Source organism: Oenanthe melanoleuca, chromosome 1A (assembly GCF_029582105.1).
Source record: "Oenanthe melanoleuca isolate GR-GAL-2019-014 chromosome 1A, OMel1.0, whole genome shotgun sequence".
NCBI classification, from domain to species: Eukaryota; Metazoa; Chordata; class Aves; order Passeriformes; family Muscicapidae; genus Oenanthe; species Oenanthe melanoleuca.
In genome coordinates this window covers 15,427,481-15,571,659 of record NC_079334.1, presented here as the reverse complement: position 1 = coordinate 15,571,659, position 144,179 = coordinate 15,427,481, and the positions used below count along the sequence as shown (strand labels likewise).

Genomic DNA, 144,179 nt, shown 5'->3' with positions numbered 1-144,179 from the left:
TGAATAAGGAGTCTAATCTCCACAAGATGCCCTTGAGCAAGGTGAGTGAAAGTAATTTAGAAGCTCCTGAAGGGTAATTCAGAGGGCATGAAGTTGAGGTATTCCACACTTAGGTGGAATTAAGCAGAGTGGATATGCCAGCCTTATGACTTGCGGGGAGCAGCCTGAAGTACTGTAACTCTTAGTTTCCCTACAGTGAGTGTAGCCAGATTTGTGGAGCTCTCTGCCCTTTACCTCAGATTATTTTTGCCAGACCTAATTAAATGCCTGGGAGAAGATAAAGAATTAAGACAGAAAATTAAAAGTTCAGTAAAGAATCAAAAAATTTAGTTTAATTAGGAAAAAACGGGGAGAAAAAAAGGCAGCCTAAAAAGTCCTTCAGGGGGATCCAGTCATAAATCAGCGTAATCCACAAAGTGTAAGCTTTTAATACTGCATGAATTACAAATTATGGAATGTAATGGTCAAAAGATTTCCAGACATTTCCCTGTTGATGTGTAATCTTCTATCTCTCATTTTCACCTGGTGCATGTATCGTCTTCTGTAGCACAGAATTGGCTTCTGCCCATGACAGTGCATTCAGTGCTGTTTTTTTACCTCAAGATTCAGCATTTTTGTAATCAAAATGTAACAAAAAAAATTCTGGTGTAAGTAAGTGAGAAATATTTTAGCTGTAGTTGAGATCAACACATCTTTAACATTTCCCCCATTTTACAACAAATCAATATATTAAGCACTGGCAAGAAAGTCAAAACTTTCATGGTGATCAGCAAATTTACACCACTTGCAAAATAACTTGGCTAACAGAGTGAACGCCATGTTCAAACTTCACAGGTTTATGGTTTAGATCACAGCTGGTGTTAACTGAAATGGGTTCTTTAGCATTGTGTCAGTTTATATCATTGAGGAATCTCCTTATGCTTCTTTTGGGTCTTCTTCTTCTGTTTCTTTTACTCCAACAGAGTTTTCACCATAATTTTTCATCCTTACAAGAACAGTCTAGCAAATCTTTGTTCACTCACTAATGTAAATTCAATTGCTCTTTTGATCTGTCCTACTAGCCTATGCCAGAAATGTACAGTGATGACTTTAAATCTGAAATTTCCTGTCTGCCTTGGGCAACAAATATATCAGAAATGCTGAAGCCACTTAGATCAAACAATACAATCAATCTTTCAAGAACCACCTATGCACTTAAAGACAATTGAGTTGCATTTTCTTCTCCTGCCCTCTCCATCTACTTCAAAGAACAGCAAAGTGGTAGTGTGGGCTATTATTTTCTGGGTTTGCCTTCCTTTAATGCATCCTATTTTTATTGATCCTTCTGAAAGCTGGGTATCACCTATCCAGGACACTAGCTTGTTTCATGGAAAACCACATGGTCTGGTGACTAAGGGGAATTCATTAGAGGGACACAGGCAACTTAAAAATTGCAATCTTATCATTCCAAACTTCAGTACAACTATTTCATGATTATTTCGTACTGGTTTAGTAAATGTAATGCTGAAAATGGAGAAAATAGGTGAATTCAGCACCCCCAATTCCTCAGCCGGTTCCTTGATCTCCGCTTTGGGGATGTGTTGGTTTTTCACATGCGAGGGGCAGAGGGGCGGATTTGCCTCAGGGCAAGCTCCATGAGGCTGGGGAGTGGGAGGGGCTCTCCCATCGCTGGGAGCTTCCCCTGGCAGCAATCAGAGAGCTGATTTGGTGATGGACAGCTCGGGAAACCAATGGAAGGTTATTTCGCTTTCACAAATCACAGTGGATTAAGTTAACTGCTCTCTCTTTCGGCTTCCGGCCTCCTGAAGTGCGGTGGTCCCTGGCTGGGGCTCTGGCCTGGGTCCGGGCTCAGCGTGGGGTCAGGCCCGGCATGCTGGCCCCGGCTCTGCGGGGCCCGGCTTGGCACCCCGGTTCTGCGGGGCCCGGCTCGGGACCCCGGCCCCGGCTTGGTGGGGGGCCCAGCCCGGCCACATGGTCCCAGCCCCGCTGACCACATGGCTCCGGGCAGCCCCACGCGGCCCGGGCTCAACTCTCCACGTGGAGTGGCCAAGCAGGGAGGATCAGGGAGCCACCAAAGGCTCTCCCTTCCCCCCTCCCTCCTCATTCTGAGAGAAGAGGCCTCCAACTGCCCACGTGACTTCTTCACGATCTGGATTCAATTTTAACTCCTTTATGCCTGCATATCGAGAATCTCCTGAGCTCCCATGAATGAAAAAAAAATGAAGCATGGAGACTACAGAGGTCAGCGGAATGAAGATAAAGTTCCTGGTGGGAAGAGATTGAAAAGATGCAACTGATAAGTAGCTGAAAACCTTTTTTGTGGGCTAAGGGGGATTATGACTTCACTAAAACTCCTTTCAACTGTGAAATATACTTGGGGAGGTTTGGATGCTTGAGAAGAAGACTTTTTGCCTTGCGGAAATGGATCTCTCTCTGTTCTGGGACTGGAATATGAACAGAGACATTTGATAGTGAAGGAGATGAAGAGAATTTTGTTTTTCAGCAGCCTGCCTTTAAAAGTGGTACCCCAATTGTGTAACATAACCCATAGCACAGCTCAGGAAGGACTGTGAAAAAATGAGAGGAGAGTCATAATCTGCAATATTTTCCCGGGTGGATGTAGATTGTGAAGGTGAAGACACCCCCTAAGCCATAACTAAAAAAGGAACTTTTCTCTCTTAAGTGAACTGAGCTGATTATTTGGGTGAATAACTGACTGAAGTCCTCTCTGTATGTTGTTGGTAAGAAATTTGGAATGGAGACTGAATAATCTAGGAATATTATTCTGAATTCTTTTTGTGTTATTAATAAATTTCTTCTTGTACCTTTTTAAGTTTTGAGCCTGCCTTGTCTCTACTCCTGGGTCCTGTCTTTAAAGAAATTAAATATATTAAGGTTGGCAAACCCAAGTCACACCGTGACAGGGGAGCAAGCTCAGGCAGGTACCATCAGTATGTGCATGATGGTTTGACCTTCAGCTGGAGCATCTGTTCCATCTTGTCTTGTACAGATGCTCCTATACCTATAACTGCTGTTATGCAACTTTCTTCTTGCTAATTGCTTCATAGAACAGCTCATAAACAAAAGATATTTGAAGGAAAACTCTGCTAAATGCATAGGTTTTCTCACTTGGGTCTCACGTGTGTCTAAGGGTACTCTTACTGGGGTAAGAGGTGCTGGAAGGTCCCTCATTGCAACTGTGTCTAAAATGTTTTCAAGAGAGAAGCATCACTGTACTACAAAATTTGCATCTGTAGCTATATTTCAAAACACGTATTATTTGTTCACCTTATTAGATCTGCTTGAATTCTTTTACAACTTCACAAAGAAAAAGTGCATTTGTCTGAGGAGAGATAAAAGTTCCTTAAACCATACAAACATGTAATCAAACAAAAATTGACTCACTGAGTGACAGAGTAATAATATTCTGGAGATTTTGTTTGATCAATAATGTTCTACTTCATGTAACACAACTTAGACAATGGGAAAAGGACAGTTTTTGTTCTTGTAGGCTTTCTTGTTGCTGGATAATATGATGCAGTACACAGTTTTTGCTCTATTTAAGTAAAGGTTAACTCCTTATCCATTTGATCACCTGTAGGATTTCACACTTTAGTGTCACTAAAATGAGGAACATAAATGGCCAGTCTGGTATATTGTTGTCATCTGGCCTGAAACACTTCTGTTTTTTGAAATGTGATAGTAGCACACCCCGAGTTACTGTGTCCAGATATGACAACAGCACCAGACTACTGGAGGGTGGGTTTTGGAAAAAAAAACATTCACGGTACCAAAGGCATTCTGCAGCCTGTATAGAGCAAGTTGAAGTTTGCTGTCAGTTATCTACTTCTGGCATCCACACCCTGCACAACTAATTAATTAGCTCAAAGGTTTATAAAGAGTGAAACAGGCCATTGACTTGGCTTAACATAATCTATCACAGTGTATGTTGCTTGGGAGTATCCCTACAGCTGTTTGTGCTACATAACAGTCATGTTTCTTTCTCCAGTTTAGCATTCTGATGGACATCAGTGAGTTTTACAATTTTTCACTTGTCCACAGCTCCCTGTTCATGCCCATAAGGATCAGCATCCCCTTGTGCAGGGCTGCTTTGGTTTGAGACACTGCTTTTTTTACTGACACTGCCCACAGCTGCCTTCCAGCATCTGCTATGTTGCAATTTCTTCAGAAAGAATAGAAATCACAGTGCTTGATTTCTGCAGCTACAATTGAGAATTTGCCTGATAAGATTTAATATTTAAACACTAAGGAATATTTCCTGGAGATTTTTGAGCATCCCAGCTTCTTTAGACAGCTCTGTTTTGGTAACCCATACTCTGTATGGTGTTTATATTTTCCTGATTTGGACGAAAAAATTTAAAATCAGTTGTCCATCGCAAATAATTAAATAATTTTTAGGGTGTCTCAAATTGCATTTGAGTTTTGTTCCACTGTCAGAGGAACATTTGCTTACCTGATTTTATGCCTGTTTTGGTCAGACCACACAGAGGCATTCAGAAGAAAAGTATTTTGTTGGATTAGTCACACAATCACTTCTAAGAAAGCAAGCTTAGAATCATTCCTTGTTTGTGTAGCTCCATTATGTGTGAAAGAAACATGCTTTGTTAAAGTGCAGGTCAAAAAAAAGGGCATTTCTAATTTCATATCCTAATTGGGGAAAGTTCTGTTGGTGAGAAGAAAGATGACGCATAAAGGTTTTCTGTATCAGAAAGTAGTATTATTTAACCCAGTCGAGTGAGTTTTGAACTTCAAAGTGATAATTTTTTGGTTTACTGAACCGCAGTAAAATTAAAATTATAATGACTTTTAAATTCCTTGGAAGAGTGAGTAGATGTAAAATGTAAGATTCAGCATAATTAATAATGTGTGTAATTAAATAAAAAATGTATGAGGAATAATGAAGCCGAGAATAAAAATTGCTGCTTCTTTCTCTTTTTTCCTTTCATTTGTTTTTTTTGTTTGCTTTTTTTAACCTGTCCTTTGTCCAGGAAAAAGAGAAAGAAAGGAAGAATCAACAGCATGTGATAAACTGGACTATCTGATCTGCACTGTGATCTCTGGTGAGCACTTTACATAGAGGAAATGATCCAAAATATGTCAAATCATCTGAATTTTTTCACAATTCTCAGTGATCTTTAGATAAGGACCCAAGGTTATGCAAAGTGCCTCCCTTGTTATCATAAGGACTTTATATAGTAGGTAGAAATCCTTTTGAAATTGCAATCCTATAATTAAATTCTGGGGAAAAATCTGAGACCTGACATGAGGATGGTATGTGAAATTAAAAAAGATAATTTATGTGTGCTCTTCTGATGTTCCTATGGCAAACTGTTTTTTTCTGGAGTAGCATTCATTTAACATCTTTAACCACCACCTTTTTGCTTTGTCTTTAAGAACATATTTCTATCATTTCTGCCTAACTAATTTCAGTTGTCACCAATGCCAAGGGAGCACAAATAATAAACAGCAGAGAGATAATAATAGGCCTTCTAGTCACTCCTCAGGGGGTCTGGTATAACTGCTTCCAAACATCTGGGTGATGATTAAACAAGAAGTTGCCTAAAACTGAGCAAGGGTATGTCCTTGTCTTGGCTCTCATTTTACTTTAACACTGAGAAAATCAATCAATTGAAGGGGCCAGGGAGCAGTGTATGGGGGCATCCCCCAGGCTGGGCTCTCCCTGAGGGGACACCAAAGGGGAATCCAGGAGCAGGGAACACCCAGGAGATGGGGATAAAAGCCATCACTTCATGGCAGAGCTCTGGGAGGGTGAGATAGCCGAGGGCTGCACAGGGACAGGTCAAGGTGGGCCTGCAGTTTTGGCTTTTTGGTACCCTCCGGGCCATGATGGAGGACTCTGAAAGCCTCTCCACAGTAAATTGCAATGGAGAGAGTAAAGTGGGTATTAATGTGACTTACAGGACCTTGCCACACATCCTTACAAGGAATCCCTGCTTTATCATGGAGTAGGACTGTAGGGAGCTTTGGTGTCCATAGCAACTTCAGGGGAAACTGATTTATTTACTATCCAAATAGCATTTAGTCATGGTGACCCGACCACCCCCTTCCCCCAAGAAACATTTCCAGTACTGATTAGAAAAAAATCAGGTGTATATAGACACCACACAAAAATCTGGGATGTTGAGGGACATCAAGGCATATGATGAGAAAGGTGCAGAGGGATCTGGGGAAGCAGGACAGGGAAAAACAAAACACAGATGGGAGGCTGTGCTGAGAGGGATAAAAGAGAATTGATGCGAACAGGACAGGGTCATCTGGAGCATGTGGCCTACTGTTTGTGGACCTGGGCTGAGTTATTTGCATTGTGAATCATGAACTGTTCCTTGCCTGAATATTCCTCAATACAGCCACACAGAGCCTGCATCATCATCCTCCATGTTCTGCCTCAGGAAAGACAGACACTACTCCTTCCAGGCCCTATGAGCTTTGCCATCCCAGTATCCAAAGGACTGGCTGCTCCCAGGGACAGTCAGGAACAATGATGGAGTCATGTAACTGGGATTGTTCTTCTCATGTGAATGCTCTGAGCAGGGCAAGAGGACACCACTTGTCCTCAGGCTGTAGTGTTTTGCATCCTTGCTACGATGTTTGGCCATGTCCAGATGCGATTTATATTCTGAGAGATAATGGAATCCAATGCAGATTATGGATTTCAGGGGTAGGAATAACAATGCTGCTTTCAGAGTTGTTATGAAAAAGATCTTTAAACCAAAACCAAGAAACCAAACAAAAACCTTCAGACAGACAAGAAAAACCCAATCAACCGACCAAAAAGCCACCAAAAAAAATACCCACCAAAAAAAAATCAAAAAACAAAAAACAAACAAACAAACAAAAAAAACCCAAAACCCAAAACAAAACAAAACAAACAAACAAAAAAAAAAACAAAAAAAACAAAAAAACACAAAAAAAAAAACACCAAAAAAAAAAAAAAAAAAAAAAACCAAACAAAAACAAAGCAGAAGCAGAATGAGTGCAATGGGAAGGCAGAAAGGTGCACAGGACACCTGAGACAATGACAGATACGCATCCAATTACGACTTCACTTAATCCCCACGGGTAGCAAATCCCAATTACCTGTCACTATGTGTGATTGATGGGAGTGAGCATCCCAGCAGGAAACCTGGCATTTTCTTTTGAATAAAAAGAAGCAGGGTAAGGAAGGAGGAGTAGCTCTGCGTGTCATTCTCTGAAAGACCGGAGATGAAAGGTATAGAAAAATAAGAGATAGCAGTCAAGTCATTATGGAAAAGAAGGATTTTATGGATTTCCAATATTGGATTATCCCATGTATTTAAAAAAGCATAACATTTAAGAGGATCATTTTGGATTCTTTTTGGTAAAAATAGCTTCACCCTAATAGAACCAGCTGACATTTTCACATTGAATGTATACATATGCATACACTTGTACATATATTTTCACACATATTCTGAAATAGCAAAGGTTGCCCGGGGACATTAATAGGGACAGTCATTAATTTGCTGGAGTGAAGACAGGTTTGTGAATTTCAATTTCAAAAAGTTCTTTCTTTTGGAAAAAACCAAATTAACCTAAAATTGTTTTTTTGTTTTAAAATTATTTTTTACATAAAAACGACTATGACTTGCAGTTTTCTTTTCTTCAAATCTATTCTAAAATACACAATAACTTTAAAGGACACTACGACCCAGAACAGGACACTTTCCCTCAAATTATATTTTTCATCCTGTCTATCAACAAAAAAATATAAACTGTTATTAATTTCCCTGCCTCAAGTAAATAATTCAGGATTGACAGCAACCAAACATATTAACCATTGTTAGAACATAAAACTAGGTGGAATTTAATGACATTTTCATCCTACCTCCCCAGCTGTAGTTGGATTTTGCATGCATTTTAATGACAGAAAATTCAATACAATTTATATCAATCATTCCAGTGCCATAGTAAACATAAGGGAAGATAGAATGTTACAAATACTTCTAAGAAACAAAGTATTAAAACAAAAATAATTTTAAAATTATTAATCGATTTTCAGGATCTTGATTTAGGCAAATGATTGTCCTCTTCTAAGGGTTTACCAAGATTATTCCCTTAGAGTTACTAACCTCTCCTGTATTTAAAGACCACTAATTCCTTAGCTGTTTAAGGTATGATTCCTCACAAAATTTCCTAATTAAATCCTGTACACAGTTACTTTTCATTTATCATACTTGAAGCTAATTAAGTTGCATGTTTGTTAAGGCCCTTCGAAGAACAAGCTATATGAAAGAATTGGAGGTTTCTATCAATGAGTCAGATGACACAAAATGATAATGAATGTTCTGCTTCAGGTTTTTATTTTGATTATGTCATGGTGAATAGAAGTATTGAATAACTGAGTGTAAAACTGAAATCACAACTTGACTTCAAACAGCAGCAACTTTTTATTTTAAGAAATATTGCCTAGGAATATGCATAGAAGAAAAAAATGAATGGAAAAACAGTTGGGTCAATCCAGAACAGTTTCTTCTAATTGAAATGTTTTGATTTATTGAATAAATGTCTTAATGGGTTTTGGGGTTTTTTAATATGAAAATGGTTGTTTCAAGAAGAAAAGTCTACCTTTCATGCATTCACCAAACGTGCCCAAAGCAAAAGAAATAAATTTACAGTTCCAAAAATTAATATTTGAATTAATATTGCAAAGCAATATTTTGATAGATTTCATAAAAGAGTTCTTCCTTTTTCTGTCACCTTTTACTAAAATTCAGAGCACTTAATTTACTTTATTTATACATATATATATTTATTTCAAATTCCTTTGGATGTTTTATTGGTAAGTTCAACTCTTGAAATTCACTCTAATTTTTATTTTCACTGTCAGAATAGTTTTTCTTAAAGTTTACCCTCATTTGATTTAAAAATGAACCCAAGGTTTTGAACAAAACAACCTGCTTTTATTGTTGTAAAATTTTTGTCTATCCTAGGAACAGAGAAAAGGTTAAATACACAAATTATAAAATGTCCACAAGCAGATTAAAAAAAAGAAAAAACCAACAACTGCATTGTATTTTCAATCTTCTATCTAGAAATCCCGTCTTGGAACCTTTGGATATTTACGTCATGGTTCAAACATTTGACCCTGAGTAGCAGCAGAATGGAGAGCAGGAATGAGCAGCAGTAGATAAGTCCACTCTCCCAGGACAATTCTCCTCTTTCTCCGAAAGCTCAGGGAAAAGATTTCTGCTGAGAACTCTTCCCAAGTTCTATTTTAAATACCATGCCTGACCGCATCTCTGACAGCACTTTCGCTTTTCATCTGAATTTCTAGGTCGGCCTTACTGACTGAAAAGAAATTCTTGACAGTTTCCTTTTGTTTCAGGTGCAGATCAGCATGTCTGAGTGCCTGCTGTTTGCCCATGTGAGCATTTTCCAGTGCACGCAACACCAGTTAGAAAACCTTGTCAATCCTCCAGGATGATTTACAGAGCAAGGCTCTCAGCTGCATCCCAACCTTATCTGCATGCATAAAAAAGCCAAAGCAGCACACAGAGCCCTCCAATCCCATCATTCATTCAGGACTGTACCTCTGCACTACACGCAGCATGGGAGATAACATCCCACAGTGCCTGCTCCAGAGATTGTGCCAGGGTAAGAGATGTTCTGTGGGGCACAGCCTGAGCTCAGGATGCTGACACCACTTCTAAGGCACTGTGGTGAGCTCATGGACACAGCAGTAATGTCAGACAGACCTGAGGGGCTGGACAAAGAGGAAAAAAAAAGACATGGAAACTAGCTACCAGAGCAACCTAGAAGTGGCAGTGCACAGAAGTGGCAGAAAATCATTGTTCCACTTCAGTATTTGGTGATATTTAAAATACTTTTCTCAGAACCATATTGATTCTGATGAGATATGAAGAATTTTTCTGAGGACAGAACTTTACTGTGTATGTAACTTTATGTATGCAGCAGCTTATGAGAACACAAGTCTAGAACAGCAGCAGAGCAGCCTAGGGTTTTTGTCTCTAGTGGGAATTTCTCTGATTTGTGCAGTCTTCAGAAAACACATGCTACCATTAAAAAAAATATCAATCATATTTAAAAACCCAAATACAAACAAACCGAAAAAGATAAGCAACAATGGGTAATCTCATGTTTCTATCATGCATCCATATTCAACTTACACAGGTCTCTCAAGAAATCAATTCACTTTACATCACTTTACTCAGTGAACTGAATTCTTTTTGAAATAGGTCAGTGGCATAAATGTTGAATGTTTAACTTCTGTCCTAATCCGTAGCAGGTACTTTTAGTGCAAACTGGATTCATTAATGGACATATTTCTGCAAAATCATCTATACAACCTCTGCCTTTCTTCCAAGAACTGATTACATGGATATGTGCAAGAGTTTCTAAGAAAACCCTTAGAAAAAGGTTTAAAGTAATCTCCTGCTCTTTTCAGGAAACAAACGTGAGTTTTAATTGCTTCATCCTGAATTGTTCAGTCAGTTTAAAATGCAGTCTAAAATGCAGTTAAAATATTAAAGGCAAACCTTTCTGTTAATTAATTATAATTATGTACTTTTTGCTTAGATTCTCACCTCCTGCATAAATATTACACTTATCTTTCTGGTGTTATTTTAGCTCTGTTAGCACAGCCTCACTAGATAAAGAAGAAATCATTATCTTCACAACCATCCCAAGAGAAGCCTCTTTCTCACTGGAATTCATCAGCAGAGCCTCCAGCTTTCACCAAGGCAATCATCACTCTTTAAAAAGGAGCTCCACAGGCACTCGTGGGTGTGAATATTGTTTGACCATACAGAGCTGCCCTGGGAAGTGACAGGGTCACTCATGTCACAGCAGCAGGGTGAGTCTCCTGAGGACATTAAACACTTGGGAAAGACATTGAGGAAGCACAAACCCCTCCTGGGCAGTGGCCAGAGATGCCTGAGGAGCTGGAGCCAGATTTTCAGAGGGAAGGAGCTGCTTTCTCCTCTGAACTGTGGAGAATTCCCCAGCTTCCAGAGCAGCTGCCCAGCAGCTCTGCGGAGCAATTACAAAGACAAAGGATGGATGCATGAGTGCAGGCTCTGACAAACGTCATTTGAAGTGAAGCCTTGGTAATAAGAGTCATAGAGTTTGTACTCCATGGCTAATTTTATTATTTTGCTAGTGAGACTCATTAAAAACATCGTTCAGAACTGAATTTTATGAGAAATTTTATGTGAAATAGAGATTAATTTTGAAGCTAATATTGTGATGCTAACTGTGATGCTGCAGTGAAACTAAGAATTCCAGCTTTTCTATGTTGACTTACAGTGATGCAGTCTTTCTGGAAGCATGACATTTTAGGAAGACTTGAAATTGTCTGAAGCTTTTTGATGTTACTTCAGTTGCGTTTGGGATTCATGTTATATTCTTGAGGGGACACGGAGTGAGAGAAAAGGGGTTGAGCATGTAGCACCCAATTCGGCCCTAAAGGGTTTTTTTAAGCCTTTTCCCACAAAATCTGTTGGACTAGAAACCCATCTCATTTCAAAGAAACATTTCCAAAGAAGTATTTGTTCTTCCATGGCCTTTGAACTGGGTACTATGGCTTTATAGAAATATTTAGAAATTATTTAAATTCTGATTTGACAACAGTGTCATTATCATGAGATTAGAAAATTGTTTAGCTGTGTTTTGTGAGTCTTTGCAACATGACCAGTGGCACAAATATTCATGCACTCCATCTGAAGAACAGACATGCAAATAAAATATAGTGACAGAAGCAGCAACACTCAGATCCATCACGGATTTGTGACCTACTGGTCCCACTGTTTACTACCAGTGATTTAGTCATCTCTTGCCTGTGACAAACTCACTCACTGACCTCACAGTGATACTGTGAAAGATATTCCATGCTTTCTTTGTTCAGAGAAGTTTCTAGAGCTCAATATGAATGCTTTGAATCTGTATCTAAATAATTTACAGATGAAAAAGTATATCAGAAGGCGAAGAAATAGGGGAAGTTCCCTTCTCCGGCTCAGTGTCAAGGATAATGCAGGGACAGAGAAAGCTGTAAGATTTCTACATTGCCCCATGGAAAAAGAGCTAGCTCAGGAATCTTCTATCAAGTGTGACAAGATCATGAGCTACACAGATGTCATACAGTTTAATCTTTATTAATTTCCTTCCTCAAACTTTCAGTGAAGGGGAAAATAAAACAAGATCTCTTACAGCCAGAAAAAACCTCAGGGTCTGACCTAGCCTTGACTTTATGTAATGGCAGAGGCTCACTATGTGGAAGAAGAAGTTTATGTTTTCTACTTTGATTTTAAAATCCCCAGCCCTGTGAGCCCTTAGACTGGCTATATTTCAATTTGGATAGAAGAGGCTTCTATGGTAACCCTCCTTGCATTGCTAGGGCAACCATTTAATAACAATTAGCCCATTTAAAATTAATTCACCTTTAATGGAGAGTTAAAGATTGCACCAAACTCTTCCAAAAGGTGTGAAGGGAAGGAATCACACTACCATTCATAACAATCAATAAAACAACCTTTTCTCCTTTTGTTTGTTTGGAGTCTTTTAGACACGGAAGCACAATTGCTCCTCTTGCCACATATATTTATGCAATTTGCATCCAATATACAGTCTCCACAATATTTGTGTGCTTGGAAAAGATGCACTCAACATTACAAAATGTTACCAGGACTGCAACAATTCAGATCTCACAAATTAGCATGTCTTCATATTCTCACAGCATTCTGCTCTCCCACCCTTTGGTATGGGGAGTCTTCAGGGCCAGGAGTTAACTGGGCACTTGAAGCAACTTTCAAAGTCAGGAACATTTTAATTCAGGTCTCTAAGCTGCAGAACTGAGATGTGAACTTCACAAAGTGGGAAATGTCACTCTGTGCACACTCAGTTAAATGGCAACTCAACAGTTGTGAAACTTGAGTCTGAATCCATACTTGCTCCCTAATTTATCCACCAGGAATACAGCTTTCATAGAGACTATTCTCTAATCACCTCCCTGCTCATTAGTGTTCTGCAGTGTCTATATTTCCCTTTAAAAATGCACCTGAGCTGCCATGGAGAGTCTCTCCTGATAAGCACAGTGATTCACCACAAAGCTGAAAAGCAGTTTGGCACTGCCCTTCTCACAGTGTTCAGAAGATTTTGTGTACAAGGTGGTTAAACATTTCTTGTTTTCCGGAGTGAAGCTCAGTTCCCACTCTGGGGCTTTGGTACCTGCAGGTACTCACAGATTTCACAGTCGCCTGATATTTCATTTCAACTAATCCTAAATCCTATGGAGAATTTCAGATTAAAATTTTATCTGCTCTGTGATTTGAGGTTCTGTTTCTCTGGTGTGATCTCAAATGATACTCTGGGCTCCATCAAAGTGCTTAGAGGCAACATTTCCCCCTCCTCTCCTCTACTCACCCACACTCAGACCACTGCCAAGGACCTGAAATTCTGTTTATTTGTCACTCCTTTGTGCAGCCACCCTAGTAGGGAGATGATGAGAAATGCAAAACCCTCTGAAACCACCACCCCTGTGGCTCAGATTGGCTGGGGGAGTGCAGAGGAAAGAAATTATAAGAGTGTAAAGGAAACGGGACTGAAAGGAGAAGCACAGCTGAGTCACAACTATTTCTCTGATGTGTTCAAACTTTCTGCTGAGGCTTTCTCACCAAAAAGGTGAACAGACTCCCAATCCCCACAAGCTGAAAGGGATAAAAAAACTGCATAACTCTGTCCTTGTTGCAACATGAGGTGGACACAATCAGCCTTGCAGTCTGACTTTTCATGCCTGTAGCTATTATTGAAGATGTTCTTTTGAAATGTAACCAAAAAGAAAAGTGAAAGTGCAACAATTTTCCAATCACCATCAATTTCTCTGGCCTTTCATCTCTCATAAAATACTGGGTAACATCTGGCAAGGACTCTTTTTTCCCTCCCCTCTGACTCTTCTTTTAAAGTGGCACTGATGAATCTATCTGGCTGAGGGCTGTAAAAGGAAAGCAGATGGCACACTTATCACCCAGAAACCAATCCCACAAACTTGTCCTTTACAAGCAACCTCCTAATGATAGCAACTAGCATCATGGAAATACGAAAAAGGCCAGAACCTCCCAGAAAGCCTTTCTGATAAACTCTGATTGATGCCTCTGATGCCAACCAGGCAGTTAAAACCCATTAGCGTCTAATGTTAATTCATCACAACTTATCAGAACTTTACTTTGGTGCTACAGTAGCTTGCTATTAAATGCTAAATCAAAGAGAAAAAAGTAAAGATCTCTGACTTTTGTAGCAGTACAGGAATCTCAGATTTTTGTTTATTACTCTTATTCCGTAGGGATACAACATCAAGCTGTCCTGTGTGTATTGTGGTTTGGTGAAAGTCACTCTTTCTCCTTTGAAGGAACTTTTTCCACCAAAAGAGGGGAGGAGCAGTTCACAACAATTAGGCAGGATGAACATTGTGCACAGAAACTAATTTCAATATTGCTTTAGCCTGCAATTCTATTTTGTAATTGGACACCTTCTTGAGAAGGATACAATGATAGGAACAGAGATGCCTGGTTAAGAGCAGGACAGAGCTTCCAGGGAACAGCAGTCTGCAGAAGACTAATTTGGGAGTCCTTGCTGCAATCTTTATAAGCGGAGCACTTTTCCTTACCTTGATGCATAAAGGTTACAGATACAGAAAATAAATTTAGAGGATGCAACCTTGCAATCAAATTTAATTATAAAACTCATTTGTAAAAGTCAATAAGATATTTTTTGTCACAGCACTGATAAACGGATTTTTTTTTTAATTGAGGAACTCTGTCAGTTGCCTTGCAAAACATCTCTCTTTTTCAGGACATCTCTTTACTTAAATTACTTTTCTCCTTGTAGGTAGTGTGGAAAGAAGCAAAACCAGTTCTAGTTTTGACAAATGACCCTGGGACTTGCTCTAGTACTTGTCAGTAAGAAAAATCTAGAAAATCAAAATTATAAAGACTGTATCAAATTCTTAGCAGTTTGAAAGGTGCAGGGCCTGAACACACTTCAAGGAGAATATCAGTTTATTGCTGAGAACTCATCTCCCATTTAAAAATGAATAAAAGTTTATGTCTATGCAGTTTTATTACACAGATAAAGCACAAATTCCACACTTGCTAGGAAAAAAAAATTTGCCCAATAAAATCAAAACAAATAAGGGAAATCTGTTGTGAATTCAACCGTGTTTGCACTTCGAATGTTGATGATAAAATTTTCATCTGCATGTTACTTTTGCAGTAATTAGAAGCTTCAAAGACTCATTTTAACCTGAAAATGTGGAGGGGATTTTTTGTCGGTTGTTTTTGTGTTTTGGTTTGTTTTTTTTTTTTTTTTTTTTGGTTGGTTTTGGGTTTTTTTGAGGTTTTTTTTTTTTGTGAAGGTGTATATTTTATAGTTTTATGGTTCCTCACTTTTAAAAGTGAGCCTAAGAGAAAATGAATGCCCAGACACAAAGTAATGAGCAGATGAATGTACACATACATTAATGTCCCATTTCCCTTGAGTGGTTCAGGTCGTGGTGCAGACCAGCAGTGTGTGGTGAGATTAAAGCAGAGTCTCCTGTTTTCCTGGCAGACACTGATCAACACTCACAGTGGTTCTGGGGAAAGTGAGCACCTGCGCAGATAAACCAGGAACTGCAGCAGAATTTCTGTCTGATCCCTCCAGCCAAAAAGGTGGTACATCAGTAAGAAAACATCTCACACTGCCAAATTTGCTCAGAAGATCAATAGAAGACCTCTGTTCACAGGGCAGTCAATCTGTTACCTTTAATAAGCAGTAAATTCCCTTAGCAAAGCGTGAAGAACAGGGATACAATAGAAATTAATTTGCTTTTATCGCAGCCAGATCTTGACATTTCGTTTCTGTTTTGAGGATAATAATTCTGAATGGTTTGATGTTTTCCCCCTCCTGAGCCATAATGTTAAAAAGGTACTGTAAGTATAAGAACAGAAATAATTCTAACTCGAAAAAATAAAACTCCAGGCACGTGACCAGGCATCTCCTTAACGCTTGATGCAGCTTTGGTCTTATTCATTGTGTCATTAGATGATCTCTTTATGATGAAGAATCATAACTATGGTCTCACTTTTCTTGGTAAGAGGAATCTGACCTTAGAGGTTTAGTAGTGCAGACTGTGGGAATCTCATATAACACAAGTATTAACAGTAAAGCTCATAAAACCTTACAGCAGCATGATCATTGCATGTGAACATTGGTGATGTGTTTCAAAATCATGAAGTAAATACTTTGTCTTTCACATACTGCTTAGTTGATTAGCCCATTATTTTTCATCATATGCTGTCAGACTATGTTTTTGAATTATTTATTCACATATATAAAATAAAAAATACAAAATACAAAAAAAACCCAGACAGAGCTGTTGTCTGATGCAGTCACAGTTCATCTTTCTCCTTTGATTCCAAGAACATCTGGCAGACACTGATTGTCAGCATCTTGTGAAGTAAATAACACCACAAACATTTGAAACAATCACAAGACAATACAGATGAAAATGGCTGATTGAACAACTACAGTAAAAATGGATGGGGAAAAGAACTGCGAAGTCACTGAACTGTAAAAAGGAAAAAAACAAATATTAGGTTTGCAGATGTTCCAAGTCCAAGATGAATAAGTTCTCAGTTTCTTTGTCCATCTCTGTGTAGGGTGATGGCATACCAGAGACAGCAGATATTAAAACAATCCAGTTTCCAGATTTGTTGATCTTGATCGTATTTCAAGATCAAGTCCTGAAGTCAGAACTGAATGAAACCAAGCGAGGAAAACATTGGATACTGTCAGAAAACATTTTGCCTTGTCCCCTGTAGTTCCAGGAAGAGATATATAGAATTATAACCCCAAGACTACTTCACCTCCTGGTAAATCTTGCTCTATTTAACTAAAAAAAAACAAAAAAAAACAAACAAACAAAAAAACCCAAAAAATACACTGAGTGAAAGAGGAAAAAGAGATCAATGAGAAAAGGAAAATTTCCAGAAAATAAAAAGCTGGCAACAGAGCAATAGAATAAATTAAAGAACATTTCATAAACATGAAAATAAATGGTTTTTATCTTGTGAAGTAGTAACATTCACATAATGAATTCCAATCAGAATGCAAAACACTTTAGAAAGGGTGAGAACTAATTTTCTAAGTGACTTACTTGTTCCCAGTGCTCTTTTTTATTCAGTTTATTCTTACAGCAGAGGTTCTATTGCTGCATTAAAGTACAGATCAGCTGTAGTCAAACAGCAGTGTTTTGTATGGGAGTGGATACACCTCCTTTTATTTTTGCTCACTTTTTGTTCTTCTGTTACCAAAATTATTTTTCCTACTTCAGGCATTTTCGAGTTCACTTACTGCATTGCTAAAATATTGTTGCTAATTTGTTTGGTTCTTTTTTTTTAATCCCTCAATCTTCCCCTCCTCTGCTATTTCATGTAAAAAGCAATGGCCAAATCCTATTATTCCTTTTATTCTGCATGTTCAATTTCCTGTTTGCACTACTGTTTCCTTGATACCAATTGTTGTTATTGCTAAATGAAAACAACAAGACATCTTTTCACTTTGAACTGTCTAGTAACAACAACAGTGTTTGGCAATTTTTACTGGTTGCTCTCAGAGCATTAGGGGCTGTGATATTGCTGTGGTCTTCTGTTCTGGTAACCAGATGGGAAGGGACATATTCTTTCCCTTCACCCCTCAAACATTAAAAAAATGGTAATGAAAATAATAATTTTTAAAAATATAGAAATTCTTACTTACTGCCATAAGTAATGGACATCACTGTGGATTTCCTACAGAAAGAGCTTCCAAGTATGGAACTTGCACAAATAACATTACTACACTCACCAATATTGACTGCCATGTGTCAAGACATTATTTCACCTGACTCTGCGATGCTCTTTAGGTTTATAGAGGGCACTTTTACAAAAAATCTAGTTGCACTATGGAGATTGTTTTAAATCATTGGCATTGAATCCATAATTCCTGTGTGTGGAGTATAGTTTTGACATGGCAAAAAAGTACTAATACAGATCGATCCCTCCATAGGGAGAAAGAGATTTTCCTGAAGTGAATCCCAACCTAGTTCTCAAGGGAGAAAAAAGTATGGGGTGTAACACAGAGAGGGGGAAAAAAGCAACAATCTAACAAACAAATTACACATTACTAAATATCTGCAGAAAATTTAAATGAAGTACTGGTAACAGTATAATGTGGTTTAACAGTCTAATAACAACAGTAATATTTAAGTTCCTAGCTTATTGGTTCTTGCATGAACAGTGCAAGTACACCTCTTAGAACTGAGATGGAGTCTTTGATGTGCGACTTCATAAATACTTGAATTTGCCAGATTTTTTTCAACATATATGTAACATGGATTTAGAGAAATCAGTGGATTTAAAGCTGTACACACTACCTATGGACTAGTTATTATTCATTTAATTGATTTTAATCTATATGAGAGGCTGATGGAGCAAAGTGGTCTGGGAGCCACCCTCAAATTTTATTACAAAAGTGCCTCTTCCTGGTTTGCCTCTTGTTCATCACAACTCATATTGTCTTCCCATGAAGAGAGAATGTTCTTATCTTTCCAAGAAAAAAATGGTGAAAGAATAAGATGTCAGCAAAGCCTTTTTAAGTCTGAAAGCTTTGTATTAAGTATTCTTTGAGTCTGAGGATAAGGATCTTCCATTTCAACCTCCTGCTCAAAAGATTCATATTGGAGTAATAACAGCCACAAAAATAATTTTCTTCCCCAAAACTCCACTGAGGAAAATCTCTTGATAAAATTTCTTAGAAGAAAATTTTATCAAGAGAAATTTTACTTCCATACTTGGAATTCAGCTTTACAGATCTCTTCACAGTTGCTGGAAACAGGTGTCTATGCCATAGCATGTCTGAGAGAATGAGTAGACTAGCTCTTGTTTTTGGCTCTTCTGGAAACATACATAACAATTATTCCTGTATATTTTTAATTAATGACTTTGTTAATATAACTACAATATGGTATCTGCTGTCTTTCATTTGACCCTCTGAAGCATTCTGTGTTCCTGGGTCTTTCTCTCTATGTAAAGGCATTACAGTGTCTTTACATAGGGAGAAAGTAATTTCAGTAATTTGCATAGGGAAAAAGTAATTTCAGTCATAAAGATTTCAAAGGTGAAAAGCAAAGCTGAAGTGTGGCTGGACTCAATTTTTTTTCCTCTTTAGCTTTATCTTCTGGTATCATTAAAAGGTTCCTGTAAAAAGAAAGGTCTTGATCTGAACTTGAAGTGTACCTGGAGTTCGGATGCATTCTGACATCTCTGGCAATGACAGCACCACAGCCAGGGACCTTCAGACAATTTCAGAAGGAATAAATTATTCCTTGGTTTTGTAGCGTCTCAGATGGGAGGAAAAAAAGGAAAAAAAAAAAAAGTCAGCAATTATTTTAATAAGTTTTATACTCCTGGTAACAAAAGTGAGGAACCATCAGTGGAGGATGAGGTCAAGCTGCCACATAGCTCAGCTATGTGCTACATGCTTACTGCTTACCCTAGTGCTGCCTTAATTTTCTCTGACTGCCTAATTGATGTGGCCAGGAGAAAAAACCCAAAAACCAAACAACTGCAAAGTCACATATAAAGCACTGAAAATATCCCTGCAAAAGTCAGTGTTTCCCACATTCACCCAGACTTGTTGCATCTGATCTTTTAAAGCCAGGTTTAATATCGATGGGACTCTGCAATTTTGAGGGTTTAAAACTGCTGCCCGATAGACTGCTTCTGGAACAGCTTCATAAGTAAATAATTTTATGGTCACTGCACACTGCTAGTGGTGTATCATCAGCTGCACCTGCAGTCAACTGTTCATAGCTTACTGACAATTTACTCAATATATCTTGATTATACTGGTTGTATTAAAGCCATCTACCTGAAAAACCACAGCCTAATATGACAGGTCTGTGGAAAAAAAATCAGGGTTCATGCTAGATAAAGGGTGCATGCAAGTATTGAGGATTATTCTAGCAAAAATCATTTCAAACAAGCAACTAGTTCCAGTGCTGAAAAGGTCACTGGCAAATGAAATGTTCTTTAAAGGATTATGCAATTCCTCATATGGGTTTTAATACCAATTTACTGAGCACTGCCTGCAGGTTCACAGAGCTTTAGATCAGATTTTCAAGTTAGTAATGGATAGAGATCTATGTCACCTCTGCAGCCAGAAACTGCTTGAAGTGGAAAGTGGGAAAGCAACATGAAATGAATACAGTGGGCATTTATCTTCACAGAACCAGTGCTTTCAGCACAGCTCATCAGAAAGCATTACATTGGGATTGTCCTCAGCATACAACAGAATCAATACAGCCCGGACTTTTCCCATTCCTTGAATGGTTTGTGGTATTCTGAGGGACGTAGATAAATAAACAGATGCCCTTAAAAGATTGTAAATGACTGCCCTCTGTCTCTTCTGAAGGTAAAAAATAACTTTCCCATTAACATTTCATCTACCTATCACTAGGTAAAGGGTAAAAAAGCAAAGATAGCACACCTCACTTAATTAAGAATCCAGTCTACAGCAAATCGCTTGTTCAATCCAGAAGTGCAGAATTCAACCTTTGGATTAAGTCATATGTAATACATAAAAAAAACTATACTGTATCTCAAATTAGAAGAGCTGGTTGCATTTAAAAACAACCTATATGTTAAAAAGAAAAAAATGTTCTTGGGTTTTAATTAAAAGTATTTAAAAGGTCATTTACAGAATTTCTTGCAGAGACTGTAAATGAAACTTTAGTATTGAAATTAGAAGCTTTGCCTCAAGCTCTTTATCTATGCAGATCGATCATACATTAGATTCTTGGAAATATTTAATTATAAAGTAAATTAATGCTGGGCCTCAAAATCCCCTTCTGTTTACAGTCCCTCTTTAAAAACATTTTATTATTGCTGAAACTGCTCCTCCTGTGCACTAAACATCAATTTTGCATATATAATCCACAGTTTTGATTCCCTAATGTGTTTTCTCCATTCACACCCAGCTGGCTTTTCTCTAGTTGATGTCATGGATTTGTGCACTCTAGTCTCAAATTTCATAGGAGTTGTTTTGGGGTTTTTTTGCTACTTTCTGTTAGTTCCGTGCTCCAAGATGTTTGAATTCACTTGATCATAATTTTTCTTAAAAGAATAAAAATCTGCTTCTCACTCTTTCCTTTGAAATGCAAGTCTAGACATCTAACATTTTGGCAATGTCTCCTTCCATCAGTAAATTCCCTCTGATACCTGGCAGAGGCTTTACACTCTTTGACTTATTGATGTGCTTCAAAAATATCTAATTAGATATTTAAGATGTATTAATATCTTCTTTTTGTCCTTCTTCCTAACCTCTTTCTGCAGTTGTTTGCTGGTCACATCTCCACTTTCCTTCCTCCCCAGGATTAGTGCTCCAGTGATTGGGGCTGCACTGTCTGGCACAGTGGCTCCATAGGGGAGTCATCACAGGCTGAAATACAAGTATTTCTTCAGAGCTTAGCATTTTCCCTGTCCATGTCTCTACACAACAGGCACTGGAGCCTACAGCTTTAGTTTTTTTACTTTGCAGAATATATTTAGCACCAATCTGATTTACAAAATTTCTAAATGCCCACTTTTCTACCAGGGCCTTCAAAATCACTCCTGGCATAGCTGCAAATTCGGCACTGGGACAGGAGATGGGGATGTCCAGATAACAAATATGAAAATGTTGCTTTTGGAGCCATGCATCCCACTAGCACCTGCTAGGTTCCCAATCCTCCAAGGAGAAAATAATGCGAAATATTTTACCCAGGACTAGAAAGGAGGAAGAGACAGGGGACAGTAATGGAAAATAACTCTTAAAGAAGTCAAGTACCTATGGGAAATATATGAGAATAATTTGAAATAACCTTGGACATTAATTGGTTCTGTAAATACCCAGGCAGTGAAGGAAAGTGGCCAAACTTGGGGGGGGGGGTGGTTTGAGAAGACCTGCAACTCACTTCTGAAGACACAGAGTGTCACCATATTCCACATAAAACAGGTTATAGTCTGTCATTACACACAGGAAAACACATTCCCACCTCAAGGAATTTAAGTACCACTGTTTTCCTCCCCTGTCTTCTCCCTTTTGAGTCACTTTTGTACCCACTTCAGTTGCCATTAATAAATTGTGAGTCACATTTCATTCCAAATATAGACTCCTGAGCAATGGATGTGAGATCCCAAAATACTAAGATGCTAAACATTTGCTAATGCAGACTAGATTAGATATTTAATCTTAAAGCCTTGCTTTTCTCTGTGTTCTATGTGAAATGCTGTAGAACAGGACAGAGTTGTGGGTTTATAATGTATTTTTTTTATTCCACTCTCCAGTGTTTTCTCTTAATACTGGCTTCCTGCTGGCTTTTTCAATGTTTTTCCAAACATAACTTTTAACCTTTGTAGCAATTCTGGACTCGTGGCTTTCACATCATAGTGAGTCCCTCTCTAGTCCTCTAGGCAAAATGCACTATGTAATATTTGCCTACTGTCCTGCCACAAAGAACCTTGGTCATAAGGACCCTCAAAGGTGTTGATCTGCAGTGACCCCTCGACATTTGGTTTTGGCAATCGCTCAGGTATATTTCTCTTTAAGTAGTTTTTACTAAAAATCTTCAGCAAGTAGCTCACCTAAGGTCCTGGAGGCACTTACTGACCTGCCATCACTCATCTTTCCTTCCACTCTTTATAGTTTAGCTTTCTGTAGATTCACTCTTCCTCCTGATTTCCCTTTTATTCTCCTTTCTCTGTTAACATAATTACTTGTCAAGATTTCTCTTTCTCTCATATAAATATTTTCTCTCCCACCCCATTTTAGTTTGTGCTGGAATCAAGCCCTGGCTCATCTCCATTGCCTTTTCCCCTTGGTCTTTCTGGACTTTGGACACTCGTGGAATAAATGCCACAAAACATTTACTACACCTTCTCTGTCTTTCTTCTCTTAACAATTGTCCCCACATTTAGTGGATTTTCTCACCCCAACCATCAATCACCTTGTCAATCACCATCTTTGAGAATCTCCCCACTCAGCTATCATTTTATTGATTCCATAAATAGTCCTCTTAGCCTCCCAAGGAGGGCTTTTGCATTGCTTTTGTCTTCTTATTCTAAGACTATTACATTTCCCTTTTAAAAGCAGATGCTTCTTGACTGCCTTTTACCCAACTCCTTTAATTGTTCCACTGTGTGACCTTACTATGTAGCTTGTCTTCCTTGCACTCTTTTTATCTTCCCTTTTTACTGCTTTCACTACTGAGAAGAACTTCCTCACTTGTTTTACTTCACAATGCATCTTTGTCTTTTACCTGTGAGACATCCCTTTTCTACATCATTGCAGTTTCAAGAGATCTATCTCTTGGGTTTTGCAATCTAAGTTTAATCTTTAATTTAGAGTGCTTTTTAACACTGACATGTAAGACCTTTTTAAATCTGACAAGTTCTTTTTTCAGTGGTGGTGGTGGGATCTTGCAGAGCACTGCACAGATAGAGTTTCATTGTCCCTTTAAATCCTTAAAGCTTTGCCATCTCACAATACAGTTGCTGGGGCATCATATTGTCTCTTCCTGTCAGAGGCACTTTTGTGCTGCCAGTGTGCATGTAGCAGGGGGCTGCTAAGGTCATTTTCCTAGTCCATCACTCTGACTTTCACACTGCAATTGCTCTCACCTTCTGGGTTGAATCAAAGAGAACACTTTTTTTTTAATTTTCCAAGCACTTCAGGTCTTATTGCTTTACCAAGTTGACATTTCCCTGCTGCAGGTGGTCTGTGAGGCCAACTTTCATCAAACCCATGTTAAATGCTGAACTTCATGCACTCAGGCATCCAGTGACACTTTCACCTTCTTTTGTTTCTTAAAGCTTTCCCTAGAATTCTGGTTATTCCTTTCAAAACCACTGCTTAACAGCCATTCTCCTTTGATGAGGTCCTCACAAAAGTGGGGACTGCTGGGAGTTGGGTATATTCTGAGATCAGAAGCCAAGCCCACCCACGAATGTTACCTAATTATTTTCCTTTACTCCTCTCATCTGTTTCTGTCCATCTGTTTTGTCATAAAGTTTAATTCTAATCTCTCTAAACAGAAAACAGATTTATACGTTCACAGCACCAAACCTACAGCATTTCACACACCAGGATCCTAAAGTGTGACTAAAATTCAAAGATGAAGGCCATAGAATAATGGAATCAAATAAAAGTAAATGTAATTATTTGAATAATTTTACCAATATTTCACTGGTAAATGTAATTATTCGAATAATTTTACCAATATTTCACTGATGATGCCAGTATTTGTGATCTTTATTTTTAAATCATTCCTGTAGTTTTCAAAGTAGTTTAGAAATATTGATGTTGAGGGTTTTGTCCCAACAAGCTAATCAACATTAATTTCTGTGTGTGAATCCTGGCATAATTTTGCTGTCAACTGTTCATGAACATTTTCTCCAAAAAAGTCTGTAATATTGTGACACAACAAGTGTTAAAAGTGCACATTAACATTCCTGCCAATAATGACAAGAGGGAGTTAATCCATATGTTGATATTCTGTCAGTCAAAAGCAAACTAAAAAATAAATCTGTATTTAAGCAAAAAAAATAAAGGGAACATTCCTTGATGTTTGTTTGTTTGGCTGTTGTCCTCACCCATGGCTTTTTGTACCTAGTTTGCATAAAAATAAATACCATAGCTAATGGTAGACATGTTGCGGTCTACATGTTAAGAAGGTTAATTAAATTCGCTTTTCTTTTTCTGAAAGCTCTTTTTCTTGTTGTATGGTCTAATATTAGGAAGCAGAAAGAACAACAGGTAATTTTTCTCAAAGCCTTTTATGGAGATCCATACACCTACTGTGCCATTTTTATACACTGGTACTTTCTCAGCTCAAATGTTAAATGCAGAGGTGTGTTAGGGGCCCTGACTACAATGTAAAACCCTCAGAGCAGAATTTTTAAAACTAAACTGGTTAGATAAAATGCACTTTTAAAAAAAATTAATTTTAATTTTCTTTTTATTTGTAATGTCAGGATTTGAAATTCTAGTTTTTCTGAAATTTCTCTGTTTCTCTCTCTACATGGCTACTGTGTTCTCCTAAACTGCGTTACTGAATTTCAAGGGACAAAATCATCTCTTTAAAAGATTTGCTGAATTGAGAACATAGATTTACCCTGGACAAGTTAAGATAATCTTTTCTCTGTGTGCCCTGATTAAGAAGGTATTTTGATAAAATATTCTCATCATGTATAACGTCAGAGCCCCTAATGTCTCTAACTTCTGAAACAATTTCTAGAGCAGATAATGAAAGTCGGTGTCTGCATGTCATTTGTGCCTTTGAAAATGTCCCCTGAAGCCCAGTGACACTGTGGAGTGCTGTTTTGATACTCAGAGCTTAGAAGAACAGTCAGTTAATGGTTTGGCATTTTCTAATCTGGATGCATGAGATAACTCATAAAAGAAAACCCAGTGAGCTCACTGTAATGGAAAACATCAAATAATTTTGTCTTTTTTCCAATCAGGTGTTTTACAGAGTTGGATTTGGCACTGCACTACTTGGGTAACTTTGGAAAGTGCTGTCTGTTTCATCTTAATTTGTATATGTGTATACAGGGGTTCTAACTAGTGAACATCTCTGCTAACTCCACTGCTCTAACTCAATCACAGTGTTTAAGCATCTGTACTTCCTAATGGTCAGAAAAAAGGGTACAGCCATTGCCTTGAAAAAGCCCTGACAAAAATTAGCCTGACCACTTCTGGCTATTCTAATTTATAAAACACCCATATCTATCTTTCTGCATTAATTCTTTGCAGGCCTCCTTGGACCTAAGAGTTGCTAAGGAGAAAGTATGATTTGCTCTTGATGTAAAGAACAAACTGCTACAATTCCCTATTGTGACTGTGCCTGATATGGCAGTGGTGTAGTAGATTCAACCTGTGACACTGATGGCCAGTACTCAAATGTGACAGAGGAAGTTGTAATAAATCCGAAACTGGGAAGTTACAGACAGAAGTGATTGCATGCAAAGTTTAATCTTAGGCTCCTCAGTCACTGGCAGGAGTTCTCCTTGATGACTTTTGGTGTGTTAGAGAGAAGTAAGAGAAATCCTGAACCCAGTTCAGCAGCAAATTTTCCGCTGACCTCTGTGAGGACAGATTTTCTCTCTGGAACTTCCCTCTCAGATATCACCACACAAATCTGCTCAATCTGCTTTTCTCTGAGAAAGGAGGCCAATCATCCCCTCAGTAAGGCAGTAGCAGAAAAGACCTCTAAGATTAACTGACTTTGCAGAACAGTTATTAATTTACCTCCTTCTGTTGGACTCCTGATATGAGGTCAAACATGCCACTTACTGGGTTGTGCCACTTGTTAGTGTTGTGGCTGTAATTGCAGGTACTTTTTGACTGATATAAACAAGAACGCAAGAGACAACAGGTAGAAAAGCATCAAACAATACAGCCATCTGACGGTAAAAGAGAATGTTTACATTTCAAAGAATAAATAACAATTGCATGAGAGAAATATTTTTATAAATCACAAAAAAGTACTGCCCGTAATCCTTTCTCTGGCACTGTGGAGATCAACTGGACTAAAGCAAAGAACATGTTAGATCCAAAGAGCAGGTGATGATGAATCCCAAAGCACAGCAAAAACATGTATCCCTGACCTTGAAAGGCAGCAGAACAGAAACAGACAAGAGAAGCAGGAAGGATGCAGTGCTTGCCCTGAGACTGCTTACCATAACCACAGAGCTCACAAACTTCCAATGTGCTTTGGAGGTTCCTTTGACTGGTTTCAAAAATCAGTCACTTCACTGGGGACATTCATTTTTTCTAAGCTAAACTGGGATGTGACTTCAACCTGAATCCTACTTTTGAGTACTGAGGAATGAGCCTAAAGCTGCTTCTGTCACTGACTGTACTTATGGTAATGCCCTACAGTTTCCAAGGCAGTGATCCTGTGGTGCAATTAAAGCAGCAACTGAAACTAATGGATTTTATCCTCTTCATAAAAGTAAGAAAACACAGTTGGGTTTGATTAATTAAAATAGGAGATAGTTGGTCACAGGTGCCACACTGGGAGAAGTTCCTGGCTCTGTTCTTCAGCTCAGATCTCTGAGCCGTTTATTTCTAATGCATGCTCAATTTTTCCCTTGTGAATAGTCCAAGGGTGAACAGAAGATGTGTGAGGAACTGGCTGAAGATATTTACTAATGAAGTTGTTGAATTATTTCTGTTGTTATGCGGGGGGAAGCCCTCAGGTTTAGTAATGTATTTCTCCCTGCAGTTTTCTGCTTGTCTTCTATTTAGTGCCTTTTGCAAGGGCCTATCCCTAAATGAAGGACTGCAATCAGTAATGAAGTCTTGGCTTACTAACAAGCAAAGCTGAGAGCTCATCACTATCCCAATGACTATGTTCTGTTCTTATGCCCCTATAGCAGCCTTTACAAGTCTGACAGAACGACATGGAAACACAGACCATTTCACCTCTTTCCTCATATTAATGAGTGAGGAGTTCAATGTAATTTCTGTTTAAATCCAGACTTTCTACCAGACAGCTTACAGCTGTATTGGAGCTCGCCAACACAGGCTAAGTGTAACATATAAAGATAACATGCAACGTCCATAAAAGTCCCCTTTTCTCTCCTCCTGGCTTCTGTGGCATTCACACCTTACATCATAAAAATAAGGCCTTCCTCTCCTCTGTCTTTGCAGATGAGAGCACTATCCCTCACTAATATAACTGGGTGCTACTACTGTGAAAATAAATATATGAATAAAAGCCTAAACTCTGCTCATATAGCAATCAGTAAATAGAGATATTTCCAATTTGGACACTGTTTTAATACATTCCTACTTTCAGCTGAAGGTATAATTTACTTTCTATATGATATAAAGTATTCAAGGCTGATGTATCTTTCAGAATGTTTGTTTAGGCTGCTCTTAGCATTCAGACATTTGTATGAACCCTGATTATTCTGGGTGCTGTTACAATTAGAACTGCACATAGAATCTCATAAGCATTACAGAAGCTCTATTTTTAAACCGTGACTTATCAAGACCTATAGGTTTCCATAGGAGACAATAGTTTTTGACTGGTTTGCACCTTTTCTATAATGGGAAGAGACAGCAAATGTTAGTATCAGTTTAATTTGAAGTAACTCCAGGAACAGATCCATTAAAATCGCATCAGTGCAATTCAGTGCATTTTCCAGCTACTCTGAATTTGAAATAGAAGACAGTCAGGCTTCTGCAAACCACTTACTATCAACATTATTTTTTTCATGTTGCAATCCAAAAGAAATCTGGGCCAAATACATCATATTTATTCAAGTGAGTGATAGCAAGATGGAATTTGTCTACTTTGCCACAGTATGTCCCACACCATACTTGCATATGGTGACAGAACCAAGGGGTATGGCTTCAAAGTGACAGAGTAGTTACTTGTGAGAACTTCTTTATCGTGAGGGCGGTGAGGCACTGGCACAGGTTGCCCTGTGCTGTAACCAGGATAGCTGTTAAGACAGCTTCAGGTAAAGAAGCATGAAGAGCCTTTGTATGGGCTCCACAGAGATGTTTATTTCAGCCATGCGTGTGGATACTCCAGGATCAGAGGCGGAGACAAAGGAAGAGGCAAAGGCAAACCTCATAGTGAGGGTCCTGGTTCAAGTACATGGGATGTTTGGGGAAGGGAGATCATCAGAGACCAATTACCAGGGGACATGGGGGCAGCATGTAGGTGGGGTTAGGGCATGGGAGCCAACGGAGGAACAGGGTGGGAGTGACCAAAAGACTGAGGGGCAGGGAGGGAGCACAGGGAAAAGGGAACAAAACTGGGGCGCGTTGGCATGACAGAATAGGGTTTGCTATGAGAGCAGGCTCTTGTGTCTCTCAGGGTTTCCAAAGCCCAGAGAAGCTGTGGATGCCCCAACCCTGAAAGTGTTCAAGGCCAGGTTGGATGAGGCTCTGAGCAACCTGGTCTTGTGGAAGGTACCCCCATCCATGGCAGAAGGCTGGAACTGGGTGATCTTTAAGGTTCCTTCCAACCCAAACCATTCTGTGGTTCTGTGATTCCATATCTTACACTCCTGCTGTTTCCTTTGCTGAAGATCGAGATGTTGGAAAGTATGAGGGTTTACATGAAATGAAAATAATTTTTCATTTTTCATTCATCATTTTTATGAAAATAATTCCTTAACTGTTTATCTGGGAACTGCCAAATGGGATGCGACAAAATAAAGTATCTAAGGAAATAGTAATGTAAGAGATTTAAATTATATATCCAGGTCCTACCACTGACAATCTAAGTAAACTTCTTAGCTTAGTAGGATAAAACTGATTAGTTCTAATTGGATTTCTTGCAGACACAGTCTCTTTAATTGATCTCTTGTGTAACAAGATATTTCTCTGAATGAAATTATCTCCTGTGTGTGCAAACATGTTCAATAGGAGCAACTGTGCTCACTGAAATTCTTAATGCTTTGAAATTCAGATGCTATTATGGAATTAATTTTGTATATAGATACCAGCAGAACTTTGAGGCAGTCCTTTTACAAGTGTGTGAGGACAGGTGGGTACTACTAGATCTGAACCAAAATTTTCTCGTATTCAGCAAAATAATGGATGCTACAAGAGAAAAAAAAATCCTCCGTCAAAGCAAGACAGCTGAGACCCTAAAATAGTACCTGCAGAAGGGTTCATTAGGATACACATCAGCAGAGGCCAAATTCCAAACCTGCCCTCTGCTATTTATCACTTTAGCCTTCCCTGTCATCGAGATGTCACAGTCTCACTGCTATGAACCCATGTCCATGTGAATGAACATTTTTCTTCCAATCAGTTCAGGTCTGTTGGATGAAGAAGGAGCCTGATCCAAATCTAAGAGGGTGGAAAAGAAAAGGAAATGTGTTTAATTGAGTCTGAGGCATCTATGCTCCCTCTGAGAGAAAAAGCACGCCAGAGGAAAAAGTAGCAAGGATAATCTGGGGAACTACAGGCTGGTGAATCTAACCTCAGGTTTTGGCAAGATTTTGGAGTAAATTCTTGTGTAAACTATTTGCAAGCACATGAAAGACAAGAAGTGGTTGGGAGCAGCAGGATGAATTTAGCAATAGAAAGCACAGCTGATCAATTTGATTTGTTTTCCATGAGGAGATGGCTTGATCCATGAACAGGCAGACACAACAGATGTGTTTATCCTGACTCCAGAAAGAGTGTCAGCATGGTATTCCATGATGTTAAACTGAAGAACTATATCTTAGATAGATGGAGTGTAAAGTGGAAAACTGCTGGATTTTTTTTCTGGCCTAAAAGGCTGATGGTCAGAGGTTTAAAGTCCAACAGGCAGCCAGGTACCAGTGGCACCTCTTGGTGGTTGGTACTGATATGATTTAAAATCTTCATTAATTACTGGCAGTATCAAATACCCAGCCAATGGGCTGCCAAACAAGAGCATATTCTGGGAGTGGTTGGTATGGAGATGTGGGTGAACAGGATTTTTAATAATTTCAACAAGGACAGATTAAAGTCCTGCAATAACCATATAGACTACAGTAAACTGGGGATTAGACAGCTAAATAGAAACCATGAAGGAAAGGACTTGGGAGTTTTGTTGAACAAAAGACTGAACATTAATCACCACTGTGCTCCTGTGATAGCAGAAACTGCAAACTGGATTTTAGTACCGGGATCAGAGACAGCAAGTGGAGGAAGAGAATATCCCCTTTGTGTTCCCATAGTACACTTTTTGTGCAACACCTTATGCTGTTTAAAAGTTGCAGGAATGTTAAAAAAATGTGACCTAGATGAATAAAAAAGTGTTTTTACAATCTAATGACCCAATAGAAAAAGTACCTTTAATTTGAACACTTTTCTCCTTCATATATGACATCCCTTTATTTTGGGGTGTCTTTATGTTTTGCAGGGAGGACACTAGTTATGATAGATTCTAATAAACAAGAAAAAAAAAATAGGTTTTGTCACAGAACCTCAGAAAATAGGTCATAAGGCTTGTGTGTTCAAACAGAAATTCAGGAAATTTGCAAAAGCTTTGGTGCATCTGCTGTTTTGAAGGGTGTCTGAGCAAAGAAACAAAAGACTCCTCTGATAGCATAAGTTCTCAGCATGGACATGAAAGGAGACCTGTGAGCTGCCAAAATAAAGCCGAGTTTTATATACTTCATATCTTCTAATGATATAAGGAAATGGCTCATTTCAAAGTTTGAATCTCCCTAAGAAAAGCAGTTGACCCAGTATCTGCTTCTGTTGTATTTCACTGTTTTGGCTTATATTTTGCACTGAAATGGTTTCTCCTGTGGTTCCCCCATGGTCTGTTATATGGTTTAACATTCCCCTCTCCCTTTTCCCCCCAGATGGGGGGATCACTAGCTGTGATCTGGGGTTCCTCCGCCCCTTGCCAAGGTTTGAAAAAGCCCCACTTTTCCCATGATTGCTCTCTTTTTCCCCTGGAACTCTTCAGGAATAAAGCTTGGATTATCCCAGGAAAAGGTGCCTCCTTGGCCTTTTGCTTTGTCCATGCTAAACTCCCTCCATCTCTGACCTGGAGCTAGCCAAGGCAGATCAGAGAGTAGGGGGGAACTACGGCATGCACCATGGTCAGCTCCTGGATCTTTGGATTGCATTTACTGTTTGGGAAAGTTAGTGGCAAGGTTCATCAGTACACTGGCCATGGTCAGAGTTCCTCTTACAGTGGCTAACAATAGTATTTTTCCCAATACTCTTTTCCCAAAATAGTGTCTCAATGGCTGATTTCTGATATGCTTGCTCCCAAGGAAATTTTGCAGCTTTCTTTCATCCATCTGACTTTTCAGTCCCTAACTGGACTGCTAGTCTACACTGGGGGAAGGAAGGAAGGAAGGAAGGAAGGAAGGAAGGAAGGAAGGAAGGAAGGAAGGAAGGAAGGAAGGAAGGAAGGAAGGAAGGAAGGAAGGAAGAGAGAGAGAGATAGAAAGAGAGAGAGAGAAGAAAGAAAGAAAGAAAGAAAGAAAGAAAGAAAGAAAGAAAGAAAGAAAGAAAGAAAGAAAGAAAGAAAGAAAGAAAGAAAGAAAGAAAGAAAGCTGTAAAATCTAGCTGAATAGTGGGGCTGAACAAAAATTTTATTTATTAAGACAGTAGCCTTCAAACAGTTCCATATATTATTCCTGCTCCCAATGTGCTATTAAGAAGATTCTTCTGAAATTAAAATCATTGAAATTGATATTAGAAAAATCAGCTGCTCAGAATAATAACCAACAGCTAAGCTACTGGGTTCTGAATAAGGATTTCTATTTCTCCTTGAGCTCCTCTCAAATTCTTCTTAATATGGCTAAAGTCATCCACAAATTAGAAAAGCTTCAGCCAGTGGAATATGGCTTGTGTGCTTCATGGGAGAAAGAGTCAGCACAGCTTCACAAAGGCTGCTCACGGCTCTCCCCTCAGAGTCTGAAGTGACCAAAGACAGTGGCTTCTCAGACAATCTTATCTTTAATAGGTAAATCCAATATTAGTTCATCTGCCTGCCCAGAGTGTTGTGAATCCTCTAGCAGCTGTATTGCTCAAAATACAGGGTTTTTGTTATAAAGTGAATTTCTAGTGGAACCTCATATAAGAATAGCTGTAACATTTTGAATGAGAAAAATTATTTTCTGATATATACAAAGGAAAAAGTGGTTTCTACAGACCACTGGGTTTGTGAGTGTCATGGTTGAGCAGAGGAGCACAGGATATGTTGCATTTTGGAGGTCTCTAACTGGCCATGCAGAGAGTTGTTTCAGTTCAACAACTATGCAGCTCTATTGCCACGAGAACTGTTGTGCTGCTATTGTTATAAAATTTAATTTTTCAGCCCAGATAAAGGATTATCTAGTCACGAACCCTGTTACAATTGTATTATAAATGGTGACAATAATTTCTCTCTGTGAGGCACTTGTATATCATGCAAGTTATCGCACTCTCACAGGATTAAACATGCTCTCTGTTCCAAATCACTGGCCAACATAATTTATGATATGAGGCTCCTTTTTACTCTATTCAGCTCCTTCAAAACCCTTCATCTGTTCGGAAGGCATTGGCATGTTTTCTTCTGTGCTCTTCCCTCCTAGTTTTTCTAAATTTTACTTTTAATTTGCATCAATTATTTCAATAAATTGAAAAAGAGATGACAAAACCAACTGATGTGAAGCAAAGATATCTACTGATTTTCACAGAACAGAGCAATTGTAGTTCAGGTTCTTTTTCTGTGGAAGTTCTCTTCAGAACACCATCAGATACTACCCTGAACTGCCACCTCTGCCTGGTGTGTTTGTGCTTTGTTTTAAAGCGTTCATTGGATGAAATGTAATTTTTCACATGAGACATTGATCCTGTTGAGAGTTGTCTTGACAATGAGTTATCCAAAATTCCTTGTAGGGGAGGAAGTTAAACTCCTGTGCCAACAAAAGAAAAATGAGGGGAGTTGTCATTTATACTCCCACTGTTCAAAACGAAAATTCATGTGTTTCAAAGGCAAAGGCAAAACTGAATCAGAGAAGGAAGCACAACTCACTCAGGCTGGCAGTTTTAACCACAGGTAACCAGTGGGAGATCTTGCACCTACAAAGGCCTTGAAACAATAGCTCAGGGCGGGATTAACCACTGCACTTATCTCTGCTTAAATGACATAAACACAGACAGTACAAACCCATTTTTAGCTGTAAGCCTCTCCCCTGCATTCCTCTGACAAGGGATGAAGCTCTTGGTGGCCCAAGCCTTAGCTCCAGTGCAGCCCAGCTACAAAATCTAGGGATTAATTTCAGAGCAAGGTTTCATTGTGAGAAAGGGATCTAGGGGTGCACATATGCTCATGCAAAGTAAAGAAGCTAAAACTATGAACTCACAGCAGCTTGAGGGTCTAAGAGAATAAACCTCAACATGGAGATTTGGCATGTAAAACCATGAAAGAAGCAACAGGGAGCCCTAAAATAGGAAAATAACAATATCAGGGGTTGGTGCCCTTGCCCCACCCACTGCCTGACCTGCAAACTCTCACTTCTTACTAGGAATTGCGAGCACATTAATTGCTTAAAGTTTGGTTAGTGTAGTTGTTCCTTGCATGTACTAGCTAGGAAATTACTGCTTTAGTTTTTCATGTAATATGTGAAGCACTTGAATAAATGCTAAAGGCTGCCTGAATAAAGCAATCCAGGGAGAGTTAAAACAGCAATATTGAAAAGAGCTTTGTCAATTTTAATTTATTTCTCCATTTGGAAAATCACTGTCAGCTTCTGTTTTCTGTACTAAACTCTGACTGGTTAGATGGGAGTATAAACCACCAGAGAAAATAAATAAATCAACTCTATCAACTAAAATACTTCATTATAGTAATTTGTTTTGTTTTACTTCCTACACTGTAAAAAAACCTCCTTAAATTGGCAACTTCTCTTCCACCACATTTTTATATTTCTGACATATTCTTTGTTGTTTTTATCTGAACCTAAAACTCTTAAACTTGATACAGAGTTCATGGATAGGAGTAAAAATTCTAACATGGAAGTATATATTTGAAAGAGAAATATAAATGAGATGATACCTACAAAGTTGTTCTTCCAATGAGTGGAGACAAATATGTGGATTGATCTGTCTTTGAAATTAATTTATATTTGAAAAACTGATGAAATTGTGCAAAAAATAAATTATTTTTTGCACATTTTCTGTCTTTCCTTAATTCAAGGAATTGTGAGTTGAACAAAGCCAAATCTTATCTAACCATTAGAAGCCATTCAGAAAGATGGCAGTTAAGCTCTGTGAAACTTATTTAACATTCAGACTATTTTTATTATAAAAGTATTTGTTTTATTTTCTTTTTGCTTAGAAAGAAGAAATGTGACAGAGCTAGAGGTAGGAGTCAAGACATCTTATTTCAATGAATATTTAGAAAGTTCTTTGGCTGTATTGTGGGAGACAAGTGAAAATGCTACCTCATAAAATGAATGTGTAGTGCATAATATGTAGAGTATCATGTGTCTTCAGCTTACTGTAGTAGAATATAAGATGGAGTGGATGTGTTTTAGGGTAAAATGATACACTGTCTGCTCTGAGAGCAGGCAATGGGAATGGAAATATTGAAATGTAATGCCTCTATTGAAAAATCAGATGAGAGGATACCTGTCTACAGCTATTTTGTTCTCAGGTCTTGATGTGGCCTGACATTTCCAGCCAGACAAGCAGGCAGCAGCTGCACCACTTTGGGAGCTACACTACACTAATAAAAATGCTCTCCTGTAGAGCTGAGCCATCAGGACAAGCTTCTAAACATTTCTGGCATGAAACAGAGAACTTTGCTAGGGTCCTTCTACAGCCTGGACAGAGAAGAAAGAAGCTGACACCATGCAGGCTCCTTTTAGACAGATTTGAAATACTCTGTGCCCTCCTCTGTTGGGTCTTCACATTGTAAACAATACACTTACATCTTTGATTTTAACGCCTCTGATACGCTGGGCATAGCTGAAACATCCCCAGCTCTGTTAACAGGTTCCACACCTCACCTCAACCCCTCTTGTTTACTCTTTCATGTCTTCCCCATGCCCTGTAGCCTTTGCAATTCTGCCTTAGAGGCTTCTGGTGAAGCCTCTGCATATGTGAGCTGAGCAGAAGGGCAAATGCATCTTTGTGAACTCTGTGATGAAAGGGTACCTGGCAGTTTAACTCATCTACTGTGATTTCATTCAACTCCCAGCAAAAGGCACGCTATGGGGTGGATGTGGGGTCTGACAAAATCACTTTAAACATGCAATGGATAAAATATAGACACAGAAATAGGCCAAGAAGCCTATGACAGCATAGAAGCCTCTGGCTCTGACTGTCTCACCTGTGAGATTATTCTGACCAGATTTACAGGAGCCTCTTTATATTTGGCTTATGCCCAGCAGTAATTACAGTTCATTTCTTCTGTTTGAAGTTAAGGCAACTCAACCCTACAGACAGCATCCAAGAAACCCCTTAAATGATCTTTGTGAATACCCTCTGACTGCTACAATGTGCTTTTCAGTGCTAAAAAACCCACTCTGGTCCTAGAAAGACTGCCTTTTTTTACAGTACTCCAGTACTTATATACTTTAAACCGAACATTTCTGAATTAGGAGCCTTCTAGAAATGCATGGAGAAATGCATTTTAGTTCTGTTCCTAGGTTTGGGTTTTTCTATTCCTCCAGAAAAATAACTGGTGAATTACATGAGCAGGCTGTCCCTTGCATCCCAAGAAATACAGTTCAGGCTGTTTCACAAAGCTAAAAGTATCAACAGCATTCACACATCACTTGCAAATAAGACACAATTATGTAATTTTGAGATTTAAAATAAACCGTGAATAGGGTAATATGTTTCCTTCCCTTAGAAATTATTTTAGGGATTTTGTAACAGGAACTGAATATGACGTTATATCAGGTTTTCCACTAGTATAATATTCTATATAATTCCTTATTGTCAGATGGGTATTTTGTACAAATTTCTTTGTCCAGACAGTGTGATATCCTGAGACTGTTTTTAAGATACGTTGTTGTCATATTTTTAAATAGATATGTGTGGAGAAAACACTTTTCGAAAGCAGTATGCCACAAATATGAAATCAATGCTTTCCTTGATTGTATGTCTACCCAGAAGAAAAGTTTTAGTTCATTTACAAGCTATTAGATTCAAAACAGAAATGACTGGATGAAATTCAGTGAGTCAGATGAAGTAGTAAGTCACAATAGATAATGCTTATGGTTTAAAATCCATTAAATTGTTTAGAAAGAAAAAAAACCTTAGTAATCTAGATAGATATGTAGCACTCTGTTTTGTTTTTCTGAAGGGAAAGAGTAGCTCAAGAAATACATCTTTTCCACAGAGATCTGTTTGGTTTATCCAACTAACAATAAAATTTTACATATTTTCAAAGGCCAACTGGAGCTGAAAATTTGGGTAGTGATTCAACAAGGTACCTACGAATGGGCTCAGTCTTAAAATTGCTCTAATCAAAGACAAAACTCCTGGTGCTACTGCCTGATTTTAGAAAGCAAATTTAGCACTAATGAAAAGATGCCAGAATGAAACATGTGAGAACTGTCATCTCTTTCTGTGTAGCAAAAAAATGACATAAGAAGAAGCAAAACAAACTTTTTTGGGCCTTTCTTGCCCACCCCATTCTCATTACCCCTACCCCAGGCGTTTAAACTTAATTTTATTCCTGATGCAGTGTTTTAGGTTCTCAATGGCAATTTTAGTTCACACCAACAATAGTAATGCTGTATTGAAGAAATTCTGACTAATAATGTAAAAGGCAGTTCACCACTCTAGCCAGTTCTCTTGACCAGCCTGTTCCCTTAACAGTTCAGTATCCTTTTTATCTCTTGTCTCAAATTCCCTGCTTGGATTTGTTTTCCAAGGTTCCCACATAAGCAACACCTTAGCAGGATGTCTGTTATGTTTTTCTCTTTCAGAACATGTCAGGACACTTGTCTGACTGACAGGTTTAATTATGAGAAGCTGGAGCATGATGCAACCAAATACACAAAGGTGACAAAGAGAAATGAGATCTGGGGTGGATTATTGGAGGCCTTTAGCACCCTCATAAGCCTCCAAAGGTGCTAGGCTGTGAAAAAAAAAAGAGGGTTTTTTGGTAGAAAGTTTTCAGAAGAGTCATGGTTTCTTAACCAGGGAACAATTTTAATAAATGATAATGAGTAGCTTAACTGAGACCCTGACTTTTATTCCACCAGAATTCCCTGCCTTTGGCATTGATAAGCTTCTTATCAGTACTAAGTATCAATGTGTCTCTAATGAAACAATGAAAACCAAAATTCTTCTTGGTGTTATGATAAGGGAAAGAACTTTGGTGAGCGTTCGTTTGGAATACTGGCCTTTTTTCAGGGCGTTTTTTCCACAGCATCCTACTGCACTGAATAAGATTCTGCAGCTTCCTGCAAGCTCTTACCTGAATTTGATGAAGACATGCACTGTCATGAGTTATCATGCACCCAGAGGACAGGACTTGAAATCACCCCACACTTCCCACATGGGACACAGGAAGGTTGTCCCAAATTATAGTCTCTACACCAAAATACTGCAGAATCTCCACAGCCTCCTCAGAAACCAGGATTCAGGGACAGGTGCAGTTAGAAATTGGAAACAGATACAATTTTTCTCTCCCAGCTTTTTTTCAGTCTCTGACTGTGCCTGGAAGATGCACAGGGAAGACTATGGCATAAAAACCACAGAGTGAGTAGTTCTTCCTGAATGTTGCCCTTGTTTGGAGAAATGAGTAGTTACAGGATTTAGATGAATTTCTAACAATTTCTATACCCATGAGGTTCTAGAGAAGAAGTTCCAAAATTGCCACTTCACCATTGAAAAACCACTTCCTTGCGAATAAGTTTTGAGATGTAAATTTTACTATTATGACTAATTTTGTGTCAGCAACCAATTTTATCATCTCACTAATATCTCTCCTTTCTGATCATTTATAATAATGAGGAATAGCACAAGTTCTACAAAGACTCTTGAGTGAAAATATCAATGGCAAACCATTTATTTACATTTGCAATTGTGTTCCAAAACTTCAGTAATTGAATTGAAACTCAATAATGCTGTATTTACAAACGCCCTTCTGTTGCTTGCTTATTATCTGTTCTAAAGAATCCGACATATCTGTGGTGCATGACAAAAATGTTGATTTTTCCCCAATGATTTATACTTGTATATGAGAAACTATTCCTGTTTTATTACAAAGTCTGCCAGTTTTCCTACTGCTGAAATCAGATTTAATGAGACATATTTTTGTGAAATCTCTCTTAAACACTGCCTTAACTTACTCTGTTTTTTAATCAAAGCCCTACTGAATGCTTTAGTAAACAATTTTAACAGCTATTATCAACTGTATAATTTTGTTCTGAATATCTCTTCTGCCAATCTTTAATTTTCTAAAAGGTTCTCAGATTTTTACCTGAATGCAGGACTCTCTTTTAAACCTCTCCGTGGTGAAAACTGAGATATAACATCAAAATTTAATCTTTTAAACTTTTTTCCCCTTCCCTTTTACACCTGAATAATTTTCTGTCTTGGCTGACTCTCTATTTCATTCCATGCTTTGTTGTATTTTGAAAAATTCCTATTTAGTTTTTCTGCCTTCAGCAGGTTTCTCATCAAGGACATTACTGATGTGCCTCCTTGCCGTTGTGTGTCACGTACTGCTTTCTGTTCTTTTTTTTTTGCATTTCTTATTTGGACAACAGAGGGAACACAAATACTTATTTTGCCCCTGAATCCACCATTGCCTGGCAGTAGGATGAGGAGAATACACTTCACTGGACTATTGGAAGTAATCCCTTCATAGAAAAAGTGGGGACATTTAGGAGACAGCTCTTTGAAGAAAAAGTAGCTTTTGGGGACAACTGTTACCCTGAAATGGTACGACTCCACAGCACTCACAGTGCTTCCACACACTGGGAAATAGAACTGTTTTTAAATGTAGGTATAATCTTTGAGTACAAATATTATATACTGCACAAAATATGAGCTGCTGAATGACATTTGCCTAAAATGTCACCTTCTAAACTCCTAAATTAGAGCTGAATCATTCAAGAAAGCTCTTAAAACTCTCCATTAAACTGACAGTCACACTGGTTACTAAATTTCCTAGGCATTTTTTGTGGGTGGATTTTTGTGGATTTTTTGAGGGAAAGAATGAATTAGTCAAGCAGTGGTAGTCACTGAAACAATTTCATCTGGGCACAGCAGCAATAGAAGGAACAGACCTACAAGCATGGGGGAAAGGTTTGTGGTGACTCTTCAGGCTTATCACAGCAGACACTGCATGACTCTTGTCCAACATGGTCATAGACTTTTCAGTTTATTTTTCATTGCTGAATCTTCCCCTTTCAGTTTCCTCTTTCCTCCCTTCCTATTTGTATTCATCCACATTGCTAGACTAAGACTGCAGACCCAAGCCAAGTGAGAAATATCCCATAATCCACCTCCAGGGCTTGGTGAAATTCCACTCTTTTTTCAGCTTTCGACATCATGTAATCTCTATCTAATAAAATGACAGCCTAGCACTTGGTATTTATAAACATTTGTAAGCACTTTATTCCCTTTATAAAATATACTTAAACTTAGCTGCATGCAGAATTGATAGAAATTGAAGCACTTGACATTTTAGATCACTTGGTGGTGATTATTTTATTGCCCTGGGTCTTTTCCCATTTCAAAAGCAGAAAAATAATTAAATGCACTTTTTTTTTCTCCCAATTATACAAAACTCTTCAAATGTGTGTTCTCAGGAATTCGCCAGCTGCTATAAAGAAAATCAAGCCTATCCCAGCCAATAAGACGCTGTAAAATACCACCTCCTCCCCCCACACCTTATTCTATGGCATCGGACAGTGTGGGACCTGATGTTAAGTGATGAAGAAGGTGCAATTAGGGTTACAGCGAGTTCACAAAGGTCACCAGATGTTCTTCTGATAACACTGCTGTGCTCTCACTCTTTCTACAATATCTGACAAATCAATTTTCAAACAATTTGGAGAAAAATCTGAAAAAGTTTTGCAAAGTGATCTGCAGGTGACTAGACCTGCTGACAGATTCAGAGCCTTTGAAGAACAGCTGGACAGTTGAAGAACACCCTCCCTGGTGCATTTTCATTTTGCAGTCACAGACAGTTCTTCCAACAGTTGAGCCTGTATGGGATGAAGTAAAATTGTTTTTCAGTTCTACATAGGCCAAATAATTTTATTTCAGCAAGAAGATCGTCTGCAGCAGTACCCTGCCTAGTGAAGTTGTAAGGTCTGTTACTAATTTAAAGCATTCAAGTTTCATCTCTTTTTCTAAGCTTACTTATTTTTGTCTAATATTGGCATTTTCATTAATATATTAATATAATCTTAGTTCTTGAATCTTCATTCAAACTCACAGAATATAAACTTTAGCGTAAAATACAACAATATTCCTTAAAAAAAACCCCATATACACATGATGATTTTTTTTCCTCATATCCAGTGTATTAATTTAATTTGAATACTAGTTTTAGACTCTTTGTAATGGGAAGATTTGAAGAGACATCTGGAATTTTATAGACAATTTAAATTTGAAGTTGTCCTAGTTTGAAGGACAGGTGACTGCCAATAAGGCAGAAGCTCCTTTTTGAAGTAGAGAATTTAAGTCCTCTCCCTCCCGAGTATTATAATTGTTTGAATCAGGAACTCTCAGGCAGAGATAAGGGGATAGGAATAACAGCTCTTTACTAATATATCTAACTGGACAAACAGAAACAACAGCAGCTATGAAAATTAACAACAAAACAGAGCAAATAACTCAGTTCTAGTCCTTTCTTCAGCCACAGACACACTCTGCCTGTGCTCGGTACCGGTGGTGCAGGCGGGGCAGGGCCCGCACAGCTGCGGAGGTGGCAGGCGGGAGCGGAGCGGAGGAGGCGGCAGTGGCCGCACTGTGTCTCAGGGTGGAGGGGCAGCTCCCTGCTCACCGTCTGAGTCCTGGTGCTCAGCTGTGTCCTCAGAGGTAGGAGGCTGGAGCGGAGCAGATGCAGGGCAGTCCGACTGCAGAGAACCTCGCTCCCCCGCGCTCGGACCGCGTGGGCTGGAGACAGGGGCAGTCCTTCCCCTCCGGGCTCGCCGGCGAGCAAGTCGCCCCCCGGAAGCCAGCCCCTGCCTACCCCTTTGTCTAGAGTCCTGAAAAGAGCCTGGGTGTAACCCAGCAGGCTCCCTTAGCATAATAATGGAAAAATTCTTTAAACTGAGACAGTAGAGAACAAGCCCCAACACTCAACAGAATTAGTATAAAGTTTTTACTTTTGAAGAGCAAATGTTTTTAGGACAAGAGTCCTGAATTTCTTCTTCAGGGTGCTTTGAATATTCTTGGATTTCTTTGTTTTCTCTAGAGGACCTAATTCCAAAACTGGAAAGGAAAAGCAAATTATAAATATTTATCTTCTCTATTACTCATATAAACATTAGCTGAATGTCTGTCCAATTAATTTTTTTTTAAAATAAATCTTCCCTGAAAGGGCAAGGATCTCTTATTGCAAGCCACAGGTGCAGAGCTTCACGAGCTTGCAGAGATGCAAGTACTGATAGAAGAGGAAACTGGTTAAAACTAAGCTAACTTGCCTCCTATAACACAGCCTAAGTCAAACTTCTCAAAAAATGAGCAGAAAAGAATGCTTGAGAAAGAAATCTGTGTTTACAAAATGAAATATGGGCTCTTGGCTTTCCCTCAAAGTGTTGCTAACACTTGCTGCTCTTGTTTTTGCCATGCACAAATCAATGCACGGCCTTCTGTAATCTGCCTGTACCCCAGTGGCTGTGCTGGCAGTCAGCTCCCCCAGAACCCACTCATCTATACTACTCCCCTTCTGCTTAGTCTTATGCTTCCCAGCACTGCTGGCAGTGGCCAGCACCACACCAGCTGAGCCCCAAATTCAGATTTACGTGGCACAGGATGAACTGGGGCTCCTGGACCCCTCGTGGGAGCTGCTCTGGCATCTGCTCTCCTGAGCCACATGGTGCAAGTGCTCAGTGCCTCTCACTGAGCTGCATCTAACCCTGGCTATCCAAATGGTTAATTGCTCCTTTGATTTACCCCAAAAGGAGAGCATTTAGCTTGTCTTTTCTTAGCTCAGCAACTAGCAGCAATAATGAATATATTCCAGTATAATACAATTGAAGTGAGATATCATAGACAACTTCTGAAATATCACCTCTCTTTTGCAGAAAGTTAATTCAGATACACTGTCAAAATGCTTGCTTTACATCCAAGACTCCTAATAGCAACATCTTGGAACAAACTAAGGAATATCTCAACAATATGGTCAAGAGGAAAAATGGGTTCACCACTGCTAATGTGGCATTTGCAGCTCACTTTATTTGACAGCTTGAAGAGCCACTCAAAGGAGTTTCCAAGTTTTCTCTTTATCTTATCTTTACCCTTATTTAATTTATTTGTAAATCTACCTATCTTTATATATTTATCTTCTTCTATCTATTTTTTGGTGCTACTACAAATTAAGACTATCAGTCTTTCATAGAGTGAATTTAGGGATTTAGGCACTTTGAGATGTGATCACTCTAGTGACTGGTCCTGTCCTGGTGTCTTATGAATAATAAGGCTTGAAAAAGGCCTTGGAAGCTAGATTTCATAACAACTTTTAAAAAGTGGACTGCAAAGAGATCAAGAAAACACACACAAAAAAGGAGAAATTTTTAGCTTGAGCTCATTTGTTTTGCCACTGTACTTTAAAGATCTGTACTGGAAAATGAAAACTGAAATCTTCAGACATTCTTTTTCAAAGGTAACAATGATGAACAAATTGGTTTGGGAAAGGCAGAGAGAATGCCATTCATTATAAGGATTTCAGAAGGAGAAACTTCTCCCCAGAAAAATATGTAGGCAATTGTTTATTTCTTTCAGTCATTGTTAATAAAATGGAGGTACTGTTTTACAAAACTGCAGGAAAAGTACTGTCAGAAATCTCTCTCCAACTGAAACATCAATATAATGTATTCAATTTTTCATTCACATCTCATTCTTTTCTTCCATTAGCATCAGTGCTATTTTTAGATCCAGACTGCCGCGGTGTGGTGTTTGTGTCTGGGAGAGAGTTAATTTTCTTCGCAGTAGTTAGTACAGGCTGTGTTTTTGATTTATGCTGGAAACACTCTTTATGCTACAGAAGTATGGAAAGCTACTGCTGAGCTGGGCTCACACAAGGTCAGGTCCTTCTCTGCCTCTCCCCCCACAGGGAGTGGGCTAGGGGTGCATGAGAAGCTGTGAGGAGGCACAACCAGGACAGCTGATCCGGAGTGACCCAAGGGATATCCCATACCGTACATTGTCATGTTCACCGGGCAAAGCTGGGGAAGAAGGGGGAAGTGGGGGGATGTTGGGAGCTATGGAGTTTGTCTTCCCAAGTCATTGTTACGTGACTTGACACCCTGCTTTCCTGGGGATGGCTGAACTCCTGCCTGCCCAAGGGAAATAGGAAATTAATTCCTTGTTTGGCTTTGCTTGTGTGTGTGGCTTTTGTTTTACCTGTTACACCGACTTCATCTCAGTCCACAAGTTATTTCACTTTTACTCTTCTGATTCTCTTTCCCACCCCACCAGAGGAAGTGAGTAAGCAGCTGTGTGGGGCTTAACTGTCAGGTGGGATAAACCAAAACACTCAGCAAGCACTTCTTGTCAGGGAAAGAGCTGCTACAAAACAAGGTGCAAGTCTAGAGTGGTCTTAGTAAAGAACTGCACACTCTAATGCCATAATGGTGACAAATCCCTTCCCCCTCATTCTGATCAAGAAAAATAATGGAAAACGACCTTAGCACTGAATCTCTTCAGCCTCTTAAGTGTTTGTTTCATATCCTTTGATGATATTTGTGAACCAGCTTCTGTTACACAATGCAACAAAGAGTAGGAACCTGGTTTTGCAGAGCAAACTCAATCTGCCTTGCAGCTACAGTGACTGTGACCTGGAATTCAAAAGCTCCTGATATGCCTGCCATCTGATATGTCCTAATATTTCCTAGCTGACAGACAGCTTTATCAGACCTCCAACACACTGGTGACTTCCAAGCACTACGAAAGCATGTTCAACACATCTAGAAACAGCATTGGGATGAGTACATTCTCACTATGTGATACCCTTCTTTGACCACAAGTGCTGTCTGCTGGTGTTTGCCAGCCCTCCAATGGGCAAGAAGTGTGTTGGATCAATTAATGCAGCTCAGCATCCTCTCTTAGTATTTTATTACTTTATTATTCACACAAGCAGTGAATTTCAGTGAGCAAGTTCAGTTTTTCCCAGGCAATGCTTGATGACTTTTGGTATAACATGGAATCCTACATATTTCCCACATATACTCACTCAGTATGAAGGACCCTTTAAGGCAAACCTGTGTTGGTCTTAAGGAAATTTAACACATTAAAAAACCCAAACGAAACCTCTGAATTTGAACTGAGAGTTTGAGAAGGAAAAAAAGGCTTCTGAGAATTGAATAATTGTTTTTCAAAAGGCTTTAGACACTTAGGAGTTCAAGTCTCCCTGATTCACAATGAATATTAGGCTTTCACAGTTGTGAATGATTTTAAAAATGAAGATAAATGTCCCAAATTACTGGGACACTTTCATAAAGTTCCACTAAACAGTGCTCACAAATCAGACCAGGATTGTGTTTTACATACTTGTTTCTCTTTGACAAGAAAAAGATTTCACCTTTCTTTTCACTGCAACAATCATAATGTGTTAGTATAACTTAAAGGGTCACAGGCCTTTATTTTCATAATCAGCCCATAGTTTAAGTGAATTACAAAGTAGAAAAGTGCTCTTAACAATTCAGTTCACAGACCCCCTGTAGTTATCCTATGTGACATTTTAAACCTAATATTAAAGGAAATAGTCTAGCCATAATAAAAGAAATATTACGGATGTTGAAGTGCATGAATTATTGAGAAAAAACTATTCCAGCCAAGATAAAATGGAAAGTACTGAAAATCATCCTCTTATTCTGCTTCCATGTCCTGGCTTGAAGGACAGGTGGCTGCCAGTAAAGGCAGAAGTTCCTCTTTTAAATGGAGAATGTAAGCCCCCTCCCTCCCGAGTATTATAATTATGGAATCAGGGACTCTCAGGCAGAGATATGGGGGTAGGAATAACAGCTCTTTACTAATATATCTAACCGGACAAACAGAAACAACAGCAGCTATGAAAATTACCAACAAAGCAGAACAAATAACTCAGTTCCAGTACTTTTTCAGCCGCAGACACTCTCTGCCTGCGTTCGGTGCCCGTGGTGCAGGCGGGGCAGGGCCCGCACAGCTGCGGAGGTGGCAGGCGGGAGCACAGTGGGGGCACAGCGGCCGTGGCGGTGTCCGGGTGGGACAAGGATGGGAGAAAGCCCCCCGCTCACTGTGTGGGTCCTGGTGCTCAGCTGTGTGCTCAGAGGTAGGAGGCTGGAGCGGAGGAGATGCAGGGCAGTGTCCGACCGCAGAGAACCCTGGCGTTCGGACAGCTTGGGATGGAAAAGGGCAGTCCGGACTCCCCTCAGACCCGGCCGGCGAGTGAAAAGCCCGGGAGATAGACCCTGCCCACCCCTTTGTCTCGAGCCTATGAAGAGCATAGGTGCAACCTGGCTGGCTTCCTTAGGATAATAATGGGAAAAATTCTCCAAAAGAGGAGGAACAGTAAGAGAACAAACCCCAACCCCCAACATTCCATCTGTTAAGTCAGCTTACATCAAATGAGATGATTTTAAGCTTTGATCAAAGATTTGTTTAAGATATAAATTTTGATGAAATATTAATAGAAGCTTATCTAGTCTTTCAAGTTAGGTAACACAGAAAGCATTACAAAAAAATGAGGATTTCACACATTACTCCTGTGTATCTGTGGGGCAAACAGGGCAGCCCTTCTGCTGCTCAGCATCTAACACAGCATTTAAACTTCTCAGTCATGCTGGTACCCCTGACCAAAATCTCAATGGGCTGTAACAGAATACATCAGGCTTGCCAGTGTTGTTAAAGTGGCAAAGCAAAAATTCAGCAAAGAAGAACTTTCTGATCTCAAAGTTAGGTTACTTATTTGCAGCCAAACCCTATAACTTTTGTGTATCTTTTGCATGTAATGTATAAATTTCACAGTCTTCCTGGGAGAAACTCTGCTACCCAGTAAAGATAGGAAAGTCTGTATATGGCTAGTAACTGCTTGTGCCTCAGTTTATCCATCTGGAAAATTAATATGAGTAACATCTGCTTTCCAGGTCTGATTTTATTACAGATTTTATAACAGAGATCTTGAGATGCAGAGGTTCAAATAAGCAATAGATATTATTACACATTTCTACTTCTACCATTTCCTAAGGTTTTCTGATAGCAGATTCCCAACAAGGGCAAGTAGGCAGAGCAAAACAGAATAGTCAAGATGAGCCACACAAAGCCACACAAAAGGAGGCAGGTCTGAAATAATGAATTTCTAACAGACCCAAGGAAAAGACATGGAGCTACTTCTTTTAAGCCAGAACTTTCCAAACTCAAATTTTTCCTGGCACTCAATCCCAGAAGTACAGTCCTGCCTGTGCCTCTTGCCTGGCTAACGTAGTTGCAACCCTGAGCCCCTGTGGCCACACCACTTTCAGTGCTGGCATCTACAACCTCGTGGTGTAGGCAACACCAGCACCTGCCCCACTGGGTACCTCAACTCTGCCAACAAAGATCAAGTGACGCTGGGTTTTCTCCTCTCAAATAAACACATGTGTGAGCTCTTGCTGAAAACTGCATAACAGGGAAATGTTTTGCCAGATGGCAGAGGATGGTTTGGATCTTGTTGGCAATTTTCAATTAATATTCATATATTTTTGCCTTTCACCTGAATGCCATGCTTTGGCATATCTAGATAAACACTGTCAGCCTATGCCCTGCCTCGTCCCCACACCCGGCGAGGCAATGTTCTCAAGTGCAAGGCATAAAGTTGCTGCCAGCTTAAGGATTCAGATCTCTGTCTGACTGAAATGTCAGATACTATATTAAAAAGGTAGCAGATTGTGGCGATAATGAAGTGCTGCAGCCTGTCGCTATGTTACCAACTGCTCTGAACTGACATGTCAGAAGGAACAGCAAGGAAAAAGCCCAGAACCCCTGTTTGGATCCCCTTCCCACGTCTACCACCAACTGAACTATTTTAAATATTTACAGATATAGCCAGCATGTTTCTTTATAAACAAAGCCTAAAATGATAAATAGATAAATATGTTACCCCAGCAAGCCTGCTGTCTAAAGTCATCCTCTTGCCTCTCCAGTTTGCCTCAGATTGCATCCTTCACCCTTCACAGAGAAGCACTGCTTAGGGAATGGGCATTTCTCTGTCCCTTATCTGCCCCTTAAAGAGGCCAGACTCTCCCTGCCCCAGCACTGTGATCAAAAGTAGATTGAAAAAGTAAGGGAGATGTTTTCCTGCCAACTGGGGATGAAGTGAGAGCTGTGGATGCTCTTTAAAAAGGGAGGGGGATACGCTCTATCCCCCAGCCTACAGATTTTACCTGTTATTGCCTTATTGATACTGTGTTAAACATCACCATCCTCAGTAATGAGCGTTGCTGGATAATAAAACTGGCTGCAACTGGCCTGGGGGAGCCAGGGCAGAAGGAAGGAGGGTGATGTGCAAGGGCACAGACAACTCCTTGCTTTCATCCTGCACAGAGCAGCATAGAGCTCCCAGCAAGCATAATTCCTTCCCTTTCCTCAGCAAACCCACCTACTGTGCAAAGCAGAAAATACTCCCAACCAAACAGCTTCTGCTCCCATGGAAATTTTGCATAAACAAAGAGAACAAAGCAGAGTCCTTATCACAATGCCAGGAATTCACTGTGACTTGCCTGGCAATTTTGATATGAGATGGGTTTCATCACAGGCCGTATTTGCTGAGGAGAGATTGTGTTTGGAAGAGTATCACACAGAGATGTGTCTCTGTGCTCACAGACTCCAGTGCCATTTTTAAAACTCTCTCCTCAGTCAAGCAAAAAAACTACTTGGAGTCACTTTTTTTTTCCCTTGCCCATCATGCAGAAATGGAATTCTTGATTATTTTACCAGCTGTGGCTGAGTTTTGAGTTCCATTAAATGGTAGGTTATCCCAACACTATGTGAAATGATCTGTTCTTTTAAAACCTGCAACATTTAAATTAGAAATAGGTTCATTTTCTGCTAAAAGGTCTAACATATCATTATCTTAATTCAGCAGTAAAATATTTTAAACTGGTCTTGGGTGAAAGTAAATTTGTGCTAAAAATACACAGCAGATACATTTTCAAGAGCCAAGAACACAATTATGGAGGTAATTTTGTTGTTTGTGAAAATCACACCCAAATAGCAGCGGCTGCTAGGCATTAAACTCCAATAAAGTATTTTTTTCTAGATTATATGAATGTAAGCATCATGGGGAGAGTGTCTGGATTTCTGCAGGGTACATTCCCAAAGCTCCAGAAACCAAATGAAATGAAGGAAACAATTTTCCATTATGTGCTGCTAATTGACATGGTACTTCATAGGTAATGGAAAACAGAATTAAAAGAAAAAGACAAACCAAAAATATCTAAACCCCACAATTCCAGGTACTTTTGACAGTGTTTGAAAATGAATTGCTCAGGGTATAACTGGATCTCCTGTTCCTGTCCTTTTTGTGGCAAGGGCACATGGTGGCAACTGCTTTACTAAAAAGGAGAGAAAGATAGGCATTTCACCAAAATTCTGATTAGCAGTGCATGAAAGCTTTATGGCCTGTCGCACTTGATCAACCCTATTGACATATGCCATCACTTCTCATTGCTCCTGCCACACAACTCAGGGGAAAATTGGCAGAACTTACACATCCAATGCCAGGGCACACCAATACCTTATACAGGTATTTTGTTAGCTCCTCTCTCAGCTTCATTTTCTGTTCCTCCTTCTTGCCCCACACTCATTAATGGGCAGAATCCAGATGTACCTGAGACAAATATCTCAGCAAACATTTTATTCTTTAGGCTCTGCTTAGCAACAGCTGCCATATGTTGACCTATTTGAATGGGGTAATATTGCATAAAAAGGAAAGAGAGAGACTGTCAGTCTCCAGTGCTCTACAGCAGTTTCCAGTGGTACTGTAAAAGGCTGGATTTTGGTAGAACAGGACATGGCTTTAGGGGAATGTGTGTGCTTTCTTACAAGGGATTAATATTAGAAAAAGGAATTCTTAGTCCAAAAAAGCTGTGGGATATCCACTGCTCCATGTTTTCCAGATGTCTGCCAGGTGTATTTTAAGCATGAGGTGCCAATATGAGCCTGATGATTATATAAGGTCCCTTCCAGCCATATTTTCTGACTGTATAGTTCTGACATATATTCTAATATATTTCCTGCTTCCTAATAAAGGGAAAATGCTGCTGTACAGTTCTTTAACCATGAAGCTTTTCTGGTATATATTTATTGACAGCAAGATCCCTGGAGTGCAAGATGTCAGGTGCACTCACTCAAATATAAATAATAAAATAGGTTTTCTTGTCCTCTATTAATTCCACTTAGCCCTTTCTTCCCTTCCTGCAGACAGACTCCTGATTAACATAATTGGAGCTGAGAGTTTTGTTTTCCCCTTTCAGTGGAAAGTTTTGTTGTTTTTTTTTCCCCCATGGGAATTCAGCACACAAGCTTAACAACATCAGCCTGGTAGATTTAGATGTGCCTTTTAACTTTGTCTTAAGAGAAAACCTAGAGGAAAAATATGAAAGAAAAACAACTCTAAATGAAAAGTGCAAGATAACTGCTACTCCACAGTGGATCATTGGCAGAATATTGCTAAGGTCTGCCTGCATCAGCAAGGCTTGTAATGAAATAAATTGTTGAGGGCTGCAGACATTTTGTTGTAATGAGGAGAAGTCTTCTGTGGTCAAGTCTCTTGACTCTACTTGTTTTTATCCATTTACTGGCAGGGTGTGTTTTATAGATGAACCATTATTGGCAGATGGCAGACAAGCACATGTGCACTCAACTGGACACCCAGGAGCCACAGTAAATTGTGAGGTATCCATAAGCACAAATGAAGTATTGTCCAGGTAAATTTTTGCCATAGGGAAATCAGGTAAAACATCAGTCTCTCACATCCAAAGGCTTGACAAATGCTGTGTACATGGAAGCTGATACCTTTATGTTCTCTGTTGCTCTGAGCCTGAGATATCCTCTGCATTGTTACTGTTCCTGACTTACCTGACATTCTGACTTACCAGCAAAAGAGAAGAAGCCTCATGGATATATCCACATTTCTCTTTATGCTGGAAATGCAACAGAATTAATTTTCTAGTTCATAATCAATAACTCCAACACTACAGTGGGAGAAAGAGTATTTAAATTATTATATAAATGTAATTTCATAAATGCAATATGTCTTAGATATCAACTTACACCATGTGCTTTAATTTCACAAAGTCAGTGCAGTAGTACTGATCGTCTGTGAATCTTTCCCACTGCGCCCAGGCTCTGCACAGAGACTTTGCTCTTTTCCAGTTCTCAGAAGTGCAGCTCTTACTTTATGCAAGAAATAGAAGAATATTCCTTGGTTTTTAGCTTCTCAAGTGCTTCCTTGAGTGGCGTGCTGCTCTTGTGGTAAGAGAAAAATTTCACTTGGTTTCACTTCATATGGTTAAAAAGTTGTCCACCTCTTCCCTCTGCTTTTGAAGCATCCAAAACATGCACTGGGAGGAACATTACAGAGAGTTACAAAAAGATAAAAGGGAGAGTAATCAAACAGATCCAAAGATGGCACGGAAGAGTGAGAAAAAGCTGCTCTCTCTCTGCAGCTAGAACTTTTCTCCTGGCTTTTCTGAGTTGAAAACATGACATAACGCTTAGATGCAAACTCTTTTGTGTTGGACAGTGGAGGATAATAAGTCCATTGAGATGGATTGCAGATTAACAGTGCAATGCAAGTTATTGGTTCAGAATGGAAATGAAGAGGGTTTTTGTTGGATTCTATAATCAAGGCTCTCTCTGAATTCTTCTGCGAGAAATCAGAATGTAGGGATTGAATTAAAACCTTTGGATGTATTGAAGTATGTTAAGCCACTCACACATAAAAGTAGAGGTAAGTTTAACTTTTAGAATAAGTAAGCAAGTAAGTAATTAAGAATAAGCTTTAAGTGCTTTTAGTGAGTAAAATGTCTCAGACACCAGAGTAGAAGTGCAAGCTCTAGTGAAGGTTGAAAAACAGTCATAGGTGCTGGTGTTTCTGTGGAGGCTCCAGGAACGTAGTTTTAGACATAATAAAACTATAGTAAGAATATTGCTTACATTTTTCAGATAGAACAAGATAGACCATATGCAGTTTATACATAATCTGGCATGCTAAGAAACTAGAATTCTAATAGCTTAAGAAGTAGTGGTTCGAGTTTGTGTCTTAGCTTGGGAAGTTTCTATATAAGAACACGCATTGGGGAGAGCATTGCTTTTTGCCATTTGCTTCTTGCTTCCCTTTGCTTTTTGCTTTTGTTCCTGCTCTCTTGGTGCCATCATCAACACCCAAGAAGAAGAAGACAGGAGCTGTCTGGCAACGTTGGTCCTGCTGACACCCTTGGGAGCAGCCTCTGCTTCTATTTGGGACTCTATACCAAAACTTAGCATGGACTTTAGCACCTGTGACTTTTTGCCTTTCAAGACTTATGTGCTTTTGCAATAAATAACTTTATAGCAACTGTTAGCTGCTTGGCACATTAAAGAAAACAACCACAATCTGACAAGTTAGTGCCTAGAACATTGGAGAACTAACCCCACAGAGTTTTTTTGTCTTGAGTACAGATGGGCAAACTACAATGAATTGAGTTGGAATTTAGCAAATCCCTGAGGAAAACAGCCTGCAAAAGAGAGCAAATTGTGTGGCTTCCAGTAGGCCCAGCCTCTTACTGCCAAACTTGCATCCATATCCAACCCCAGGTGTAGGAAATCCGAACTCCCCTAAAACTGGCCCCTGGAATCTTATCCCTTAGAACAAAGAAATTCCTAAGGACAGGGGCCCTCTTTCCTATCTCAGCTCCCGTTATCTTTTAGGATTTCTATTGGTTCTTAAAGTGTTACAATAATTGGTTCTTTTTCTTACTTAGAATTTAAAGATAATTGGTTACTTTGAAATGTGTGAATCCTATCGGACAAAAAGTCAATCATCCAGAAACCTATAAATACCCTTTTATTGTTTAATGTAATTAGACTGTTGTTAGCAATTCCCTTTGAAGATAATAAACTGTCTCTGGAACCATTGCAACACGGTCTCAAGCTTTCGTCCGTTGCTAGCGAGTAGCTGCAAGCTCTGCTGCTAAAGTTCTGAGCTATCCGAACTCTAAGTAGCTGCTTGAAGGAGGACTGGGAAGCTCCTAGCACCCACAAAATACAGCTACATTTTGGCGGCCCGAACAGTTTTGAGACCACCTCAACAACTGACGAGCGGCATTCTTTGTTCCGCCTTCTGAGCACTGAAACTCGTCCGGCAGGCTCAGCCACCTGCTGCAGAAGGAAGAATATTACCTCCACTACTAGGAACATACAGATTTACATTGCTGAAAGTCCCCAGTCGTCATCAGACAGCCCAATGGCAGCTTTAGAAATCAGAGTTTCTGGTGACTAACTTAGTAGTATACGCAGTAGTTATTAGGATCAAATTTACCCTCTGAGCATTTACCTGTGTCTCCCTCTGGCACAGGTTTCCCAGAGGACCTGTGGGTGCCCCATCCCTGGAAATGTTTAAGAACATGTTGGATGGAGCTCTGAGCAACCTGGAACAGTGAAATGTGTCTTTGCCAATGGCAAGGGAGAGTTGGAACTAGATGACCTTTAGGGTCTTTTCCAACCCAAACCATTCTATGATTTTATGATCTTTTTAAAATATTTCATCTAGAAAATTTCTTAAAGATTAATAGTGATCTCAAGGAAAAGAAAGTTTCTGAGAAGTTACACTGAGACTAATGCCCACAGTAACATGTAACCATTATATAACTGTTTCTTATGAAAAAACAAACAAATATCCAAAGAAAGTGTATAAAAAGGTATATAAGTAAGTATAAAAATACTTCCACTATTTCTAGTGCAAGTACTGCTAGCAAATTTCTAATCAGTTCTTAATAGATTCTTAAAATAACAGCGGATCAGAACAGCATCACAACAAATTAAGTACATGACAAATATAATAGGGAAAAAAACCCAAATATGATTTATTTCTCTTGGTGGCTTGTACTTTATACATGCTAAGTCATTATTTTTTTATAATAGTTAATATGAATTTAATTTTTAGGGTCTGTGATAATGCAAATCCACCTTTGAAAAATAAAAATATATCCCATTGTTCCCTTGATCCAATTGTTCCCATTGTTCCCTTAGGACAATTTTAAGCAGGATAACTTCAGCTTGCTTAAATGGGTTCACTGAAATGATAAATTGCAGCATTTATAAAAGTAGCCACTGTACCCAAAGGCAGGTGCTGTTCTTTACTACATTGAAGTATTTTGTAAAAACATGATAAAGAGTAATCAAATATTATTATAAAAATTATTCAAGTTGCATGTTCATTTATCAAAAAGAGTCTATTTCAGATTCTCCCAGAATCCTGGCAGAAACACCATTAGAACCATTCAGGAGCATATAAACAAATTAGTAATTTGGAAGGCAAGCTCAGATCAATACATGTTAGAGCAGTAGGGTCTCTTAAAAAAATAAATTAGATGGAAGGTACAACAGAGACGGGCCTCTAAATAGATTGAAAAGGCGAAAGTGATTAGAGGTGAGATTATTCTGCACTCTGATAAGATGTACTCAATGCTCTCATGACAAGGTGATTACTAGTATGGGATAGTACAGAATGATATTTTCAGTTATTTCTAGAATACCTGCTAGTATAAGAGTTGTGCATAGATGTGTCATCTACACGGCAAATATCACCCCCCCACACACACTTTCAACAATATAATGTTGCAGAAAATGTTGGATTCAGTCCACAGATTCCTGGATTGTATTCACTGTGGTACCGTCAGAGACATGAGTGACCTTGCAAACTCTGTTACTTCTCTATGCCTCAATCTCTTTATTTCCAAAATTTTACTGATCACACTGACCTAGTCATGGACTGTGTTGAGTTCTGCTGATGAAAAATATTTCATGTTAATGGACAAAAAATCACTTACAGATATTTCTCACTGGTGTGAGTTTGTTAAAATAATAGCCATGAGTTTGATTGTGTCAGGGTTTTTACCTCCTACTCAGCACACTGCTTTTCACTGAACTTATCTTTTCTTTCCTATGGCATTGTGTTACAATTTAGGAGCCTTATCAGATCACAGCACTTGCACAGGGAACACAGAAATGTTTCATTACCCCAAAGAACTCAGGGATCTATGATGTATGTTTCCAGAGCATTTGTGTCCACTACATTTGTACCATTTAGCATTGCTTTCTCCACATCATTTCCAATATTCCAAACTTTCCTGTTTTTCCCTGTAAGTCTCAGAAACAGAAAGGGAAGGAAAAGAGAGAAGAAACTCTCTCTCTGGGACTAAGAGCCTGTTCACTGATCCATTTTCACACTCCCAGTCTGGCAGGCCCTGAACAGCTACATGCCTGGCTGGCCTCAAGATCTTCAAAGCTTTATTGTAGGATGGCTATTTGGTACCTTTTAATATGTTTCCATGCACCTCTCTCAAAGCAAAAAAAAATAACACCTGACAGTAAACATATGCACAGTCTGTAGACACAAAAACATTTTCGAAATCTGCTACTAACAACACAACAATGGCAAATAACTTTTCTTATTTGCAAGATATGGAATGGAAAAAGAATGAGATCAGAATACATGCATAAAGTGGACTTTCTTTCCAATACTCAGTTTCTCCAAGAAATTAAGATTTAGCAGCTTTTGCACTCTCTCCATCCCATTATTTTACCATACAATCAAAGAAATGGGACATAGATTGGTTTTCTGTTCAGAATGAGATGCATGAGTTCCTCAGAATGGTTTTTCCTTCCACTCTAAGTACAATATTGCATGGATGTGCTGGAAGAAAGCAGTGAAGGACCACAAAAAGAACAAATTACATGACTGCATTTCTGTCATCTCTGCAAAGAAAGTATTGCAGTAGCACCTTGCAATTTTGTATCCAGTTTGTTGTTTTTCTTTGAAGAAACATATTCAAATACTAGGGAAGAACATGCTTATTTTACCTTTGCACAGTCTGGGTTTTGCAGCAAAGGTTCTTCTAGGAGCTTGTAACCTTTAGGCTTTAACCTGCACCAAGGAGTAAAGGTGGTGGAAACCAAGGTAGAAATGTCAGGACAAACACTCTGGGATGCTTGGGCAGAGAACATGGAAATAATGATGGGGAAAAAATGCTTAACTGGTATTAAAGTCAAGGATAATTTATGAACAGCACCAAAATTGTCTTTTCCAAATAAAACTTACTTGCATGATTCAACTTCTTTTCTTTCTATAGGCCTTTTTATTTGAGGTGGGATGGGACTTTGAAAATCATTTAGCTTGTCTTGAGGGATTTAGCTCATAAATAATAAACTGCATGCAAAATAATTATATAGTACACAAAAAAATTAGGGAATACTAGGACTGAGGAGACCTTTTCAGTTGTGCTTCTTCCCTTTGTGCAGTTCTGCTCCTACATAGTCCCTTAAGCTTTCCTTTCATGTTCACAACTGTTTTTCTCAGCAGGCACCCTTCCTCATACACAGAAGTCTCAAGCCTCTCTGGAGACTGTGTTTAAGCATTTTGTCCTGAGGTCCAGGCCATCAGCTCAATAGACCATTCCAAATGATCTTGTTTTTATGTTGCTGCTCATCAAGAGCCTTACCAGGGCCATGTGGCATGACACAGCTGTGCTTTTCTGACTGTTTTAGACAGAAGGAAAATGAAACTTTTAAACAGCAAAATAAAATATTGAAATTAAAATCAAAAAAGATGGTAAAATCTAAACAAAAGGAGAGTGTGTGGTGAGACCCCATTGGCTCCAGGGTATACTGATGCAAAGGGCTCTGATTGCTAAAACAGCTCAGAAGATACATTTCATGTAGTGCACCCTGCAACACATTGAAGTGTGTTTTTTCTTTCTATAACTGCTTTTTACCAAGGTTTCTCAGCTAGCACATATCTGTTGCTCAGGGATCACACCTTCTCATATCCCTGAGCAATGACAGCACAAATTTTTACTGTAAGATCTCATCTAATATTAGGTCTTTTAGGGGTCAGTTCAAGAAGTCATGAAGGAAGCGCAGTTTTATTCCCTTTCTCCTTTTATATCTTACAGATATGACAGTGCATTGTGCAAAATTCCCTGAGTGCAGAAGCAGCTCCAGCTATAGTTTAACACTTTATTTCTTTGGCTTTTTTAACATTAATCTTTGACATAATTCTTTTCTTGCCTCAGCAGATGTAACTGCAATAATTAGAGGCAGCTCTGGGAATGACCTTTAAGGATAATTGCCTGGGTACTTTTGAAATAAGGGACAAGAAGGGGAATTATCTTTCTGGCTTTGCTAAACACTTTGCTATAATTGTTTACCTGTGTACTTCCACATAAAGTCATCCTCAGATGTATAGTGAATTTTTATGAAGTTTTTGACTGTTATGTGCATATTAAACAAACAGGGTGAGAGAAACTGTCCTGTACTGAGGTTACATAACCGGTGAACAGGGAACCGAGACAAAGATTTGCCATAATGTTACAAATTAGCCACTGTTTCTTCCAGCAATTTCATTTAGTTCTCATAAATGTTTCCCTTTACTATAACAGACAAGTATCTGAATAGTTGTGCGTTATTAAATTAACTTCTCAGTGGGGAAGGAATGGTTACTAAGGCAACAGGAGAATGCATTGGATACCTGTTGTTCAAGTCTGTAACCTCATGCTCATTACCTGTCACAGTGTTTTTTAATATTCACACTAAAATGGATGTTGCCAGAACCACCTTACTTCGACCTAAGTAGCAAGACATGAACTAACGGGAAAAGAACTTGCAACTACTATCAGTTTATTAAGATACTTCTTAAGAAGCAAAAATGTTTTTATCTGAAGAACAACTTTTGCTTCAATGGAATAGGAAATATCCAAAAAGCACTTGCAAACACAGTTCTGAAGGAGTTCTGATCTCCTTCAGAAAACAGCAGGGGATATTGTGATTTCCTAAAAAAACCCTGTGAAATTAGCAAAACAAGAAAGGACTGAAATACTCACTACCCCTTAGTACAAACTGAGCACTGACAGGTCAGAATTGCCTGCAGGAGAAGATTAAGAGCGCATGGCTGTACACATTGTTGAAGACCATGAGCAATATGAAATATTTGAAATGAAAGTGGAGCACTTGTGTCTCTCTACATTTCTCTCCCACATTAAATGAGAATAACATATTCATTATGAGGATATATTATCAGAATGAGAATGTATATGCTAGTGATGGTCTATGGAAGTTAACAGAGGTCGGGAATTTTACGACAAGAACTTGCAAGAAGTAGTACACATTGTACAACACAATAGCACTTCACAAAGCTCTTAGGACACCTTTGTGTAGCCTCCCACAAGATCACAGTATCAACTATACATAGAAATTCATCCTTTAGCTTACTCAAAACTCTTCCATTCAGAAATTAAATGTCAACAGAAATGGATGATTTAACTTGAACAAAAAATATATATACTTTTAAAATGTTTCCTTGAGAGTGAAATATTTCCCCTTCATAATCATCAGATTGTGTTATTTCATTTAATTTATACTTTTAAACCACTCTAATGTAAATAGGTGATATTATACAAAATGTACATGATATTCATGAACACAGTATTTTATCTTAATAGCATATAAATTTGACAGTGCAATTAACAATGTTTGTTCATGGAAAGCATATCTTGCCTTGCTGTTTTTTGACACACTACCAGAAAGAGGTTAGGGTCAGCTGGATCATCTCAGTTTTCTACTTCAGTAACCTTTCAGAAGGCAAGGCATTACATTACTCCTTTTGTAAATTAGGCCCTAAATGCCCAATGCTTTTCATAATTTGGAGGTAGGCCTCTAAGTCTATCACATTTCGTCATCCACAGAATTCCCACCTTTGCAGTCTCAGTGTTCCCAAGAATAACAGAGACATATCTATCATCCATCTAGAAGAATTGTGCTTTGAAGTAAAGGATCTCATTGTCTGCATCTAAATGAGCCCATGAAAGAGGGAGCACTCAGTTACTGAAACAGAAGGAAATTACCTGTTCTGAATTACATCTTACAGACAAGTACAAAGCACAGATTTGATCTTGCATTCATCAATCTGGTTTAAAAAAATAAATATATATTTTGCTTAAGCTAAAATCTTACATCCTATAATATCTTTGACTTTAGCTGTATGAAATCAAATGTATGCTCCCTGTAGTACCACTTTGGCCTAAACATAAGAATCATTCAAACAGTTCAAAAAGCCACTGCAAGAAAAAATATGTACATATTATTAGTTCCAGACTTTTTCTTTTGCTTTTATTAAATTCTTGCAAATATTCCATTCTGTAAAGGCAACTGTCACTTCAAACATGAATTTTAAGTAGCATTTGAAAATCTAAGTCCTTGTTGGGCTCTTTAAATTACTTAGCCCAAGCCCCAAAGCAAGGAGAAGGCTTGAGATGCTCGGGAGCTGTAATTCCTCAATAGAAGCACTCATATGCACAGCAGTCAGAGGCAGGGCTGCCAAAAAGCATTCACATAAGTTGTGCTTCCCAGATTTACTTTAATGGCTTGTCTTGTGCAGTGATGGAAACTTGGGAAGTGGCAGCACAAAATTTCTTGGTAACTTGGTGACTGGGAGCATTTGAACTCTGATTGCTTGCCAGTGAATATGACAGCCATCAAAGAAAAACAGAAAGTGAGAGAATACCAAATAACTGTAATCAAGTAAGTAGGGCCCCTCAATTCTATGTGATGTGTGCAGGTTATTATTTGCAAAGACTAAAATGAAATATTGTTGGGGAAGATCAGCAGAAAGCACCATTTTGGAATTTTTTTTGTGTCAGAGATTGAATGAATATTTAGAGCCACAGTCCTGAAAAGGCATGACATCTGTGACTTTGTTGGGAGTTTAGTGTTTTTCCATTACTGCGTCAATTTAAAGAATTTTTCCAATTATCATGCCAATGGAGCTGGCTGAGTTACACCCAGGACCTTTGACGACTCTAGAGAAAAGGGGTAGGTGGGAGCTGGGCTTCAGGAGGGACTCGTGTTTCCAGTGAGCAGAGCCGAGAGGAGGATCCCCCCATCGGCAGCCACACAGCCGAACACAGGAGAGCCAGACCCTCTGCGATCACCTGCCCTGCATCTGCCCCGCTACAGCCTCCTGCCTCTGCGGACACAGCTGACCACCTGGACACAAACAGTGAGTGAGGAGCTGCTCTCTCGAGACCCTCCTCCCCCAAGACTGGCGTGGCCACTGCTGCCCCCTCCTGCCTCCGCTCCTGCCCACGCTCTGCAGCTGTCGGGCTTTGCTCCGTCTGCAGCACCGGGACCAAGTGCAGAGAGAGCGTGCCTGCAGCTAAAGAAAGGACTGGAACTGAGTTATCTGTTCTGTTTTGTTGGTAATTTTAACAACTGCTGTTGTTTCTGCTTGTACAGTTAGATATATTAGTAAAAGAGCTGTTATTCCTACCCCCTTATCTCTGCCCCAGAGTCCTTGATTCAAACATTTATAATACTTGGGGGGGGGGGGGAGGGGAGTGGAATTAAGGTCTCTATTTCAAAGAAAACTTATGCCTTTATCGGCAGACACCTGTCCTTCAAACCAGGACAGACTTGTCACCTGAACTTCTCACTGCATACCTGGAAGTCTCTTCCAGACAAGAGTCCTGAGGCTTTTTGGCTTTGTTTTCTTTCCTTTTTTTTTTTTTTTTTTTTTTTTTTAATCTCTTATTTTTGACATTACTACTGTAAGGAGACTAGGTCATCCTTTAGTTCATCTGTGTACTAATTCAGATTATTTTAATTAACTGAAGAAATGATGTCTAAGAAAATAACATCAGGTAGTTCAAGGGGCTTGGGATTTTGGGGGTAACAGTTGGTTTTGTTTTGTTTTGTTTTGTTTTGTTTTGTTTTCATAAAAAACAGAACAAACAATCCCATGATAGAGAGAGGAGAGCTAATTAAAATCTGTACAGACAATTTTGTTCTTTTTGAAGGGCTGCTTTTTAAAGTACAACACCACAATTAGATTATTCCACCAAGTTTAATGAAGTGGGTCAGTTAAACTGGTGTCTCTCTGTCTCTTATGAAAATTCACCTAGTGAAAATCTGGAGTGACTTTTGGAAAGAAAAAAGTGTTTGAAACTATTTTAAATAAATATTACCCAATTCTGGAATTAAAAATTTGAAATATGTTAATAATATTCTTGATCATTTGAAAATATTTCTTTCATTCTTACTCAGGAAAAGAGCACCATCTACTGATCATCAATTTGAAATTCCTGTATGATATTTCCCTTGTGTGCAACATCATAAACTTAACTCCAGAAGTTCTGGATTACTCTTGAACACATGAAAAAAGACTGTGTATGTTCAGCCATCAGCTAATACCACTGAGATGTCTTACTGTTTTAGTAGCCAGCAACACCATAGCAGCTGTAACCAAGCTAAGTTTCAGATCCAAGGCACAGAGGTCCCCAGTGAGGTTTCTCCCACCTCTGTCTCACAATCCAGAGGTGGAAGTCAAGGCTGTAGAGCCTGTTCGTGCACTCAGGGCCTTAACTGCAGCAAAACAGCTTAGCTATAAATAGGTTTTCTTTGCTCATTTTTCTGCACTTTTGATAGGATTTGAGTTCTTAAAAAGCTCTAGTGCTGTTCAGAGAAACAATTTCAGAAAACTGATGTGCTGGTGATTGCTGTCATCCTATGAGTGATAGGACTATTTCCCCAATGTCTGACGCGATTGTGATGACTGTTTCTAAACCAGAATGTGAGGAGCTGAACCAGGAGCTCCCACAGTTGCATGCACAACTACAGCTTGAAATTCCAGCTAAATCTCTAAGACTGGCACCCATGCCCTTTGTGAGTCCAGCATAGAGTGGAATTCATTACATATCTATTATCTGCTCATGCAATTATGCCTTTCCGTGAGTCACTGGAGAATTCTGCATATATTATCTGTTTCTCATACAATGCCCTTTCCAGGCCACAGCCCAGCAGCTAGAGCTGAAAGGTATCATTACTCAATAATTTTTTGCTTTACTCAGCCTCCGGTTTTGAATTCCTAGTCCCAGGGACATGTGTTCATGGGAACATCTCAACTGGCTGTGAGAGGAGTTGTTTAAAGTACATTTCTAGCTGTTGCTGCTCCAGGGTAAAAACTTAAAATCATGACTCATTTGCATTCAAGATATTTCACTACCCTGCCTATATATAAATTATCAATCTTTGGGGTTTGAGGGTTTTTTTTTCATTATAGACTGGAACTTACATTAAAAAGGTTTCTGTTTCTCCTGGCAGGGTAGATGGTTATTTCTTTATTTTTGTATGCAAAGACTGAAAAATCTCTTTCATCCAATAAAGGCAAGAAGAAAACCTGAAAGATGGATATGGCACCAACCTGCACCATCATCTGACTGATCTCATGATGAAACAGTTAAAAGCTGAGTTCAAGTCAAATATATGTTACCTATATATAAAAATATAATAAAGGAGTGGGGAAAAATAATAAAGCAAAGCCATTTACATGGGTAAAACCAGAGGCACTAAGGTATGTGGTCAGATATTAAGCAGATTAATTACAGCCATTTGTAGGCTCATATTTATCACTGTGTGAGATAATTTCAAAGTATATGATAAATTCATAGACAGGGCTTGCAGATGGCCTTTTGTTGAAATGCAGAATTAAATTGCAATGCTAGGATGGAATAAATGGCTAAGTGTGTCAGGAAATGCAGTTTCATGCATCTACAAGGGAAAAAATAGTGTGGTTGAATGATCACTTTTTTTCATTCAAAGTATTTCAAATTCCCGTGGTTGGTTTGTTGTAGGAGCATACCATTGCTATTATTTTGCACATAAAGGAAATTTTGCTGGTATTTTGTGTTTTTTGTGTTTTTCCATAAGTCTCTCTGAGTCCTTCCCCTTGTGCCAACTTGTGGAGTTACTCTAGAGAGAGAGAAGCCCTGATGTTTAGATTCATAGATTGAAGTATTATTATCCATTATCAGATCATGCCATGAGAATAAGAACCACTTTCTCATTTAATTGGAAATGCAGAAACAATCTTCACTGGAATGGGGCCATTGTTGTGTCACCCTGCGATTGTGACAGACCTCTCAACTTCAATTTATTCATGCTGCCCTTCACCCTGCTGCTCAGAGACCTTCTGTAGGTTTATCTCTTCTGGTTGTCCTGGGGCTCACGTTCCTCATGCTCTAAGGTTTCTCTCTTTCTGATAAGGAGCACTTTTAGAATAAGGGAGTGCTCTGGAGTGCACTATGGAGCTTACTCTGGGCCCAGTACTGCCTGACAATCTCCCGTTTTCAGCAGGTGCTTAGGACTGTTTCCTCCAGGGCGGCAGAGGGAAATGCACACTGCAGGTTCTCTGAGGGCTGGCACGAAGGGCTAAGCTGCTCTTTCTGCCTCTGACAAATCATTCACACAAAGCCAGGCAGATCCCAGTGTGCAGAATCAGCTTTGGCTCTCAGAGAGCTTTGTGCAAAAACTGACTTAGAGAGGGTCAATACAAACCCCCATAAATCAACTACCTCTTCTAATCATAACTATGTTTAAAAACTTGGGCTTAAACAACTTGACTCACACTACGAGTCAGGGATGCCTTCAGTTTTTCTGCCAAAAATGTAGTAGGCTATTGATCTGAGAACTCCAGACGGTCTTTGGAGGCCACAGCTTCTAAGAGGAGACAGAAGGTGCTGGAAGTTATTAGGAGAAGATGTTTTCAACAACTTTGATTAACAATAAACTGCAACTCCACCAGAAAAGATTTGAGATGAAAGGCTGCCTATTTTTTGAGGTAGGCAATTACACTTGGTATATTGAAAGGTCATAAGTTCTACTAATTTTTTGACAAGCTGACTGCCCTACAGCTCTGATTTCTTATTGCATGTTGTACAATAGATGTCAAGTGCTTAATACATTCTGTATCTATTGTGCACTACAATAGTGCATGTCTCCATGGCAAGACAAAAAAGTCCTGGATAATTACAACTTCCCAGAAATCTTGAAACCACATCACAGATTATAAAAGATATCTTACTAAAGCAAAGCAAAGAAATTGGGCAGAATTAAAACCAAAATGTACAGATTAAACATAATAAAACTTTAACAGAAATTTTAATAGATGGTTTTCTGGCTCCATCTGGTGTTTATTTTACAAAACTTCTAGATCAAGGAAGTATGATTTCTACTTCCCTTTCCAGCTACACATGAGCACATAAAGAGTGGTATTAAAAAGACAGTTAAACATATGTCTCTTGAGGACTTACACTCAAAGTTGTATATTATTTGTTGTGAAAGTAAAAGAAGATTACCTCTTAAAATTAGTTTTTATATCCTGTGACTTAAATAATTTTCAGCTCTGAGAAAGGGCTTCTATGGCAAACTTATCATTTCTCCTTAGGATACCAGTTAGAAAGACCAAATATTATTCCTTCCTACTAACCTTGCTTTGCTTACATCCTCATAATGGCTAAATCAATACTGCTACTTTATTCAAATAAACTCTCAAATATTTGCAACACAATTATCACAAGTTTTCACATCAAATATTTTATTGGTGCTGCTTTCAGATCTTACAATAACATACTTACTGCCTATAGAGAAAAATCACTTACTTCACTTGGTTTATAATAGTTTCTAGGGGGAGTGGATCCATGACTGTCCCATGGGTTGAAGCAATACTAATGTCTTTCGTTTCCTGGGCCTTCTTATGGGCCCTTCTTGTCTGACATTTGCTCTCTTCCAGTGATTAAAGATATCCACAGATTTCCATTACTTTTAATTATAAATTTAATATTATAGACAGTGGCCCTCCAGAAATGTCAGCCACTTCTCTCACACTGGGCCAAATTTTCTCCAGGCACATAGATTCATGTGGCTATCAGAATAATAAACTCTTCTTTGTTAGCAATTCTCACAATATCATGACACAACACCCTTCTTTTTCTACTGGGCCTAACATATAAAACATCCTTGTCCAAGTATGTTTATAACTCAGCAAACTTATTGTGAAAGCCGGGTAAATTAAATGTTATCCTTCAAAATAGGTATTCTCAATTTCCATGGAATGGAGTACATATATAGAGCACATGCACTCTAAAAACAGTATTAAATCAAAATTAATGCATCTTCAAATATGATTTAGCAATTGAGAATAATGCTGAGCAGCCAGTACTTCCTGACAAACAAGCTTTCTGCATGCCTCAGGGGCTTGAATGTACTTGCAGAACACCAGAGTGCAGTACATAACATTGAGAAAGTCTTCCCTAACAGCAAAAAAGTAGGTTTGGGTTGGTTTTTTTGCAGTTTTTTGTTTAGCTTCTCCCCCCCCACACCCACAGTTATAAATACAATTTCATTTATAACTACCAGACTGAACTCTTCCTTCCACTAACATATGCCATCCACAGCACCCACCCTGTACACTCTCTGACCCAAAATGATTCAGCATTGGCTGATGTAAATGGAATAGTTTTACCTAAAAGGAAAAAAAAGAAAAAAAAAAAAAATGGCATTCTGCTAAATGTCACAGAGGAAATTCATGGCATGTAGGAAAACAACCAAGTAGAGTAATGTTGAGCCAAGACTATTTAACACATGTTGTATTTATTATAGCCTAAGCATAATAACAACATTCTTAATGAACCTGATCTCCCTGTGATGGTACTTTGGAGGCACTATAACTACTAAAAGCCTTGTTTGCCCCATCTGGTTTCTGACGTGCTCAGGCTGGATCTAATATTATGTCAGTGCTCTGATCCTGCACACATGGAGAAGGCTTACAGTACAAGGAAAATAATTATCAGCAGTTCATCTGTTCTTCTCAGAACGAAGCTAATCGGTGAGACCCCTGGAAGAGTCAGTCATTCCAGAGGACAAGGAAGTCCAGCCCTGGCTCTCTAAGCCACATCCATTTGAATCTTTGTGTCATTTCCAGGTGTCAGCTCTCACTCAGGGAGGGAAGAATAATGCACCAGCTTTGGGACACCCTGAAATTCAGGAGAAAGTGGTCTCGAGTCTGGGACCCTACCAGGGTATCATGAGAACAGAAAAAAAAAAAAAAAAAAAAAAAAAAAAAAAAAAAAAAAAAGCGTTACTTAATATCTTTCTGCGCTTTTTTCCTGAGGTGGGTAGGAGATACTTCCTTACTTCACCAAGGGACCTTCCGCAGGAAGGCAGAAGCTACATGTTTTCTATGAGATGGAGCATTTGAGCTTTCTGGGAACTGAGACATATGTGACTTAACTTCTTAACTTCCTTTTAGGGTAGAGTTTTTTCCCAATAGCTCAAAGATGCACATATCTCATGGAGGTTTTTTTGTTTGTTGTTTGTTTTGTTATTTGTTTTTTTTTTGGTTGTGTTTTTGTTTTTGGTTTATTTTTTGTGGGTTTTGGGGTATTTTTTTTTTTGTCTGAAAAGTTTGCAGGGTGAAAAAAAAAAAAAAAAAAAGAGGTTTGAAATAAATTGCAATAAAGCCTGCGGTCTCTTACTGACTTGCAGCTGGAGAAATATTCCTAACTGATGTTTACTGCCCAAATCCCCATGAATTAAGTGTAGCCATTAAAAGATGCTGAAGCCAAAGTTATCCACAAAGAACAACTACTCATATAACAAAAAGAACTCCGCGCAGCCCCTCAGGAGCGGCGGGAGCGGCCCTCAGGCTTGGCGCGGCGCGGCCGGGCCGGGGCTGGGCCAGAGCCTTCCCCCGGCCATGGCGGCGGGGGCGGGCCCGGAAGGGGAGCGGCCGCCGCCCGCCTGACTTCCCCGGCTGTCGAGCGGGGCGGCAGCGCGGGCAGCGGGCGTCATGCTGCAGTTCTTGGTAAGGCTCTGAGGCGTGGCACCGCCGCCATGGCACGGCACGGCACGGCAGGGCCGCTGCCCGGCCGAGGGAGGAAGGGCGTGGTGTCCGGGCACTCCGCGGCCCCGTGCCCGCAGCGCGGCCCCTGTCAGCGGGGCGGCTGTGCCTGGTGTTGGCTCTTATCCTTGGGCGGCTTCCCTTCTCCCGCTCCTTCCTACCCGTCCTCCTTATTCTCGCCTTAAACCGTGCCTTAAAGATGCTCTGAAAAAGGAGTTTCGCGGCTTGGTTTTCCTCCGAGTCGTGCTGTTAATTTGCCTTGGAGTTTCTGCTTGCTCACGGTGATGCTCTCTTTGCTGCTCAAATTTCTTTGTGTAAGCGTAAATGTCTCTCTCCTTTAGTGAGAGCAGGGGCATCAGCTCTTGCTATTTTGTACACCCTTAAAAATGTAGGCACAATCCGCTGCACATGTGGATTTTTATATACGGAAGTTAAGGCAAGAGGTCGCGTTTCATTACTGCCCCGAAGAAGAACAGAATTATTAGACTCAGTATTAGACTTCATCTTTTGTTGGGGCAAGATAATTTAGCTGGCTAATGAGTTTCATAGCAAGTACTGATACAGAGCAAGAAGTGATGGCCTCCTGGAAGTTGAGACAGTCATGCTTGTTTTTGTAGAATAAATTAATGAGGTCTATTTTTCATCCCAGCTATAGAATAACAAGTATGAAAGCCTCAGTCATTTCTGTAGCTGTTTATCATCCCCTCTCCACTCCAGTGTAAACCTTTAGAAGGCTAAATATGGTTAGCCTCTCAAAGTTTTTGGGTTTATCAGCTCCACTACTTTCTGCTGAAGTTCTTTGTTTTGTTTTTGTTGGGTTGGTTTTTTTTTGTTTGTTTGTTTTTTTTTTTCCTAGATGAAAATATAATTACAACTTCTCATTAGTGTGACAGTTAGATAAATGATATGCTAATTCTGGGTTTCTTCCCTGCTGGGTGTAGATTGGATGTTTGACTCTTGGCCTGTCTGGTTAGGGCTGAAGCAGAGAGATAAAGGGATAATCTCACAAACCTTGTGTTTTGCAATCCAGAGTTAAGCATTAAATAAGCTATTTGTTTTCAATGTGCCTTGAAATGCTGAATAAAAATTGGAAGACTCTGAACTCTCATCAGCCCTATTGTTTTTAATCTACATGTACATTTTCCTTGGCTATATGTTTTGCTTCCCATAAAATTGAAGTCTTAAGTAGTGATTTATTTTTTCCCCCACTGCTCAAATTGTCGGCTCTAAAAATAAGTGCAACTGGGTGGATGCAGTGCTGGACTTTCCATTAAAGGAGTACACTTTCAGGGAGTACTGATCTCAGTACTGTCTCTACTGAGTAAGGGTTATTTCACAACAGAATACGACACATATTGGAAAGGTTCTAGGGTAAAAGCCTAGAACACTGCTAATAAAGAAGGAACTGGTTTGGGTTTCCAGGGGTGGCTTCCCAGACACTGCTAAATATACAGGAAATTCTCCTCTGCTAGAGTGATGCTCTGGATTAAGAGGAATCACAGATCTGGTTTTCATGAGTGCATTATTTTTTAATCTCCTAGATTAATATCTTTTAATCTCCAAGAGTACCTACTTAGCTGGTAATTCAAACTACAAGGGCATATGATAGCCAGGACAATACACAGAAGAATAATTATTCTTAAATTGTTAAAGCTAAGCTTAGAAAAATAATTTTAACAAGGAATAATACCAAAAATGTGTTTAAGAAAATGCTGAAGTATCTTGCAGTCAGAGTTCATTTGACAGCTCTCAGCCAATTTTAGTTTTCTATAGATAGATTTTCAGCAGTGCTGCTTATGGAGTCTGAACCACAGAAAAAATGAGCTGTGCTTTGGGCCTGGAAAAGATGTCTGGTCAGTAAATGATGGCAAAGTTGTTTTTTGTACAGTGGTTTTATTTTTCTTAAAATAGTCTTACTTTGACAGCAGTGACCAACAATTTTCTTAAATAGAGCTGGCTGCAGCTGTTACAAAGAGCGATTTGTCTACTTACAATGCATGAATGCACAATATTAGTAGTGTCCACTTTCAAACTAGTTAAATGAGCTTTCATGGTATAGGACAGACTTATTTTGAATTGCAACAACAAAAATAAAATGTAGAATACTGAGGAGTTGCTGAATGAGTATCTCATGGTGTGTCTTTGAAGAGAAGAGTTTCTTTCACTCCAAAATGTTCTTATGCTTGAGGGTTTTCCTCAGCTGGCAAACACAGGTCTGGGACAGAAACAGTGCTTGTGTTTTGCTCTTGCTCTGCTGCCAGAATGCATTTCTATGGACATCCTTTATCAACTATGAGTCTGCACCATTGTGAGAAGAGGTTGTGCCCAGCTTCTAACCAACTGTACTGCCTTAGAGGAGCCCCTAGATCAGAGTGGAATTGGCTGAGAACTAATCTCTTGGGGTCAAAAGGGTCTGTCTGGAAGATGTACAGCTGTTGTTGCAGAAGAGAAGAAGCAGGTTTAAGTTCATGTTGTGAAGTTGTTTTTTTTATTTCATACTGAGGTATGGATGTCCCTTTCCAACACTGAGCATTGTTCTAATGGGTTGTTGCTTTAGGCTTTCCCAGCATGGACCAAGAACTCTGTGATATGTAGGTCCCTGCTGCTGTCTCCCCCATTTTTCTAGGAGTTACTGCCTTTGTGGGTGTGTAGAGAACCTTACAAGGATGAACACAGCTTGATGCAAATAGTCTTGGGGATGTGTATGGAGTAACAAAACTGTGTGGTATTTTGGAAATGATGGCAAGGTATTTCTGGTGAAGAAGATCAGTAAAATTGCACCTCTCTGGATGAAAGATGAGAAATTAAATAGGAGTGGAGTTGAAACTCTTTAAATGACTTGCAGTATTCCCTTTTCTTAATTTTAGGCAATGTGCTTTTGGTGGAAGGATGTTAACTCTCTCCCTTTCTTCCATTTTAGCTTGGTTTTACTCTTGGCAACGTGGTTGGGATGTATCTGGCTCAGAACTATGATGTGAGTATCCTGGTATTCTCAGAGATAAACCTATCCTGAACTGAGTATATAGGGCTGTTTTCCCTCAATTAGAATTGAATCAGTCTTTATTTTGATGGTTTATATTATTTAAACAGAATGCTGACTTTAGATACAGGAGAACTCAGACTTCTTCAGGAAGAATTACCTCACTGAAAGAGTGGTCAGGCATTGGAATGGGCTGCACAGGAAAGTGATGGAGTTATCAGCACTTGGAGATGTTCAGGGAATAACTGGACATGGCACTTAGTGCTGTGGTCTCGTTGACAAAGTGGAGATTGGTCAAAAGTTGGACTTTCTGATCTTGTAGGTCTTTTTCAAACTTCATAGCATTTCATCTCTGTGGTGGTGTAGTGCTTAAAGCCTAAATTTATGTTCAGACCTGGAGTCCAGGCATCTACAGGCAAAGACAGGAGGAACAGAAAAGGTTTATCAATCACTCATGGATTTTAACAGCATTAAAATACTGGTTTCCTGTCTTGGATAGTCTGTCTTCTTACAGTGTTCTCCACTCAGTATAATTGTTAATAAAAATCCTTAGACCTCTGTCTCCCAGACCAATAATGAAACAAGTTTTACCAGCTTTATCTGAAAACTCAATACTTTCTCCTACTTCAAAAAGTGTATTGACCTGCAATCCTTCTTTCCTTCTTTCCTTCTTTTCTCACAGTGAGAAAAGAAAGAGAACTTTCTTTTTTCAGTTCTCAGTTAACAGAGTTTTCAATGTGAGAGGGCAGAGGAGAAAGATTTCAAGCTGAGCCTTCAAAACATGATTTTAATTACTGCCGAATTAGCGGAGTCCCTTGTAAGAGCAGTGCCGCTTTACTTATTGGCTAGAGGAGTTAATAAAATTTAACATATAAATATTTTTAAAATTCTTATTCAATCTGTATTAGCCTTCCTAAAAAAACCGAACAAAGTTGTTGAGGCTTTGGTGACATTTATGTTTTGCTTTCCTATCATATTCAGTATTGAAGTAATCTTGCTTAAAAAAAAACAACTTACATTTTGCTCTTCATTTATGCACAAACTCTGATGATTTTTCCTGTCAGTCAGTCCAGTAAAAGGACTAATGAAAGGCTGGTGTTTCTGTCCAATAAATGTTTTTACAGTGTTATAAAAATGTAGTCATAAGAATATATTTGGATGTGTCAATATATATCACAAGCATTGTATGGTGCTTTTCTGGCAGCACAGATAAAGTATTGCCACAAGAGGGGGACTCAGGCTTTTGATTTCCTGGAAGTGGTTCCCTGGGAATGCAACACTGACTAGCAGGTGAACATGGAAATTTTATTGCTGGTGTTGAAGATGATTGGTTTGAGATGACATTGAATATAAGCTTGTCATAATGAGGTCCTAATTCTGCAGCTATACAGCAATGTGCTTAGTAATAAGTACATGGAAGGCTCTGCTGACAGTAGTGGAGTTCTCTTCATTTAGTTTAAATATCAGGTGTGTTACAGGCTGGGCTCCTAATTTCATTTGCTGAAAAAAAGCTTAATTCTGAAAAGAAAGGTAAGAGGAACTTATATTACCAGTTCTGTGAGCCTCAGACTATTCAGTGAGAGACCTGCATTCTGTTTGAATTAACTTCTGCTCTGTGGTCAGGTTACATATGAAGTAAAAACCCAGATTTTTTTTTTTCTCACAGCCAAGAGTGGAAAGTTTGCTTTAATTTAATTTAAATCAGTTAGCTTGTAAAATCATACATTATCACTTCCCAGTTTTAGCTAGTCATAATATTTTGCTATTAGGAGCTTCAGCTTTTTTTCCTTTTCAAGTTATCAAAATTTACTGTTTTATCAAAATTCTTATTTTATCAAAATTCTTTTATTTTTGAAATTTTGAAACTCACAAGCAGTAAAATGAATTTTCATTCAAGTGTGAAACGGTAAAGGTGCCTGTTTGCAGTGCAGTAGAATTCTCTGTGAAGAATTTTGTTTCCCACAAGATGAACCAGGAGAAATATTTCTTAATAAATTTCTTGAGAACGTTTGATGCTCTTGAACATCTTTTTTCTCATGGGTTATGACCAGTATAGTGCAATCTAATTTCCCCTTCAAAAGCCTGTGCATCATGTTTAAATCTGCTTATTCTTGGCAGTTTGTGTTTTTTGGTCAAGAAGCCAGACTGGTCATGCTAAATTTCCTGTGATATTTTTTTCTTCTTCCTGTTCCCATCACCACTAGCTGACTTGTAGCCTTAATAATCTGAGTATTTCCTGAAGCCTTATGTGAGGGGCTCTCTTCTGTTATTTGCCTGATACTGCTTAGATTTAATCTCTGTGCAAGGTAACAGATACTGGAAATACCTTTTAAAAACCAGTTTAAACTTTATAGAATTTCTTGTTGTGTGTATGGTATTGTCTTTCCTGATGAAACTCATGTAGACCAGGACTTTTTGTTCTATGGGGTTTGATTGTTTTGTTTTGTCTTTAAAGATCCCTAATATTGCAAAGAAGCTGGAAGATTTTAAGAAGGATGTGGAAGCCAAGAAGAAACCTCCTAGCGACAAGTCCTGAAAGAACAATGTTGCCCAGGTCAACTCAGTTTGCGCCGAGGATGCAATTTACCTTTCAGGCACAAAGTCAAGTAGAGGGTTGGTATGGGAGGTTCCTCCACTCTTAGTCTTCTAGAACTGGAATATCCTTCTTTTAAAAGGGCAGCCGTGAACTTTTCCTGGGACTGATTTTCAAGGGTTTCAGAATTTGGATTTGCAACTGAGGTGTGACTAGATTATATAATTTGTATTTTTCAGTGTTTCTTTTCCTAATGTTTTGTAACCTGTTTTTACCTGATCCAACTGGAGTGCTTTTGGTCCTGTTACAATGTATACCTCACACCTGATAATACCCTAGCTCTTAGAACGGCACAAAAGGAATTAAATGCATCAAGAAATAACTTTCAGAGTTTCTTGTTATTTATTGTGAGCAGTGGTACTTCACTGTCCTTAAGCCACCCACACAAGCAAAGCAACAAAAGCAGCCATTAAAACCCCTGGTGTGAGAGAACACACATCCTATTGTAGAACACTTGTCTTCTGCTTGAAACCATAACTCTGCAAAACTCCTGTTGTAAATTCTGGAAAAAAAGTTGCAACTATTTGAATAGATGTAAATTTTATTAATTCAAGAATCTCTTTTTCCCCTGCCTTTAAAATTGACGAGTTCTATAAACTCTGTTACATGGCTTAAATTATAGAGTCTCCTTGATAGTCTTTTGCAGGATGTGAAGAACAAAGAAAACTGCCAGGAAGATATTGTTGCTTTTATTAAGACTGCCTGGTGTTGGAACTGCTGCAAGCACAGAGAATGACCTCCATTTGTTCAGGCTCTAGATTAAAGCATACCTAGAGTGCTTCTCCATTAATGTTTTAATTAGGATTAGGGTGGTGCCTTCAAAGTGGTTTGTCCTTTTACTATGTTTTCATTCTCATCATAGGAAAACTGTAGAGCACATGGTCTGTATTCCTCTCAGAAGAGACTAAATCAGAAGATGTGCTTTGATCTCTAAGGGGTGTTCAGTCCATTAGACAGGTCTAGAGACACTCAGAAGGAAAAAAACCCAAGCCCTGGGTACTAATTGTCTTGCTTTGTCAGTGAAATGTGCTGTTTGATACAAACATAGCATCAAAGCTCTGAAGTACAGAACTCTATGTACCCATTGTAATTTTCACCCTCTGCCCCAAAGCCTTTAAATTGGATGTATCTGAGTGGACTGCTAGCTCATTGGATCAGTAAAGACACATTTACAGAGTACCCTACACCAAATGCTTGCATGCTTTGCCAGAGTTCGGTGGTCACAGAGTTCTTCCACAATGCTTTCCTGAAAAAGAGGAAATTATTCCTCATGCAAAGATTCTGCTTCTTAAGCAATATAAATATATATTAGAAATATTTCACCTGTAATTTTAAATCCTTCCTTTCACCTCTTCTCTGAAATGTGTAGCTGACATAAAAGCTTTCAGTCTCTGCAAAAGGTTATTTGACAAGTTTAAAAGCCAGCTCAAGTCAGACAATCTCAGTAGTGAACTACAGCAAATGCTCCAAGAAACTCTGAGAGGGAGAAACGGTTGTACCACGTAACCCCAGCTATTAGAAACCTTGTGATTGCAGCATGTGTGGAAGATACCCAGAATGTGCTTAGTGAAGGGAGTTGTCTACTAAAGTACAATTATGTTTACCTTTTAGTGAGTTAGTACTGTATGCTCTGCTTCTTGAGAGAGCTTTCCATTACCTTTCACAGACTTCAGACCTTAACTGAAGGAATTGTCTTCCATGCACAAAAATGTGATAGTGCTGCATGGCTGTTTTGATGTTTTCATGGACATGATGAGCTTAAGTTTCCCACAACTTCCTTTTTCTCCCCTCTCTTTCCTTTCTTCAGCATTGAAAAATACTGTCTCTAACTCATTTGTTTTTCTTTGCTTGCCATATAAAATTATATTAGTGTTTATATTGGGTTATTTCTTTCCTCAAACATACTTTATGTTCTTCCCTTTCTTTCCATGGGGATGAGAAGTGAAATAATATTCAAAATCTCTGCATTTGTTGCCAAACAGGCCAATTATTCTGTTTTTGGAGCTTCAGCTAAGCATTCCAAGTAGATGTTAGAATTCTTTTTTTTTTTTCCCTATCATATTAGTACGTGAAAAGCTGCAGCTGTAATGCTGTGGAGACGATATATACTCATGAATATTAAAGACAGGATTTCTGAGGTATTTCACACTGTTTGCAACGCTTTGCACTAAGATGGAAATCTTAGCTCAAGCTGAGGTTTTTCCTCCCACATAGTAAGCTGTAAATCTGGATAACATTATAACACAGCTGATGTGGACTTTGCATCTACTGTATAACACATTTTACCTAGCCTGAGGTTATCCTAGGTGATACTAAAATTTAGCCTTTCCTTTCAGAGGGCAGAGGGTGAGCACAGATAAAGACTGCTTCATGCAGCTCTTGCATCTGGGGGCTGGGAGTGCTTTGGATACTCTGGTGTCATAGCAGGGCACAAAAGATGGATTTTCCATGAAGTTATCTAGGAGCAAGTTTCCCACTTGGGCTCTGCCCATTTCAAATGCCTATGTGGATAGATAAAATTGCCAGCTAAAATATGCTGGCTTCTTTCCTTTCTTGAAAATAATAGTTCATGTATTGATTCTTTTGAGACATATTCTAGAGCTGAAGGTTCAAGGCAAAATAGGAGGAAAGGAATATATGAGCTACTAACAGACTTCTAAAATATTTACTGTGGGTTGAGAATATTATCCTGTGTTGGAGAATGCTGCACTAAGGCTCTTCTGCCATTAAACAGTCAAGGGTTATAACCAAAATAAACAAAAAGCCATATTGCAAAGCTAATTATTAGCTTACTGGGAACCAGAACTTAAAGTTGGTTGGATGCACCTCACAGAACTTCACTAACATGAATGTTCAGTGGTTTTACATCCCAGAACCACAGCACGCTGCCTCATGATGTATGCTTCATCCCTGGTGAAATGAAAACATTGCAAAGCAAGAAACTGGAATTTTTTGAATTAACAATGTGTTAATTTCATAAGCCTGGGTTATATCTGTGTTTGCAAAAACAAGATTGTGCATTGACATTCAAATGTAAAAATCAATATCAATATTCTGTATGGGATGCATAATTATTTTGGACATTATTTGGATATCAGTGTATTAAGTTGCTGTGAAAATCCAGAGGAAGGTCTCCTGTATAGTTTTTTTTTTTTTTTTTTGCCTCAAAAGGACAAAAAATAGAGAGATGTAGTTTTGTTTGTTAGACTTCTTAGTGGTAGATGTTAACATTTATTTTACAAAGTCCTAAACCGAGGTAATTTTTATTGAATTTGTACTGAGATAAAATAACTCTGCAGGTTATTTGCTTTTTCACCCAAAGCATACATTGTTCACAGATTATCAATTTTACTTTCTGAAAAATAAATTTCCTAAGTTGCCCTCAGAATAGGTACTCCTGCCAAAGTCAATTCTGGCTTTAGTCTTTAATGCACATAGAAAAAAAATGAATACCCCAATCCTGTGAATCCCTAACTCAAACCATAACTACACTGTAACTTTCCTATGCTGTGAGCCCAAATGCTGGAGTGGAATACATTTTTTGTTTTCTGTGTGGAAACATGGATAAGTACATACATGAAGCCTTAATAGGAATCTAGTAAATGGTAATATAAAACCATTAGTAAAATATTATACTTCTATTAGTTAATGCTGTTCTACTCTTTGGATAAAAACTGAGCTGAAAGCAGAATTTTTGTATTTAAGGCTTGAAAGCAGCTTGAAACCACTTAATTTGAAATCAGGCTTATTTGTCTTCTGAAGAAAATTCTTCTTCCTTGGTTATTGGTAGAGAAAATTCTGAAGTTGAGTGACAGTACACTATATCTTACAAGAGAAAATTTCTGACTTCTTTGTCTTTTGCCGTTAATACTACTGTCCTTTGCCGTTAATACTACCGCTACTAAAAAGCAACAGGGAAGAGCAGAATCTGGTGGTGGGGAATGCAGTGACTGATGTGATGTGCAAAAAAGGCCAGGACAGCACACTGTCTTCCTGCATCTGCCTGGTGAGACATGTTAGTGACAAGTGCCAACAGCTCTGAATATGGAAGTGTGCCAAGAGCACCAAAACAGGAGAAACAGTCTGTTGAGGAAATTCCTTGCCCGAGTCCACTTCAAATGCCTCTGCACCAATATTGTGAGACACAAGCTATGCCTGAGCCTTCTGGAAATGTTTCTGAAGAAATATTGTTTGAGATGGGCAATAGCACCAAGCCATTTAGTTTACCTAGTGCTATTGCTGCTCTTACTGAAGAGCATTGCTGGACACCCTGTTTGATTTGTGAGTAATCCCAGGTGTCCCCTAAGGAATGCCAGCTGCTTGTCTCTCACAAATGAGAATATCACGTGTTCATATCTCCTGGGAAATCTCTGGGTTAGCAAGGTGTTGATACCGAAATAATGAGAATAAGGACTAATGTAGATATAGTAGTAGTCATGCTAAGGCTTAGAAAACTGCAGTTTTCGGATAGGCCCTGGAAACCAACGTTGTGAAACAATAGTTAAAGAAATTAGTAGAGCGTATAGGACACTTAGAACTGTGAAAACAATAAGGAATTAGTAGGGCATATAGAACATTTAGAAACTTACAAGATAAGGCTAAAGTATAATAATAAATAAAGGGTTCTGGTGATGGGAAAACATGCAAGGGGGATTAAGGGGGGTAGCCTATAGTTCTGAGTAGACAAGCATGCAGAATTTATAACTTTTAGGAATGATATCTACAAGATTTATGTATCTGTATTGTCTTGAAGAATGTGTACTTTTGCAAGTAGACCATTTTGTAAAAAGGTATAAAAACCTGACAGAAAAAGGGAACTGCGGGATCCTGACTTTGGACACTAGTCCGCAGGTTCCCTGGGCCCTGAATAAAGCACCGCATAAACTAACTCTGTTAGTTTGTGTTCTTTTTGGGGCATCGGGCAACAGTGTGATGGGAGCTGAGCAGAGCTGAGAAATCAGTATTAGGAGGGCAGAGAGTGATTTGTTGCTGAGCAGCAAAGCAATTGGAAGCTGCTGGTAGATGAAGCATGAAGTGAAAGGGATCAGAAGATGAGTGCAAGTAAAAGGTGCGGAGCAGCTAGAGCTCTGGGAAGAAAGCAAACCAGAAGGTGTTTCTTGGCAGGGGGAGGATGGTCAAAGGTAATTTTAGGCACTGTGACCAAAGAGATGTTCTGCTTGCTGTGTATAGGGACAAAACTACTGGTATTGCAGACAGCTCCACCAACTGTAGTGCTTATCCTGGAGGAAGTTGTCCCTCTTGGTGAACAGGCTTGGCAGCCTCTTCCTCTCCTGCTCCTGGGGCTTCAGGATGGAGCTCGTGTCAGGGGAGGCCAGAGTGCCTCTGCTTTGAGCACCATTTTGGGGTCTGTGTTCAGCAGCAGCCTTCTGCCAAGGAGCAGGGAAACACCCAGAGAGGGGAGCAGAAAGGGTGTGGAGGATCTGCAGGGCAGAGGCTGCCCAGAGCTTTGTGTGCTGGAGTGCAGCGGAGCAGCAGGCTCAGGGTGGGGGGAACACAGGAACAGGTGAGATGGGAGAAGAGTTAAAAGGCTGAGGCTGAGGTTTTGTTTTATGCATCAGGGGTCATTGGGTTGCTTCAGGTGACTGATGCACAGAAACACTTTGGTATTCAAAATTAAATTTACAAGAACTACCAAGAATAGCAGTTGTTTTGCTAAAGGACGTTGCTTCCTGCTTTTGGAACAAGGGCTAAGACAATGCTTTTGGGTTTTTTCCCCATATTTCTCCTCTCTGCCAGCCTAAGACCTTTTATTGTACCTGTTTATTTCCAAGATGAGTGGGATCCCTCTGTTTTGACAGAAGCAGTAAACCAAGACCTCCTGCTGTCTCACCTCTACTTCTCTAAGGGTTTGGTAGGTTATGGGCAAAGTATATCAAATTTGTATTCTCATGGAGCATCAGAATGTGCAGTAGTGAATAATTTATTTTATTGACATTTTATTTTTGCAGAATAGACATTCACATTATCAGCTAGAGAGCCTAGATTAAAAGTGGAAAGCACAACAATTCATTAAAGTGTATGTGTGATTACATGAGATTCAATCTTCCTAATATAAAGCTTAAATGTATTGACATTAAAGAAATTATCAAAAAACTGGACATAATGCATGAGAAGATTTTATGAGTGTCACAGGGTTCCAGTGAGAAAAGCAGAGCATTCACTTTGTTGATGAGAGATAAAGAGATTGGCCTTTTGGCTTGGTAGCTATTTACTCTATGCCACATTTTCCTACATTTGAAGTTCCTGCTCTCTGGGCTGCTAGAGAGCAGGGGGTGTGATGTTCAAGTGAATACACAGGATGGGGAGCTACACCAGCACCACTCCACTTCAGCCCTCTCCCTTCTTACTCATGGAGCAGCACTGAGTGCCATCAGGGATGATACATTTTTGTCTGGGGAATCATAAGGGCATGACTAAACGGCAGCCAAAGAGACAGGGGAGTGATAGGGGGTGTTGGCCTGGTTAGGTTTTGCTGGTCACAGATTCCCCTGCTGAAAGAATTCCCACTGCAGTAATGATAAAGAAGGTCTTGAACAAAACTTTCTGTTCCTGAAACTCTTCCTTCCAAAGCCAAGACTGCAGTATTGGAAATTTTACTAGTGCTGTGTGAAAAAAAAAAACAAAAACAAAACATATTCTCCTTCCAAGGAGATTTCTCCTTCCTATGTGGAGGTTTCTATTATCCCTTTGAAGTGCTGTGGCTGGTAGTTGGTAGCTGGATTTCTGTCCAGGTCATATGAGTTAGGTGAAAAAGTGGTTTTTGCAAAGCAATGATAAGTCATCTCAAAAAAAGAGAAGAATTTGCCTTCAAAAGAAGTAGGCTTATAAGACTCCTCTGTGTGGACGCCATTGAAGCCTCAGACTGAAAATTGCGAGGGCTTGGAACTTTTCTCATGCAGGGGAAGCTTTCCCAGGCTGAGACAGTTTCTCTCTCATGCAGGGGAAGCTTTCCCAGGCTGAGACAGTTTCTCAGTTCCAGCCTGAGCCTTTCCCAGGATGATAACACTGGGGAAAAATAAAAAGGAATTAATAACAAGACTAACACCTGGGCTTCACAGATAAACAGTTCTCACGGTTTGTGAGAAAGTTTTGTTTTCATCAATTATCCAATAGACTGCTGTTCTGTTTGTAGTTTGCGGACCACACTATAAGAATGTGGTCCGGCCGTTCAATAAACCGCTTCTTTAGCCACCTAGCTAGAGGAGTCCGTGTCGTTATTTTGCGCGATACATCGCGAGTAGCGACACCTCTGGATTTGGGAAAAAGGCTCACCATACATTCAGTGTAGAAGTCAATGGTAGGACTGAATCTGCTACTGCTGAGTACACCAGTGTATGTGTGCTTGTCTTCTGCCACTGGAATACTACATACAAGTCCTACATAACTACTCTAAGGCATGAAAAAACTATAGGCAGATAATTTGGAGGAGTGGATTTTTTTTCTGAGTTATGGTATCCCAGAGAAAGCAACAATAGAGCAAAGCTAATCTCTCCTTTTTACTCACACTGATTTTCAGAACTGAAAAGCTCTTGCAGAAGACCTCCCAGTGCATTTTCTTGGTGGTTTTGCAATGGATCCTGATTCTATGTATACACAAGTTTCTTCTTTCATATGTGAAATGTAGGTTCAATATTTTGTCCCAACTTGCTTTGGTCTTGCACTTTTGCTCTTTTTTTCATTGAAGATTATGTTTGGCTTGTGATGTTGCTGACTGCTGCCCATTCTGGAAAGATGTTCAGCTGGAAGAGCCTAATTCCCCACGTGTTGATGGCCACCATGACAACAGCCAGGCCAATCAGATTTACACCCAGGCCAGCTTTCACCTGTAAAAGCAAAATGCATCAGAGCAACTTAATAAAAAACAGTTAACATACTGAAAAAAAAAAAAAAAAATAAAAAAAAAAAAAGAAAAATGCAGTAGGGTCTATACTGACTCTTATATAGTGTGATAATTTATGTATAGTGATTTCTAGAGAAAAAAGAAAAAGCATAAATGAGAGCATATGTGTCAGGGTATGTGTTGGATTATTCAGGAATGATGGTTAGAGACTGATGCAGTTCATTTTGAACTGCTCAGTTTGTCACTTGACTTCTCAATCAGATAATCAGAATGTGGAGTTAAACCACATGTAACATGTGATACATGACTTACTGTGGAGCTATGTGATAAATCCATTTTCTTATGCTTTCTTGTGCTTGTTTTAGTAGGTCAGTGCAAAGGATCACATACTCCTAAAGATCTTTAGACCATTATATTAATTTAAAAAAATACAGATAAGAAATGTGTACATCCTACAGCAGATCCCTACAGCAGATCTGTGGTTGTTCTTGACAGCTCTATTGTGTAAGAGCAGTGCAGACATCACTTCTTAATACTAGCACTAATAAAATTATTATTGCACCAATTTTTTATTTTTTTGTTTTAAATTACTGGCTGGTGGATGTAGGACTAGGTATTGGAGTTGCATGAAGTGTGGGAGGATATACCCAGTGCCAAGACTCACCATATCTTTGATCTGGCAGTGCCCATAACTGAAGACAATGGCATTTGGAGGGTTACCCACGGGCAGCATCACAGCAAATGAGATGCACATGGTCACAGGAATCAGGGTGTATAAAGGGTTGATAAGCAGGGTTTCTGACTGGAAGAACAGAGGTAGAGAAATGTTTCACTTAATCAGTAAAAGTCATGGCTGACAATTACTATGAAAGGACCCTCTCTGTTTGCTGTGGATCACACCTACCTAATTTCTTAACTTAAGTATGGAAGCATTTTTTGATTAGTTGGGTTTTTTTAGAGCAATGTCATAATTTTGAGTTGTCATGCTCCAGGGATCTCTCTTGAGACACTTCATACTGAAGGAGGGAGGAGTTTGCTACTAATAGGACACATTTCCGCTTTCTCCCAGTTGTTCTCTGTGTCATTCTGTATTGTGTCTTCTGGACCTTAACACTGACTGCTGCTTCAGTCTTCATCCACAAGAAGTCACAACAGGTTAACATAAAGAACTTGCTTCTTCCAGTTGCTGAATATGCTGGGACCATTATGTGATGATCTCCTCAACAGCAGTAAAGAAAACCAGTTGTTCTCCAAACTTTCACGGCAGAAGGCAGAGATGATGGAATATTCTTTACAGTGGGCTAAAGAATGCAGTTTTCAGTGGTGATAAAATTTTCATTTACATTGCTTTGGCCCAGTTTTATATGAGATGGAATAGGAAGGATAAACAAGGCTACAATAATTTTGGGGAGGGAAGTATATCCAGGTTACTTTGCAATCTAAAAAGAGCGCCTGCCTTAAGATGGCAGTTCACGCTACAAGTACATTACTGCTCTAAATATTTTTTTCAGGAGAATCTCCTTCTGCATGGAGCAAAAGCAAAACTGAACTCCTAAGCTACAGAAACACTATTACATATTTTGATCTGACCACATCTTAATATTAACTCAGAACTGTTCACATAATATGCTTTGGGACAATCCCATAGTTAGAACAGGGAAAGACAATTAATGACCTGCATTCTTGGTCAGAAAAGTTTCATGTTGCATTAAAAAAAAAAAAAGGGAAATTTTCTGTAACTGCTATTCCAATAAAAAATTAAATTACTGTCTATTTCTTCTACCTTTGTCAATAGTGTCCTGATTTTTTTCTGTCCCTTACAAACATCTCTGCTTTCCATGGTGGAAGACTGTATGCCTACCAGATCAACCCCTTGAACACTTCTAAATCTGAAATAAAATTTAGCACTCCAGTCTTTTCTCACAAGTAGGGAGCAGGTGACTACTGAGTAATGAACAACAGATTAAAAATAACATTAACAAAAGCATCTCAAGCTTTATCTGAAATTTATCTGTTGATTCCATAGTCACCTTTTCTTGTACCTGTCATATGAATTCCTCAGTGCACTTTGTCTGAGAGGTATTTTAAATTCCTTTATGTTAAAATATGCTTTTTGCTGCCCAATTATAATATTTTTCCTAGTTCCAAGACTACAGAACTGTGGCTTGGGAACTGAGGCTGGGTTTCATATAGACAGAGTGCCAACATCCTGACATCCTGAAAAATTCCCAGAAGCCTGTGAGGAAACAACAGACTAAAAATGTCACTATTTTAACTCACCATGCTGCATAAAATAGGCAGAAAGATGGTTATTGTTGCTGGATTACTAACAAATTCTGTTACCATGGACACCAAAATGCAAGCCAGCAGAGTTACAGCCCAGTAGGGAAGGCTGCTCAGGGAGAGCATTTGACGTCCAATCCATGTAGAGAGGCCAGAGGTCTGGGGAAAAGACAGAAGCACAAGAATTACTAAATACTTGGTATGTTTGTAAAACAGATTATTCTTTCTGTGGCAGTTTACATCAGAGAACCCCACCAGCAAACAAACAAAGGTTAGGTCAATGCTTTCTGCATTTCCTTTTGCTCAGTAAACTAGATTTCACTGCACTGTTTAATAAATAGCAAGAAAGACATATATTGAGTGCAGGGAGTGCTGCCTACTACATTATGTACAAACTTGTAAGTATCTATATCATAAATCCAAACTGGGGAGAATACAAAGAAATAAAAGAGCAAGTTGATAATATGTTTAGGCAGGAGGATTAAAAAAGAAATCTACACCAGTACCTTGCATCCAGCTGCTAAGGCATAACCTCCTCCAACCAACACTACAATCTCCCAGGGCATGGTCTTCTGAAAGTCCTTCCAGGTAATGATGGGCTCCAGTGTGTTAATATCCGTTGACTTTTCACCATCTCCTATATCAAATAAAGTTGTGACCAGTATTATACTGACCTTTTTGCAAAGATCTTCACTTTTTTCACAAGAATAAAAATGATTGAATATGCATGGGACTGCCTGAGAGAGAGGCAAAGAGGCAGTGCATAGCCTGTTTCTCTGGATAGCCTGGTCTCAGGAAATGCAGTATATTTAATCCAAACATCCTGACTTTCCCCTGGCTGCCCTGTTGATGTAAATAGTGTTAAACCTCTGTGTTTTCAAGCTACAGTTTTTTGAGGGACTGTGAGCTGTGTTGTGATATGCTTGTGCATCTGTAGACCACAGAGATGGTGTTACCATGGGATTATATTATCAAAGAAGGGCTATGAAGTAGGCCATGATGCTTGGTAAAGTGCATTTAGGCCCCTAGATATTTTTCTGAGGATATTAGGTTTTTTAGTGTCTGAATATTTTCTTGAAGGATGACTCAGAGAGTGTCATGTTTTTCTAAAACCTGTACAATATATGACAGTATAAAAATATATGTTTATATACATTTATAATCTCTACATAAGACTGTGCAGATAATTCTACTTTCATACAGCACTGCTGAAAGACTGGTGTAGCAAACTAATCAAACCACTGAATGTTACCCAAACACAAATGTGAAATAATCCCATTATCAAGAAAACTGTGAGAGAAGCATTGCACAAAATTGGAACACTGTCTGGCACTTTATGACCTCTTCTTCTTTATCTTAAGATATTATAGTGATTTCCATTGTATAAGTGATGACTAATTTTTTACTAGGGTTTATCTTGAGCTGATTTTGCATTATAGTTTTTTAATATGGAACTCCATCTAAACTTTTCCTAAAGCTCAGTCCTAAAGTCTAATAACTTTACTAGCACTGAAGAGGTGGCAGTCTCAGATTCGAGACCTGTTTGTCATCCTCAGAGTGAGACAATATGAATTATGGCAAAGGAAGAGGGGGTCTGATGTAGGAAGGGCTGGCATCAGAGGAGAAACTGAACCTTGACTTACCAACACAAAAGTATTTTCTTGTAAATTTTTACAGACAAAAAAAAAAAAAAAAAATCACTAGATATTTAAAAATGTACCAGCTGTCTTTCTTACTGCATTCTCCTCACCTTTTCTCCTTTTTCCAAAACACGGCTTTTTTGCTGGAATCAGGAAAAGGAGAAACCCAAGAAATACAGAGACAGTGGCATCAGTCCGGTAACCTTTCCTAGGAAAGAAACAGCAACATTTTCATAAAAACACATCAACAGTAACATTTCCAAACTAGGTACATAGCTCCAAGCACATCTCTGAAGGTGCAGATGTATTCCCACCTCTGAAGTTATACTAACAGCTCACTAGAAAAATATACCTGCACATCATGGATACAAATTGAATTTTTTCCCCCATTTATTAAACTGACTCTGGCAGCCAACTTCAATCACAGCTCAACAATTTTTAAGATTCTGGTTTAAAAAAAAATAATCCCTTCTGGTTTACAAATCTATTAACTTGGAGATACAGAAAAATACTGTGTTTACTGTAGTGTAAGAAACATTAAATGTATTCTGGGGAAAAGCAAAACCCAAGTGATCCTTTAGAAATGAACTGTAGATTGATTTTAAATTAAATGTTTAAAACTCTTTCTGTATTTTGAGGAATGCCGAACTCCAGTGATCATCAGAAAATCACAGTACTAGAAATTGTTTTTCTGTCAACATTGGAATGAAAAATTAAAGTAATTTTAAACAGTAGCAATACAAAGAAAACTTACATTCAAATCACTTATTCTTTGATGGGCAAAATGTGTCAGTAAGCTTTAATGTAATTTTTTCAATATTATTTAAAATAAAAGAAAAATTATTTGCTTCAGTCACCATTCTCAGCAATATTTAACTGAATGACATTTTCTTGATAAAATGCTTACTGTCAAAAATTTTAATTTCAATAGTTGCAATATATTCTGGTGAAAGCTTCTTTATGCATAGACTAAAATGTTTTAAGCTGACTATCTGACCCTCCTATTCTTTTACATTTGAAATTGTTTAATTTACTTTCTCTACTTAACTCACTTTGAATATGGAGGAATAATTGAATTTTTCATTATATGATCAAATACAATTTAAGAAAAAAAATCCCAATTTTTGAATAAAGAATCTGTTTTTTCACAGCTTTGTTAAATGTGGCTGATGATGTCTTAAGGGGGGAAAAAGTTGTGGAAAGTTATAAGCAGCAAAGTTGTATTCCTGTGCAGTTGTTTAGGGGATTTTACTCACTTCTCAAAAAAAGATGACCATCCTGGTACAAAGCCAGGCTCACGAGTGAACCAAAGCAAGGTCATTAGGATGAAGAAGAATCCAGTCACCATCTCGGGATAGCTAGAAATAAAAACCAGAGAAAGCTAGGGAGTAATTCCAAGGTCTGTCTGAAAACTACTCTAGACCAAGTTCTAGAAGAAGCAAGAGAATGGAAACTGATTCCAAAAAAGGATAAAAAAATATGAAAAATAGCGAGGAAGATTAGTTTGAATGAAAGAATTCTAGATTTGGCTTCCAACTGGGAACCATCAAACCTAAACCCAGTAAGAAATAGGCTAAAAATATCCATCTGTACTTGTAATTCAATCATTCATGGGCAAGACCTGAAGGAAAATATTTCTAAATGCTCATTTTGTATTTGAATTATTATCTGATTAAATGTGTTAACAAGGTGAAGTTCATATTAACATTCCACTGTAAACATATTCTCTTGCATTTTTTAGAAGGGTAGAAAGACTAAGAGCAAATGACAATGTAAATTAGCACAGATGGTGCACACAAGTTGACTTGAGGATACTTGAGGTGGCTTGAGGATTTTTAATTTAGCATAGATTTAAATTAAGAGAGATTTCATATTTAGGCACAGTCTGAACAACAGTTTAGTTTCAGAGTTTATCATTTTCAGGCAGTTGATCTGTCAATATTTCAGTTAACAGCACAAAAATGTTTTGTGAAGAAGGAATTCTGTGCCGTATCAGCCCTTTTTAAAATGAAAATCTTGCCAAATAATCTTTTGAAGAGACATTTCTTGCCATCGTGCATAAATATTATGGGCAAATGGGAAGGCTGGGCAAGTCATGGCATGGGAAAAAGCCTTTGTTGAACTTCTATCCACTAAAATAAGTACATGCCTGAGCTAGGAAAAGGGATCCTTTACAGTTCAAAGACAAACCTTGCTTCAGATGACCTTTGAACCCTGGAATAACCTTGAATCTTTTCTTCCCCTTTTTACTCAGAAATAAGTTAGTGAGTTACATGTTAGCACACATGCTTGTAACAAAGTCTTTGATTTTAAATAATTTTTGCATTTAGTTCTAGTTCTGTCCTGGAATGGAGAAAAAAGAGCTAACTGTTTTAGAATAGGTTACATGAACCCAAGGCAACATGGAGGACAATAAGAGACAATGGTTTGGCCTAGAGAGGCAAATTCCCAAGGAAGGCAGGTCTGGTTTACCTAACATTTCCCAGCTTCTTATATTCCTCTTGAATTCTTTTCTCTGACATTTCTTCCCGTTTGGTCTTCCTCTTCTTGCTCACAGAACAAGTCTCTTTAAAACTGAGATAGCACAATAAAGTTAGGCAAGGGCACAAAGTGGGGGGCAGGAAGTAATTTTAAAAAACCCCAATGATGAGGTAGACTGAGAATTCTGGTATCAGGGACTGTTGGGTCAAGGCCTGATGGCAAGGGGAAAGGAAATTACTGCACATGATATTTGATTAATCTGGTTTCAAGTTCTTTTAAGATTCAATTCTAGACATGGTTGGAAGGTCCCCAGGGTGCTCTGACTGGTACTGATTGGTATCACTGAGCCATCTTGAGCCATGGCTGAGCTCCCTCCTCAAAGAGCTGCCAGAAACCTCCAAAAGCTATGGCTGGTGTCTATAATCATGTGGAAGCTTCTGCTTGTACTGTCATGATAATATCTGTTCTAAATCAGACACAGCCAGAAAAGCACCACAGAGGCCAGGGGTGTTTTGTCCAGGTGAAAAATGCCTATACCTCTGCCAGGGTCATGAAAATATGAGCATATTTCCTATCTAGACATATTGATCCTCCTATACATTTGTATGGATGTTAAGAGAAGTCCTTAGTTTGTTCAGTTTGCCTTCATTCTATAAGAAAGCATGGACATTCTTAACTGAAATTAAGATGCTTTGAAGCTCACTTTAACCCTCTCCTTTCCTTCTTTCCAGAACTGTTGCCTTGCTGCGCTTTGAGCCACAGATCCCTCCTTTTTCACTCCAGCTGTACTCTGTCACACAGAGGTGTAACAGGATCTAAGCCAGTCTAAATGAGGCAGCAGCAGTGACTCAGGTACCATGACAGCACAACTTTTATAGCTCTTTTATGTGATAATAGGTGCTTTTATGGTTCCTTGTATTTTAATATCTCATTTGGTACCTCACTAGGCATCCAAGCTGTAGCACTGGCCAAACCATGGACTGCAGTCTCCCTCAACACATCTGCTTAAGGCCAGATTCACAAAAGAAATTTGCACTGCTCAAGATCCAGACAGGCCCTGTCTGGTCAACAAATGGTCTTAACCAGGGTTTTCATTTCACATGGGCAAATATGTAACATATTTTTTTAGCTCACTTAGCACTGCCCTTCATCTATAGGTATTTTAAATTTCCTTTCAAATCTTGCTGTTAGACTTCAGTAAAATCTACCAGCAGGGTGAGATAAGGCTGGGTGAGCCTTCCAGGCTGGAAGAGAAGAGTTACATAGTTTATAAAGGACAGTTCTGTAGTAACTTCTACCCTTAGCTCTTTGCTGCTGGCAAAGATCCTTTGGTGGGTCAATTCTCTTTCACCCCTGACCTGATCTGGGGCCTTAAAGGCTGAAATGCTGTTTCACCTAAGTAAGAAGAGACTGATGGAACAGGGCTTCCTAGGAAAATAACATTACAAGAATTCATTAAACATTTATGCACAAGCATTAGGCAACTATTTCAACATGTTCTGAGTGTTTCCAAGTTCAGGAGAATGTGAAGGCAAAGTGCTGAAGCCCAGCTCCCAACATAATATGTTCTTTAATGAGGTGCAGTGAATAGAAGTCAGAGATTAAGGAGCCTTGGAATCAACTAGCACTTCTCAAAAAGTCAACAATACTTCTGTATTATTTAGTACAATATTAATCAGCATGAAGTCTTGGATGCAATGTGGAATTTACTTCTTTTTTTTTAAACCAAATTAATTGAAGGTCATGTTAGGACCTGTTTCTTCTCAATATTAAAAAAAAGTGGCAGAGAGAATTTATATTAGCCTTTTAATCTGTAACCACAAAATTCAGTGACTGACTGAAAGGGGCATGAATCCATTCACCTCAAATTACTTCTTCAAATCTAGTCAAGGTCAGCAGCAAGCAGAACTCATTTTCAATTTATTAATGAAATACTCAGTTCAGTTTATTTTTGAGAATAAACTAAATCAAATTAAGGACAATTCAATTCTGAGTAAATGTGTCTGCATCACAGTTTAATGCAGATTAACTAATACACTCTAAATGCACACATTTAGGCAATTTTCATTAACTTTGACTTTTTCATTAACTAAAAGATTGAAACTTTTTCTTATTTTGGGACTTAAGGACTTGTATTAAATATATTTGTCTCTTAGGCTGTGAGTCCTTTCCACTTTAAAAGAAATATATATGGAGTCTATTTACCTTTAATTTTAACTAATTTTATGTTAATTTACTTGAGCTGGAGGCAGATCTGAAAAGTAACTTGTTCACTTGCAGTTACTTTTCTATTCATCTTTTAAACTGTGCTTTTCCAGAAGGACATATAATGAGATGTTTGGTCTGCAAGGGAATCCTCATTGTCATAAGAGTAAAAAAAAAAAAAAAAAGCAAACCAGTTGAATGCTTATTATGGATTTATGTCAGCAATCCCTGAGCACTCCAAACTCAAGCAGCAATACTCTACATTGCTGTCTATGCAGGGCATCTAAGCAGTGAGATTTCCTCTGGTAATTTTTCTGACAAGAAGAAGAAAATTTTGCCTTAAATTCTGTCATTTTCCAGTCAAAACTCCTTTATGAGAGATGTTTGAGAGGAGATGCAGATGCCCTGCTTTTGTAATCCATATGTCTTGAACAACTTTCACTCACTTGCAGCCCAAGAACAGCCAGTGCAGCCAGAACCAAGTCAGCACCAACATGATGAGGGAGATGGGGAAACTGAACAGAAACCAGGTTCCAAAATTCACCACTTCAGCTTTTGGGTACTGGCTGTAAATTAAAAAAGAGGATGAGAAGTTAGAACAGTAAGGGACAGGGACCTCCAACAGTCATAGTTGAGTATACATCTATGTGCAATATATATACATCATGGGGTGATATAGAAATTCCATCAGTTTGCATTTTTTTTTTTCCAACAGCTGCATTACATATGCAGAGTGAAACCAACAGACAAACAGTATAGCTCTCCAAACCTTTAACACCAGATAGTCTGGATTGTCTAGCCAGCTTCAAAACCACTTGCAAATACCTGAAGTGAAACTCCATCCCAACCTGTGGTTTTATATTAAAGTTTCTTTTGGGGTTATCAGACTTCAGAACGATTTCACTCAGAACCTGTATCTTCTCATGGGCCACACAAATATTGACTACACTCTGCTGTGCTCTGACAAAGTTGTTGGATGTATGCATTTGATGCAACTGTCATAAAAGCAAGATCTTGGAAAATTCTGTAAGGCAGTAGTGGCAGCAGCAGCAGATGGTCAGAATCAGATCTGAGCTTGGAAGTGTTTCTGTGAATGAGAAGTACCACCAGTCTTCTGACACAAAAACATTAATGTTTCTGATATTGAAACATTCATGTTTTTGAGAGCTTTGGGCCTATGATAAAGGAAGTACTTAGGTGATCAGAGAACTGCTTTTCATCTTCTCTGAAGCAAACATGTAAGGCCACATATCTAAGTTGGTTGGGTTTTTTTGCACTGCATGTTGAGAAGCTGCTTTCATGACACATCTTATTTTGTATTTCTTTGTCTTCTTTGCTGTATCTTCATGACTTTAGTGTTTACCTTTCCAGAGTGCCTGCTGCCTTCATGACAATCAGTATGTCAAATCAATAGAGAAATTTCAATGTTACTACACGCTGGGAAGTTTTTGCTTTGCAAGAGAAAAAGACATGGGTATATATTTACTTTCAAGCATTAACCATTGATAATAACATTACAAGAAGCAGCAAAATTTCCTTCAGAGGGAGTGTTCTTACTAGGGTTCCTTGAGGTAGGAATTGATTCACCAAATCTCAGTGTCACTTACTTGTTGAAGTGCTCAAGGAATATGAGGCTGGTGGAGGTGCCTATGATGGTGCTCAGCCCCCCGATGGTTGCTGCGTAGGAGATGCTCAGTGAGAGGCATTTGCAGACCATGTGGTCATGCCTGGTCTGGTACCGGTACTTGCTGCTCAGTCTGAGATCCGAGGGCTCAGGGGGCAGGACCAGGATCTGTGCCTGCAAGGGGACACATTCACAGGCAAAGCAGGTGAGCAGAACAGCCCAGCTTGCTCTAATGCCAGAGTAATAGGGGGCCCAGAGATGCAACAGGTTTGTGTAAGAGAGGCCAGGTTTTTCTTCACAGGGATTAACTGGGAGCAGTCTTGGAAACCTGTCCCAGGGCCTGAAATTGCCTGGTCTGTGACAAAAATGTCACAAGCAGTAATCAGATTTCTGGCTAAGGTTTTGGGCCAGCTCCTGATCTGACTGGAATATCAGTGGGTTACCAAAAGCCTTTGAGGGCTGCAGGGACAAGATGCCAGCAGTGAGCAGAAGGAATCCATAATCCTTGAGGCTTAGGAGCAACCACCACACAAAGACTTGGTGAACTTTTCACACTTAAACTGGCTCAGGGCCTCTAATTAGGGCTAGAGTGCTGGGGATCTCAGAAAGGCATGGCATAGCTGAGACATGAGAATATGGAAGGAAAAGAGGCCAGAAAACTCCAAAAGAAGCTTTCTTATCAGTGAAACTGTCTATGTTGGTAGATCAAGTCCTTGGGACTTGGGAAACTGGGAAAAAGATGCAGTACTTCAAGGCATTTCTCATGCAACCCGCAATTTAAGAATGAGGAAAAAGGCAGCAAGTGGTTCAGAAAGATTTGTTAGATTTACTAATTTGTATTTTGATTGATTTTAACTGTGAACACAAATTCATGTGTTGATTTTAGCCTGTTCTTTCGTGGACATAAACTTATGCCATTAGGATACTATAAAACTGTCATCCAAACAGCAATCTGTTCTTGGATCCACTCAAGAGAAGCAGAACTACCAGAATGAATTGATTTAATGGAGGATTTTGAGGCTGCTTTTTTCATTCTGAGTAGGATTTTGTGTGCCAGGGGTTGTTATTTTTGAGTTGGGCTATTTTCCAAGAAGGATTTGCAGAAACAAAGTGGCTATTAAGCCAAATAATAAAAGAAACTCGTGATCACATTAATGGATGTAAAACTAAATGAATTGTCCCAGCCGTTGGGGAAGGGTCTTCTGAACATACCTGTGTTGGGTGCATCTAAATGGGAGCAAGATCTGGCAAAGAGCCAAGCTCTGGCTCTGGTGAGATGATGGAGAATGATTCCTTTCAAGGAACAAATATGAAACAGTAGAGAGAAGGTGATATTCACATCTGTCTTTTGCTTCACCCCCAGGTCTAACCTTTCCTTACCTGAGGTAGGTGCTGCCCATTGCTTGTAGAATTCATTGTTCTGATGGGGTTGGCTATCATGTGCACACCGTTCACACTCTGCAAGGAGGAAAATGCCTTCGGATTAGCCTTTCTTGTGTTCCCTAGGGGCACTCGGAATATAATTTGTTATGCTTTGTAAAGGTACTGGGTGGCAGGCTTTGGGAACCAAAAATAGAAAAACACATTCTAAAACTACAATAATATCCAACCCATTAAAAATCAGCTGTTAATTTTACACAGGGGATAAAAGTTTTAACCCCCCTGCTTGTTTGTTTTTTTTTTTTGTTTTGTTTTGTTTTGTTTTTTGTTTTGTTTTGTTTTGTTTTGTTTTGTTTTAAAGTGATTTTAAAGTCAGATTATAATGAGATTAGGTTTTCTTCCTCTGTCATGTGGGCATCTCTAAAATATCCCTTGAGCCTGTGACTTTGTGGTTTGTGCAGGCTACTGTAGCAACTGAGAATTCTCAAATTTAGAAGCTGGCAATACTGGAACAACAAAAGATCATATCTGAATTTTCTAGAAACCATATGGAATTGTTAGTTCTCTGACTGGATCTCAGGATCTCCAGCAAGGAGTACAACAGACTTATATTGTTTTGTACTTATGTTGATGTTGTTAACAAAGCTGGTGTACCCTGATTTATTTGTGCAAGCAGGCTGGCAGGTTAAATACAAAGCAGGACATCCTGCAATACCTACTTTCTGCCAACAGCCCCCACACGTTTGAAATAAAGGGACCAGCAGTTTTTTTCAGAGCTGTGTGCATTTTGCTCTGCTGGTTCCTGCATTAGAAGACAGCTTAGCACAGAAGATACCACCTATGACAATACCTTTGAGTGCATCAAGGAGCTGAAGTCAGTAGTAGTAGCACTAAAAACAAAGAAAGAAAAATATACTTTAAAAATGCCTGTTCACTCAGCACTCGCAAGAGGCACGCATCATGGGTAGGAGGGGCAACATCTGCCTACTGAAATGCTGAATATCATTTATTAGAACCTCTTTTATGGGCTTTTGGCCAAACAATAACAGTCACTATGTTTCATAGTCCAGCCTCTAGCTGTGTAAGAGTTGAGTTCCACCTCCATGCAAGAAAAAAATCTGTTTCTTGGTAGTATTTACCCCATTCTAGGAGAGGACTCCATTCTCTGTGGAATGAATCACCAGGCAATCCAGCACCACTGCTGCCTAGTCTAGTAAAATTCTTCCTCAGCCAACTTTTCCAATGCTGTTTCTGAGTACCTACCTGTACCACATTAAAGCCTTCCCTAAAATCTGCCCTGTGTGGCATGTGTATCATGCAAACAATCCACTGAACTTCTTTCCAGAAGATGTGCTGTTTTTCCTGCCAAATTTGAAGCTCTTTTTCAAGTAATCCTATTTTAACAATAGTTCAGTATGAAATATCTCACACATACTCCTCAGTAGGGTTTAGAGTGCCAATCCGAAGATTTTATTCTGTGTTGCATACAAAATATGGCTGGGATAAAAAGATAACAGAGGGAATATTGGAGAACCCAAGTATTCTAGTTCTAATAGTTTCTGTAGTTTCTATGAGAAAACTATTTAGATCTTTCAAGTTAAAGTCATCAACCTCTACTGTTTAAATTATAATATCTGTTTTAAATTAATTAAATTAAATTTAATTATTAATTAAATTAAAATTTAAATTACTATTTAGATCTTTCAAGTTAAAGTCATCAACCTCTACTGTTTAAATTATATCTGTTTTAAATTAATTAAATTAAATTAAATTAAATTAATTAAATTAAAATTTAAATTAAAAGAAACCTGTTTCTCTTCTATTTTGAACAGTTGCAAACAATACAGGAGCCCAGAAAGAGACTACGCAATTTTGTTTTTACACTTCATAAAACGCTCCTCAGAATTGGCCTATAATAAAATTTTAGAACATTAGCTTTGTATACTGTCTAGTATATCTTGAGCTGATGTTTAATTAGATCATTTGACAAAGAAATTAGTCCTTTACTTGATTTACCCTTTTCTCTTACTAGATTATACCCCAAACAGAAACTAGTGTTTCAAACTTCTGAAGACATTTGTCTATATTTAAAGAAATCTTCTAAGAATATTGTATGGGAGGAGGGGTGGGTTTTTGTGGGTTCTTTCTCCCCCCATGTCCCCCTGCCCTCCAGTCTCATCTCTCTCTTAAATACAGGCAGTTCAGACTTTCTTCAGGAATGCTGTTTAAGTGATGTCCCTCTGGATATGTCCTGTGGGCGTCCATGCTGTACTTGGATCATGTCCATCACTGTCCCTTCAGGGGAACACAAACTAAAATCTGTGGACAGCACTTTCTTACACTGCACAAACTCAGACTTCAAAAGAACTTTCAAACATCTAGAAATATTTTCCTTCTCCCTAAAATATCCATAGTGCTAAAAAATAGATGGATACTGTGAAGATTTAGTGAGATCCAGACCATTGCATTAATCCCATTTGTCATGTAAGCCTTCTTTGTCAGTCACATGTGAAGCTTTCACTTGTAAGTTTTTGCTTGCCCTTTCTAGCTCTACTCCTGAGTTCATCTCATTGCAACCTGTGTAGGGTTCAAATGTCCAGTCCTGGTGTACAGGGTTCATTCTTACTCCTCACTGATGAAGATAAGCTCCAGTGAAGGTTGGCCATGCTTTTCACCGAGACCTGCAACAGAGGAACAGAGAGCAGCGCTTGGGGTAAGAACTCAGCTGAGCCCCTGGGTCACACCACTGGACCTGGAGCAGCTGCTGCAAACAAAACTTGTCCAAATAGCCACAGGTGCTCTCTTGATGTGTACTTTTATTATTTTGTATTGTACTGATAATGTGCATCTGGCAATTAAAAGACTATGGTACCTACATATAATAGACAAGGTTGAATTAAATAATTTTCAACTTGGAAACTATAAAGTGAAAGAAAAGAGAGATTCTTTTCTTCCTAAACCTTTTCCTTCTGGTAAGGAATGTACAAAATAAACCTTAGAATTCTTATCAATTTTTTGTTATGGGATTGTCAAGAGAAAACATCTGAGCCTCTTCTAAATTTCCTGGACTTTATTTCCAAAGGCTTCCTTCCAACCCTGTAAAATCCTATGATCAAGTGTTTAGGACATATAGTTGCAGCAGATGCCCTAATTCAGTATAAATAGTTTCCAAACTCCTATTCTTCCATAATTTCTAAAACTTTCTTTCATTTTTTGAAAGGAATACAAGAGTGCAAAAAGAAAGAGTACGTATCAGTGTTTTTGGGAGTGTAAGTCAGATCTGACCTCTATAGATTTTGAATAATACATATCAAGAAGTCTGGTCACTGATAAAGGAGCTGAGAAAAGAGTGGCCAATACTGACAATACCTATTGGCTTGTTTTCTTCGGCAATGCTGCCTGCAGTGGTGATGACCTCGCACTCCTCCTCAGCATTCACCAGCTCCTGCAGCACTGCTTCCACAATTGGCATCACCATAGCTGTGGTGGAGGTGTTGGAAAGCCACATGGAGAGCACCGTGGTGCAGCACATAAAGCAAAGGAGCAACCTGGAGCATAGGAAAACATCAGGAGTCAGAGGTGGCAGAAAAAAGAGAGGAGAATTTGTAAGCTTTCAAACTTAGATGGGTATGAAAAATGCCTCCAGACCAAGGTAGCTTTTGCCCATGGATGGGAAAATCAGAGTGGTTTCAAGTTGCTGCTCTAAACCTCAGACTACCCCAAAGCCAAAGGTTCACTCACATGCCTGGCTTGGCTCCAGCCATCATCACCATGCGCAGGGCAATTCGCTTGTGGAGATTCCATTTTTCTACAGAAGCTGCCACACAAATCACACCCATGAGGAGCAAAGTTGTGTTCTTGAAATATTCAGCAGCCACCTGCATTAAGGGCCAGGGGGAAGAAGTCAGTTAAAAAAGCAGTAAATACACTACACAGGAAGCATGCTGAATGAGAAGAAATACAACTGTGCATTTTTGCTCCCTGGAGTAAGAATGACAGGGAACTGGAGAAAATGAAGAATTCATAAATCAGAATATTCTCTTTAATCTCTTCCTTGTGTTTACAAATAAGGCTCTATCACATATTGTTTATAGGCTTCTCAGTTTTGAAGAGATTGAGAGAAATGTTGTATTTGCTAGCAGGATGTTCAGTGCTTCAGTCAGTACATCAGTCATACTCAGCTGGTCTCAGATGGAAACAAGCACAGGCAAAACTGCACTGAAGGCAGGTTATTCATGTGTTTCACCTGCTTTTTCACTCTGGAGGTATTGTTGTCTATCTTGCTATTGTTGTCTATATCAATTTATTCTGTCTTTTTCAGCTTTTGGGCAAAATGTGGCATCCCTAGATCCTGTAGCATAGGAAAAAAAGTCCTTTGGGTCTTGCTCTTTGAATGCAATTAAAAAAGGTTTGTATACTGCTGCAGTGATCCACAAATCCTGTGCCAAAACTTGTCATATTGGCAATCCACTTCCATTTTATCAGGAAAAGAGGGAAAAGTTTCAAGAAAAAGAAACTTTAATTTAAAGACAATGAGCAAAACCATCACTGGCTCAGGAAAATATTCAGAGACCACCTCCAAAGCAGGAATTTTGGATGTGGGTCTTGCTAAAATATGGGAAGATATTCTGTGAAGCAGCTGCAAAAATGACAAATTAAGCAAATAATAAAATTCTTACACAAACATACACACAGACTTATGTAAAAACAAACAAAATGGGAGAAAATAAAAGTTACAAACAGATGCTCTTTGCTATTGCGTTGAATTTCTCTCAGGCTGACATTAAATTTCTCCAGTGTGCTGCCAAATTTTTTAAATTAAAATGCCCGACTACTTTGCTTTTATGTTAGCAAAGAAGATTGTGAAAATACTGAATTGTGTTGGTATGAAAATGTATCTCATTTTATTACAAAACTTGGGGGAATAAGCAGTCATAAAAGTCTGGGCTCATGCTTCTTTTTATCCATTATGGGTATTCCCAGTGCTAGATTGTGAGAGAAATCCAGCAATTTTATGTTTGCTACATATTCCTCTGCATTCTTATCTGTATTACTTGTCTTTAAATCAAAAATGCTGTCCCCTCATCCCCCAAAAAGAGATAGAAAAAGGCAGGGGGAAAAAAGGTTGCAGAGAAAACAAAATAAATTATTGGCACATAATGAAAGAAATTAACATTAAAAAAAACCTCAAGTAAAAAAACTCAGGACTGATTATAGAGACTTTTTTGTACAGCTATTCCTTTGCCTGACAATTCATGGCTAAATGCAGCAGTAGGTTACAGTTTTACAAAAGGACTAGACATCCACCTGTGCAACAAAATTATCTAGTCCTTTGCAGCAAATGGTAACTGGTTTTAACATATGTAGCCTCTTGCCTTATTTGACATCCATAATAAATAAAACTGGAAGGAAACTTTACAGTGTATCCTATGGCTGCTGTTTAAATGGATTTTAGGAGGGTAAAGGTGGGATCCTTTGGGGCAATAGATTTTGGAAATCCTTGGTGATGCAGTGGCTGAAAGGATGGACATCTCTCCTGTCCTATGTTACATCCTATATCTACCTTCAGGTAAAGAGCTGGTGGGACCCAGTCACACATTGCAAGATGCACACTTCTGCCTCCCATACCTCTGAGTCTAGCTACTGCACTAAGATCAGCCTCATTCAAATACTTAGCTGAGAGTAGAAACATTAAATGTTGAAAACACACAAGACTGACCTCGCTGGACTTCATGACCCCAAAGAGAGGGTACAGAAAAGCAGGAACCAAGGCTGCTGCCCCAAGAGGCACTGCTTCAGACACCCAGTACACAGCTGTCACGATGAGCACGTAGGCACATGAGGCTTCCTGCAGGGACAAAGCACAGAGCATGAGTGTTGCTGCCCTACCACATGCTGTGGGTGAGCCCTGTGAATTCACCTATAGCATTCTTCAGACTGTGGGTGCGTGGGTTTGAAAAAACCTGAAAGGACTGCATTGGGATCTCCAAAGGTGCAGCTGTTTGGGTGTGAAATCTTAGCTACCTTCTGAAAGGACAGTGTCAGAAGATGATGCTAATAGAAGTTTTTACACATAATACAGGGCAAAGCTTTGGGATAAGCCTATTTATCAGCAAAATAATGGCTTCAAGCACATTTGCCAATTTGTTTGATTTCCATAATCCAATATTTACCAAGCATTCAATCACAACTCACAGATTAGACCTGTTGACCGGTTATTTCTGCATATTTTTCTCTCCAGTCTTGGACAAAGACAGGAACTTTTAGTTTTCAGGACCAGGTGAGAGCATTCATATTTTCCATTAAACTGCCTCATAGTTATTTTTGGAAATGCTCTGGGAACTTGGTGGGGGGGTGTTTGGTTGGTTTTGGTTTTTTTTTTAATAAACAGTGTGCAAACACCTTTGTTAGCTGGTTTTATTTGGTCAGGCAATTTCTACAGACCTTTGGAAGAAGACCACAGTCCTGTGGGGTTGGAGGCAATGGGTGAATGCAATTAATCAAAAAAATTTGCTGCAGTCCGAGGTTCTGGTAAAAGAAGGCATGAGAGCATCATGGTGAGCAGTCATAGGGAGCTGGGATATGATGGAGAAAAGTGCAATCTGCTGAATATTCTTACAGGAAAACATAGCTAGTGAATGGAAGTCTTCTGGCCCATTTCTTTAGATAGGTCTTTATTTATGGCACTCATTGGAGTTCTCCTCATGCTCAGTTTGTTATACTTAGCAATAATTTCCATACTTAGAAATACTGGGGATGTCTGCTGGTAACAATTACAGAAATTATGCTCAAGAAATTTTTTCCCTTTTCTTTCCCTCTGTCAGATTTGAAGTCCTGTTCTTGCCTTAACCTGCTGTTCTGTGGCAGTTAGTAGGTCTGCATTGATTTACTCCAGCTATAAATTTATCTGTTCTTCATTTATCTGTTCATCAGATGCTCCATATGAACTTATTGAGCCATATGGAGTCACAGCTCACAAACGGCTATTGTTTAGAAAATTCAGTGTTCACAAATGCCATTTGAGTCTCTTAAAATATAATTTTATATATTATGCATCCATCCTGGATGGATGACTTCTAAATAAAGCAGCTTTCAAGAGGTCTCATGAGCAATTCTCACAGATCCTTGTGCAAATCAAAGAGCATGTTTTACATTTCATTGAGTTCAATCAGTTTTGTGAACAAAGTGGTAAAGCCTAGTGAAATTATACAGGAATGTGGGTTCAGTGGAATGAATCAATAGCTTGTATTTAAATTCATCTTCATAGATGTCATTTTTACATTACGTCTGAAAAAGATCCACATTCAGATGCTGATTTTTTTTTTTGCAGTACAGCTTACAGTAGGCAGAACGCAGCCTAGAGAGGAAGTTAAGATAGATTGATATGTACTATTTCCTTTACTTGTGTAAGTATTGTAGCCAAAGTTACTCAGAAACTTGGATTTAAATTAGCTACCAGATCTTGCTCTGACTCCTATTTCAGAAAAGTATAACATTAAACAATTATAATTCAACAAAGCCGTGTTATATTGGACATTGGAGAAATTTTCTTCAGTGGTAGGGTGGTGAGGGATTGGAATAGATTGCCCAGAGAGGTGGTGGATCCACCATGCCTGGAAGCTTACAAAGAACATGTGGAATGGCCCTTGGCAATGTGGTTTAGTGGTGAACATGGTGGTGGTAGGTAAGCAGTTGGACTTGATCTTAGAAGTCTTTCCCAACATTAATGATTCTATGACTCTGTGATGCTATTAGACAGGGCCACTAAAATAACTGAAACGAATTTATAGGAAAACCTAACTTCCTTTGAGCAGATAAATGCCAGTTACTTGAGAGATTATAAAGAGTATCTGAAAGGCTGCTGGAGAAATTTAGCTCTGGATAAGTAACTTGCTGCTCAGACATGTTTAACTACATTATACCTCAAGATTATTATTCCACAGAGAGCAGCACATTGGGCCTTTTTTGTCACCTAGTGACTCTGACATATTTTTAATTATTACCTCATTAGCTTCTGTTAATGTTTGCAAGGGCTCTGTATCAGATTCAGCAGTTGTCTGAGGAGAAAAATTAACTTCTAATGAAAGAAGAATTAATTATTTTTATTTTAGAGCAGTCCAGATGTAAGATCCAAAGGGTATGATTTGCCAAAATTAATAAAGTAAATTTCATCTTAAGCTGAATCCAAACAATTTTCTCATTCCAGAAATGTACATCTCTCTAATTTCTTTGAGCAATGATTATTGTTATTTTCTATTACTCCTCTGTAGTGGCAATAAAGTAGGCCATTGGTGAATATGGAATAGGACAAAGGGAATTTGCATCTCTGCCAAAACCTAACTGGGATGGGCACTGTGTCTTTCTGTTTCCTATACACTGGGCTGTAATAGTTAAAAAAACAAAACAAAACAAAACAAAACAAAACAAAACAAAAAACACCCCCAAAACAAATAAATAAACAAGCCACATTTTTAAATGGTACAAAACTGTAAGCAAGTACAGGCAAAGCCAAGTTTGCTAATCTCCACTAAAAACTTAATCGGCTTGTCTGGCAACTTTATTTATTTTCTCAATTCGTTTCCAAGAGAAACCATATTAATCTCTTCTATTTAATTTAACTGAGTTTATATATTTAATTAATGGTTACCAGAGCTACTAAGTATTATGCTGAAGCAGTGGCAGAATAATTTTAACTGTTTCACCCTCCTGACTTGTTGTTTTACAGCTGAAAATTTCTGTTAAGCCCACCTCAGAGCTTGAAGCAGGGAATAGGAAAACATGTGATGGTTGGAGGGACTATCATCTAATTATCTGTCTTCAGTCAGTGCCTTAGGTGAAAAGAAAAGAGGAGCTGAAAGAAAGCCACGGTTAAAATCTCCACACTAAGGGTCATGCTTAAAACTTCTGTAACTAAAATATCCAAGGATCTCAGAATGATTAAAAGGAATAAATTCTGGGTTGGAAATTTTCCCACTTAAAGGTGTGCATTGCATGTCATGCATGCAGACATGTGGTAAAGATCTGCAAAGGTGTAGTCCAGCCTCTGGAAAAACATCTTTGATTTTATGGGGTCGTGCTGAAATTCCATCCTTCAGCTTGTGTAAAGAAACCAAAGGTGAAAGAAAATATGTCATCTGTGGCTCTTCAGAGCATGCTCTGTGCTTTAGGGTCCATTCTGCTGCAGTGTCACAGAAAGACTGTCCCCAGCTGACTGAAATCATGTGGCATGCCTTGTGGTATTTCTGGTGGCTTTATGAAAAAAAAAAAAAACAACCAAAACAACAACAACAACAAAACAACAACCAAAAAAGTAGATAAAGATTACAAAAAACAACAACCAAAAAAGTGGATAAAGATTACAAAAAAGAAGCAAAAATGCTCACATGTCATTGTAAACAGTGAAGGAAATAGGGGCAGAATGAAAAAGACCCTCAGTTTTTAAACCACACTATTCTTTTTTACCTGAAAGGCAATTATGTATATGCAGTTATAACTCCAGAAGGGGAAAAAAAATCAAGCAAATTTTCTCAAATTTATTGTTCACCCAATAATTTCTTTTCACAAAATAATATAAAAGAAGCTGTGGACTTCATTCCCATTAGAAGCAACTACAAACAATTTTGAGTCCCTCTGATCTCTCTTGCCACTACATATGTAATGCTCCTTTGTTTCCAGAGATGTGCTGGTATCATCAAAGAAACTGCAAGTTGATTCCCTGCAGAAATGCAAATATAAATGACCTGGTAATTTCAATCTCTGTTAAAAAGACAAAAATTCTAATGGAATTGTAAAAATACAAGCTTGGGAGCAGGTATCAAATTTAATCTTCATATTTAAAAAGTAATCATAGTCAGTGGGTTGTAACAAAGTAAAATCTACACAAAAGCACTTGAATCGTATACTGTCAACTGAGTTTACTTGGTGTAGATGTTTTCTTAATAGCACTGTAAACATTTGTCCAGCTCCTGGTCAGATTGCCAGGCATACTTTACCCTCTGTGGGCACTCACATATATACAAAGTGGATGTAAATCTCCACTGGATGGATTTTCACATCACTTTGCAGTAAAGCAGCACCACGGGGTGCAGAGTAATAGTGCAGAGGAGCTTGGGTTGTACAATAGTAATTCTTGCAGCAATCCTGTCAGTGAACTCCTTCTTCAGCACCCATAAGGGGCTTTACAATCCCCTTGGCGAGCATGCCATGGAGGATCTCTTTTCATGTCACCCTTCCAGTGACATCAGAGGAGATGAAACCCTTCTGTAAAACAAGCCTCTGTGAAAGGGTGAGCCTTTCTGTTCCCTGAAGTGCACAATTGTCTGTTATTCATTTGCTGTCTTGAGATAAAAGAGATGAAAAAGTACGGTAAGAGAAGAGCCAAGACACATTGAAATTCAAAGCAGGAAAACTCAAAGTGCAACCTACAGTTCAGTGGTGCAGGAACGTTTCCTTTCTATGAATCCTGCTTTATTTTCCAAACAAAATATTACTGTTTTGTTTTTGAAATCAGCAATGCAATTTTTAATCCTTTGAATTTCTATTGGATAAAGTACTAGCATTCATAAATCCCCTGATACTTAAAGGAAGAATTAATCTTTAGCAGGGTAAAAGACAGAATGGATATTGCTGCACCTTTTGGACAGATTTTTGTCTAGGTCTATGGGGAAGGACAAACTGCAGATTTTTAATACATTGCAGATTATGTTAAGTATCACTATCTCTCTAAGATAGGGGAACATTGCTATTTTATGGGTTACAACTGCAGAGATGTGCAAAAAGGCGACTTTACCACGTGCTGAAGGTATTCAGTATCTCCAAAGCAGTGTCAGGAACACAGCTGCATTCATTCCTTTCCCCGGTTCGCAAGTTAAGCACAGGACATTCCCTCCTTTGCATTGCTGTGCACGTCTCTGGGCCGGCATTTATGAGCCAATGTCAGAGCTGCAATGCTCCTACTCCTGCTCTGGAGCAGCCAATGCCTGCATTGTCACCAGGTCCTTGTTCATGCCTCACCTGACTTGCTGTCTTTATAAACCCATACTAAATTGAAAATCCCTCCACACATACTTATTAATAAAAAACTAAAGAGTCTATAAATATTCCTTTTAAATACCTCTTCTTAAAGAAAATGTCGTGGTTGTGTTTGGTCTGTTCTTCCTTCCACACAGATACTATTTTAGAAAGAGATCTAATATTTCTGCTTTAAAGCAATGCTTTTCTAGCTTCACCTGGCTTCTCAGTTCTGCTTCTGACTTTACTCAAGGTAGCTCTAGCTCTTAGCGATGATTTCTCAGTGACCCCCACAGTCCTTCAAATATGAGTCTTTGCTTTTTTTAAGATCTGTGTTTCTTAATGTCTTTGTCTTTCTTTTTGCACATTGCAAACTAAATCAGCAGGACTACCTGCTGCACTCAGAGGCTTTGCTAAAAAGAAAATGAAAATGTACTTACACTGCTGGGGTATATGAGCGGCAGAGGAAGCAGCAGAAGTGGAATGAGAACAACGAGCAAGAGATTTCTGGATCGGAGAATCTCCTTCATCACTGCCATACTCCTTCTGGTGGCTTTCTTTGCCTTCAGATTCTTCTCTGGTTCCTCAGATATATTCATACCACGTTTTCCTTCACCTGTGCGTGGATTCCCCCCAGAGATCTCTCACAACTTCAGCTCCTATCCCCATAGTCATCTAAAATATCTTTCTTGGTTTATTTATTCTTCAGTCTGTTATTTTGAAGAGCTTTTTCGATCAAAAAGACATTCAGTTTATGTAGGGCTCACCAGCACATCTGAATTATTATCACACCACAACACACAGAGGTTTGCAAGTTGGAGCATAGCGATCTTTTTAAGTTTTTTTTTTTAAATTCAGACTCACAGTTGTAGATGTGTTGTATCCTTATTCCCATATTTTATAAAGTTTTTTTCTTCCATCATCTAGTGGTGTTATTTCTGTTTTCATAAACCAGGCGAGATATGTTTTGAGCTGCTGTTTTTCCTCCTGTTTGATAGTCTCAAAGTCTCAAACACAGTTTCTTTTCTGCTGAAAAATTACTAAACCAAACAATTTATTTTTCAGTGCATAGTAGTAAATTTTCAGGTACTTCTTTTTTAAAGAAAATACCAACCCCCCCACCCATTTGCAGCTCCTTTCAGATTTTACTTCTTTGCTTCTATTTTGTATCTACCTTTACCCTGCTTTTGCCCTGAGCTTGGAATTCACAGGGCAGTAATTCCAGCATGGATTATGCTCGATCTCAAGACAAAAATTTGCTAAAAAGCTACAGGCTACTCTAATCCACCAATGAGGACTGCAGAAGGTAGGATTTGCTCCACCCATTGTCCCAAACCCAGTCAGAACATTGAGAAAATCAACAGCCTTCTGACATTCCCACACAAAAAGGACCTTTTTTAGGTGGCTGAACAGTTTGTTTTTGTTTCAAGGTCCCTGTACTGATGATAGATAAATAAATAATCATTGTTTTCTGAACAGTATCTTTTGTCTTCATGTTTCTTCCATCATGACCCTTGAATGTAACTAATTCATCAGGCATGGGCTGATCTCTGTACTGACTCATGTGCCCTGAGTAACCATAGGGTCCAAAATCAAATTGAGAATTTTTAGACTTTCTACTCTTGTCTTCTAGAGGAAAAAAACCCATTTCTCTAACTCTTTTTTATTAATGCTTTTTGTGGGGCAGAAAGCTCTGGAGATTTAGGACTGAACCCACTGGCTGGTTACATGCAGATCTGTAGACAGACAAATGTATATTTGCTCTGCATCTCATGGGAAGAACACATCTAGGATTTTCCATGCCCCCAAAACTTGATAGTCTGTGACAAACTGAGCTCCCCAGATTGGACTGTGATGCCTCTGTGACCCTGAGTCCTGGAAACCTGGCAAATGCAAACTTGAAGAGGAGTTTGATGTGTGGGGTGAATTCTTCCTGAAATTAATAATTGTATCTCAGATTTCTACACTTGGAAACTTCCATCAAGCAATAGAACCTTGAGACCTTTCAGGTAAATTTAGCAACCAATTCTGTAAGAAAATTGAGTGTTAATGTGAAGATTTTGAATTGGCCAATACAACTCAGGATCTCTTTTTTCAATTGTTTCAGAGAAATTAAGTAAATAATAAACAAAAAGGTCTAAAATGTTATAAAATGAAAATTTGTCATATTTTAAATGAAAAAAATAAAACCTTACTTCATCTTTTTATGATCCACAAGGTCAAAGGGTAGATAAAATGCACCATTTAGGAGCAATGGTTTTCTAACCTGTGAGACAAGAACTGGCCATAAAGAAGATTCAGACCAAAGTGATAAAACGAAAACTGAGACGAAAACTGAGATCCAGAAAAGGCAACCTTCACCTGCGTCTTAGGGAGGGAGAGAAATGCCCTAAGCCCAAAGAACTTCCCTGAAGCCAGAGTGATCCTTTCCACGTGGAAAAAGGAGGCACTCTCATTTCTATTCCCTCTATTCTTCCATAGAGAGAAGGGCTGTAAACTCTTCTCTCCCGTACCGTTGCTCCCATGAAGAGTTTTGCATTCTGAGACAATCAAGCTGAAGTTGCAAAATAACAAATCTGCTGCTGAAATCAATATGATACACAGGCAAGGACTTTAATGTAGAATGTTTTTATTATTACATTGAGAGTCTCTGTTAAATTAACACGGGCAGTCCAAGAACTTTCCCTAGGAATAGGTATTTTTCTTACATTGCACACAGTAATAGGAGGAGGGAAACAAACTCGGAAAACTTTTATTTTCTGTTGAGAAGAGAAATGTTTCAGTTACCAATTTGTAAGTATAGTAAGGCATGTATGCCATAGGGAATTATAAGATATTAAAAATTATCTGCAATTCTTTTTAATGGGATATTTTATGACGAGTAAACTTTGCCAGGCAGTTCTGTTGTGGGGTGAGGAGCACTGCTGGGAAGTATATTTCTGATTGGTGACTGCTAGCAATTAATATTTGCTGTAGTTCTCTTTCTTGCTATTTTTGCAGACTTGGAGTAGCTGGCTGTGGGGCATTTATGAATTTCCCTGGTTTCAGGCTCTTCCAGCAAGTGGTGTTTCAGAGAGCCAAGAAGCAGAGCTGGAAAGGCAGTATTGCACTCTGTGGCATTTCCCCTTCATGTGTTTATAAAGTAGGGGAAGAAATCACAAGCAGATCATCAGTGCTAAAGCTGAGGGCTCAACGGGCATGTGGGCAGGAGTGCAGGGCCACTTTTGGGTTGCTGAGCTCTGTATGTGCAAGCAGAGGAGGCAGAGATATTTGTGGCCCACAGCTTTGTGCCTGCGTTTCCTTCACCATCTGCCAGACACGCTTCAGAGATGGCCAACAAAATTCTTCAGGTATAAAAGTGCACCTACACATATGTGTGTCTAAATCAATGTGCACACTCGTACACACAGATCCAGAAACTCTAGGGGAAACAACACAGACTCTGTCTTTTCTAAGCCCTTTGTCCAGCTCCTAATGCCATGGCCAGACTGCCCCTAAGGCTGCTGTGCTTCCACATTCCCACAGGTGTTTGCCAAACCCAGTGTGCTCTGACTGCTTGTACTGTGCTCTTTGCTGTGCTTGTGGGTGGATTTTTTCAGCTCCAGTCCTTGCAGTACCCCTGCTAAGGGACACAAAAGAATTTCTTTTGCTCAAGTGATGCAAAAGCAGTTAAACATGATTCAGAACTTGGACTGGAATCCTTAGGTCTGTTTTAGCCTTGGGGATTTGTGATTTGGGCCTGCATCCTTAATAGATTATCCAATAGAAAAATAGAGAATGATGATATAAAAGGATGAAATAAATGTTTAGCCACTTTCCCATGGTCTGGAAGTAGAAGCACTTCTAATATCAATAGAAAATCAGAGTTTGTATCTCCTGTGTACTAACATTAGAGGGTTTGATTTAGATTTTTGATAGCTTGTCAACCTTCTGACAAAATAGATCTCCATTTTCTGTCTATATTCTGTTCATGAATTTTTTGGGAGTTTATTATAGTTGGTTGCAATATTTCTACAGTTTTTTCTTTGCTGCTCCCAAATTCATAATTCGCACCATGGAATTGGCAAATAGCCTTTTCTGCTAAGTGATCAGATGCAATTGTTCACTGACTGAACAATTTGGGATTCTTCTACATACTCAGCACTTACATGCCCTCATATGCATGAATACACACACACATACACACACACACACACACACGCACACACACACACACACACACACACACATTTACACACACACATACACATACACACACACACACGCACACACATACAAACACACATATATACTCAAATGAATATACAATTTGTGTTAAAAAAAGAGCCACAGTGCTGAATTCAGCACCAAGTCTGTTTTAATTCATCTTCCTCCCTTGCCTCACCAGGATTCTGAAGCATGGGTTTAGATGATCTACGTTCAAGTGATAGAACCAGGAAAAATGTGTCAGTATTAAATTAAATAGGGCCTTTGTTTTGCCTTGGATTCCACTGAGGACAAATACATGTTCCTTTCAAAAAAAACAAGCAGCAGAAGCAAGTCATGTACAAATAATGAAAGAATTGCAGACTGTTTGGGAGGACAGCTCCAGGAAGCAGGGAATACGTTCCCAGGCATTGTTTGCTGATGGCCTTCACAATGCCCTTTGTCTTCTGCAAATGTTATTGCAATTAAACACTGGCTCAGTCAAATGAAGTGAATCAGAGAGTGCTTATTTATGAGAACATTTGAAATTAATAATATGTGGCATAGTTTCTGAAGGCTGACAGTTATGAAACCTCTTCCTTTTACACTGGGCCTTCATCTCTGTGCAATATTCTCTTACTGGCCAGCCAAAACACGATCTTGTTTCCCCAGCTAGGAATGCAGCACTCTCCAGCACTTACACATCAGCATGTGAGCATAAGCACAGTATATTTATGAATTGCTTACAGGAAATCCAAAGGATGAATCAAGGGTTTGCCTGAAACAAGGATCTGCCTGGGTAGACCAAACTCCCTTCTTTTCCTGTCACAGAACGAGCCTCCAAGCCAGCACACAAATTGAAATCTCAGGACTGAAGGCATTTTTCACTGCTTAGCATGGAACTAGAAAGCAGATTCCACAAGAGGGAGCCAGAAAACTAACAATCTTTCGTGAAGCAGGCTATAAAACTCTTTAGAGAATAAAGTGGTGGGCATGCTACATCGTGTCCTTCACCAACCAGAGCAGGTGGCTGAGCTACTGCGTCTCTCCCACTATGAGGGCTGTTTGTTGTATGGGAGCATCAAGTCGTTCTTCAGGGCTTTGTAGAGATTGACAAAGGATTCAGCCCAAATGTCTTTCTGGTGGCCTTGGGACTGAGCAGCTCTGTAGGCTGTGTATACCATGGTCAGCACTGTCCTTTCAAAGTCTTCTTTCTTGAGGACCCTCGGGTAGGAAGATAGCCTGCTGCTCAGTCTGCGGATCTCTGTGATGCTCTTGGGGATAATCTCGTTGCAGATGGTGTCGAACTCAGCAGCCTTCCTCAGGGAAGCCAGCTCCTCATCTTTGATGGAGATCCTCTGACCTTTGTCAATGTCAAGCTCAGCTAAAAGAAACTGGCACAAAATCAGAACATAGAAAACTATTTATTTTCTCCAAGAAACTCTAGACAGAGTGTGTGAGAATTAGCAATATGTCAGTCCTTGGGTCCTTATTTTTGTCACATGGACACAGTTGCACTGTCTAGAGGTGGGGGAAAAGACCGGAAAGTTTCGATGTGTTCCCACCCTCCTGGTGAACTATGACACAGACACAGGTTTACTGCTGGATGGATAAAAGTGACACAAAGCCAGATAATGGATAACCCCAGTATGGACAGGACCCCCAGTCTTGGTTAAGGCTTAAGGTACCATATACTGAACCTCATAAAGCAGGACCACATCTTCCAGTGAGTTTTGTAACACTGGGTTGAGGAAGGCAGCTGAGGACCTCTTGAATCGCTGAGCAGCTGGGAAAAGCATAGCTGGAAAACAGCAATGGGAAAAGAGAAATTTTATAAAGCACTGATGCCTGAAAAGGCTGACCTGGAACAGAGACTTGACAGAGCAAAAGGAATAAAATAGGTATTTATTGAAAGGATACACCTTGGGCAGTGCAAGAGCCTGGCTGGGGCTACATACAAGTTGAATCCAAGATGGATCCTGGTCTTGAGTTTTTACACTTTTACAAGTTTTGTTTCATCTACATATTGGGGTCAATTATCCAACCACAGCCCCAGACTATGAAGTATCAGCGCCCTGGCTTGCCCCCTTCCCTTTGCTATTGTTTATACTTTTTGGGTACTGGCTGTCCTTGATTCTCTAGCTAGGAAGGGAATTTTGTTTTGTCTAACTACCCAGTGAAGAAAACTTACTAACACATAAAATGAAGTTTCAGAGTTAGATATTAAGCAGCAGAGAATCTGAAAAATATAAAAGCTAAAACCCAAGGCATCACTGCCAAACACTGACAAGAAGCAGTGCTTTTCAATAGTACAGTCAAGTAAAATATTCTCTTGCAAAGTCTTGCTGTACAGTATGGCCTTTCACAGTAAATGAAATGTGTGGCAGGGACTGCTTTGTCCCTGATCTACCAAGGTTGGAGGCTAGCTGTTTGTCCTGGATCCACAGGGTGCCTAACATAGGGTGCGTTGTTATCCAAGCCTGTGACTCCAAGTTGCAGCCTCAGAGGTGAAAGGAATAATGATAACTGCAGCAGCAACATAGTCTGAAATACATGTCCTTTTCCTGGATCTGAAAGGGGAAATTGGTACTGATATTGAACAAAACCTACTTTTTTCAGTCCATTCTTGTACTCTCATGCTTCTGAGACTCTACATTTCTCCTGGTTTCAATTGTCTAAAAGTTGATCTCACCTTATTTATTAAAGACAGATCCACCAGAGAATAATCAGCTCATCTGTCCTGGGCATTTACACTTGGAAGGAGTGACTCATCCAGACATCTGTGTCTCTTCACTGAGCCTGTTACTAGCTTAGACAAGGCAGCTACATCCAGTGAGGTGAATCCCAGCTTAGTGTGACTTTGCAGTGTAATAACCGGAAAAAAAAGAACCTTCTACCACCAGGTATCTGTTCACCACTGTGAAGAGCACTACAGACACTGCCTCAGGGAAATGAGACAGAAAATATATGTGCAGTCCCTGAGCTCAGCACCCCAGTGGAGCACATGCAGAATCAATAACTTGGACAGTCCAGGGTATAGAAAACATCTGATGCTGCTTTAGAGAAGACCTAAATGCTTGGAGTTATTAACCAGGTTACTAACTAGCCACATAGTGTAAAAAAGTCTAAATTACTTTCAGAGCAGAAGGGAAAAACTCTATTTAGTGTTTTATTTGTATATTATCATTTGTATATTATCGAGATCTTCAATTCTGATGTTTGAGTAATCATAATTTGAATTTGTTGGATTTTTTTTCTAATACTCAGGAATAGGAAGGGATGTTTTTAACCTACGCTTATGTGACTGTCAGTATGTTTCATAAACTTCACTTCTCTAAGGAAAAAATGAAACAAATCTCCCACATTTTGAAAGGCCTTATGATTCCCCTGTCAAAAATAAGATTTTTTTTTTTCTTTTTTTTAGAGTTATGAATAACATGTAATAGAACATGCAGCTTACTTTGATTTTCTGGAAAGTTTCAACCCACCCTTCCACTACCAGTTTTTTTTTCCCATTAAACATTTTGATTAAATCAATTTTGTCTGGTTTTGCCAAAGTTCTTGTGATGGGTTTTGCATGTAAGTAATCTGAATATAATTTAAAGCTCTCTCTTCTGGGCATTTAAAAAAAAATAAAAAAAATCTGGAGCACCTGTAATTATTTTATGGAAAAGTCATCCCAACTCTGTGACTACATGGTTTGTCAGAAAATTTGCCTCTTTGGGGTTACCCAAGCAAACGATAAATATGCAGTTTCTTCTAGGCTCTGTACCCTAAATGCAGCCCTGCTTCTTGGACTATTGACAAGTGCTGACTTTGTTATAGTTTGGCTTGTTAATGATATTCAAATTCTAGTACAGCAAGAAGAGAGAAACCAGAGCCTCAGGACCTTTATTATCCAGCATATAGAAAATGAATCATGATAATGCTAGGTATGAAGCAATTCATACTTGACACACACAACAAAGGGTATTTTGGCCTTAAATTAGCCAGGGAGTAGATAAAATACTTAGTTGAATTGCAATAAATATACTGTAGGTAGATACAGAAGTTAGGATGGGTTTCAGGTATAGCTGCTCCATCCCTGATGTTTCCCTCTCTTGCTCAGAGCTTTGCTGAGGCACACTGGAGCTACTCCATTTTTTGCTCTTGACAATTCAAGGATGCAACTGAGTGCATGTGAAGCACTTGAAACTTCAAGCACTAATTGCTGAGTAATTAGAACTTTTATTACCAGACAATTAAAACTCCAATTACTTAGCAGCTGGCAGAAATCCAGTCCATAATGATGACTATTCATTTTTTATCTCTTTTAGCTTTTAGATGCCCTTTTGATGAAAACAGCCTCAGAGCATGGAGTACCTCTACATGAGCAGCCAGTTTACATCTCAAATATCCCGAGCCATGGAAAAAGTGCCTGCAGCCTCTTGCTTCAGTGCTGTCATGCTTCTTGTCATCACACTGATAGCTTTAAGTTTCAATCCAAGCAGAGATCCCCACCAAGAAACTGAGCTGGGAGCCACCAGCTTCAGCCCATCACCACTCACCCAGAAAAGCCTCAGCAAAGGACTCACACAAAAATGAAAGCCATACTATCAATTCAGTACCAGCCCACTTGCTGAGTCACAGGTAACACCTCAGAAAGAAGCAGGGTTTGCCTACCCAGCTCTTCCCAGGATGGCTTAGGTTAGGACATTCAAAGGGACAAGGGTTTGGGCTGCTCTGTGGTGAGAAGGGATTTTTATGTGTATCAAAAGCATGCCAGCCTCTGCAGCACTGACTCCCTTGTCCCATTATCTTGTTCCCAAAACATATTAAAGTTTGTTACAGCTCTTAGAGACTCTACACAGAAAGTCTTTCAGAGCTCGTTTGTATTTGTCATGGTTATCTGATTTTCCTAATCTGCATTTTATTCAGTCCTTCACTTTCACTTTCTTCCTGCTCAGTAGTCAAATCCTTCCATCATCATTCCCTCCACAGTCCTCTCCCTGAATTCACAAGTTCCTCCAAGTCTGTACGAACATTTGGTTCAAGCACTCTGATTTTCATTGTACTGACTTAACATACATGCCACTTAAGCACAAAAGCTGAGATATAGAAAGATTTTCAGTCAGTTTCTACATTTGATGATTGTGAACTCCTCTTGAAACTTTTTTTTCTGACTTTTACTTTTTTCTGCATTTACTTCCATCTCTGACATGATTTTTCTGGGGGCATCAAAGAATAGTAGAAGAGTTTAGAACTCTAATTTACTATTAATTTATTTCCCAAGGGCTTCTCTGTAAAGCTACCAAGCATTTGGACACGCAGAGTGATGTGCATAATTTTATGTTGATGTTGCATCCAATTCATTTCAATGGCAGTAGCTATGAGCACCTAAGTAGCAGAGATCCCCAATTAATATTGACAGAGAAAGCCCAGCCCAGTGAACTCTGAAGTCAGTGGACAGTCTCCTGATTTACTGTTTTTATTTCTCTTACAACTGAGTTCAGACATCTGCAATGTAGATATGGGTGCTTCTGTCCTAAGGGCTGGTCAGTCGTAACAAAAAGCTTATGATTTGCAGAGACAAGTTAGGAAAACTAAGCTTTTAATTATCCTTACTGAATACATTTTCTATTATATACCAGTGTACTGCTATGCTCATCCTCTTCCAAATCTCCTCTGCAGAGGGACCTTGGGAGTTCTGCCTTGCTGCCCACTCAGGGCTCAGGGCTGGAGGCAGATCAGAGAGCAGTGTATTCCAGCACAGTCCCCACCTCCAAGGCTCCCTGCCTGACCCTGCATGGCCTCATCATGTGCCCTGGAGTGCCCCTCTGCCTCCTCCTGAAGACTGCAGGCAGCCTACACATCTCCTGCTAAGAGCAGTTAAAAGTGCCCTTCAAAACTGGCACTGAAATCTGCATTTTCTGCTTGCTGCAGGAGCCCATCCAGTCTCCTACAGCTTTGTTGACTCAATTCCACTTTCTTTCAAGACTACACAGGCTCTTAAGGAAAAAGAAATCCATGTTTGCCTACTCATTGACCTGCTTCTATCTACTTAGTTGATGCATTTTATGGTTTAAACATCACATTTGAGGCTGATAGTAGCCTCCTTTTAAAGATGTTTTCATCTCTCTTAAGACATTCTGTCACAATCTTCTGCACTTCATTAGCTGTGTGGTAAACACTTGTGATCCTCTCCCAGCTTTTCCCTGCAGTTTGATTGGTGAGGGTACAGATGTTTAGTTTCGCTTTCCAGTTCATGCATCTGTTTGTTATTTCCCGGTTCCTTCCTGTGATGTGTTTGCCCAATAAGCACAGAGCATAATAACAGGAGTTCTCAGATATTTGTGTATCATCAGCGCCCTTTTCTTCCCCATGAAAAGGTATGAAGCATGATTTGCAGAAGTCCTGTGCAGACCATTTTATGAAGCCCTGTGCAGACCATTGCTCAAAAACAAGTACATGAACAGTTGCCTTGGGGTTATGACTTAGAAGGAACTATTTTGATTGTCATCAGAGGCATGGAAAAGAGTCACCTCATTGCTTCAGGAGGACCCCTTTCATGAAGGACAGGAGGAGCAGAGGAACAAGAAAGATTTGATGTGTATATTGACCTATGACAGGTGTGTTGGACAGGCAAGTGGCAGGATTATTAAAAGATTAATGTGTTTTATGCAATTTACTCCTCATCCTGCGCTTGGCTCAACCCCAGAAGGATGTATCATCTGCAAGGTACTTGCACTGTCCTGGGCCTGCAGCTGTTGCCAGGGCAGAACGTGAGCTTTGGCTACACTCCCTGAATTTTTTCCTTTTCTGTATCAAAACTGCTATATTAGAAATCATTATATACTTTGTCCCAGTGCAGAAGAAATTGAAAGAGTGGGGATCTGAAGGAAGAATAAGGGGAATAAAATAAGGGAAACATACACACAATCCTAGAAAGACAAGAAAAAAAATTCTGTAGCGCTATAGTCTAGCATCTGAAACTTGTGTCTGGATTTGCAGTTATTCACATAAGTAGCTTCCATGACAAGTGCAATGCAAAGACTTTTACATTCTGATTTTAATACATTTAAATAGCCATCATTGGGATTAAATCCCAATGCCCCTTAGAAGAACATAGCAGCGAGATGGAGAAAATATTTTAATTATGAAACAACTCGTGTTTAAAAGCAGCATAAAATTTTCCTCTCTATACTCTCAGTTCATATTCTTAGGAGCTATCTTAGCTCCTAAGGCTAAACTGAGTTAATAACTGTTGACTAAAAGTGAGAATAGATATTAGCATCATCTTCAGTTATTAAAAAAGTGGTTAAAGGAAAAGAAAAGCTTTGTCTTGAAAAGTTTTGCCAATAAGGATGTAGGAAGTAGATCTCTCTACAAGAGTTGTCAACAGGCAATACTGCACAGGAAAAAAATAAGTTTTAAACACTTTAAGTTAATAGGAGATTATATTCAATTCCATAGTGACACATTATCAGTTGTTTTCAAACTAAGTTAGTTTTTACTGATTTATCTCCTTTTTAAGAAACAAACAATTCTGAAAGGGTGTCTCAGTTGCATAAAACAGAACCCATTTCTGCATAAACTTCTGCACTTCATAAATGGCCTAAGATGTATGAGATTAGATTAATGCACAACACAGTTCCCATACAAAAAACTAGAGTGGTAATAGCCTGTCCAGCTATTTGGCACAAATGAGAAATGTAAAGGCATGTTAGAAAGACCAAAACACCATTATGCTTGCAGAAATGGATATTGTTAGAGAAGAAAATGGTTCAGCTGAGCCTGTGTTTGTGAGAGGTGGAGGATATTTACATTTATGACTTAAGTGAAATGGTTTCAAAGATATTGCTAACACCAACCAACTAAAATGGTCTGAGAATTTATTTCTTCATATGGAATTTCCATTATGCAGCATTTTTTCTTGTTCCCAGCCTGACACAATGTATACTGTGTTATTTATTCTTCCCTTTGTGTGATAAGGAGAGGTGCCCACTGGGAATTATTTATGCTCATAAAAAACCATTCCAGTCAGCTGGGGAGAGGTCTTTAATATGCTGGATTAAAGTCGCTGCAAAAGGTGTGAAGAGAAAAAATGCACCCATAGAAACTGAAGGAAAAGAAGAAGTGAAATGTATTGTTTTCTTGTCCTTTGGTTTGCTGCTATATTACCACGAACTGGGAATAGACTATGACAAAAACTGTCTAAGTGAAGGGCAGCAATAAAGGGAAGAAATATCAACCCTGCTCCACAGGTTTAACACATAGGCAATAAATAACTGTGGTAACACTGTTAATTTCAGGCAGAGTAGGGGAAAGGAGCAGAACTTTGTATTCCTATCTTTATTGCAGAGCCACCTCTCCTTCCCTATCTGTGTTGCTCACAATGGTCCTTATCTAAGGGAAAGACACCAAGTCTTAATTAAACACATTTGAAATAGTTTCTTACAAATGAACAAGTGAAGGAATACAACGATGATCCAATCTACTTCCGTTTCTCCCAGGAGGCAGCAGAGAAGGGAGTGAGTGAGGGAAGTAAGGAAGGAACACAGCAGGGTGTTTGAGTTTTGGTGCTGAGCTGTGGGGAAGCACCAGAGGAGCAGAATGAAGTAGCTGCCTCTGATGTTGAGCAATGGAGAGAGAGCAAAGGAAATCAGAGCTCTGCTTCATAGGAAAAGACAGAACTACAACAGCTCCAAGAGCTTTCTGCATGGTGCTAGTGCTGCTCTGGAAGGAGAGCCCTTCAACACCAAATCACTCTCACCGTGTTCTGCCCTTTTTCTAACACTATCACAGAACCCCATGGGGTTGGTTCAAGCCTTGCACCACCTCCAGGTATGTATTTCCTCAGAGCTGACTCACTGGGCACGGAGGAAAGGTATTCACTCAGGAGACAATGGCTGGGTTTCCTTTGTGTCCTGGCAGGCAAAGGTGACTGCTTGGCAAAGGATTTGCTGAGCCTGACCTAATGGAGCTGTAGCTGCTCCTGCCCGGCACTCCTCCCCTTTGTGCCGACACCGACACCGCTTTGTGTGGCCACACACGCAGCTAAGCCAGGAATCTGCCTGGTCGTGAATGAAGGGGGAAAGCAAACAAAAAAACACAGTCGTAGTTAGTTTTTAGCTGTCTCACTTCAGAACACGTCTGCTATGCCAGCAGCATTTCTACATGTGAGAAGCTCCCAGTGCAGTTGTGCTGTAACTGTTCTTAATGTATCTGGTGATGATTCAAGTCCTCAGATGACCTAAGGATGGAAATCAGACCTGGGAGGAAAAGCAGAAGCCCTTCCTCACGCCTTTGCACCCTTGATCTAACCACCAGATGGATAAGATCCATCTTTTTGGTCAATGGCCACCTCAACAAGGGTAGTCATTGCTCCTGCAAGAGGTGAGGGTTGGCTGCAGAACCATTAGCTGCCAAACACTTCTTCCCCCTCCATGCTTACAACCCACTGAGCTTTTAACAGAGGAAATTCAACTGGCAGAAAGAATATGTAAATTTTTTTCGCAGACTGGATGAAGAGAATCAAAGGTCCAGTCTGAACCTCAGAGTAGTATGAAATTTTATTTCATGATCACATGACAGTTCAGAAATGCCAGGGACCCTGGAATTATTAAATTAAGCCATGTGTGAATGGTTTCAAATGGCAAATAAATTCAAGTGTCCTAGTGGGTCTGGGAGCAGTTTTTGATCTGATTGCCAACTATTATTATTTTATTCATGTATTAATTGCTCACATACATGAAAAAACAAGGTACTCCTCATCCTCACTAAGTACAAATATCACAGCTCAGAACTGAGGAGGAATAAATATTAGATTGACCATTTCTTCTCACTCCAAATAGAAACAAGCAGAAATGTCTTCGCTTTTCCTTCAGATGCCCATCCAAATTGAAATAAATTGTTGGGAAGTGAATACCAGTTTTCTGCTTCCTCTGCTCTGGGATTTCACTTGTCTTCAAAAAACAGGGAAACCCCAGCTGCCTTTCCAGCTGCTCATTGAGTTCCAAATGTCAGTGCACCTGCTGGGGTTCTCTTAATGACATGAATATGTGCTGGATGAGAAAGAGTATAAATCAGCCTTGCCCTGTAAACAAAAAATAATAGGGATTCTGGGTCCTTTTTGTAAAGAAATGTGTTGTTTTTGGAGGCAATGCCTTTTGAAATAATTTCTAATAGTGACAATAAAGATAAGTCTGAGAGAGAGACCCAGGACTTGAAGATGGATTTGGGTTTATCTCTGAACTGGACTGGTACAGCCTCTTTGCTACATGAGCAGACCATGAGGGATAGAAAGCTGGGCTGTATCCCTGGGTGACAATGATGTTTCTCCTGGAGAGGTGAGAGAGGATCAGCATGGGAAGACATCTATTCTGTCAAGTACACACCTGCATGTGCCCTGTCTGGGCCCTGTTAATTTCTACATCTCTGTGGAAATAATATTAAAACATTAGTGAAGCTTGAATATAATCCTCCACTAAATCTGATCAGTGAATTTCAATGAGTGCAGATGTGATGTTGGGCCAAGACAGTCTTTGTGATATTGCCATAAACACAGTGTAGAAATATAAAGGATGAATCTAAAATGGGTTGGGTATATAGCTGCATCCCCCATTTCACAAACACACATATGGGATTTCCATTTTACAAAGCTGACATTTTTCCAATCTTTGTTGTTATTCCAAACTCTCCTAAAACCTGGCTATTTCTAGATCTTTCAGGTTTCAAGATCTGCTGAAGTAAAGCTGAGACTGACGTACAACTGGATTCCCCATTAAATGCAGAAAGCCTGGCTCATACTTGGAATGTTGCAAATTGTTGAAGACTACTGGACACTACGAGTGAGATCCTCAGATAACCTGAGCTGGCATCACCAGCCCTGTGATACTGCTCTGCTGGCAGCTAGGTCACAGAGAACCCAGTGCTGTGAAAGACATGCTTGGGATCACAGAGGAGACAAGAAAGGTAGACTCAGGGTTGCAAAAATCAATCTTACAGCCAACAGAATAACCCAAACATCCTGTTTCCTGAGCAGAGAGACCTGAAAGGCACAAAATGCTGACAGCTGTGCCTGAAGTGGATGGGAATTCAAAACCTTTCTCAACCTCCTTCACTGCTGCAGTTCCTGCCCCCACAGGTGCCAACTCCCAGTGGCTCCCAGACCAAGAGGACCCTGCCAATTTGTCATGTGTTTGATTCAGTGTTCTTCTTCCTTAATGGACACCCTCTTCTGGAGCCATTTGAGCTGAAATTGTAAAATAGATTTTAGCTTATGGGAAAATAATGTAAGTAATTGTTTAAGGAAAAATGAGCTCAGCTTCTAAATTTAAGATAAATAAATTTAGAGAAAGGGAGGAAGGCCAGATTTCCAATGAAACCCTCTAGCATGCTGCTGACTGAAACCAGCTGGGAGTTGGTTCTTTGGTTCAACTTGTCTCTGTGTGAGGACTGTGTGTGAAGGCATTATTACTGTGGAGAAGCACTTCAAATAAGATGCTGTGATACTCATTGTAAATCTCATCCTGTTGTTTCCTGTATTTGGGCTTTCTTCATACTAGTTCAGAGACTCTGAAGCTTGCATAATGAATGAGCTTTCTTAGAAAGGTTTTGCTGGCATGTGGGTTACATCCTGCTAGAGAAAAATCTTCTGGTCAGTCTGCTGTCTGTTGCTTTGGCCTACAGAATCACTCCTTGCCAAAGCTGGACTTCAGCATGTGAAATATCTGCATGACAGATCTTCCTCAGCTTGCTAGTGATGGTGATCTCCCAGGTAAGCTTAAAGACACCACTTGGTTATGAATATGTGATTGATATCCATCTTATATAATTTTCATATTCATCATTACATATTATTTCCTTTTGTCAAGTTAGGATAATAATTGTCTGAAATACTGGAACACAGCAGTCATTTGTAGGGGTAGATCGACATTTAGTATGGCCACAACATAAGGCAGGGAATACTTGTCACATTATTTATAATTCCACATGCTAGCCCCAGTAATCTTTCAGTTCTGCTTTGGCCTCCAAGTGACAAGGATTAAGGATGGATGAAGGAGAATGAAAACTGGCTTGTCATGGTTGAGCTCCTTGGATTAGTAGCTGTTAACCATTGCATTGGGTGACAGAGACAGGCTGCCATGAGCACACCAATTTGTTGTGAAAGGAATGCTCAGAAGGCGATTTATAACTTTGTCTAAACAATATATGCATTAATTTGTCAGCAAAAGCACCCATAGGGAAATGCATTGGGCTTGAAAACAGCTCAGTAAACCACAGTATGTTCCAGCAGTTGCTCCCAGCTGGAATTGCAATGAGAAAGACTGGCACTCTTTTCCACCTCAGCAGGCAGACATCCAGCCTCAGGTCCAGCAGCGTTCACATGCAGAAGAATGAAGGATGATAGATCTGCTTCTCTGACAGCTTGCATCATGGTGGGTAGCATGAATTCAACCAGGAGGGAAAAACTCCTGGGGGAACATCACAGATGGGTATGAAAAGCCAGCTGGGCATGACACACATTTCCATCTTTGATCATGAAAATAGAAAGTATTTAAGACATGTGACAAGTTGGTTACACTGCCAAATTTGTGCAAGTAGAAACTGAGGTCTTTGCCTTGATGGTGATATTTTACTTCAGAGTCCTTCTATGTTCCTTTGGAGGATCTAAGTGCACGTTTTTCATCTCTGGCGTTCACTTTGGCTGGACCACACTGTCTGTGAGCAGCATGCACAGGGAGTGGGCTGACATAACTGGGTGCGTGATAGATTAATGGGCTATGACACATGCATCTAGTAATTCAGAGTTTGAAGGGGATCCAGAAATTCCCAGCAAGCGTCCAGCAGCCTGATCCCAAAATACAGCTTCTGGCTAGAAAAGGAGTGTCTTTCCAGGGAAATTTCCTAACACTTAGGTATTTACCAGGCAGATTCTTCAAAAACAGACTTCATCACCTGAAGCCCATGGCACTTCTCTGCTGTAAACATGGAAAATGCAGCCCCACGACAACACTGCTCCCAGTCTGCGTGACTGCCCCATCTCTCTCAGTTCCACTGGTAAACATATCCATCCTGCTCCCTGCCTTCCTGAAGGATTCCTTCCATCCCTGGGCATGCAGAAGTACCCAGGCCTCAGCCAAGTCTTCCCTCAGGGCAGCAGGATGGTTTTAGGGAGAGATCAGAGGCTGTGCTGCCCATTCCTTTTACACTGGCTTTTCCCAGATGTCTCCTGTGTGTCAACAGGGCCACATCATCATCCTCCTTCTGCTAGAGAGTCCAACAGGGCAGGCACATAGTGTCCTCTGCCACTTGGGCCTAACGGGGCTGATAGATCTAATTTTTGCTGATTGCATCTGATTCCTGCTATGGAACAGCCCAGTGTTGAAAAATCTTTGGATACTTTTCTATCCTCATTTCTTTGTGAGGACCTGACTGAGCTTTGTTTACTAAGTACAAGTCAAGGTAGGACAGCCCCTTTGAGTTCTGTTTATTAAAAACCTGGCAGTAGAAAGCAACAGAACAAGTAGTGCATACATTTTTATCATTAGACTATTACCTTTCAAAACTTTCTGCCAAATTGGCATGGTAATCCAGGAAAACAGAAGTTGTTGCAACTATGAAAAATGGATGGTTTCACTCAACACATGCTGTACTATATTAGGAGGTCCACAAATAGTGTTTAAGTGGAAATGGAGTTTGTTCAGTGCCAAGACATGAATAATTACAATAAATAAAAATGAAGCATGTTTTAAATGTCTTTTATTTTAAAAGGGGGCTTAAAACATGAACAGTTCCCTGAGACATAAAATCTTTGCTTAATAAATAAATTCAATAAACACTTTGTGTTTGTTCAGAGACAAGAATAAACTAAAAACTAATGTAATGGCTGTGAGCATTATGAAAACCAGGGAGGAAACTGAGGACTTTCAAAGCTTGATGCATTCTTCCAGGGACTGATAGGGAGATATAGGGACTTGTGCTGTTTCTCAGTTCCATAGTCCTGGAAAACTGCTGAATTTCTGCAGCTGCTGTGTAATAAAACAGGCTGTTTCTTGGGCAGTGGCAAGAGTCTTTTTGCATACCTACATAGTGTAGAAGATCAAAGGGAGGGTTTAAAAAAAGTGAAGAAATGCTGACACGCTGATGATTCAGCAGCAGTAACTAATTTTTATACTATGACTACGGGTCAGTTGCCCAGACTAGCAGCTCTCAAACTCTTGGTAGGATGAGAGGCTGTTGGGGACTAGAAGTAAACTTGAGTCCTGCTTACATGAGAAAAAGGCAGAGCCAGCTCCAAAGAAAAGCAACCATTCCAAGAGTCTGAGAGGTAGATGGATAAGATGAAGACCAGCTGTGCCAGATGGGCATCTGCTGAAGTGTGGGTTCAAATGGGGATGCATACCATGCTGACAAGGAAGACAGTGCTAGTCTAATCTTGATGTGGTGCACTTAAATATTTCCCATCCATATTTATGTTTTCTCTCTCTCTGCACCTTTCCTTTATCTTCATTTTTCTTCTCTTTCTTACCATTTTTGTTTTTACCTCCAGCTTTTTCCCTGTTCTTTCTCAGCATATCTGTCCTTTGCCTTTTTCTGTCTCCTTTTTTGTGGCTCAAATTTTCCCTGCCAGACTGGAAAGTCTCTATTCTTCCCAAGACAGAGAAGAGATTAGAAGCATCAAGTCCTTTTGTGGCATGCCACCACCTGCCAAATGGATGGAGATAATTAAATCCTGATGTGCTGGATTGCAGCAGATATCCACATCCAGTCCAGTGCAGTCTACTCTCTTTACAATTAGGCAGAACCTATCTGAAGTGTTCTGCTTCCCCTGTGCCCTGCCAGGGGGTGAGGAGTCACAGAAGACCTTGTGAGTTTGAGTCTGCAACATGAGACTGAAGCACAGCACTGTCCTCCTACTGTCCCCTTTCCTCCCAGATCACCTCTAAGCAATGGACAACTTATTTTCCCTCTCTCAACATCTTTTTTCAGCTACCTGGCTCCTCCTGAGCAGAGGGAGACTCAGTGGTTTGGAGCCTGGATCCTGGCTGGTAACTTGTTTCTCTGTGGCTAGGGAGGAATTTCCAGAGGACGAGTGGTATGCAGGCTGCTCTCAGGGGAACTGTGGGGCTGCCAAACCTAACCAGCAAACTGGGCCAGGAAAGGCCTCACATATGCTTTTACCAGAGGAAAGGAGTGTTCATGGAAACAGGGAGTAGTGGAGCTTATTTAACATTGCTTCTCTCCTCCTCCCACTCTCAGCCTCCAGGCTGACCCGAGCCTGTGCTGTAACAAGCGCTGTGGTAGTGAGAGGAGACAGGTTATTGCTGAAGCTTGGAGCATCTCAGCGAGGGTGACAGGAGTTTCTGGCTGAGGCTTGGTCACCACAGCTTGTGGTGCAGATTTGGGCTGGTTTAATGTCTCTGAATGAGCAAGTATGCTGCAGGGGATAGATCATAAAGCTGCCGTAGCAACTCCCAAATTAAACAGGACTTGGATGTAATGAGAGATGGGCACCATAGAGACATACAGGATCCCTGCCTTGCCTTTCTTTCCTTCCAGTTAGAGAGGAAACCCCATAGATGACAGCCCCCTTGGGTTTTTTTTTTTTTGTGTTAAATAACAAGTATCATTTGCAGCTTACTCTCAAGTTGCCTCTTTTTTCCCTGATAATTATGCTTTGATTCATTTCCCCCTCTGCTTCCCAGCATCAGCTGTCTCTGTACAGCTGACCTGCATCACCTTCACCCAGGCCAGTGCCATTTTGCTGAAAAACACTTTAAATAACAAATAACAGATTTGGGCTGGAAGAATTTAAGAAAGCAAGGAAACAAAATTCCAGCTAATGAATTGCAGCCTTAGTCCTGAGAGCAGAAACACTACTGTTGACTTTTGTCATGCACATTGAAGTACTTTTAGAGTTAAAGCAAGGGCCAGGTTTGTCCCCTTCCAACCAAGACACTCTTGGTGTCCCTGCTTTGCTGGGACACCTGTTTTGCTGCAGCCAGGTCCATGTGCCCAGCTAGCTTCTCTGCATCTTCGATGGATTCAGCTCCCCTCAGCAGAACCACTGGGCTGCAGGGAGATTCAGGCAGTCACCAGCTTCTCCTCCAGCACCCTGGACTCGCCCTGTGGGTCCTGCTCTGCCTTGAGCTCAGGCACAGGCACTTCGTGCAAAGTTAATTGCTGCTCCACTCAGTTCTTTACGTCAGCAATTTACATCTTGCCTGTCACGACCCGAATAATCAGAGCCTCTGCAGCCTGATGATGTTCATTACGGCCTGCTGACTTCCCTTTCAATTAGATTGTACTATTCAGTGCTTCTGACAAGATTCCTTTCTGCATGAGAAGTCATTACACTCCTGCTGAATTTGACATGATCTACCCCAGGAATACAAGAGAACACACCTTATGCTTCAGAAACAGATTTAAAAAAAATAAATAACAACTATTAACAATACACAGGACTAAACACACACACAGCCATCCTGAAGAGATCTGGGGCAAGGGATTTTATGACTCTGTGCCACATGACAAAGAAGGATGCTAATATTTCCTCTCCTTAATTATACTGAAAATTCCCTGGAGAAAGACAGATTATCTTTTATTCTGTGTGTTTGCATAATGCCAGGTACCACTGAGGTGTCTGGGCCCAGCAGTTGAGTGTAAGGTAATCAGGAGGGGACTCACAGTGTTTTAGTCTTTGTATGAGTTATTTCATTCATCACATAGCTGCCTCACTTTTGGAAGAGAACCCTGGCTGATCAACAGGCACTAAGAGCAGTGAGATGGTGGTTAGAAGCAAGGTGATGGGAGCTATTTCCATGTGAAAGTGGAAGAAGGGGCTTAAAGGGCAGGAGGTGCTTCCCCAGCTTTGGCTGGGACAGGAGGAGCTTTGTACAAACTGATCCAGATCCCAGGACAGCTCCATTCCTGGAACTGGGGCAAATACATGTGACAATACAGCATGTAGGAATATGACCAAATATGACCAAAGTGGCAGCAAACTTCTAACTGACTTGCCAGTCCTCAGTACTGGGATGGAGCTGGGATCACCAGGAAGATTCTACAGGTGCCACTTTCAGTAAATAGATCTCATCTGGCCTAGGACATATAAAAGAGAAAACAGCCTTACTTGATGTGTCTCCCTCTTGCTGTTTACTCAGATATCCTCAAAATTGTCTAGCTCCTCTTTCTTCTTAACTTTTACTCTGTGAGCAGTAAGCTTTAGCCATTTTTTGGCTGCTTCCTGTGGTGAACAAAGTATCAGAATCACTTAGATCCTTCCTTCCTAACAGCATGACTCTTTTATAGAGTACAAAATCCATCTGTGATCTAAACTAAAATGCAAAAACTTCCACAGTCTATCTTCCCTCTGGTCTCACCAGAGTTTAGCATCTTTGCCCTAGAAGACATTAGAAACTTGGATTTTATTTTTTTTTAAGCATCCTCTGCATGTCTTTCAGCTTCAGGTACCCACTGTGAATTCTGATTCAGGGATCATCCTCCATGCAGGTTAAATCAATTAATTCTGGCACTAAAGGAGCATTTGGGCAATCAGAACACACTAGAATGGATTTTGATTACAGTCACAGTCATACCTTTTTGGATATTTATCCTACCATGGTTAAAATCCATTCAGAGACTGAGATATTCCAGCTACCTTTGCAACACCAAGCAGCTTTGCTAACAACTAATCCCTTTCCTAAGACCTTCTTTAGGAGATGCCTTCATCTCCTTACAGACAGGGTTGCAATATTTGCTGCAGAAATAATCAGCCCACAAACATGCATTCCCAGGAACTGGGCAGGCTGATGAAACAGACTCCAGGTAGATGGGAAAAACCTCTGCAGCAGATCAATCATGCCTTTTGTAGCTCCAGTGAAGTTGTTGGAATGGGCCCAACAAGCAGGGAAGTTGTGGCAATTATGGCAGTTTTCCAAATTATCACATGAGAGCCAGAGAAAAGGGAAATATTGCATTTTCCTCATAAGAAGCAATGTCCTTTACACAGCCAGGCTTAGACAGAGCTTGCACTGTTCCATAGCATTTCATATCTTTCATTTGCACTGCACATTTTAAGAATTGGATAATAATGTCTTTATAGAAATTAAAGGAAGTTAGATAGACATTGCAATTAAAAAATTTCTGGTAGCTGGTCCAGCTGATGTAACTTCTATTTATGCTTGGACCAGATCTTTGGAAACCTGGTCATGTATCAAATGACACAGACCATAACCTGGTTTACTGAAGGACCACTGGGTACATAAATGTGTGTGTTTGACCATTTGTGTTGCAATTACAGGCTGTGTTCAGACCACATTCCCTTTGCCCATGCTCTCCAAGCCAAAAATTCCACACAATAGTTAAAGTCAGACATGGAATCCCAGAGGTTGCTCAAGCAGGGAGTACCTGGCTGTAGGGATGCAATATGAGATGCAGCAAGGAAAAGAGGGAAATGAGATGAAAAGAAGTGGAGATTAAAGGCATGCTTTAATTTCTGAGGCATTTGATCTTTGCACACACAGCAGAGATCCCTAGCAACCAAATGACCGCAGAGATTAGAATATATTAAACTGTGCTTCCTTACAAAAGTACTGGTTGGCTTTCTAGCAACAGTCAGTCTCTCTCTCCCACACAGTCTTCTCTATCCTGGCATTCCAGAGCTGCCTGCCTGCTCCAGCTAAGTCCACAAGCAGGAGGAGCAGGCAAAAGTTGCTCAGGCAGCAGCTGCTCCATCAAACCCACAAACTGAGCTCCCTCCACACTAGAGCGAATACAAAGAGTTTGCAATGTTGTGGGCAAATCAAGGAGGATGGACCTTCTGTTCTTTCAAGCAATTCCTGCTGAAGACCTTTAGGGAGAGCAGACTGTTCCCCTGGTGCTCTCAAACAGCCATTTGACTTCCACCAGCCACTAGAGATTGGGTAGAAAATAATGCACATGGACCAGATAGATCTGGATGGAACTGTAATGCTGCTTTTGAGGTCTGGAAGGAACAGTACAAAAACTCCCCAAAAGCATGAAACCTCTGTGGTGCTGATATATCCTGCAGATACTGATGGGTGAAAAGCATTCTACCTTCTTATTTTGAGAATTTTAACATCTCCTTTTCCAGCCTCCACTTGAACTTGCCCTTGCAGCTGCTTCTGCCCTGTCCTAAAGCCACAACCATAAGAAAACTGCCCTCCCTGAGTAAACACACAGCAAGAATGCTACTGTTTGTATGTCCCATTTATTAGAATCAGGCAGCCTTTACAGCAAATAAACTCCAGCCAGCAGAAATGTGCTAATGAGGATTGCCTTAGGGTTTCTCCTCAGGGAACAGACAAGTCTTGTAATGCTCATAAGGATGGCTTCTGCTCTCCAGTGAATTGGTACTTCTCAAAGTTTGACAGAAGCAACTGGCAAGAAGTGACACTAGTTGCCATAACTGCAATGAAGGGGGTTTTTTTTGCTTATTTTTTTGTCAAAGCCCAGGATTTGTTCTTTGGTTTATTCAGAAGAAACATCTCTTAAGACCTGTAATTCTTATTTGGAAATTGAAGAATTTGTATGACCTCACCTTTGCCACTGAATAGGGAATAATACTGAGTCTGTAGAGAACTTTTAATTACCTCTTTTTGTTAATTTTTTTCCTGAGACAGGAGCTTCACAAAATCTGAGAAGATACTTCCATGCAGCTAAGCCTACAAGAGGCTCAAGGAAACTTGATGACGACAAGACAATTATTTTATCATCACTCAGGATCTTTGTTAAACATACCCATTCTAGGCAGTAAGTTTTGCCTGTGACTTCTGGACCCGTGTCCACAGCTCAATCAAGGCAGGATGAGGAGTATGTGTGAGATATTTAAAGCATAGGGCTGAGGCAGTTTTAAAAGAAAAAGGAATGAATAAAGCCCTCTGTTTCCCTGCCAGATTTTTTTTTTCCTCCACTCATTGATGCTTCCAAGCAAAGGGAAAAGGGAGGTGGCAGCTGGGAGCTCCCACTCACCAGTCAGCACAAGTGTGTTCATCTTTTCTTATGCCTGAGTTTTCTTTGAGCCAAAGCTTGAATGATTGGTTACAAGGGTTGGGGATCCCTGGCTGCCCCTGTGCTTCCCAGTGGAAAAATGGTCAAAGCTGTTGTTGTATACAATACTGACTGCTCATTTCTACTGCAAACAGCAGCTGCTAGCAATTAAAGCAAGACCGTTGCCCTACTGTTTTGTAAACAACCTGGATGACAAGTCAACATGATGCACAGATGTGTCTTCGATTTCTGTCAGACCAGATGCTGATCTGTCTTTGCCTTTTCATTGCAGAACTCAAATCAGGACTTGGATAAGACTTAAACGACGGAGGTTTAACCTAAACAAGACTCAGTTGTCATTTGTGGAGGGAGGGAAGAGCTCTGAGTGTGCAGAAGAATGTGTCATTTCTCAGTACTCATATTTTATCCTAGGTTTATAAGTAATTCAACAATTAAGATAGTGTTTGGATCCTCTCAAGATACTGCAGATTTGATTGGGTTGACACGCAGTTCAAGAGAGTAGAGGTTCACTGAAGTAGTTATTAATGAATAAGTCATGCCTCTAAAACGTCTTTAGAGCAGAATAGTCCCAGTAGATGTGGAAAAAAAATCTGGTATCCTCCTCAGAAAATGCCTGCACACACTATTTGTGACAAACGAACTCCTTATCACAACAGGGAGTGAATCTTCTCTTCCCTCTGAAGTGTCCAAAATTAGGCACTAGAGCTTCTAGCTTGGAAAAAAAAAATCTGCTTTCCCAAAAGACACAATAGAGTTCTGTTGTTTTTCTTTAAATATTCATGATGATTAAAATTGAACTTTAATTTATATATATATATATATATTTAATACATATCTAGTTCTGATTTTCTCACATTTTTGTGTCACCCCTGGAATAACAAATTCTTACCTACAGAATTACAGGAGCTTACAGCAAATATTGGTGCTATTTCCTGTCTTATACCAGAAAAGAAAAGTAAGGTACATGCAGGTACAATGACTCATGAAATATCAACCAAGAGTCTGATGAAAAAGTTGTGGACAGAACCTGCCATGGTGAGACCCAGGTCAATGCATTGCCAGTGAGCTACCATGGATTTTTGAAAGGAATAATTAACCACTGTAAGGAAAAAAGAAGCATTTCTACAGCCTGAGCCAGACTGTGTAGCTCTTCACTAATTCCCTCAACCATTCCCTCTCCTACAAAATCAAAACCAAACCCAAATGGCAGACTGGAATGGTACCAGCTATGATGAGGAAGACATGGGAGACCGGAGTAGGGAGGGAGGCATTTGAACACTCTATTTTTTCAGAAGACTCTGGTTCCTTTAAATGTCTGTGAATCTCAATATCAGAACCAAAGAAATCTTTTGGGAGGTGTTTCCTTTTTCTGATTCCAGCAGCTACTGAACCAATGCCAAATACCAGAGGAGAGAATAAAACCAAAAAAGGGAAAGGACATCATCACTAGCTTTGAAGCAAGCATCTCCTATGCAATCCAATAGTCCCCAAACATTCCATATGCTGCTGTCACACTTTAAAAAATGACAACTATATCACTACTGTGCATTGTCACATCGGTAGCTGAAGCCTGACAACACACCAGGTCACTTTCTCCGTGTTATCTGTGCTCCTCTGCCAGGGTAGGGTAGCAGCATTCCTAGGCACCTTGCACAGTCTAGGCATTCTTTGCTTTACTATTGCCAGGTATCTTCCTGCTAGGGCAGATTATGCCACCTGTGCCCGCACAGGCTTTCACTTCAAAGTTTCATAAGCTATATTTTTTTGGTAATGCATGAGAAAAATTAGAAAGAAGAGTGGAAAAAGTGCAAGAATGTAATTCTGGTTCTTGGGCTATATTATATATTTTTATTATAATAGAATACATATATAATTTTACCTTTTTGCACTTATTCATGTGTATCTATATATTTTTTAGCTGACCTGTTTAACAGAGAAAAAAAATCCAGGGTTGGGATGGAAAGAAATTATAGTTGTATATATATATATATATATACGTATAAATGCAACATAATTTCAGACCAAATCTACAACTCAAATTTTTCTCTTAAAAAGTTTTTCAGGTTGAGATCTTACCTCTGCTCCATCTGTAGGTCACAGTGGCATGAGCACTGTAATAGAACAGCAGCAGCACCAAAGTCTTCCAAAGCATCCTTCTCTTTAAAATACGTATATCTAGCTGTACAGTAGCTTTTTTATTTTCCCAGCTCCTTTCTTTTCAGGAATAAATAATGGCTTTTCCTCTCCCCCTCCCCCTTTGTAGAAGAACCTGTCTGTTCTTCTGAGTAGAGCTGAAGTCAGCGCACTGCTCCTCTCCTAAACCAAGTCTCCTCGGGATCACGAAACTTACTTTCACAGACAGACTTTGTTTTTATCCACATCTGGAATGACTCATAGTGCATGTGAGTTTGCTGGCAGCTGGGTGAATAAATATCATTACAGTTTTGTAGTTGAGTTTCATTTGTTATACGGGCCAGTTGGAATTTATTTTATCCAATAAACAGCCACAAGTAACTCATTAAAAGAGACTCTGGAATTGTAGCTACTCCTCTGTAATACAGGGGGCTGCACACTAATCCCGGTCCAAGGCGAATCCCTCCTCTGGAATGATGGACAGCCACGCTTGGATGTTTAAGTCAGGGAGTGGGGCTTGTGCTCTGGAAGAACATTTTGCTACTGTGATTCATATAATCACTCCTTTATTAAGAACATACCATGCTGCCTTTAGACTTCAGTTCTAGGCAAGACAAGTCCTGGCCTTTTCCTCCATTTAGCCAGTATGGATAACAGGAAGGTCCAAATCTTTATCTATCTCTCCTCAATGGAACTATGAGGAACAATAACAAATCCTAAGTCTACATTAGCCAGGCTGAATGTGGAGAGCTGAAGCTGAGAAAAATAAAAGGCTACTGATAGACATCTCCTGGCTGATGCTGGTCCCAAGGAACACAACCCTGGAGGAGTCTATCCCAGACTGACGTAGCATGGAGGAAGTTGCAGGTATCTACTGTCCCTGACACAGCTTCAGTGGCAGCATCATGAGGTGTGCATTTTGGGATTATAGCACCAAAATAATAGCAGGCTGATGTGTGTTGGAACAGACTGATGAAAAAATAGAAAGTATTTGTAAATACAAAGAGTATTTACAAAACCAAGGGATAGGGGATACTTCATTAGGTACCTAGAAGTGATGAGTCTAGATCTCTTCTTCTACAGGTGAGAGTAAGCCAGTAACAAACCCACAGACTGTGAACTTATACCGGTGTAAAACTGGCACATAAGAAAGGAGACTCCTGCTCAGAAGGTATAAATAGAAGGATTAAGGGAATGGATCAAGAGCTGGAATGACAGAGGGCACTGTGGCTCAGGATTAATGTCCTCTGGCAGGCAGGCACGAAGAAAAACTGTTCAACTCCTGTGTGCATGATGCCAACATCTGGTCTTAGCCTCAGTCCCCTCATTCTTCTCTGTCCCAGCTGAAACAGGAAGGAGGAGGGTCAAATAAGGTTGTCTTGCTGAAGGCAGCTCCACTTCTTTTCCTACATGCACAGATTTTCCTATGCTCAGACTGCCCCAGGTTACTCCCACATGAATGCAAGACAGTATTTTACAAGCCAAGGCGAAGACAAAAGGTGCTATTCAAGTGGAGGGTGGTTCACCAGCTCTCTCTATATACACTCCTGTTACCATAGCATATAAGGGGCAGGTCCGAATACAGGGTTAAATTTAGGCATGGGCTCACTCCTGTGTCTGTCCAGAAATTACAGAGCTGGAGGAAACTGAGTTCTATCTTCCCTAGAGGGGGGAAAGAGAAACAGAGAGGATTACTCCTACTTTGCTCAGGTCACTTAGGATAAGATGAGTTTGTTCTTAAAGCAGGTAGACTCAGTCAACAAGTCGGCCAGTTCTGAGGTGATGTGCATCAAGAACAATGATCTAAATGTCAGCAGGGTCTGTGAACTAGGTGTTTCAAAGTCAGGTAAACAAGTGAGAAGCATTACCTGGGACACACATTGCAGGCTTGAGATAAGGAAGAAAATTATGAGAAAACCTAAAATCCTGTGGGGTGAAAAGGGAACATATTTAGAGCGTTATTTGGAGAGCATGGATGGAAACTTCTGAGGTGCTGTATCATGTAATTTCTTACATTTAAGGTAATAACAGCTGATAAGAGAGGACTGGAGATCAGACAGGCTCTATCCCCCCCTAAGCAAGAATCAGAACAATGTTCTAGAGAGAGCCCTTTGGAATGGCTCTTTCTTCTGGCTGACAACAATGGGAGACTTCTGCTTTTTAATTGTCACTTTTTTATATATGTAGCCTAGAAAGGTTGAGGAGAAAAATCCTAGAAATTCCCTTGGCTAATTTCCCCCCCTATTTTCAGCCTCTGGAGCAAGAATACTAGGAGCAACTGAGGAGCTGCATCTGAGACAGAAGAGACATGTGATAAGACAGGTGTATAGATCACAGGGATATGAGAATATGAAATGATAACTGAGCTCTCCTTTTTCAGGCCCTGGAGATGTTACCATGAAGTTACATAATATGTTTTTAAATTGTTATTTATTTCTCCTTAATTTGAGTCTGGCTACAGAATCCTCTCCAGCAGCCTCCTCCTCATCTGAGCTCAAATACAATCTCTACCCACATCCCAGTCCAAAGTGCAGTCTCCAGGCACTACAGCTTTGAGTGTCTCCCAGCATGTACCACAACTGTACAGCAAATTTGCCTGTAAGACTGTGAAAATAGTGTACTCACATCTGTTTTCTTACAGGAAATTTAGCAGCTGTAAATACAGCAGGTCCATGGAAAATAAAGAATGCTTTCTCTGTAGCACCTCCTCAAGAAGTGTAAATGTCCCTTTCCCCCCTTAAAATTTTAAAATATTTTTCTCTCTTATATGGATATATACAACACACAGAGTCAAATCCTTCCTACTAAAAAGTACTCCACAGGAAACCAGGAAATAAGTCTTTCAAGCAGGCTCAAGGCACTTTAACTGTATAACTCCTATTCCTCTCATGACTATATTTTATTAGATAGTTGCTCAATTTCAGCTCAAGGCAGTTCCTGTCTATGCTGGAGGTTTGAATCACTGCAACTATAATGAATGCTGAAGCAGGGTAGAAATCCTCACTATTTATAAATATTAACCATGCCTACATTGCTGTGGAAGTATATAGCAGGGAAGCTTTAGAGGGAAGAATTTGTCCTGAAGATGCATGCAGGAGAGGGTACAATGTAGCTGAAGCCAGGATGCTGAGGGCTGCTGGCTGGTCAATATTCAGGTCTTAAATCAATGTAGTGCTAGACTTAAGTGTCACAGTTATGTTAAAGTGAATATTTATGTTTTACCAAGTGTCACAAATTTAGGTGTTGGAGCTACAAGTCCTCTGGTGCTCCCAGTACCTGTGAGACCTCTCAGGCCTAGGAAAGGTGTGACTGTTGCCTCTGGCAGGCCTTTTTGAGGTGAAAATGGACATTTATGCAAGTCCAATGACTGGATACTAACTAGCAGCTTTTCCACTTGAGTCCTCCATCCTGATGCTGTCAGGGGCTGTCTGTCACTGCTATTCCCACACAGTCCTTTTGAAGAACCTGGAAATAGGGCAGAGTGGAAAGAACTGCATGAAGACCCAAAAGGGAAGCTGCCAGCTGGCTTTCTGCAGCACAGGAAGGGTGAGAGCAGGGCTTGTAGTGGTACTTCAAAGCTGTCTTTCTTCCCATCACAGATGCTGTCATAGTGGAAGGAAAGCTTCAGCCAGCTGGATACATAGAAATCCTGAATTTCCCAGGAGATGCTCTGGAGTGACCAGAGTATCAAGAGATGTGTCCCTTATGTTTTAGTAGCTCATGGTGTGAAATAACTTAACATAAAAGTGGCTGGAAAGCAATGGGTGATCAGGAGCCTGTAGGTCTTCCAAGGAAAATAATCGCTGTTTCACTGGGGAATACCAGCTCATGATACTAGCTCTGGCTCTGATGAGCTTCTCCCAAACCCAGAGTGGGATTGCAGTCTGCCCTGACATGCCAATCACTGTGACTGGCCCTTGCAAATCTTCTGTCAGACAGATTTTTTTTATTTTTTTTTTAAAGATGTACCCTGTTTCAGTAGGAAAACAGAGTGTGTATGGAAAGTTCCTCTGAGCAAGAATCTCTGCTCTGCAGCCAGAGCCCTGCCCTGTGCCATGGCATTGCAGGATCTGCCAGTCTGCCAGCACAATGGAAAAATGTGCGTGACACAGACCCTGTTGTCCTGCCCACAACAGGGATGGAGAAATGAGACATGCTCACAGTGACTCACTCACTGAGTGAACTGATGGTAGGGCTGGGGGCAGACACTGAGAGCAGGTCCATTCCTCTGCCCAAAATATAAGGGACTGCTCTGACACTGCAGGAGCTCACACAGCGCCACTGCCATCTACCAAAAAGAGGAAGTGCCTCCTGCAAGAGGAAAATAAATATCCTCTTAACAAGGATAACAAAGGTGGGGGGGGGGGGGGGGGGTGGTTAGGCTGTGCACAAGCTCCTAGGAGAAGAAAAGATCTTTTAAACGAGACTACCGGCATTTGAACCCCATAGTCCATAATGACTATTGCTGGCCCCTCAGCTGAGCTTACAGCTTCCTGCAGCAACAATTTGGATGTCAGAATCTCACCAACCCTCAGAGCAGCCACAGCCAGGATGAACCTTACATGACCATACCGTGCCATGAATTGGAAGCTAGAAGGGACTTTAGGTTAGGGACCTTTTAGTTGTCCTTGTGCCCCAGAACTCCCTTGTTGCCTTCATCTAGCTGCCTGAGCTCCTACTCACAGGAGCACTTAGATGCTGAGCTGATACTTTACAGAGTTACATTTAAATAAATGAAATTTAAATTCTGCACATGCAGCTTTGCAGGTATCTGAATTCCTCGTGTGCCTAGCTTCCCCCGTGAGGCTTCTTAAATGCTTGTATCACTGTATCTACCTTTAGAAACCAGAGCTTCTTACATCCTAGTTCATATTTCAAATAATATGTCTTACTACTCATGAAAACATATGACTGCAAAGGCCCCTCTCATATCCCAGGTTGCACATTTCTGTTTTTTCCACATATTCAGGAAGAAGATGGGGAACATATTTTACTCTGTGACTTATGTATTTGAGAAGTTGTCTGCTTTATAAGGTGGCCTGGCTCAGCCCTTTCTCTGCCTGAGGAGATGTGGATATACACCATATGAAATACCCTAAGACCCGAATGACAGGATCTTCTGGGATGGAGCTTTTCAACTCTGCTGCTGAATCTCTTACTATCTTCAGGAGGTAATTAAATATTTATTGTGCCAGAGAAAGGAAAAGGAGGGTGGTTCTTTTTGCCACGATCACAGCACTCACACGTTAGATGCAGGTTTTACTGCTTAGCCATTTTTTTATTTGGAAGCAGGATGCATTCCATCCATACTACATTACTCACCAAGCTCATATAAAAGATGAAAGTTCGAGTTGCCTCAAGTAGAAGAGGTATTTGAATCCAGGTTCTTGGTTCTTACTTGAGTATGTTAAGTATCTAAGCAGAGATTTCTGTCCTGCTTTAGATACAAAAAATAGGGACTCATGTTTGCAATGAAAACTTGAGCAGAGACAAATAATTCCCACTAGCTTAAAGCTCCAAAGAGACACAAAATTTAATACGCCCCTTTCTTCTTGGCATTTCCTCTTGACCAGCTTAGAGAGTCTCTGTGTTTCAGCCTGGATTATGTGAAATATTCTCAGAAATCAGGCTTTCTCCCCAGGCACTGTACAGATAGCCCAGATACTGAAACTGGAGCTGTGAATAAAGCTCAGAGTGACGCTCACAGTTTCAGCCCAGCAACAGTGAGCCAGAGTATTCCCTAAACCAAGACTTCATAAAAATGATGTGTCAGTAAGGCAGCTTTGGTCAAACATATGTTAGAATACGTAGAAATTAATGATGCCACTTCATGATGCAAATACAAGGGCTTTATTCATTCAGTCCCTCAAGCATCAGTAAGGGTGCTGCAGCTCACAGCAATCCACAGTGGAAGAAGCATGGAGATAGGAGAAGGAGTCAACAGTCAGCAGGAGCTAGCACAGAAAGTCACTGATGGGAGGCTGATTTCTTTCTCTTGCTGTAGCCTATAAAATGCATACTGTTAATTTTCCCTGTGTCTGCATGGGCATTACTGATGTAAATCACTACAGCTACACCTCCCTGATAGACTCTCAGGATTGATACCAGCCTATAAGCACGTAGACCTTGGTGGGTAATGCAGCATAACTCTTTTGGATAATTTAACTCTCCAAAGACCCCATCTGTTCTGCTTTATTGCAACCTGTTGGCTACCAGTGTAAGCTCCAGTGGCACAAAGCCAAAGGAAACACCAGGGCCATGACTTACAGTTAAGCAACAGAAAATGCTGTTAGCAGTGCTACTGTAAAACAGGGTCTGAAATGCAGCAGACAAGAAATATCTGCCACAAACACTGCTAATATCATAAAGGAAGGTCAGCTATGCAGAGCATTTCCTGCTTTTCAGCCTGAAAAGCCAGTAACGACAGCAGCGAACATTCACGGGGGAGTTTCATGATTAAATCCTCAGAACTGCAGGGAAAAAAAACCTCTCCAGTAAATGTTATGAAATGTTAAACCCAAAGCAAAACAAAACCAGAGCTTGACAATACAAACCCAGGAATAACGGGTGCTATCTTAGAAGCAGAGTGAAACACCAAATGCTGAACATAAGCTCATTTCCACTCATTATCAAGAATAGCCAGACCAGAGCTTTCTAGAGATTTTACATTTTAATTCAGAGTATAGGAGTTGTCAGCTTATAGAAGTTGTGGATAAAATTCTTCTGGGGAAAAGAGAGAGGCAAAGACTCTGGCTAATAATTATAAAATTAAGAGATTAGATACAAAAAGGATGGATTATGTGGTGATAGTATTAGAGGTGGGGTATATGAAGGTCCAGACAAGTGGGATGAGACTGGATCATGCAAAGAGGGTGACAGAAGAAGGGCAGGGTTAGGAGTGATGAGACAGAGTGGTGAGGGTTAGGAGAAGCAGGTGAAGCTATGACATCAGCAAACAGATACAGGAGCTGGACAGAGCTGGGCTCTTGTGCAAAAGCCCTGAGATAAAATCAAAGGAAAATGCAATGTGAAAGTTTGGTTCATGATCTAAAAATTTCCATCTACTGCTTCTGCCTTTTAACACACTGATACTCCTACTTCTTTATTTCAGTGGAACTGGCTCTTCAGGGAAGGGTGGGGGACTAAATAGAGGACAGAAATGAGAAGGCAACTCAAACTATTCCCTTCAGGCAGAAGGGTGGTTCAGCTTTTCCTTTCTTGGACAGCCATGTGAACAAAGCAATGAGAGATGCAGCAGATGATCTGCAAAGCAAAGCCTGACCCTTCAGGTACCAAACACTGCCCTCTGGAAAATGAGCATTCCCTGCCACACCAAGTGTTTTTACACTGGGGAATCACAAACCAATTGCATTTTTCCTATGGAATTGTCACGGTGTGACTTGGGTTTGCCAGCTTTAATATATTTAATTTCTTTTAGAGACAGGACCCAGGAGTAGACACAAGGCAGGCTTAAAACTTAGAAAGGTACAAGAAGAAATTTATTAATAACACCAAAAACAAAAAAAAATCAGAATAAGACCCCTAGATTGTTTCTTCCTCCCCTTCATTCAACATTTCTTACCAACAAACATACAGAGAGCACTTCAGTCAGTGATACATTCAAATAATCAGTTCAGTTTACTTAAGAGAGAAAAGTCCCTTTTTGGTTATGGCTTAGGGGGCGTCTTCACCTTCACAATCCACATCCACCCGGGAAAAAATATTGCAGATTATGATTTTTCCTCCCATTCTGTCACAGTCCTTTCAGAGCTGTGCAATGGGTTATGTTACACACATGTGGTAGTACTTTTAAAGGCAGGCTGCTGAAAAACAAGATTTTCTTCATCTTCTTCACTATCAAATGTCTCTGTCTCTATTCCAGTCCCAAGACAGAGAGAGCTCCAATTCCCCAAGGCAAAAAGTCATCTCTTTCTCTATTAAATGTCTCTGTTCACATTTCAGTCCCAGAACAGAGAGCTATATTTCTTCAACGCAAAAATAAGGTCTTCTTCTCAAGCATCCAAACCTCCCCAAGTATATTTCACAGTTTAAAGGAATTTTAGTAATGTCACTATCCCCTTAGCCCACAAAAAGGTTTTCAGCTACTTATCAGTTTGCATCTTTTCAATCTCTTCCCACCAGGAACTTTATCTTCATTGCGCTGACTTTTGAAGTCTCCAGGCTTTATTCCTTCCCATTCAGGAGAGCTTAGGAAAAATCGAGGACCTTATCCAGGCATGAAGAAGTTACAATTGTATCCAGATCGTGAAGAAGGGAAGGGGGAAGGGAGAGCCTTTGGTGGCTCCCCGATCCCCCCTGCTCGGCCATGCCACGTGGAGAGGGGAGCTCCGGGCGCGCAAGGCCATGCGGTCAGGAAGCGGGGGCTGGGACCATGCGGCCAGGCCGGGCCCCCTACCAAGCCGGGGCCGGGGTCCCAAGCCGGGCCCCCAGCAGAGCCGGGGCCGAGCTGGGCCCCCCACAAAGCCGGGGCACCAGGCCAGACTCCAGGCCGAGCCCAGAGCCGGGCTGCAGCCCCCGGCCCGGGGACCACCACCCCCGGAGACCAGAAGCCGAAAAGAGACCAGCAAAGCTGATCCGCTGTGATTTGTGAAAGCGAAATAACTTTTCATTGGTTTCCCGAGCTGTCCATCACCAAATCAGCTCTCTGATTGGTGCCAGCAGCCCACAGGGGAAGCTCCCAGAGACAGGAGAGCCCCTCCCACTTCCCAGCTCCAGGGGGGCCTGCTCTGAGGTAAATCCACCACTCCCCCCAAGCACGTGAAACCAACACAGGAATGAAAATTGACATTTCCTAGTCTCCTAAATAATCCCCTTAAACCAATTTGCAGAAAGGCAGGATGCAGGAAGTCAAAACATCCTCAAAAAGTGGGAGGTATGATGTGTGTCTGACACCTCCAATCCACTGAGAATGTGCAGATCTTTAGAGAGGCAAGAGTTACTTTTCCTTGCTACCAGTACAAGTCATACCTCCAGGGAACCAATTAATAATTTCCTAAAGCAGCAAAGTTTTCAAATACGAGAACAACTTTGTGGCACAGGTCTTCAAGAGTAATTCGGGGATACTTGCATTTCTTTCTTTGTGCGATGCAGGCAAACATTTGCTTCAGGTAAAAGACAAACTTTGAGTAAAACACTGACTTTTTTTCCTTCCTTGTTTACCTGTGAGCAGGAAAGGAAGGACAATACTGCCATTATTCCTTGTCTGTTTATCTCTTTAGACTCTAAAATCCTTCAGCCAGAGCCTGTCTGTGCCACGCTAAGCATACTAAGCCCTCACCTCTGCTGATGCCCTGGAGTGCTTTAGTTGTCTGATCAATCCCCCATACTGTGCCTAAGATTGCCACAAAAATGAAGGAAGGGAGAAAGGAACTTTCACTGTATTTTATTCAAATAGGTTACATCCGACTTACAACAGTGATATTTAGCACACAGATTTGTTTAGAAGCCTTAGGAGATGAAAAAAATGAGCAGATTCTTCAGATTAAAAATCAAGACACTTGTTTCAGTTGTAGGGAGGTATGAGGACACATAAGAGCAACAGCAGATCAACTCATTTCTCCAGAAGTTTCTCTGGCTGCCTTTAGTGAATCAGCAACTATATCATAGTGATAAGAGTTCAGAGACAGTTTTACTAACGGCACAGAAAATAACACACAGGTTGGAGAGGAAAAGGAGACCAGATTCAATTAAATCTCCTAGGCTGCATAGACTAAAGTAAAAATAAATAAACTAAACACATTAAGTGTTGAAATTTTGTTCAAAACACATTTTTCAGACTTGTAAGCCAGGATTTTTCTTGTTAAACAGCTGTGAAGTGAATAGCATCTTAAAGCCCTGGACTGTATCTTAGGCTTCAGGAGAGGAGTGAGCTCATTGACTTAACAACTCAGGCTTATTGCTAAAATCTGTGCAGGATGTGAGATTTGATCAGGGATAAAGAAGCAAAGGTGAGTGGAAAGCATAGGTAATGCCCTGGCTTTAAAAGAGCTCTCACAACTGCTTTATATTACTGCAGCTTTCAAGAGACTCTTCCCAGCAGTGATCCCTGGCTCTCTGCTTGGGCTCACAGGGCATCCTCTCACCTTGTGTGCACAGAGGTGGTGAGGCAGAGGTAGATGCCACCCTCCAGCCATCCCACCAGGCCCCAGAGCTGCCTGTGGCTCGGACATTTCCTCATTCCCAGCAGCTGCAGCCGCCCAGTGCCACGTTGCATGACAGCACAAAATACTACACTGTGGTGACAAAACTGCCTCAGGGCCTTTATAAAACTGTTTCTAACAGTGCCAGCTTCCTAAAAAAATCCCAGCATAAACCAAAACAAACAACTTGTGTGAGTGAATAACAGGCACGAAACAGAGTTCTTTCTCTTCCAGAAAAATAATGGATGCGTACAATAGGCAATTCCCTTGCAGGAGTGGTCTGAAACCTCAGAAGTTAATGTATATTCCAGCTAATGGGAATTGTAATCATTGGCAGCAGGCCCACATTTAGCTCAGTACCAGCCCTAGCACAAGGGAGGCATTCAGAGGCAGCTCACATCTGAGGGCAGGAGAAATGAGCTGCCAATTGTGTCAGACATGCTGCCTCGGGGGGCGGGAGGGGAAATTGAATTTTTGCTGCTGCTGCTGCTGCCTGCTCCGTTTCTCTGATCCCTTCCAGAATAGTCTGCCTCTACTGTGCTAGCACCCACAAACCACCCAAATTTATAGCATAGCATTCTTATTATCAGCCAAGATTTCTTGATCATGTATGTCACAGTGCAGGGGTGACAACACAATCAAATGTCTCTCTTGTTGCTGAGAAGGGTGTGGGCTGGTTCCTCACTGATGCACCCTCACTCTCTTCTTCAGCTTGGCACAAAAGCTTGAGAGCAAATGCAATGGAAAAACCAGGAAGTTCTCATCTCATCTGTTTCCTTGAAGACCTTTACATGGAGGTATGTGTGGATGTCTGTGTAATCATACAGCGGGAGAGAGCTCACTGCTGACAGCAGCTCCCTCGGTGAGGGGACAACTTGTCTTTCATGCCTGTGAATCCCAGCAGTACAGAATCTACTGCACCACAGCAACCTTCCCTCTCTGATGGTTGTCACCCATCAGAGGCTGTATCAGCTGCTGCTTTGCATCCTGGGCTGTATCAAGTGCCAAGACACCAGGAGAACACTCTAATTAGCTGACTTGCACCAAGCCTCCAGTGAACTGAGGATCCAGTGAGCACTGACACCTCCATCCTCTCCGTGAGCTGAACAATTCCCTATTGCTAAGTTACTTTAGTTCAGTGGGACTTGGACCATTACTTTTGCTCCCAACTCTTTCTGTTGCACACAATAACAAAAGCTGTCATGGAGGACAGACTGACTCAATTTCTTATGCCTTCCTTCCTTCCTTCCTTCCTTCCTTCCTTCCTTCCTTCCTTCCTGGAATCCTTCCTTCCTTCCTGGAATCCTTCCTTCCTGGAATCCTTCCTTCCTGGAATCCTTCCTTCATGGAATCCTTCCTGGAATCCTTCCTTTCTGGAATCTTTCCTTCCTTCTTTCCTGGAATCCTTCCTTCCTGGAATCCTTCCTTCCTGGAATCCTTCCTTCCTGGAATCCTTTCTTCCTGGAATCCTTCCTGGAATCCTTCCTTCCTTCCTCCCTGGAATCATTCCTGGAATCCTTCCTTCCTGGAATCCTTCCTTCCTTCCTAACAAGAGATGTGCTTACAGAATATTGCAGGCATGCTGCAGAAAGGAGAGAAATAGTACTATCTCCCTTTTCTAATCTGTAAAATTAATAAGATTCAGTTAAACCTAGAGGTGGCAGGGAACTGTATTGTTTCTTCTTGGGAAATGTCAACTAAATGAAACCAAAATTTTCTGAGTTGGGGAAAATATATGTACCATTTCTGGCAAGAAATGTTTCTAAACCCCAGGGGGAACTGCTCCTCCAACTTAAGAGAGCATTCAGTCCTCAGTGAATGAACGAGATCTTTTAGTGTATTGCTACAAAACATAGAAAACTTGGATTCAAATCCTTGTAACTCCCACATTTGAGACAGGAACCTTGCCTGTCACTTGCCTGTGTTTGGAGAGAATCCTTCAGGCTCTTCCATTGTAAGGACTCAATTTCCTTCAAGGAAATCAGTATTAATGGAGACAGAGATTCCAACTTTTCTCCTTTATATCCCATCAGCCTTTTATAAACCTAATGAGCACCTTCCTCACTCTTCTTACAAAAAGAGTAAAGTCAAACCTTTCTTTCTCTGAAAGGTGTTGGATTTCTCTCAACATTTTTGACAATGGAAAATCTTTGCAGGGCAGCAGACCTGGTTTCCACTCAGTATTAATTATGCCCCTGTAACAGAACATATGATAAGATGAACTAGGTTTAGTACGCCTCATTAAGTGAGGTTTGGGCACCAAAATTCAAATCAGTAATGGCTTGGATTTAGTACTTTTAATTGAGGTTACAAAGCTCAAAAGGATTATGGAAACAGTTGAAGAAATGAAGAAGTTTGTCTTCCCTTGGAGCTAAATGATGTCCAGGCTCCACAGAAAGCAGTGGTAGGTTTTTATCTATAGACACAGGTTTTATGACTATCTTCTTTGTAGAAACATGAAAATGCCTAGTGCAAAACAAGATGCCTATCTGTCTGTCTCCCTTTCGAACATCTGTGTTCACATGACTGAGACATCTTATCTTTTAACCAAGCTTCAGATATGGGGTTTCCTCAAACAGAATTCCTATCTCTAATAATGTGGATCTTAGCTCAGATTGGGAGGGGGGTGGGGTGCATCAGTATCACTGTTCAGAGTGCTGGAAATACAAAAGCATCAACAGAGTCATAGGAAGGTGTGATGGGAGCTGGGCAGAGCCAGTCACATCCCCCTGTTTGTAAAATGTCCCCGCTGCACGGGAGGACAGCTATGCAGCAGCACTGGCATGGTGAGATTGTCTGAGGCAGCTGACACTGAAAAGCTCTCACAGTAGTCAAGAGCACGCAGAGGTGTAATGGGAGATAAGGAAAAATCCCACTGGGGCAATGCTGCAGGGCAGGCAGTAAAAGGAGGAAAACAGCAGAGGAGAAGGAATGTGGAAGAGGTAACCTCCTGCCTAATGCATGTGCAATTGTAGCATGGAAGCAAAGGTTTGAGTTGAACAGCAGAGCATGGCTGGAGATGAGAAAAAAGTACAGAAAATCCATTTAGCACAATGCTCAGAGGATTTAGTGACAGCATGACTCCAGAGCTTAATAGCCTCAGGATACTGGGCACATCCAACTTGCTCTTTCCACAAAAACTCATTCACCAAGGTGAATGCACTGCACCATGAGTGACCCTATTCCACCTGGACACCAGGAGAAGCTGTGCTTCATGCTAGGGGATGAGGACAGCCTCCTCAGCCAGCATGGCTTCATTCACTAATGTGGCCTCATCCCAGCTCTGGGGCCCCTCTTGGCCAGTTTGCTGTTCAGGATGGTACAGCCGGGAACTGCTTGGCCTCACTGGCCTGGAGCTGCCCCTCCAGGTCACATCCTGTGCCTTGGGGCACAGCAAAGGGGTGCCAGGCTGCTTGGGTATAGAAAACACAAATGTGGCAAATTTTATCTGAGCACAGGTCCCAAGTACAGGGACAACAACAGTGTTGAGCATAGTGTGTGCCAGCAGCTTGTGAAGGAACCAGAGAAAACTTGAGAAAAGAGTAGGAAAAACTGCTCAGACAGCAGTCCTCTTGTGACCACTTCTCTAAATGTAGATCTATGTCACTATTAAGGTCAGTATCAGATAACTTCCTTCTGTGGCCTGTGAAATTTCTTGATCATTAAATTAAAACAAAGTGTCCAGATGAATGGGGGGTTTCAAAATTATGTACTTGCAACAGGGCCCTCTGTGTCCTCAGATGGGGCTGGCTGTTGACAGCAGAAATGAGGAAAGCAAAATTGACCCAGTACTCTCAAGAGCTGGATCTAATGGTTATGCCACATTTGAGTTAAAATAGAAGAAGAAGGGAAGGAGACAGATTAAGTGGAAACAGATTCTGGGAAGTATCAAAGAGAGATTAAATGTAAATGTTAACAAATCGGGGAAGCTTAAAAAATAAAAAATGAATTTAACATAAACCTTTATGCAATTATAAAAAGAAGATGGTTGATTCCTTCTCCCTCTCTCTCTCTCTTTCAGACACAAGCTTTCTTTTTTGTTTTTATTTTGACAGTAAGCATAATAGAAAACCAAGATCTGAGCTAAGTTGTCGAAACATTGGACAGCAAAGGAAAAAGATGAAGGCAGGTTTGCAGATTTTACAGATTACTGCCTCTGTGACAAAAAACTCTTTTATTCCCTCTACCCCCTCCCTCTGGGGATGTGCATGGCCTGCTGTCTTTAGCTGGAAAGCAGAAAGACAGTGAGCAGATAGCTGGCTTCAAGCATGTGTCCCAGGGACATAATAGTGTTGATGTTATTCTAATTTTTCCTAATAAGCTAGGGCTTGGTCCAGAAACACTCTCTTGGGCAAAAGGACCAAATATATTTCCGGAGCCCTATTTTAATCACAGAATATTCTTTGCAACACAGCTGTTAGGTCTTCACTGATTGCTGAATGGGGCAGAACTTTATGTCTGGTGTTTGACAGACAGAAAGGAAATAGGACATTCAGATGGTGAAGCAGAGACTGTGTCTCCCACTGTAACCAAGTGACCCATAGCAGCTGCAAATTTGGGAGGATTTACATTCTCTCCAGCAGCTGCCCTTACATCTCTCCTCCTCCATGTCCCATAGTCTCCTCTAGCAGTGACCCAGTGTCCTGCTTCCTCTTGGTATCCAGCTCCAGGGCGGAAGGAATGGCAGAGGTGGGCTGGTGGCCAAGCACTGCATGCCAAGTTTGTGCCCTTGCAGTTTACCTGTGGTGGTTTACTCTGCCTCCCTCTTTGTCCAAACGCTCTTCTTTGTTTACTTCTAATTATAAAAAATGCCATGTCTCTGTGGCTCCCCATGGCTTGTTAATTAGTCTGCTGAGGCAGTACTGAATTCCAGGAGAGTAGAGAAGACATACGTGCCAAAACCTTCTCCATGCTGTCTCTCTCTCCCATGTGGACACACCACCAGAGGAGAAGCAGCT

At 39.9% G+C, this 144,179-nt stretch overlaps 3 protein-coding genes across 4 annotated transcripts; 1 reads left to right on the top strand and 2 right to left on the bottom strand.

Annotated features, from left to right (window-relative positions):
- Positions 1 to 66,513: 66,513 nt before the first annotated feature.
- On the top strand, positions 66,514 to 72,565 carry STMP1 (short transmembrane mitochondrial protein 1). The gene is made up of 3 exons (XM_056482584.1): positions 66,514 to 66,634; positions 69,591 to 69,644; positions 72,106 to 72,565. The coding sequence occupies exons 1-3, from the start codon at positions 66,620 to 66,622 to the stop codon at positions 72,184 to 72,186; spliced, it is 150 nt and encodes a 49-aa protein (XP_056338559.1). The 5' UTR covers positions 66,514 to 66,619; the 3' UTR covers positions 72,187 to 72,565.
- A 4,625-nt stretch (positions 72,566 to 77,190) lies between these two features.
- On the bottom strand, positions 77,191 to 104,092 carry SLC13A4 (solute carrier family 13 member 4). Of its 2 annotated transcripts, none has more exons than XM_056482582.1 (16): positions 103,168 to 104,092; positions 97,437 to 97,565; positions 95,459 to 95,595; positions 95,087 to 95,265; positions 94,344 to 94,398; positions 92,568 to 92,607; positions 91,718 to 91,795; positions 90,321 to 90,511; positions 89,160 to 89,279; positions 86,500 to 86,601; positions 85,284 to 85,385; positions 84,138 to 84,235; positions 82,894 to 83,024; positions 82,385 to 82,546; positions 80,769 to 80,906; positions 77,191 to 80,087 (listed from the first exon to the last, which is right to left on the bottom strand). In XM_056482582.1, the coding sequence occupies exons 1-16, from the start codon at positions 103,324 to 103,326 to the stop codon at positions 79,950 to 79,952; spliced, it is 1,959 nt and encodes a 652-aa protein (XP_056338557.1). In that variant the 5' UTR covers positions 103,327 to 104,092; the 3' UTR covers positions 77,191 to 79,949. The 2 variants fall into 2 exon arrangements, with proteins under 2 accessions (XP_056338557.1, XP_056338558.1); XM_056482583.1 differs by having other exon boundaries at positions 78,176 to 80,087; positions 84,108 to 84,235.
- A 1,228-nt stretch (positions 104,093 to 105,320) lies between these two features.
- FAM180A (family with sequence similarity 180 member A) lies at positions 105,321 to 129,267 on the bottom strand. Its single transcript, XM_056482581.1, has 3 exons — positions 129,005 to 129,267; positions 108,613 to 108,713; positions 105,321 to 108,306 (listed from the first exon to the last, which is right to left on the bottom strand). Exons 1-3 carry the CDS (start codon positions 129,078 to 129,080, stop codon positions 107,965 to 107,967), a joined length of 519 nt encoding a protein of 172 aa, XP_056338556.1. The 5' UTR covers positions 129,081 to 129,267; the 3' UTR covers positions 105,321 to 107,964.
- Positions 129,268 to 144,179: the final 14,912 nt, after the last annotated feature.

What these genes read in the sequence shown, in the direction of transcription:
- SLC13A4 (XM_056482583.1), bottom strand. Translation starts at nt 103,326, where the DNA reads ATGAATATATCTGAGGAACCAGAGAAGAATCTGAAGGCAAAGAAAGCC. An exon ending in TGCAGTAAGAAAGACAGCTG is followed by an intron (nt 83,025 to 84,107) that starts GTACATTTTTAA and finishes TATTTGATATAG; the next exon opens with GAGATGGTGAAAAGTCAACG. An exon ending in ACTGCCAGATCAAAGATATG is followed by an intron (nt 80,088 to 80,768) that starts GTGAGTCTTGGC and finishes TTGCTTTTACAG; the next exon opens with GTGAAAGCTGGCCTGGGTGT.
- FAM180A (XM_056482581.1), bottom strand. Translation starts at nt 129,080, where the DNA reads ATGCTTTGGAAGACTTTGGTGCTGCTGCTGTTCTATTACAGTGCTCAT. An exon ending in GACCTACAGATGGAGCAGAG is followed by an intron (nt 108,714 to 129,004) that starts GTAAGATCTCAA and finishes GCTGTTTTCCAG; the next exon opens with CTATGCTTTTCCCAGCTGCT. An exon ending in ATGTGGTCCTGCTTTATGAG is followed by an intron (nt 108,307 to 108,612) that starts GTTCAGTATATG and finishes ATTTTGTGCCAG; the next exon opens with TTTCTTTTAGCTGAGCTTGA.
- STMP1 (XM_056482584.1), top strand. An exon ending in ATCTGGCTCAGAACTATGAT is followed by an intron (nt 69,645 to 72,105) that starts GTGAGTATCCTG and finishes TTGTCTTTAAAG; the next exon opens with ATCCCTAATATTGCAAAGAA.